The 144179-nt window shown below is 41.8% G+C and overlaps 1 protein-coding gene across 3 annotated transcripts; it reads left to right on the top strand.

Annotated features, from left to right (window-relative positions):
• Positions 1-41966: 41966 nt before the first annotated feature.
• Positions 41967-134567, top strand: ACVR1 (activin A receptor type 1). 3 transcript variants are annotated; one of them, XM_081938067.1, is made up of 12 exons: positions 41968-42423; positions 72424-72593; positions 91489-91562; positions 102881-103141; positions 105034-105251; positions 107289-107357; positions 117946-118045; positions 121454-121600; positions 124590-124865; positions 126368-126565; positions 130251-130381; positions 132104-134567. In XM_081938067.1, the coding sequence occupies exons 2-12, from the start codon at positions 72550-72552 to the stop codon at positions 132236-132238; spliced, it is 1653 nt and encodes a 550-aa protein (XP_081794193.1). In that variant the 5' UTR covers positions 41968-42423; positions 72424-72549; the 3' UTR covers positions 132239-134567. The 3 variants fall into 3 exon arrangements, with proteins under 3 accessions (XP_081794194.1, XP_081794193.1, XP_081794195.1); XM_081938068.1 differs by lacking the exon at positions 72424-72593 and having other exon boundaries at positions 41967-42423; XM_081938069.1 differs by lacking the exon at positions 107289-107357 and having other exon boundaries at positions 41973-42423.
• Positions 134568-144179: the final 9612 nt, after the last annotated feature.

The following is a 144179-nucleotide window of genomic DNA, read 5'->3' as shown; positions in this document are numbered from 1 at the left end:
TCTCTCAACAGAGGGGGGGGGGGATAAGACACCACTTATCTCCTTTCTACAAGGTAGTCCTTTCAGCAGTTCTATTCCATCTTCCTTTGCACTCTGATACAGGTGACCCCAGGGCACAGATAAACCCCAAAGTGGCCTCAAGAACTCTCAGGGAGAGAGGGTTGCTTGAAGATAAATTTAAGATGCTACATCATGCATTCCTGCCCACCAGAAACCATGGTGGCTTGTGTTTACCCTGGTGTGAATTGGAAGTCTGAATCTGCCCAGAGATGAAAAGCAGTGTACCTAAAATATAGTGAAACTGGCCCATATCAAAATTCGTAGTACAAGGGGAGAAAGGGTTGGTGTGTTTGTGCGTGTGTAATAAAATAAAGGCATCATTCTTGACTCTTACAATGGACATTCAAGAAGCACTGAATGGACAAGGTATTCAGCAGCAAGCAAGAATCAGAACGTGTACTGCAAGCTTGCTTTTACATCTGCAATTTAAGTGTCCCCAAGCAAGTGTGCTTAACTCATTTGAAAGTCTTGCTTCAGCTGCTAGCTCAACTTCAGCCATCTACTAGAGGTGTTTCTCCTCTAGGCTTGAGAGGACAGGAGTCAATATTTTCTCATCCCTAGTTGTTTGCACACCTGGAGAAAGTTGTGTCCAACAATTCCTTTACCGGTGGTGTGAGTCCACTGTTCTCAGTGGTTCATGGTCCTGAAGAAGCAGCCACTCCTCCTTATCTATGTATGTCTTGGAGTTAGTCTTGACATACTGTATCCATATTAAATATTGTTGATTTTCTCTCAAAACTGGTCTCCAGACATTCTGATGTCCACTAGCAGTCAAAAAGGAATACAGGTAATTGGTGTCAGATTTTTGTAGTCTGAAGACAATAACCCCGTTCGCCCACTTTTTAAATAATGTGATCAGATCTTTCCTTCACTGGACCCTTAATAGTTTTGTAAATAAAATATTGAGGTAATCTTGGTTAGAATCTTTAGGACTAGGACTCCAAAACAGTTTCGTTGTCTTTCACTTTTGCACTGAAGAAGGAAAGGAAAAAAAAAAAAAAGAGAGAGAGAGAGAGAGAGAGAGAGAGAAAGAGAGAGAGAAATGGGCCAACTATCAGGACATACTGGCCCAGTAAACAATACTTGGAATTATGTTGAAATAAGGTTCAGTTTTAAAATATGCTGTACTTGAATGAAAACATGTGCTGCTCTGGCACATAATGTTAAGCCATGACCAACTATGGTTACTTCTTCTTACTTGCTTCTATATCTAAACCCATTTTAAGAATGTTTTTACATTACAAACCATACTTATATAGCCTGTTTTTTTTAAATCTTCTAGAATATTTGCACTATAATTAATCATGATAGATCAGATTAAAGAAATTATTTGTCCTTCCTTCTAGATAAGGGGTCCGTTTTCAATTATTCCATTTCCCTTCCTTTAAAAGGTTTAGATTAGAATTTCCTATCAGTTTTTAGATATGTAAATTTATTTTATTTTTTCCCTCCTGTTTGACCATCAGTTATCTTAATCCTGTTAATGTTAATGTGTTACATGTTTAAGCAACTGAATTTGTAGGAAGAAAACCTTTCTATTGGGCAGTTCTGGAAGTACATTCAGAAACTGAAGGATACACTGTTCTAATCCTACAGGGAATATAATGTCCTGCTTATCAATTGTTTTCTGGATTCAATTCAGAATGTTGATTTTGTTTTTTTGGATGACATAAAAGCCAGGATAACCTGTGGCTCGGTCATACTAAGAAATGACTGTTCCCACATCTGCTTCATGAGCTCAGATGCCATCAAAGGTGTAGGCCTGCTTAGAGTTCCTTTATGTATAGATAGTTCTCGCCTTATGACCACAACTGAGTCCAACATTTCTGTTCCTGAGTCATTTGTTAAGCAAATTTTGCCCCATTTTATGACCTTTCTTGGCACAGTTGTTAAGTGAATCACTGCAGTTGTTAAAGCTAGTTTAACACGGTTGTTAAGTGAATCTGGCTTCCCCATGGACTTTGCTTGTCAGAAAGTCACAAAAGGGGATCACATGACCCCAGGACACTGCCTAAGTACATGCCAGTTGCCAAGCATCTGAATGGCTGATCTTGTGATTATGAGGATGCTGTAAGTGTGAAAAAACAGTCTTTTTTCAGTCCTGTTGTAACTTCAAATGAACCGCTGTAAGTCAAGGACTACCTGCACTACATTAATGTTGAGCTGTGGATGAAATAAGGCAAGCTTTCATTGTAACATAATTTTCTCTAATAAGCTGTCTTGTCGGTTTGGGAAAAACGGATCGCTTGTTGAGAAAGCTTTTGGAGTCTATTTTAATCTTGTCTGTTGCTGCCATTCTGCTACGTTGCCTTTATTTTACCTTCAGTTCTCTAGCTTTTGTGAGAGTCTGTCGTCTGAGCAAGTTGCTTAAGATACAAACAAAAAATAATAATAATCCAAAATGGGATTTGAAAGTTCATATAACAAGGAGACAAATCACAATGGAGTTCATGGGAACACAGTTACATTTGGCTACATGTATAATTTGGGGCTAGAGTTCCATAGATCTCTTGAATAACATCTCTCTTGAAAGAGATGGCTATCCTATAGATATAAAGAAAATACTATCCTATGAGCTGATGGTTGGGCAACTTTTTTTCCAGTCATGGATGGTGCCAAATTTTGACAATCCCCATTTCCAATTTTGTCAACAGACTGATGAAGGAGCTATATGCCCTGTATATGACATTCACTTAAATATGAGCCAGCAGTGTGCAGCGGCAGCCAAAAATGATAATACATTCCTTGGTCATATAAACAAAGGCATAGAATCAAAATAATGTGACGAATTAGTACTGCTTTATAAAATCTTAGTAAGACCGCACCTGGAATACTGCATCCAGTTTTGGTCAACACATTACAAAAAAGATGTTGAGACTTTGGAAAAAGTGTAGAGAAGAGCAATTAAGATGATTAAAGACTTGGAGACTAAAACATACGAAGAATGGTTGCAAGAATCGGACATGGCCACAAGTCCAGAGAAAAGAAGGACTAAGGGATGACACGATAGCAGCATTTCAGTATTTCGGGGGCTGCCACAAAAAAAGAGGGAGGCAACTTATTTTCCAAAGCACCGGAGGGCAGGACAAGAAACAATGGTTGGAAATTAATCAAAAAGAGAAGCAACCTGGAATTAAGGAGAAACTTCCTAATAGTGAGAACAATTAACCAGTAGTTGTGGGTGCCTCCAGAAGTTATGGGCGCTCCATCAATGGAGGTTTTTAAGAAGAGACTGGACAGACATTTGTCCGAAATGGTTTAGGGCAGGGGTGTCCAAACTTGGGAACTTTAAGACTTGTGGACTTCAACTCCCAGAATTCCCCAGCCAGCATGGCTAGCTGGGGAATTCTGGGAGTTGAAGTCCACAAGTCTTAAAGTTCCCAAGTTTGGACACCCCTGGTTTAGGGTCTCCTTCTTGAGCAGGGGGTTGGACCACCAAAAACCGCCAAAGTCCATTCCAGCTCTATTCTGACAATATGCTATATATCCAGAAAAGTGCAATCTGTGGATTAGCTACTTCTGTACTAGCTGAAAATAATACTACACCTCAGATAACGATCTTATGCCCAATGAATCAATAGTTTATTGTTGCTGCCTGAGAAGAAAACATCGAGCCGAAAACATAGGCTATGCTGTTTATTTGGTCCCTCCAGAACATTTACCCTAATTATCTGAACTAGTATTCATTTTTTTCCCATTAACTCGAGTACCCTCTGAACAGTCCAAAATGCTTTTGGGTGGGGGAAAAAAACACCTCCCCCTTGCTCGGAAGCAAGGGTGTATGTGCTTTAAGGATAACATAAATATTACAGGAGATGCATTTATATTCTCAAATTAATCCAGATGCTATAAAATTACTCCTCCTCAGGTCAGTGAGGGGTTTAAACAGCCTGTGGTATGTTCCAAACGGACTGTACTGAAGTGCACACGCCCTGGAATGTTTCAAAGAAAAAGAGGAAAGAGAGATAAACGTAGGCTTTCAGCCTTTAGTTCCGTTATAATAACTGCTGACTTTCTCAGTTCTTCTGAAGGCCACCCACCAGGTGACCTGAGGAGAGGATAAACAGCTTAATTTACAAAGAGGTGTCTCTTAAGCAAGCGGGCTTGTGATTGATCGGGTTCAAGCTCAAGAACTTTTGCAAGTGGCTTATCCTGCGAGTGTGCCAGTTATGAGTATTAATAACTTCTTAACTCCATAAATCAAAGCCATGCATCCCGACATATGCCTACGCCCATGCCGTTAACAAACTTGTTTACCTCAGGTGCTTTTATTAGGGATTTCTGAGGTTTACATCCAAAGTAGGAAAGTTGTGTGATGTCAGGAGGACACCCTCAGGGCACTGCCTTTTACTGCAAAGCTTCCCAATCGCAGCAAGAAGCAAAACAAACTTGCAGCTGTCCAGATTCTACAGCAAAAAAAAAAAAGATATTCTCAAGGTTGCAAAACCAGATTAGGCCAATTCTGTTGATCTGGGTATTATTCTGTTACTGATTAAACATATGGGCATCAAGAATGATAGAAAAAAACAGAATGCTTTTTGACTGCTTAAGGAATGTATCAGATTATTATCAAGTAACTAAGTATATTTCACTGTGGAATAGGGGTCACTATTTTGACACTAGTGAAAATCTCTTTCGGTCCAATTTCCAGGCATTGATTCTAAACCTGTCTCTGGAATTAGAATAGAATAACAGAGTTGGAAGGGACCTTGGAGGTCTTCTAGTCCAACCCCCTGCTTAGGCAGGAAACCCTACACCACCTCGGACAAATGGTTATCCAAACGTCTTAAAAATTTCCAGTGTTGGAGCATTCACAACTTCTGGAGGCAAGTTGTTCCACTGATTAATTGTTCTAACTGTCAGGAAATTTCTCCTTAGTTCTAGGTTGCTTCTCTCCTTGATTACATAGTTTCCACCCATTGCTTCTTGTTCCACCCTCAGGGGCTTTGGAGAATTGCTTGACTCCCTCTTCTTTGTGGCAGCCCCTGATCTCTAGAGAGACCAGCTCTGCTCTGTTTTTTTTGCCCAATAGTCTTTTTAAGACCAGCTCTAATGTTAGGTAAATTAAAAGCCTCAGGTAGTAAACTAGTGTTTTTCAACCTTGGCAACTTTAAGAGTCATGGACTTCCATTCCCAGAATTCCCCAGCCAGCATATCTCTTAAAGTTGGCTGTTGAGAAACCCTGCAGTAGACCCTTGTGGGCAAATCTGGAGCCTCTGAGAGATTTTCCTAGAGAGGCAAATACCACAGAATCCTTCGTGACGGCTGCACTCACTCTTGCTACCTTTAGATGTAGTAAGACCATTATCCTATTACCAGCCCAACTGACTTCAGTACAAGATTGATCAAAATGGGATTTTCTCCCCTTTCTTCAGGAAAGAAATATGGTCAGTTGGCTTAGTCCCTATTTAATTTATCCATGCTAAGTTCTCTTGGACCTTCCAGTTTCTTACTCGCCCGTGGTCTGCCTTGTATGCCCTGCAAATGATCTTTGTCTATATTAAGTGACATTCCAAAGTGAACTCTGTATCTCAACCACAAGCTAGGCCAGGGGTCAGCAACCTTAAACACTCAAAGAGCCACAAAGGTCCTAACCAGAAGCCCCCCGTTCAATTCTGGAGCAGACTGGAAGTCCGGTTCCCCTACCATAGAGTCTCCTCCTAGCACTGCGTTCTTTTTCCTCCACTGATGGGAAGTCTGGTTGCCCCACCATAGTCTCCTCCTAGCGCAGGGGTGTCCAAACTTGGGAACTTTAAGAGTTGTGGACTTCAACTCCCAGAATTCCCTAGCCAGCATGGCTGGCTGGGGAATTCTGGGAGTTGAAGTCCACAAGTCTTAAAGTTCCCAAGTTTGGACACCCCTGTCCTAGCGCAATGTCCCTTTTTCCTCTACCTGTCCTAACCAAAAGTCCTATCAATTGTGGAGCCAACCAATGACAGGGAGCTGCAGCAGAAGGTTCAAAGAGCCACATGCATCTCCAGAGCGGTGGGTTGCTGGCCCCTGCGCTAGGCCAACTCATTTTGACTGACCATCTTGGTATGATTTGAAAAGATGAGCTAAAACAGTAAAAACAATCATTTAATTTATTTGTGATTTACTAAGCTATTACAGAAACTCTCCAGGCAGACAGGGCTAGTCAGCTTCTCAGCCTAATCAACCTCCCAGGGCTGTTGTGAGGAAAAAAAACCCTAGGAAACAGAATATTGTGTGCACTGTTTTGACCCCCTGGTGGGAAATAGTATATAAATTTAAGAAAGAAAGAAAAAATAATAACCATCAGTTTGCTAAGTATATAATAAGGAAAGATCTTGCAGGATGCTTGGCTGAAATTGAAATATAAGATGCCAAAGGTGAGCCTAGCATCCCCCATTATTTTGAGCTGGGAAATCAAAACAAAACACGTAGTACAAGGCCTCAAGTATGCAAGTCTAAGTTAAAAAACAAACTACCTTAGTTCCCCTTGATACAAAACCCACCCACATGTGTGATGGGGTCCTGGTGCGTTGTGTTGTGGATTCCACCAATACTAAACATGCTTCTTGGCCACAAAAAATCTCACCACTGCTTTCCCTATGCCTTTCACGTTCCCAGGGGCTTAAATATAGAGGTGGCCGTGGTGGCGGCCTCTATGTCTTCATAGTCCTAAGTGGCATCACATCTCAAATGAGCAATTAAAGTGACCTTTCTCCTCCGATTTGGTCCAGAGCTATCTTAATTTTAATTGAATATAGTGATAAATGTTAGAGACTGTTCCAGAATCCGGAGATGAAAGTGTGGTATTTCATCATAAGACAGTATTCAGATTTTTTTAAAAAATTAAAGCTTAAGAATTGCTAATGAGGCAAATGTTTCGGTTTTTTTCTGGAATATGATGATGAGGATAAGATTGATGCCACATAGATGAAGTGATATGGTATCAAGCTACCAACTCTATTCCTTTCATATTTCTAATTGGGATTTGTGACTTGTTTGGCATCTCACCTGGGATCAATCGATAGGACAATCATTCTTCATCATTTCCTCCTGGCTATGGCTATATACTAATTATCCTGGAGAACCACATAATGAATTCACAGTTGACTTTAGCTGTGTTCAACCTGAATGTGAGGTTGAATCAGGGGTGAAATGCTACCGGTTCGGACCAGTTCACCCGAACCGTAGTAAAAAATGCTACTGGTTCAGGCAAACTGGTATTTCCAACGATCAGCTGTGACATGCGATTTATATTAGCTAGAATCGTCGAAATTCCTGCTTTCTAGGTAATCTAAATCACGTGGCACAGCGGATTTCTCCCCCTCCTGTTCTACTTACCTGTGCAGGCACACTCGGTAACAGGCTCCGCCTACCCGCCTGGACATCATCACATCCCGTTTTTGATGTCTCCGCATGCGCGGAAGATCCTGCGCACGCGCACGCATTTGCAAACCAGTAGCGAAGGTAAGTTGATTTCACCCCTAGGTTGGATGAGGTTTTTTTTCCATTTCTTTCAGGAGCTGTATTGCAATTGTTGCCATGTGAATTGCAATTAGAATCTCAGCAGCAGTGTTTTTTCAGACAGTTGCTGTTGAGATTCTGTACTAGATGAGATTTCAGTTTTAATTTAATTTAAATCCCTCTTCTTTTAGTTATCTGAGTTCCTTCTTTTACATTTTTTGTTCCACATACTGGATCCTGATTTTTAAAGACAAATCAAACAAACAGATCACTCAAGAGTGCTGAGCGATAAATTAATCCCTCAGGGTAAAATGTGTTCTCCAGCAACACTTTCTCACTGAGACAATTCTTGTAAAAATGGAAAGAAAGAAAAAACAAAAGCCCAAGGAATACATTTAATGCTATAAAACAAAACAGTTTACTTACATTTAATATCTCTGATATTGCAGAGTTGAATAAAAGTTGAACAGAAAGTTTAAACTTCTTTTTCTATTTTTCAGTTCACGTTCTATCTCTACTGAACTGTTTAGGCTTAAAGCAATTTTCACAGCCAAGTACAAATTTAATTTAACACCATTCTCTTCTGATAAGCAAAACGGCTTTTCTAAACCATGCTAAAGTGCGCCATCTTGTGGTCAAATAAAAATTGCTATAATATGTTCATTCTGCAGAGTGAAGGCCTTTCTTGCATTATGAGAAATTCAACTGAATAATTTTAATTTTGTTTAGTTTACTGTCCTTGCACATCGTACAACGAAATTAAATGACATCTTCAGTGTACATTATAACTATAAAAATACAAACACACATAATGTCAATAAATGTAGGTAATGAATTGTATTTTATGGTAGGCAATATTAAAGAATTCTAAATCCTTGTAATTCCTTTGAGTAAGGAAGTGCAAAACAACGTTGCACAGGTGCCTTCTTTAAATAAAGTGCAGCTTAACATGGGGGGAAAACCTGCAATTTTTCAAAACCTAGTCTGGGGAGAATAGAATGAGCCTCCAAATAAAACATAGGTTGGATCACCTCCAAATTCTGTATATCATGATCTATTAGGACAACAACTTGGCATGTGTCACTAAATGACTCAATGGCCATAAACGTCAAGGAAGTTCTTGAGTCAAGGAATTTGTGTTAGAGCAGTACACGCCTGCATGTATATGCTCAGACAGAGCCCCATTTAATTCAGTCTTGCTGTAAGCATATATCATCTTTCAGCTTAATGCTTTTGGGGTGAATTCCAAGTCAGATCTGAAAAGGAAAACTGCTGTCACAATTATTTCTTACCTCTGTTAATGAGAGCTTTAACTATTTTCAAAGTCTATTCCAAACACAGCTGCAAACATTGATTTTTTCCCCCTCTTATCTATCCATACCACCCAGGACTGGATTCTTTCAGTATATAATTTAAATCCTATTCCATCAGTTCCAAGCTTTGTCTTTCATCTCTTTAATTCATCAAATGTCTTCTGTTATGTTTCCCTTCTCTGTGGTCTTCCTTTAACTTTCTTTTTTTTAAAAAAAAGTGTGCCTATTATTTAGGAATTTCTTCCCCTCCTTTTAACCCATACCAGGCTTCAAAGCATCTAATAAAGAAGGAAGCATTAAAATCAGCAAAGAGCATTTATAAAAACAGCAGACATGAAAAGGGTTAGGAGCGATTTTATTCTTCTTGTCTGTTAGCAATTTCTTGCTTCTTTCAAGCTCCTGATAAATTTACCTCATTAAATACACATAGATCGATGGCAGCTATTTTTACAGACATCCTTACCGGTGGTGGGATTTACTTACCTTCCCTACTGGTTCGCAAATGTGAACGCACACGGCGTATCTGTACATGTGCACCACTTTCTGCGCATGAGCAATGCTTGCGCATTACATCGGGGCAGGTAGGTGGAGCCTCCCGCAGCCGCCGCTACCAGTTCGCCCGAACTGGAGAGAACCAGCTGAATACCAACTCTGATCCTCACCCATGGTTAAGTTAAGGATGGTTTCTCAGTAAAGCTAATTTTCTGGGCTTCTATGTCACACTGAACTAACCTAACTACATAAGACATTAAACCAAAATATGGAGGGCCAGCTTATGATTCAATATATTGTAAGAGCACAAAGTGTTGGGTTATACTTTGACTGAGGAGCCTGGCGCAGGGATGGCGATCTCTCGGCTTCATCATCGCATGAGCTACCCGGAACTTCCAGTCAACCATTGGTTTTCGGGGAAGAGGAACGCCCTGAAAGAGATTCAGATCTCTTGGAAGACGAGGGTCTTCCTTCTGACCCACCTGTCTTTGTCGGTTTATTTAAACCTTCTGTCTTTCTATCTCTCCTTTTTAAGGCCAAAAAGATCGCGGGCATTCCTTCTCCCAAGACGGCTGAGGGTACGGAGGCAGACAAGAATGACACCACTGATCCTCTCTTCATCTAGCCTACGGTGGAAAAGGAGGTTATTCCGTGGCCAAGACTCTTCATAGACGTTGTCCAGAATCAATGGGCATCACCAGGTACAGGTCCCCTCCTCAATACCTCGGACAAGCGTCTGTATAATGTTGCTCCTGATCTCACCAAGGCTTTGGAGGTACCTTCTATTGACTTACCTATAATTGGCCTTTCCTCTCCTAACGCAGCCTCAGCAGCTCCTGAGGAGGCTCTTCGCCCTGAAGACAAGAGGATAGAACAAACTGGTCAAGGGTCACTAGGCCTCAGCTTGGGCCATTAGAGCGGGTACCTCTGCTTTTTTCTTTAGTCACTCTGCTCTTTTATGGCTGAGACAACTTCAAGCTCGCCTTCCAGCCCGAGATTCTAGGGCTCACAGGAACATTAACAAAATTAAAGCGACCCTAGAATACGCAGCAGATGCCTCCTTGGACGCGGCCCATTTTGCATCCAAAGCTATTGCATCCTCCATCTCCACCTGCTGGCTTCTTTGGCTGAAGCAGTGGCAGGCAGAAGCATGGCCCAAGTGGAGGCTTGCCTCCTCTCCCTATTCTTGCTCCCTTCTTTTTGTTCCTCCATTAGAGCCCCTAGTAGTAGAGTCCAAGGATAAGCGGAAGGTTCTACAACCAGCCACAAAAAAGCAGGAGGGTTGGAACCAGTCTTTTTATCGCAGGCAGCCCTTTTGTGGCAAGGACAGGGGTGCCTCCAACTCCCCTCTGCAATGGCAGGCCCCACCCAGACAGCCCCCCTCCTTCTCTAACAGATCAGGCAGAAACAACCGGAGATTCCAGCCCAGAAAGCCTTTCAGGGACAATTCCAATCGTTCCTTTAAGAGGCAGAAGTAACTGCCTGGAGGATCTCCCAATAAGGGGACATCTGGCAGCCTTCGTGGATCGTTGGGACGACATCACCAATGACGAGTGGGTCAGGTCCACAATCAGATTCAGTCTTCTCTTGGACTTGCACTGCAGCCCTCCAAACCACTTTGTCATGTACCCGATCTCCAGGGATCCTCAAAGAAGGCTTCTAGTAGAGCAGGCCGTTCATCATCTGCTTTAGATTCGGGCCATTCAACCTGTGCCTCCAGGCCAGGTGGGACGGGGTTTTTATTCTCGTCTTTTTATCATACCAAAGTCTACGGGGAGCTGGAGAGCAATCCTCGATCTCAAATTTTTAAATCGATTTATCAGATTCAGGAGATTCAAAATGCACTCTCTCCTATCAATACTGGAGAGTGTGCACAGACACGATCTCCTAACATCAGTGGACCTCACGGAGGCTTACCTCCATGTACCCATTGACAGGCAACATAGACGGTTCCTCTGCTTTGTCCATGTGGGCTGCCATTCCAATATCGGGCCCTTCCCTTTGGGCTGTCGTCAGCCCCAAGGGTTTTCACGAAACTTCTGTCGGTTGTAGCAGCCCACCTGCGTGCCAGATCCATCCGAATCTTTTGTTACCTGGACGACATTCTTTTGTTGTCCAGGTCACGCAACCAGGCCCTCCAGGATCTCCAGGACACCCTACAAGTGCTGCAGGAGGTGGGGTTTTCCATCAATCAGGAGAAGAGTCACTTCATTCCCACCTCTTGCCTGGTGCACTTGGGAGTCCTCATCGATTCATCTCAGGGGAAGGTCTTCCTGTCTCAGGAACAGCAGTCTCAGGGATTTAGCCAAGGAGGTGCAAAGGAGACAACGGGTCCCTCTTCCCCAGCTGTCTTAACTGCTGGGGAAGATGGTCTCCTGCTTCTCCATTGTCCCTTGGGCACGGCTTCACAGCCACTGTCTTCAGTGTTTTCTTCTGCCATTCCAGAAGACCAATAGCAGCTGTTCCCTAGTGAAACTCAGCTTGACTCCAGAGGTTCTCCAAACTCTGGACTGATGGATCTCCCCGGCCATAGCTCAGGGCTCTCTCTTCAGGGAAACTCCGCATCTCGTAGTTATAACGGACGCGAGTTTGACAGGTTGGGGAGCTCACCTGGAGGTAGCTCAGGGTCTCTGTTCCAACCTATCCCACTGTATGCATTTGCTAGAGTTGAGGGCCATCCATCTGGCCCTCCTTCATTTCCAAACTTCTCTTCAAAACACACATGTGCTAATTCGGACAGACAACACTACAGCCAAGGAGCATGTCAACCACCAAGGGGGGACGAGAGCGGTATCTCTCATGGAGTCTGCCTTTCGCCTAGGAACCTGGGTGGAAGCCAACCTTTTCTCTCTCCACGCCAAACACATCTCGGGCTCCGACAACACCAGGGCAGACTGGTTGAGCCGCACAACGATCGATCTGGCAGAGTGGAGCCTGAATTGTCGCATTTTTCACCAGCTGTCATCCAGGTACGGGACTTCAACTCTAGATCTCTTCGCAACGGCATCCAGCAAACAGCTGCCCAGGTACCTGTCTCGCTACACAACACCAGGCGCGGAAGGGACAGACGCTCTACGGTGCAGGTGGCCTTGCGGTCTCCTGTACGCTTTCCCTCCCTTCCCCCTGATACAGAGGGTGATTCGGAAAATGATAGAGGAGGAAGCCGAGCTCATTCTAATCAATCCCCATTGGCCGCGTTGACCATGGTACGCAGATCTGGTCAATCTTTCCGTGGAATGTCAGTGGCTTCTCCCAATGATATCGTCTCTCCTTCATCAGGGCTCCTTTCACCATCCCAACCTGCGCTGGCTCTGCCTAACCGTTTGGAGGCTAAGCAGGCAGGCTTGAGGGCAGCTAACCTTTCTGAGACGGTAATCCAAACTATTCAGAATCTACGAACCTACGTAGCAGACCTTCGTTGCTTGGTGCCTGTCTCGAGGGGAGGACCCTCTGAAAGCTTCGGTTCCCCAACTATTGGAGTTCTTGCAACAGGCGCTTGATAAGGGACTCTCCCCAAACACCTTATGGCGGCAGGTGTGGGCTCTTTCCTCGGTTCTCTCACTTCACTGAGACAAACCCCTCTCCTTGCACCCTCACGTCCGCAGGTTCCTAAATGGGGCTTCTAATCTCTGTCCTCCTGCATACACCAATTTCCCTCCTGGGATCTGACCAAAGTCCTTGACTTTCTCACTGACCCGCCCTTTGAACCTCTCAGGTCGGCTTCCTTGCATCACCTCATGCTTAAAACTTCCTTTCTGGTGGTCATAACATCTGCGCAGAGGGTTTCAGAACTGGCGGCTCTTTCCATCCGTGCTGACCTGTGTGTGTGCCACCCAGACCGTGTGGTCCTTCACATCGACCCCACCTTTGTCCTGAAAGTGAATTCGGCATTTCATCACTCTCTGGATCTCACTCCTCCAAATTTCTGTCCTGCTCCATCTCACAGTCTGGAGTGCAAATGGCACAAACTAGACGTCAGGTGTGCCCTTAAGATCTACATCGCCAAGACAGCAGTCTTCAGACGCAGCGAAGCCCTCTTCATATCTTTCCACCCTACCAACAAAGGGTTGAAAGCTTCTCCATCTATGATTGGCCGATGGATCAGGTCTGCCATTGCACAGACTTACATCATGCATCACCTCACACCTCCATCCAACATTACGGCTCATTCTACGCACAGCGCGGCTACATCAGTGGTGTGAGCGCGGCAGGCCTCGGTGGAAGAAATCTGCAAGGCAGCTACCTGGTCTACTCCTAATTAATTTATACGACATTATAAGGTGGATTGGTATGTGTCAGCAGATGCGGCCTTCGGACGGCAGGTCCTTCAGCAAGTTCTTCCTTCTTCCAGCTCCTAGGGCAGTTTCATTCACTCCCAGAGACATGCCAGCTTTGGTACGTCCCATGCATGACCGCTGTCTCCACCAACTTTGGAGAATGGGGCGTTGGTTCTTACCTGATATGCCCCTTCTCTGGGCAGGTGGAGACAGAGGTCATCCCCACCCATTTGGGTCCCAGCCTACTTCGTAAGGGAGATCTGGGAGCATGTTGTGAAGTCACAGGACGGAAAGCGATTGTTCAGCGCACAGCAGTCTACTTATCTCCTTCGTCAAGAAAAGCGGGAGCATGCTCCTCAGAGGCGATGACATCACTTTGGTAGACTCAGTTGTATTGGTTACTGACTGAGTTATAACCCATGCATGACCGCTGTCTCCACCTGTCCAGAGAAGGGGCGTATCAGGTAAGAACCAACACCCCAATTACAACAGTGCTTTAAAAAATGACTTACGACCATATTTCACACTCACAATTGTTGTAGCAACGCTATGGTCACATGATCAAAATTCAGATGCTTGGCAACTGGCATGTACTTATGCAGTGCCCTGGGGTCATGTGATTACCTTTCGTGACTTTCTGACAAGCAAAGTCAATGGGGGAGCCAGATTCACTTGATAACCAGGCTACTAACTTAATAACTGCAGTGATCCACTTAACAACTATGGCAAGGGAGGTCATAAAATGGGACAAAATGTCTTAAATGTTTCACTTAGCAACATAAGGGCTCAACTGCGGTCGTAAGTCGAGGACTGCCTATATGGTATTTGACCATCAGAGTTTATATTAAGTAAGCTCTTCTGCAAGCATTTTACTTCTTTGTTTCTTAGAATAGTAATACCTACTGAGAAGATGTTAGGTGCACTGAAGAGTAATTAAACAGAGGGTGGTGTTGGCTAGGAGGAAAACCTTGTTGAACAAGCTTGCATTTATCAGATCTAGCTGTGCCTCTGTAAATAGGGACTATTAAATTACTGATAATTGCCAACTCTTTTTCCTTGAACTTCACACAGCTCGACAGCTACTACTACTTTTTAAAAGCAGCCTTTTTTAAAAAATAAATAAAAAATCCACCTAACTTTTGATAGCCTCTCTCTTCCAGAAAGCCAATGCTGCCGATGAGTCATGGATCAATGGTCTGTTAGGAACGCAACAGTGGTGGGTTGCAGATGGTACACCCGGGTACGGGCGTACCAGTGCCTGCTGGGAGCAACAGGTACCGTTCCGGTACGGTGCTCCAGAGGGCCCGCCCGCCCGTCCGCCCTCCTTACCTGTATTTGCGCTCTTCGGTGCTTCTGCGCATGGAGCGTATGGTGCCTGCACGATGCTCCGCCGAGCAGCTGGAGCATCGCGGAGGTATCACAGGAGGTACAGGTGAATGTGCGTGCTGCGCATGCATATGCGCATTCATGTGGTGGACTCCAGGCCCCATTGCACTGTACCGGCTGCAATGGGATCCAGAACGCACCACTGGAATGTAACAATGCTGTACACCCTGTTGAAGCAGGGCTAGGAAGGATCAGAGCAAAGGGATAAACTGGTCAGCCACCCCCAACAGGGGAGTTCCTATTCACAGATGAAAGTTCACTCCAGCTGAGGGGTCTTTGGTGTTCTCTGAATTTGGTTGCAGACCCTTCATTACTCAAACTAGGCAACACCATCAGTGCTAGTTCAACCAAGCTCAGAGAATACCAAAGACATCTCATTTCAACTTTGAATTACAAAGATTCTCCTTCATTGGTTAAATCCAGCTTGCAGCTGTATCTTTTTTTAAGCAGTTACTAAATATTCCATGCAGATATGAAAAGAAAAATTAATTTAAAAACCAATATGCACCAGCTAAGAGTAGATCATCCTGTCAGTTCACACTGTATTAATTAAGCAAGTGTCACTGTGGTTCCCATGGGATAAAATGAGAAAGAAATATAGAACATTGATATGTTGGTAAAAAAAATAAAAAAATAAAAAAAACTTGGGGAGAAAAAGGAATATAGAAGACAAATTCTCACTGCCTCTGTATTATAAAGCTGGCATTTGCAGAAGAGTGCCCAAAGGAAGCACAAATTACAAAATCCAACTTGGAGTAGTTGGATTCTTGCCTTGTCTCAAACCAAATCAATAGCAATAGCACTTAAGACTTATATACCACTTCACGGTGCTTTGCTGTCCTCTCTAAGCGGACAGCATATTGCCCCCAATAAACTGGGTCCTCATTTTACCCACCTCAGCAGGATGGAGGGCTGAGTCAACCTTGAGCCTGGTGAGATTCGATCTGCCAAATTGCAGTCAGCCGGCAGGCAGCAGAAGTAGCTTGAAGTACTGCATTCTAATCACTGTGCCACCACAGCTCTTAAAATCAAGGCCTTTTCCTGAAAGACAATGTTCAAACTGCCCAAGGAGCTGCTGATACAGTTCTACAGAGGAATTACTGAGTCTGTCATCGGCACCTCCATAACTGTCTGGCTTGGTTCTGCAACCCAACAAGACCGACACAGACTTCAGAGGATAATCAGAACTGCAGAAAAAACCTGCCTTCCATTGAGGACCTGTACAATGCACGAGTCAAAAAGAGGGACGTGAAAATACTTACTGACCCATCACATCCTGGACATAATTTTTTTCAATTCCTACCTTCAAAACAGCGCTATAGAGCACTGGACACCAAGACAACTAGACACAAGAATAGTTTTTTCCAGAACACCATCACTCTGCTAAACAAATAATTCCCTCACCACTGTCAAACCATTCACTAAGGCTGCATTACTATTACTATTAGTCTTCTCATCGTTCCTATCACCCATCTCTTCCCATTTATGACTGCAGGAACTTTGTCGCTTGTATCCTTACAATTTATATTGATATTGCTTGATTCTTGATTGCTTATTTATACCCTATAGACTATCATTAAGTGTTGTGCCTTATGATTCTTGACGAATGTATCTTGTCTTTTTATGTACACTGAGAGCATATGCACCAAAGACACATTTCTTGTTGGTCCAATCACACTTGGCCAATAAAGAATTCTATTCTATTCCATTCTATTCTATTCCTAGGAAAAAAGGAACAATTGTTTTGATAAGAACTTCCTTAAAGATAATAGTTATGCAACCATCCCAAAAGACAATTATCTTGGATTACAGGCCATATTTCAACAAAGAGTTCCTGACTTTTTGAATGAGGCACATTACTTAGATCCATTCATAAATGTTGGATTTTGTTTTAATCATAATGTACTGCTTTCCTCCTGCACTTGATGACTGATACTTCCTGCCTCTGCTCTTTTTCAATCAGCCATTACCAAGTATGATTCAAAACTGTGATGCTTTCTGCTAGACTGGGTAAAGGAAAGGCACACTCAGGCTTAGGCAACAACAGCTCTTTATTAACTCAGTAGCAACTATGTACAATCCAGCGAAGGTTCAGTCTGACAGCAGCCCTTTTATAGGGAGCTGTCAGTCCCTTTGACCAATGAGATTGAATCTCTGTTCCCGCTGGAAGAGAGGACCTTGGTGGAAACCACTATAACACCACTATAACTAATATCTAGCACGTTATACATCAATGATACAATAGCAGAGTTGGAAGGGACCTTGGAGGTCTTCTAGTCCAACCCCCTGCTTAGGCAGAAAACCCTACACCACCTCAGACAAATGGTTATCCAAACATCTTCTTAAAGACTTCCAGTGTTGGGGCTTTCACAACTTCTGGAGGCAAGCTGTTCCACTGATTAATTGTTCTAACTGTCAGGAAATTTCTCCTCAGTTCTAAGTTGCTTCTCTCCTTGATTAGTTTCCACCCATTTCTTCTTGTTCTACCCTCAGGTGCCTTGGAAAATAGTTTGACTCCCTCTTCTTTCATCTAAACAGCTTGAGCATTCCTCCTGCATGTGTCTGAAATGTCTCCAAAATCGAAGCTCTTTGGCAGGACTCCTAGTAACGATGAAGAGATTCTTCTAGAAACATCCAACCACCACCATGCTGGCAAAACAGCAATAAAAACAATGTCTACATTGCTTCCACAATGTGTGAATCACTAGCCAGGATATGGACCAGGTTTTTGTGCTTCTCACTATTGGCAAGCTGGTGTCATTTTCTATTTCAGTGCCTCAACCGTCTTTTAGACAAATGATATTTGTTATATTGGGTAATGGATAGGCACACAGGCTTAACGGTAACAACAGCTCTTTATTAAGTACAAGTAAGAACAATCCAGCGAAGGTTGAGTCTGACAGCAGCCCTTTTATAGGGAGCTGTCAGACCCTTCGACCAATAGGATTAAATCTCTGTTCCCGCCGGAACAGAGGACCTTGGTGGAAACCACTGTAGTTAGAACAAGTATCTAACACCCCTTCTCTCTTGGATGGAACAATCTGACTTGTTACGTAGGTAGGTGGGCTTTTGGGTAGCTCTGCCTGACCTGCGCAGTTCAGTACGAGGGGTTTCCTTGGACAGGTCAGACGGACCTGTTTGCTCCGCAGCTCTGCTTGGTGGAAGCTCCTGGAACCTTTCATAGGCCGCGGCTGGAGGGTCTAGAGCCGGTTCGCTCGGAGCTCGCTGCGGGCCTGCCACATAATCAGATAAGTTTCCCGGTACCCTCGGGCTTGAGCTGGCCGTGGAAGGAGTGAGTGTTTGCTCCGTTTGGGTAGGGCTTTGGCTAACTTGTGCAGGAGTTACCTCTGGTTGTCTAAGAATGGAGTTGGAAAGGTGGCCATGGAGTTGGTCAATATGCCTTCTCCAATTCCTACCGTCCTCGAGCTCTAGGAGGTAAGAGCGAGGGCCGGTGATGCCTATCACTGTGGCAGGAATCCACAGAATTCCCCTGGCATAGTTGTGGGCATATACCGAATCCCCTATGCTAAATGTCTGAATCTTGCTTGTGGAGTCTGGGGGCGATGAGGCAGAATAATTGGGGCGTAGCTGGTCTAAGTGGGACCTTAGCCGGTGACCCATGAGAAGCTCAGAGGGGCTTCTCCCCATAGTAGCGCTTGGCCTGATGTGTTGAATTAGAAGATAATGGTCAACCTGTGTTGGCAATCTCCGGCACCCATTCTGGATAGGGCCTCTTTTGCAGATCTCACCATTCTCTCCGCCTGACCATTAGCGGCCGGATGGAATGGTGCGACAAGGGCATGTCTGATTCCCTGTGCTGCTAGGAAGGTCTCAAATTGCATGGCCGTGAATTGGGGCCCATTGTCAGAGACCAAGACGTCGGGCAGGCTGTGCGTGGAGAAAAGTCTCTGTAGTACCTTGATAACTGCTTCTGCCGTAGTGGATGTCATGAGGACTACCTCTAGCTATTTCGAGTAGGTGTCCACAACTACTAAGAACGTCTGGCCATGAACTGGGCCAGCAAAATCTATGTGCACCCTAGACCATGGTGCTTGAGGTCGCTCCCACTTCTTAGTGGCCTCTGGGGGAGCAGGTCTGGACTCCTGGCACAGTGTGCAGGTAGCCACCCATTCTTCAATCTCCCTGTCCATGTTAGGCTACTACACATAACTCCTAGCCAAAGACTTCATCCTGACAATTCCAGGATGCCCTACGCGTAAAGCCTCTAATACTGCAACTCGCAGTTTGGGTGGAACAATGACCCAGTCCCCCCACAGCAAACAGCTATAATAACAGACAATTCAACTCTTTTACAACAATACATTTTGAAATCAGACCCAACAGGCCTCTTGGGCCACCCCCTCCCCTCCAGTTCAAAACTTGTTTGACGGTAGAGTCTCTTGCAGAGTGGCAGGCAACGTCACTAGATGAGACAGGACCAGTCTCTAAGCAGTCAATAAGAAGGACTGGCATCTCGAGGGTAGGGTCTGCAAGTAGTTCTGGCAGTGGGCAGCAACTCAAAGCATCGGCATGCCCCAAGGTTGAGCTTGGACGATGGACGAGGCGATAGGTGTAGACCGCTAGGAAAATAATCCATCTGGTCATTCGTGGCGATAATGACACAGGAGTACATCAGTCCCCAGCCAGCAAGCCCAGTAGCGGTTTGCGGTCCGTGATGAGGTTGAAATCATGGCCATGGAGGTACTCATGGAACTTTTTATCCCGGCCCCTGCAGCAAAGCCTCACGGTCCAGCTAGCTGTAGTTCCGCACAGCAGCAGACAAGGTCCTTGAATAATAGGCTATGGGTGCCTCGGTTCCATTGGGCATGCGGTGGCTGAGGATGGCTCCGACGCCAAATGGGGAAGCGTCACAAGTCAAAACCAGTAGCAGCGTCTGGCTGTACTGAACCAGGAACATGTCTGTTGACAGTAGTCTCTTTACCGTGGCAAATGCGGCAGCTTCAGCTCTGCCCCAGAACCACTTTGCCGGGAGATGATGTAAAGGCTCAGCAAAGGTGGCTTTCTGTTTAAGAAAGATGCTGTAGAAATTAAGGAGCCTGAGGAACGCCTGCAGCTCGGTTTGATTGCGAGGTGTGGTGGCGTTCCGGATTGCTTTAATTTTTTTAGTGGTTGGGTGAATCCCAGAGCCGTCAATTAGGTACCCTAAGAATTCAACCCTTGGCACGTTAATTTGGCATTTCTCTTTTTTGAGACGGAGGCCTTTGTCTCTAATTTGAGCCAAAACTGTTCGTACACATTTCAAACGTTGCGCCTCATTTGCAGCCAATACGAAGATGTCATCGAAATAGGGGATGACTTCTGGAATCCTCTGCAAAAGCCGTTCCATGACGCTTTGGAACAGTCCAGGGGCAATACTTACGACGAATTGCAGGCAGTGACATTTGAATGCACCCCTGTGTGTCACAATGGTTTGGGCCTCCACCTTAGCACCATCTACAGGCAATTGTTGGTATGCCTGTGCCATGTCCAATTTTGCGAAAAAATTCCGGGGCCTAATGAATGAAGGAGGTGCTGTACAATGGGTAGGCGCTTTGTTGCAGCGCTTTATTTATTGTGTACTTGTAGTCTGCGCAGATGCGGACAGACCTGTCAGATTTGACAGGTGTCACAATAGGGGTCTCCCAGCATGCGTGATCGACCGGCTCTAGGATTCCCTGGCCTATGAGCTTGTCAATTTCCCTGTCAATTTTTGGGCGGAGAGGAAAAGGTACTTTCCTGGGTTTTAGCCTTATTGAGGCTATGTTGGGGTCCAAACTAAAGGAAATTGGAGTTCCCACATACTTACCCAGACCGGTGACGAAGACGTCCTCGAAGTCCTTAAAGATGACTTCAGCGCCGTCATCTTTCAAGGCGATGATACCGGTCACTTCTAGGCCCAGGGCTTGGAACCAATCTAGCCCTAGGAGGTTCTGCAGGTTGCCGCTTACCACTGTCTCTGGGAGTTTCCTGCTGAACTGCTTGAACTTCACCTGGAAGGTGCCTTGGCCCACGATGGGGACCTGGTTTCCCTGGTAATCTCGTAGGCGGATGTCAGGGGTGCGAAGATGCTGCTTCTTTAGGCTAGGGATAGCCTCCTTTAGGGTAGACCACAGTATGATGATCAGTGATGACCCGGTGTCGATCTCCATCTCACATGGAGAGTCCTTGATGAGGACTGTGATGTTCAGCTTCTTTGGCCGCCTGGTGCGGATTTGGCCGATTGACATGTGGTAGGTGACTCTATTGTCGCCTTCTGAGTGCCATGGTGGCTTCTGCCAGGCCCCTTGGTTGGGCCTCTGTTGGCGGTTTGGTGCGCTTCTAGGCTGCCAGGCAGTGGCAGGGAATTTGCTCCAGCACACCTTGGCAATGTGCACCTTTCGCTCTCAGCACTGGCAGGTTGCATCATGGAAATGGCAAGCTGATCTGGCATGGTCTCCTCTGCAGCTAGCGCAAGGCGGGAGACGCGGTTTGTATTTGCGCACCAGTTGGGCGCGGCTACTGCGCATGCGGCAGCTGTCATCTTCCTCGCCTTCTGATCTCTTGAGCTCTATGGCATTGCGATATATGCGTGTACTCTTTTGTGCATCTTGTGGAGCGCTTTGGCGCTGTAGAGTCTCAGTAGATTTGACGGCTGATTCAAACGCCCTGGCTTCGACATATCATCTCCACCTACCAACTTGTTTTTTTCCATGATGTAGTATAGAAGAAGGATCACCTAGTGTCCTACTTTCTGCCTTTATTCTTTGTCTGCTATGTATTTAAAACCGTTAAAGTTGGCATAACTAAAGTATTATTTCCAATGGTTCTGGAAAGTTCCGTGCCTTTTGATAGATATAGATTGATGATCATATTAACTCCTCAACTTTTTAATATTTTTGCTTTGCTGTTCACCTCTCTTTCCTTGGTTTTGTCCTGTTGTGCCAAGTAACTGATTTTGAGGTTTATAAATAATAAATAAACAAACTATATTTTCTTCTAGCTGAGTTGAATAGCATCTATGCTTGCTCTGATTGAAAGTAGAGATTCACTGGGAGCATGCTGGATGCAAATTAAACTGGAAACTGCCCACAGAGTTTTTCCATCACTTAGATCTCTGCAATGGCAGAGAAATGTTTTTTTTTTCATTTGTTCAGGCCTTTTAGACCTGTTCAAGCTTTAGACTTTTTCCTTATCATTCTGCTGAGTTCCTTTGTTAACAGATTATTCTTCAAAAGAATGTGTGGATTCTTAATTTTTTAAAGTCCTTGAAGTTAAGATATTTCTGTTCACAAATGGTAACAGAATTCAAGTACCATTCAAAAATGGTACTTAGACATTTAATAAATTTTATTATTCATATTTCATATTTTAACCACCCATTTGGAGAGGGGCTCCAGGTGGTGACAGGGCCTGTACTGTATAATAAATACATTTTTAAATTAAAGATACTTTTTTATATAATGTTCACTATCTATGCTTTGATATAGTTTATGGCCTCTAATATATTGGGCTGTATTATGGCTACTTAACATACGTCATGCCCAGAGGTGGGCTGCTCCCAGTTTGGCCTGGTTCAGCTGAACTGGTAGTAGAATTCAGGCCTGGGTCACAGAACCCGCAGTGACCAAGACCTGCCATGCCCCCGAATTGCTTCCCTCGCCGCTGCTGGGCCACCGCCATTTGGGTATTTAACGACTGCGCATGCGCAGTTCATTGTAAATTGTTCTGTGCATGTGCAAAAAACAATTTACATTGAACAGCGCGCACACGTGCAGTGTGTGTCTGGTGCATGAGCAAGTTGCGAGCCAGTAGTAAAAGCAACCCACCCCTGGTCATGCCATAGTTTATTACTAAAGCTACAAATGGCCGAGTTTGGACTATTTACAAAGCCTTAAGCTGTGTTTACAAACCACAGTGGTTGGGTTATGCAATGTGCTAAGGCAAAACCCAGCAAGCCACAGTATGTCTTTGCCCAATATGGATGAACTCAGAAGTACACATCAGTCTGTAAACCCAACCACCTTTTCTTTTCTACTGAGATGTAGAAAAATATTGTCACCTGGTGCTTAGGTGCCTGAATATAATCATGTAGCATTATCGGTCTTTGTGAGGCTGTTTGGATGAGTTATCAAAGTTCAAGAGAGTCTTCCTGCTCTCCAGAAGCCACTTTAATCAGCTGCCAATATTGGTCATTTTTGTGATATGGGGGAGTAGCAGAAGAGAGGGGTGGAAATGAATGCTTTGGAACCAATGCTCTAGGCAGGAGGGAATTCGTTTATTTAAAACTGAAGTCATAGGAAACACTCCCACCCACTGATGAGTCTAATCAGAAAAAAAAAGAGAAAAACACCAGAAAGAAGGTTGTATGGCTTGAACGCCTCCATTCGTACTGTATGTATTATTCCACTGCTACAACCAGCCAGCCACCTACAAACAGCCTAACTTATCTGAGTGGCTGGTGGCAACCATAGCAACTATTAGTTTAGGTATCAGTTTTTGTTCTCTGATGTCATCACTGTCAAATGGCTTAAAGGCAGTACCCATTCCTCATTTAGGATGTGTGTGCCTCACCTTGCTAAAAGCAGGTGGGGGGAAATGGCATCCAGCAGTCAGTCGCAGGTCTGAGCAAAAGCATCAGACCTCCGTTTCTGAGGTCTGGAGCCATAATAAAATGGCAACAGGTAGACAAAAAGTGAAACATAATTTGAATGACTAAAAATGTTTCATATTGTCTGTCTATCTCTCTCCCTCTCCCTCCCTCCCTCTCCCTCTTCTTCTCCCCCCTCTCTCTATGCTTGTGTGTGTGTGTGTTTGTGTGTGTGTATCTTTCTCTTCCTCTCTCTCTCTCACACACAGAGGGAAATACCTGCTTCAGATTTTCAGACAAACAATTTTTCTGACTCCCACACCAGTTCTTGTCCCTGGGTTGACACTGCTTTCTTGATACAAATGACTATCGTATTTTTCGGAGTATAGGATGCACCGGAGTATAAGACCCACCAAGATTTTGAAGTGGTAAATTTTTTTAAAAAAGTTTTTGCACTCTGCAAACCTCCCCAAAATGCCCGTTTTTCGTGAAAATGGGCCTGTTTCTTTTTAAAGGGCATGTATAGCCCTTAGGAGGCTTGTAGAGAGCTGCTGGGGAGTGCCCCCCCCCAAACGAGCAAATAACTGTCCATTTTTCACAAAAATGGGCTCGTTTTTTGTCCAGAAAGAGGGCATGGATAGCCCTTAGGAAGCTTATAGAGTGCTCCTGGGGGCTGTGTGTGTGTGTGGAAATTGAACAAAAAACAGCCTGTTGTTTGCTCATTTCTGCCTCTCCAGCCCCCAGGAGCTCTCTGAAAGCCTCCTAAAAGCTATGCACGGCCATTTTGGTGAAGGGGCGGGGTTTGGGAGACAAAAAATGCTGCATTCAGTGTATAAGGAAGCACCCAGGGTCACCTAAGACTATTGGAAAACACGTATTTTCGATGGACTTAGGAATCGAGACACCAATTTTATGGTTGGGGGTCACCACAACATGAGGAACTGTATTAAAGGGTCGCAGCATTGGGAAGGTTGAGAACCACTGGTCTAGAGCAAGACACTTGTATGAAATAGTCCTGTATTGTTGAATGTTTATTGGTTTTGAAAAATATTTGTATAGATGGCTACATGAGCATTCTGGATCTATTTCCCTCCTCTCTGTTAGTAAAAACCACAAATGGTGGAAGGCCAAGATTGTTAAATGAATTGTTCCTGATTTATTCAGTAGTTGTACTAGGAGGAGGAGGAGGGGGGCCAGCAAATATTTGACAAATGAATTTTCCCCGGTTCATCCAGCCACTTCTTCTTTGCCTCCCTGTTATCATTCTGTGGAAATCTAATCACTCATGAGACCATGCTGGACAAGGCTTCCTGTGCTTAAACAAATCGTGACCTTTTTTTTTTTTTTTTTTGTACTTTTGAGTCACTGTTGACTCCTGGCAACTGCTTGGGCAAGTCTCTGAAGTTTCTTTGTCAGGGTTTTTCAGAAGTGCTTTGCCATTGCCTCCTTCCTAGGGCTGAGAGATAGTGACTGGCCCAAGGTCACCCAGCTGGATCACGCAGGACAAGAACTCACCATCTTCCAGTTTCTAGCCTGCTGCCTTTACCATTATATTAAACTTGCTCTTAAATTATTGTTTTAAATTATTGAAGGTATTTTTTTTAAAAAAACCTTCAAATCTCTTTAGAATGTGTACTTTATATGGAGACTGGATTTGCTACATTGCTGGAACTGCTTGGGATGCTCTCTCAACCATGAAGAGAAGATGCTAATAGAGAAAGATAAACCCGTTTTTGTGTTAAAGAGATTTACATTCCTGGAAAAGCCACCAGGGAACAAGATAGGGAGACCTTTTCATTCACACAGAATAAAAGCCAAGGATTTCTTAAAGATAAGAGAATGTGCCCTCAGGTATCCTGCAAACTCAAGATGAAAGGCTGCCCTACAGTGCCCCACTGCTTATCAGTTCCAGATTATCCCCATATCATGCCAGTCGGAAGACAATCTTAGCAACTTTAAGACCCATGGATGTCTTCAACACCCAGAATGAGGGAGTTGAAGTCCACAAGTCTTAAAGTTGCCAAGTTTGGGAACTCCTCTTTTAGAACATGGAGCTCAGGACCAGGAGATGGTCCTGTCCCAAGAAAGAATTAATGTCTGTTTGGTCACTTTTTGTATCTTTGTGAAAACTTTCCCTCCCCAATAAATGCTTCTTGACGATTTAGCAGCAAATAGTTGCCCATTCTTGGATCGTGCATTGCGAAGTTCTGCAGAAGCTTCTCTCAGAAGAGCATCAGTTTAGGAATGTATCCTAAAATGAACTTCAAATGTATTTTTATAAGATGGTGAAAGCTAAGCAGTGCTGGAATTCTCTGCAAGGGACTCATGTAAGAAATAATGAACTGTGAAGTGGTACTTTGTCTTCTGACTCAGCATTGCTGTGGAGTTTGGAAGCATCATTTTTGGATGAAAAATAGGATTCAGTTCCTGACCATCTGTGGCTATTTAATATTCCATGTTGTTTTTGAATAGTGAGAGATAGCTTAGCAAAATGCCAGTATGTTTAATTATTAGCTTTCTGCCTACTTAAAACTTGCAGACCCTTTAACGCAAGCTGAATTACGCTTGAGTAGTAATGTACCGTGCAGGGTAAACAATTTAGGAATGTTTCTTTCACAGCAAGAAATGATATATGATTAAAATAATTATTAAAGTAGCCATTGCTGTTGTTTAATGGGAAATTACTTTAAGGAAAGGATACTTCTGGGTGGGTAGCCCTAATGCTTCCAGCTAAAAAAGATATTAGCTGGTATTTGGGGATTTTTTTTTCTAAAGTAAATGGCTCATCTATTTATTTATTTTAAGGGACGCGGTGGCTCAGTGGCTAAGATGCTGAGATTGCTGATCAGGAAGGTTGGCAGTTTGGTGGTTCGAATCCCTAACGCCGCGTAGTGGAGTGAGCTCCCATTACTCGTCCCAGCTTCTGCCAACCTAGCAGTTCGAAAGCATGTAATAATGCAAGTAGAAAAAGAGGAACCACTTTTGGTGGGAAGGTAACAGCATTCTGTGCCCCTTCGGCATTGAGTCATGCTGGCCACATGACCACTGAGATGTCTTCAGACAGCGCTGGCTCTTCGGCTTTGAAACGGAGATGAGCACCGCCCCTAGAGTTGGGAACAACTAGTAAATATGTGCGAGGGGAATCTTTACCTTTATTTATTTATTATTAGATTACATTACATGTGCTTTGAATTTAATACTAAGTGACAATTGCCTGCATTAATATAAGACATAATCCAAGGTTTAGGACTTGTTCTGCAGCATAATTCCCAACTGGTTTGGGGATTTGCAGCCCAGTTCTACATGTGTGCAGGAGGAACTTTTTTGCCTTCAAATCCAACACAGCACATAGTCCCAAAAGCAGTACAAAATGAAATGTCTATGTAGCCCATTTTGCAAATATGGTTGCTGTACATTACACACACACACACACACACACACACACACACACCGCCTCCGAGAATGATGATTGGTGTAAGCTGTACTGAAGCATTATTATCTCGTATTAATTTATTAGCCTTTGTAAACTTAGAGGACATGCTGGCTGGCGAATTCTGAGAGTTGAAATCCGCCCATCTTCAAGGTGCCAAGGTTGAGAAACATGGAGCTAGGACCAAAATTCATTCCCTGCCCTCCAAGTAACATGCAGTTTAAACAAAAAAAAAAAAGTATCCAGTTTTCAGCCCATTTATCTCATGATATAAACCAGCTTCTTCCCTTGCTTTGTGAGATTTGGGGCACTATTTTATTTTAAAATTCTTTTTAGCCATATTCCTGCATGCCATTTATGTAAATCCTTTCTTAAAAAACACCTTGTGAAAAGTCAAGATAATTACTGAAATGTTAACTCTAATGTGAGATTTAAAAAAAAATTGGCAAAATACTTTGATACCTCACCTTCTATCAGTACATGGCATTTTTCAGTTTGTTATATTAATTTACTAACTTAATAAAACCCTATAATGTGAGAAAATAAAGCATCCCAATGTTGTTAGGTTTGCTGTTCTTGAACAGTGTGAAACGTCTGGATGTCCAGAGTTTGCATAGCCACAGGTATGGGGCATATATACTTGCATATTTGTGTAGGACATACCTGTATACACCAGAAACAGACTTGGCATCACGATCTCTTGATTTTGTTAAAATCTTGGCTAGTTGCTAACTCCCTTGGGGAGAGGCCAGATGGGAGCCAGCAGGCAGCCTTATCACACTGTGTTGACAGAGTTAATGTCCTGACATTAATTGATCCCCTCTTCCTCAATTCTAGTGGATAACTCTTGGTTATACGCTTATTAGGCAGCTGACTTATGTTATGACAGTAATGAATGCTCCACAGAGGCATCTTAAAGGTCAAATTGAAGACAGAACACTCTAGGGAGACTCATACCATGTGGTTGCTCAGACCTGATGCCACATAATCAAATCAGGTGTTTTACTCAATTGAAACCATTCAGCCTAATCATATATACAATATGTATAATCAGAAGAATTGGAATTTGGCTTATTTTGAAGTATTCACAATATTTGCTTTTATGAACTTGTGTCTGGGGAAGGCCTGTATGCATGTATCTATGTAGGTGTGTGTATTTGAAAGATAAAATCTGTGTTTGCTACCTGAAAAGCTCCAAAATAATCTATTCTATATAATCACATAATACTAAAAGTAATGGTAGCTGAGTAAGAGAATGTGTAAGTAAAAGAAAAGTCAAAGAAAAAGAAAAATACTAAAAATAATGGTAGCTGAGTAAGAGAATGTGACCTTGAAAACAGAATATTGGGTTTTGTTTTGGGTTTTGTTTACATTATTTGATCTACAAATGTTCTTTCAGTCCTTGGTTGTAAACTTAATAAATAAAGGAGCCACAAGACAAAAATATAATTGCCATAACACTGATTATTCCCATTTACGGTGGGAGTTTTAATTGTTGATTTACTATTGTAAATCTGCTGGAAATCCTAGGCAGATTTAGGGTTAAACAAATGGAATAATTAAATAATCAGTGAACAAATTTTAGTCAGACACAGGCCCTTTCCTTTTACCCACAATCAAAGGAGCCTTTGTAGTTCCTAGTCAGCTGGAATTTACCTTTTTTTTTAAATTACGGTACTAACAAAAAACTGTGCTGTCCAAACTTTTGTCTGCATACTTTCAGAGTGAAAAGCAAACAGGAGGAGTGGAGATATAAGCTACTCCTTAACCCGCACCTTGCTTTCCTGGAGAACAATATATAGCTTAACTGTAAAACTAACCAACATGACATCTAGACTACAGTTAAGGCCTGTTACTGTAAAGCAAATCATACAAGCAAACTGTGGTTAACGGTAATTTCACCTGTGGGCTTGTCTCAGGTAATGCAATAAGCACAGTCCTGAAATTTTGTTTGACATGTACAAGGCTGCCTGACTTTACTGTGACTCTGGATGGCAGACATAATTAAAACAATTTAAAAAGAACAAATAAAAGAAAACAACACACACACACAAGATGTGAAAAGACTCACCCAGAAGGCCTGGGGGAAGAACCAGGATTTACAAGTTCTTTGGAGTAAGATCAGGATGGGAGCCAAAAACATTGCGGGGATGATGTTTGATCCAGAGATCATGCAGTCAACAAAAAAGTTCTATTTCCTGGGTCCCATTAGATGATCATCATTTTAGCCAACAGCATCATCACTATTGACAAAGTACCAAATGGCTCTATATTATCTGCTGTTGTCCCTTGTCTTGGCAAGGGAGCTCAACACAACAAGCACCAGCGATGGGCTGCTACGGCTTCGCCCGGGTTCGGGAGAACCTGTAGTTAACGTTATGGCCGGTTTGGCAAACCTCCAAATCCCACCCCAGCCTACCACGCCCCACCTCTGCCACCCCACCACACTCCTCCCAGGAGTCTCCACGCAGCCAGTTTTGGATGTGAAGTAAGTTCAGGGCCCGCACGGAGGCTCGGGGAGGGGGGAAAACGGTCCTCCCAGAAGACCTCTGGAGCCTGGGGGAGGCAGTTTTCGCCCTCCCAGAGGCTCGAGGAAAGCCTCTAGAGCCTGGGGAAGGTGAAAACAGCCCCCACCACCACCATGGTGCAGGAGGCCAACTAGGCCACGCTCACCATGGCCACACCCACCCAGCAACCGAGCAAAGAACCAGTTGCTGAAATTTTTGAAGCCCACCCCTGACAAGCACCCTTTATTTTAAGTTTCTCAAGCTTACAGGGCTGTTTTGGAGTCCAAAGATATTCTGGGAAATAAGGCTGGTACTTGATTTGGTTTGTCAGGTACTCAAAAAAAATGTAAAAAGGGAGGAAGAGCAGGGAATCTGCTGAGTACCAAGAGCAATAAGCATCAGGTCTTGGAACTCCTACACAGCACATCAGGATGCTAAGATTATTGAATTAATATTAGATACTACATTGTGCTTGTCTATGTGTGGTGTCACCGGTATGGTGTCCTTTTGCCTTTGTTAAATATGCTGATGCAGCCAGGCTACATAACTGAGAGATATTTATTGCAATTAAAATAACAATTCATCAAGTTAGCCACACAGTTACTCAGAGGTTGGCTCTTTCAGCAGAGTTCTTGGCTTATGATAGCAAGATTATTCTGCTGTGCTGACTTTTGGCATTCTGTAGTTCTTCTCTTAGTACCTTATTATGAGCTCACCTTCCCTGCAATTTAGCAATGCTATTTTCAATGGTCTCAACAGACTATTCAGGAAGGGTTGCTTTGCACAATGGTCCTTATGAAAAATGTGGCTCAGTGGCTAAAGACACTGAGGTTGTAGATCAGAAAGGTCAGTAGTTCAGCGGTTAGAATCCCTAGTGCCGCGTAACAGAGTGAGCTCCCATTACTTGCCTCTGCTCCTGCCAACCCAGCAGTTTGAAAGCATGTAAAAATGCAAGTAGAAAAATAGAGACAACCTTTGGTGGGAAGGTAACAGCGCTCCATGCGCCTTTGGTGTTTAGTCATGCCAGCCACATGACCACAGAGACGTCTTCGGACAGCTGCTGGCTCTTCGGCTTTGAAATGGAGATGAGCACCACCCCTAGAGCCAGAAATGATTAGCACATATGTGCGAAGGAACCTTACCCTTTACCTTATGAAACAAATGACTACTTTCCCCCCACTAGAACTCTAAAACATTCACACTAAAATATAACTATAAAAAGTTCTGGCAGTCCTGAATATTGTCCTGTACTATGTAAAAACTGGAGTCACTGTAAAAGAGCCTAATACTGTGAACGATTGAGGGCAAAAGAAGAAGGGGACGACATAGAATGAGGTGGCTGGATGGAGTCACCGTAGCAATAGGCGTGAGCTTAAATGGACTCCAGGGGATGGTAGAGGACAGGAGGGCCTGGAGAAACATTGTCCGTGGAGTCGCGATGGGTCAGACATGACTTTGCAACTAACAACAATAAAATGTAAGAACGGTTTTATTCACTCGTAGTTTAAACAGGACATACAAATGGGACCCTGAATACTTTCTCATACCTGAAGATGCTTCTCTTCTGATGTCTTGTCATCTGTAAACAGAGATGCAGGAAAGAATCTTGGCTGAGAGTCAGAGGTGAAGAACATTCCTTTTTCTGTAAAATATGGGAGAGAATAGACTTAAAAACTGCAAGTATAGTCCAGAATTGGTCATCCTTTAGATCAGGCCTGTCCAACCTTGGCAACTTTACGACTTGTGGACTTCAACTCCCAGGAATTGCACAAGTCGTAAAGTTGCCAAGGTTGGGGAGCCCTGCTCTAGATGATGATGGATTGTAGTTTAATCATGTTTAGTTTAATCTCTCAAACCCTCACCTAAACTAAATTGTTGTATAGGAGTCTCAGTTGTTAATGCTTGTTAATACTTGTACCTTCTTAGTACAATTGGTTAAAGTACTAGAATAATTCCAAAGAGGTAGATAAAAGGTTTCCATTTTAAAAAGTTCTAAAAAATCCTACAAGTAAAATAATTAGCACAAGGAGAGAGCTGAACTAGAGCAGTTCTTCCAGAAAGAAACTTATTTGGATCTTCCAGCTTTGAGTAACTATTCTCTTTACCAATTTATGCAATAATTTGGGCAGCATCTAGCAGTCAGCATGGATGGCCTGGCTTAATTTTGTGGTCCAAGCTTGTCTATCTGAGCAATTTCAAATTTTCTTCTTAGAATAGAGTCAATTTGAAATGTTCCAAAGCCTGTTTTATCTTGAACTTGAAGCAAAATATATTTCCTGTTTTGTGAGCATGCCTAAAAACGATTGCTGCTCAAATACAAGTCCTTTTGTCCAGGCAATTTGGAGGATTCATAAATCAACAATAACATATTCTTATGTTAAGGATTTTTACTTCTTTTATCTGTTGAGGTTTAGACTCCCAGAAACAATAGTGCTGCATTTGGGTGGGGTGGAGGGAGAGACACACTGAACATAGTTGTTCTTAAACTTGCGTTCATCATTAACTATCCAGAAGCCCAACAGAGCTTCCAATGAAACGAACAGATGCTGCCTGACAGTCACACTCGGTGAATCTTGAGCAATATTAGGACAGGAGTAAATTAATTCACTTTTCACGATATGACTAAATTGGATGTTCTTTGCTGGCATGGATCAGAAGCAAATATGGCAATTAATTTGCATTCAGCTGTGCTCCCTGCCAGCAGGGCATTAATAATGTGTTTTAAAATGAACTTTGGAACCTAAATGATTTTTGCTGTTTGAGGAGAAGATCAAGTGCAATGTTCAAATGCTAGATGGCAGAAGCGGTAGCCAAGGAAAGTATTTCCCCTAGCCAAATTGGAGGAGATATGAGTGGAAGTAAGCCAAAAGAATCAGTGGTGTACAAACATCCCATGGTTAGCCGGCTAGGTGGGGGAAATGCAGAATATATACAGGAACAAATAAGGTGAAGACAACTGCATTCTGGTCAATGCCTTTTCCCTCCCTTGTTTCTTTTTGGGATTTGATTGTATATATCGTAACTGAAGGGACATGGTGGCTCAGTGGCTAAGATGCTGAGCTTGTCGATCAGAAAGTCAGCAGTTCAGTAGTTCGAATCCCTAGGGCTGCGTAACGGAGTGAGCTCCCGTTACTTGCCCCAGCTTCTGCCAACCTAGCAGTTCGAAAGCATGTAAAAAATGCAAGTAGAAAAATAGGAACCACCTTTGGTGGGAAGATAACAGCACTCCGTGCACCTTTGACATTTAATCATGCCAGCCACATGATCATGAAGAAGTCTTCTGACAGTGCTGGCTCTTTGGCTTAGAAATGGAGATGAGCACCGCCCCTAGAGCTGGAAATGACTAGCATGCATGTGCCTTTACCTTACCTTAACTGATGTGGGGTGTTAATGTTCCTTGTACAATCTGCTCCTGGCAAGGTGAAGTGGGAGCATGCAACTTCCTTCCTGCCCAGAGAAGTCAAACTCTGCCATGCTATCTTTCAAAATGCCCTGAAAAATGCTTCTTTCCTATTACAGCTCTCCACCTCCATTTGTAGTAGCAAGCATTTGGGTGGGAGTGTTGTCATACTGAGCTGCACAAATCGTGACTCAGATGGTTCTAGGCAAAAAGTACTGTGCCCAAAAGTGACTCTCCCCAAATTTAACACAATATGAATCTGAACTACTCATGAATATTCACATGACATGAACAAGTTTTTAATTAAAAACAATTACCAAGAACACAATAAGTTTACTGTGTAAATTGAATGTTTCTTTCTTTCCCAACCTTACTTTCCAAGTACAGGTAGTCCTCAACTTACAACAGTTTACTTAGTGACCATTCAAAGTAACAACAGCACTGAAAAATGTGACCTTTGACCATTTTTCACAGTTGCAGCATCCCTGTGATCATGTGATCAAAATTCAGATGCTTGGCAATTGGATTGTACTTATGACCACGGCTGTGTCCCAAGGTCATGTGATCACCTTTTGCAACCTGTTGACAAGCAAAGTCAATGGAGAAGCCAGATTAACTTAACAACCAGTTTACTAACTTATCAACTGTAGCAATTCACTTAACAACTGTGGCAAGAAAAGTCGTAAAATGGGGTAAAGCTCACTTAACAAATGAATTTGCTACTGAGATTGGAGGAAACACAATAAGCTTCAATGCAGTGGAAACAAGTTGCCTGTCTTTTAGTTTTCTTGCCTTAATCTCCACTATCTAGAAGAGGGTATAGAGTAGGACTAGCAAATATATTTATATTTACTTCAACACTGAGGAGATAACATTCACAGAAATGATTGTTGGGGAAGGGGAGAGAGAAATAGGCAGGTATTTTGTGGTACAGTGGTAGAAAAAAGAATGTCACAATTTAGCCAGTGTGTTAGTGAACTTTTGAAATACAGTTTCAGTTTCAGACACATTTTAATTTTGGATATCATATTTTAGCAAACCTTTGACCCTTTCCCACAAAATGGTCTTGAAAATCCACACTCCACATTTCTCATTTAAGTCCCACTTGTTTTGGTTTAACACTGATTTTGTCTCCAATGACTGATATGGATAATTTCCAAATGTGTGATTACTCACTGTTGCACACATTTGGGAATTTTGTCAGTCATATGATCATCTCCAGGGCTTATTTTCATCGTGCATCCAGTAAGTGGGATAAGTACTTCCTCTTAACTTCAACACCACCACCCCATTTGCAAAACAGAAAGGTGTCATAACTGATAAGATTATCTTGAAAACTAAGGAGATCAGTAAATAATTCGCATTGTTTCATAGTATCTGAATTAACAAAAGAACCTCCCAGTAGAAATGGGCCAAGTGCCAAATAGACACATTTTGTCCTGAGGTTTCAAGTAAGGATTGCAAAGGTAGATGAGTTTAGTCCCCACCCCCACCCTCTATATGTGCATAGCCATTATCTCAGCTTTTATAATGCAGACAACAACAGTAACACCTTCTTCCTGGAAGAATGGGGTTGATTAAGCATTTGTAAAATGGATTATCTTCAAAGGATATTGACAAGGCTGTGGGATCCCAGAGTTGTAATTTTGCATCACTTTTGTCATTGATTTTCCAAATGCTACAAAGGACTACTGCCAAGAAGCAGATGCCCTCTTATAATTCACATCAAAATCTAAATGAGTTACATTCCAGGGAAGTGCATATCACAAAAGTGCTCTGTGGCCAAGTTAAATCTCTCTCTGCAAAGTAACATAAAGAGCTCTTCGAAAAAGCCTTTCATCAATTATGTAATCCTTTCTTGATGAGTATCAACCCCCCCCTCCCCGCCTGCCAAAAGAAATCCCAAAACCACCAAGCTTCCCATTTTAATAATAAACTTTCTTTGTCAAAGAAAGGATTCCTGTCACTTTAAAAATAATCAGTGCCCTGATCCAGAAAACCAGAACAACCCCCCGCCCCCCAAAAAAGGGAATTTGCAGTTTGGGCTAGGCTACAAGGGAAGCAGAAATAAGCATTCATAAAGAAAATGTCTGCAGCTCAGAGAAGTCCTTTTTCCTCCTAAGCTTCTTTGAATTCGTTTGTTTGCTTTTCCTATTCTTCTCTTTCCTCAGAAATCTCCAAGGCTGACATGAGAAGAAATAGGTAAGAAATGGCAGCTATGGGTTACACATTACTGCTCTTAATTCTGCAATGCCTTTGTTCCAAAACTAACTAACTACCTTCCTCCCTCCCTCCCTGGCAAAGTGTTCTGATGGATTTCTGATTGTTTTTGTACAACATATTGAAATGCAATGTATCAACATGGCAGCAAATCACACTGTTCAGCCTTGGTCACAGGCTATTTTGGATGCTACAAAAGAGATATGAGAGAGAAAGAGAGAGGGGAAGGGAGGGAGTAAACTCTGTCAGATGTCAGCAAGTATGTTTGACAGTCCTACTGGGCATCTTGCACTTTTTGGCAGTTTATAAGATGACAACAAGCAGAAAGTGTGGTCATGATTGAACAAGAACATCACATTGTCTGTCTGTCTGTCTGTCTGTCTGTCTGTCTGTCTGTCTGTCTATCTTATCTATCTATCTATCATCTATCTATCTATCTATCTATCTATCTATCTATCTATCTTCTTTCTTACTTTCTTTCCATTTTTCCTATTATGTTTTCATTAATTCAGCTGTCACAGAATGAAAGTCTACAGTAGAAGGTACTGATGGTTAGAGTTGTATCAATCTCAATGAATCTGGCCCAATGTCTTTTTAAAAAAATAGATATTGGTCAATTTATCCCAAAGAATTGTATCTACCAGGAGATACACCATAATATTCCAGTACAAACTTGCATAACTGTTTAGATCCCTTAGAAAAAAATGAATGATACTATTTTAATTACAGTATTTCCAACTGTACAGATTCTCGTATGTCCAGTAGATCACCTTCCTTTTTATTCTTTCCAACCCAATGCAATGCTGGTAGTGGTGAGCTACAATGTAACTTTCTCAGGAATCCATCTGGTTGCCATAGGATAACTCTTCAAAAGAATTGGGCCATATTTTGTGTTGGAGGAGAAGCCAGGGGGGGAAAAGTTTGAGGTTCAAAACTGGTTGGGAATTGTCTTGATGCTTGGGAGAAAAAAGCATTCCAGAAAAAAATCCCCCAAGGCATCCCTATGGAAAAGGCTGCTGGGTGATGGCTGGAAATATTGCTGACTATTCCATCCTAAGACCCCCTCCCCCTTCTGGTCACATGAGCCAGAGAAGAATGCACACTCTGAATGCACACACATAAGGAGAAAGAGGAGCACGTACACAATTCTATACATTATACAGAAGAGGGAAAATAACCCAGATACCACCTATGGCCATTGCTAATACAGGCACTGGAAATATATATATATCTATTCCAGAAGCAATATACCGCATGCGTTTACTACCTTGTTTATGCTGTTAGGATCTATAGTCCTGGCCATGTCTTTTCATAGAAGTTGTATGGTTAATGATCAGAAGTTCATTAGAAGTTGTATGGTTAATGATCAGTTTCAACTGAAATCTAAAAAGATCGATACAATTTAATGTGAGAGGAGGACCAACTTGTTCCTGGAATGTTGGCATCAGATCCGATTAAAATAATAAAAGCAGAAGGTGAGAGTAGCATTGTAGATATTCTCCACCATGAAGATTATAGAAATAAGATCCTAAATCCTGTAATTTTCTTGGCAAGATTTCTTGGATGGCCATTTCTTGTTTCATAGGGTTGAAAGAGAGGGACTAGTCCAAAGTCCTCTAGCTGGCTTTGTGCCTTAGGTACAATGAATTCATGGTCTTTTGGTTCCTCGCCTAATGCCTTAAGCATCCCACTAAACTGGCTCTCTAAGTTATTTCTCAGTTAAAAGATAATACATCTATTAGGATAAGTCCAGAAAATTGAACAAAACAAAAATCAAAACAGAGGTTTTGGAAAAAAAATATCTTACAAGACATTGCATTAGCAGAACACAGTTGCCTTTCAAAATCCACTGTGAGATTTTTGCTTGCACCATTGTTTGCTTTTACCAAGGAATCATTAAAATGTTTACCCCTCACTCCCCCTTTCGAATCCTATTATCTCAGGAAACAGCTCTCTGCGGGAGCTTTTAGCTCTACACTTGAGGTTTTCCACCATTCCCTTTTTTTATAGAACTCAGTACATTTCATTCATAAAATCCAATCTTTCATTCTAATCATGATAGATGCTCCTTATATCCTAGTAGTCTAAGGAGGTGTGCTTCATAGCATGAATTACCGAGAGGAGATGGAGTCTGTATGTTTTGCCATCTTTAGCAGATATAGTATTCTTCGGGAATTATTTTTCTTTTGAGAAGAACTATTATTGGCAAATCAACTTGCACCATGGCCCATGAAGCGGCTCAGGAATAATTTACTATTAGTACAGTTTCTAAGAAACCAATTCAATTGCTCTTAAGAGGCAGAATTCTTGTTGAGTTTAGGAGTGCTAAAACAAGAAATATTAAGTGGAAGCTATCTGATCTCATTGGGGGATGCCAATTTTGAAAAAGCAAAGGGATGATCCTGTGAAGAACTTGCAACTTGGGTACAAAAAGGGAGACTTGGGTATAACACAATTGTTCAATGAATGCATTGCAGTTTGTGCTTTTGGAACTGTTCAAAAATATACCTTGGTGTGGTAAAGTTCTCTGTTTTGCACATAGAAGAACCAAGAATCCAAAGGAGTACTTGTTAGAAGTGATTCAGTTGCAAGTAATGTTCCATAATAAACTGAATTATCATAGGATCTTCTCACCCATGTGGTCATTGTACTTATTTTAATTGAAAGCTTGTTAAGTATACAACAAGCTCCCCCCACCCCCAATCTAGAGAATGGACAAAGGTATTATTTAAAATAGTATATTCCAGCCCTGGCAACTTTATTTTGTGTGGACTTCAGTTCCCAGAATTCCCTACTGCACATGGGCATTGCTAAGAATTTTAGGAATTGGAGCAAGCACATCTTAAAGTTCAATGATTGCGAAACATTGTCTGGAAGAGTTCATCACATGCAAGAGGATTAATGTTTTGCATATAATTTAATTGGGACCGAGGGTTTGTAAGAGGACAAATGGACAAAATGACTGCACCGGAAACCTCTTTCCACCTTAGAGACTCAACTTTCTGGGGAAATTGGTCCTAGATTTAGAATAGGAGCTATGTGTTGCAAAGACTATGTTGATGGTATTTAGCAGCAGTCCAATTTGGCAATCAGTCAGTTCTTCGAGAGTACAAAATGCTAGTGAGTAGCCTAGGTATCTAGATGCAAAATGGGAGCAGACCAAGGATGGGAATGGGGACTGGGAGATAAAATTAAGACTACTGGCTTCTTCTGCTGGTCAGGCCTGATGACCTGTTTTTTGAGTCTCTCCAGACAGCTCCCACTACTGAAGTGACAGCTGTCGGGAGAGACTCAAAAAACAGGTCATCAGACCTGACCAGCAAAAAAAGCCATTGGGTTATGAGAGACTGCTGGAGAGACTACTAAGAGCCACAGCAATGGAGGCAGAAGGAAGGAAGACCAGGTGACCCAGAGAATTGTATCAAGAAAAGGCAACCTATGAAAAAGAGCTTCTAATCTAGACCATCAGGAGTTAGCATGAATGAAAGTCCATGAAGGGCAACCTGGCTGAGTAGAGCACCAGGGGGGCTAACGGTATTAAAGTGCTCCAGGTGGAAGGCACCAAGGCAAGTAGCTTGGGCAGAGGGTTACCCAAATCCCAACCCTCACAGCCAAATGCTTTCAGTAGTCTGAAATGTGGGAAACTTTGGAAGGACTTAAAGTTCTGGGTACAGGAAAAGTGTCAAGCAACACCAGAGCAGTTCTGGCACAAACTGGCCAGTTGCAAAGAGCCAGCTGGCAGCAGAGAGCAGCTTCAATTCCAACAGCAGTAACTGCTGGTGGGGAAGACAGTTGGAGAGGTGAGGCCAGAGGCCAGGAGAAAAGAACATAGGATAGGATAAAAATGGGGGGGGGGGGGGGGAAACAGAGAACAAAGTTCTAAGATGGAATTGATATGTACTAATGACAGGAACTAAAGAGATTCTAGAAAGGAGGGGGAAAAAGCCTACAGAAATTTTAGAGTAGGTAAAGAGAAATCTTAGATTAACCAAGAATACTCTGTAAAATAAGGCATTCATCAAGAAAGTAGGATATACAGGTAATTCTCAATTTATAATCATTCATTTAGTGACCATTTGAAGTTACCACAGCACTAAAACGACACCTACAACTGGCCCTTGCATTTATGAGCATTGCAACATCCCCATGGTCACATGATCAAAATTTGGGCATTAGAAGCCAACATATATTTTCGATAGTTGCAGCACCCCGAGGTCATGTGATTGTCCTTTATCACCTTCTCAGACAGTATCCAATGAGCAAAGCCAATGGGGGAAGCTGGGTTTGCTTAACGACCCCATGATTCACTTAACAACTGTGACAAAAAAGGTGATAAAATTGGGCAAGACTCACTTATCAACTTCCATGCTTAGCAACAGAAATTCTGGTCCCAATTGTGGTCATAGGTTGAAAACTCCCTATAAAATAGAGATACCAAAAGAGAAAAAAATGAGGGTCCAGGTTTATTCTCCAATCTTGTGGGTTGGTGTTTGAAAGTTTTGTTAACCAGGCTACGTAACTTCTTCAGTGGTGTTTAGGGGATGTCAGGGTCAATGTTCTTCTGTTTATAAGGGCTTTGTGCCCCTTATAAACAGAAGCCCTTACAAACAAGAACACTGACACCCCCTAACTCTGCTGAACATGTTACTTAGCCTGGTAATGAAATGTTCTGACCAACCCACAAGCTTGGAGAACGAACCTTCACCCTCATCCTACACCTGAGCTACAGCTATTCGCCACTATTGCAGAAAAAAAAATATAGGTCTGAGGAAATAAACAGAAAAACAGTGAAGCTACTGTGTAAGATTATAGGCAGAGTAAGTAAAGAGAATTGATAAGCAGAGTGATACATAATAATTGATGGGAATAATAGAATACTGTATATAGGAGAGGTAAGAGAGTAGCCCATGATATTAACAGGAAAAAAATAATTTTGTTTTTTCACTTTTATTTTCCTACATTCTTCTTATATGTTGAACGTGTATGTCCTGTCTGCCTTTACACAATAGCTAAACTAATGTCTAGCTTAAGAGAAAGAAGGACTAGGGGAGACATGATAGCAGTGTTCCAATATCTCAGGGGTTGCCACAAAGAAGAGGGAGTCAAGCTATTCTCCAAGGCACCTGAGGACAGAACAAGAAGCAATGGGTGGAAACTAATCAAGGAGAGAAGCAACTTAGAACTGAGGAGAAACTTCCTGACAGTTAGAACAATTAATCAGTGGAACAGCTTGCCTCCAGAAGTTGTGAATGCCCCAACACTGGAAGTCTTTAAGAAGATGTTGGATAGCCATTTGTCTGGAACGGTATAGGCTTTCCTGCCTAGGCAGGGGGTTGGACTAGAAGACCTCCAAGGTCCCTTTCAACTCTACTATTGTATTATTGTATTATTAATGACATATCCCAAGAATTTATACGGATGAGGCTACGATAGCGCTATAAATCAGGACATATAAGAAAGCCAGAGGAAATTCTGGTAGAGAAGTATTTAATGGGAGGGGGGGAAAAGGACACCCGATTTTCAGAGTTACAATAAATGAAGTGTTATAATAAAAGACATTTACAGTATTAAGAAAGGGAAGAAAATTGATAGCCGCTAAAATAGCTTAATCCCCTCAGGACTAAATGAAGACATTTAATATGGCAATTTGAATCCTAGATGTTTTTCCTCCCCCAACTTCTCCTAAGTATTTACCACAAGAAAATGGTTATCTGTACTTTTCCCCAGGCTTATTATTTTGTTCAGCCAGATATATTAAATTCATTCCCCCTTGAAAAATAGAACACTTTTTCATTGACTAAAAAAAAAAATCATTAACATTAAAACAGCTGTTCCTTTTCAAGGCAAGTTTGCTAAGTAAGATAAAAGCATTGCCTAAAATAAACCTTTTATCTCTTGCTTTATTCTTAATTAGAGAAAGAGCAAAACCATCCAACTGTTGTAGAAATTGTGGGTTTGGATTGTTTTGTATTAAAATGAAAATATAGTAACAAAAAATGAAGCAAAAATGTTCTGGAAACGTCAGTTTAATCAGCTTAGCTTTTTCATCCTTAAAGGTGAACGGTTTTCCCTCCCTTTGTAGAAATACTGGCGTGAATCAGCTTTAGGCTCTTCTACAAGTTGAATAAAGCACTCATTCTAAAATGGGTCTCTTCTATATTTTCTGACAATGTATTATGTGAACAGGAATTTCAAGGGATGAAATTACATCTATCATTAATATTGCTTGCTTTTCAAAAAAAAAGTGCTTAACACGAGATTATTTCCTGCTAACATTTGAGTGAGTCTCTCCCCTCCTCACTCCCGCCATTTTCTGCTTGGGTTTTGAGTGCTTGTACTCTTTTTTTTTCTTTTGTCCAACACACGTGAATTAGTAGGTTGTACGTTCACACTTTGGCAGGCAAAGCCCAAGTCCTAGGAGACGCTTTTTTTGAGTGAGACAGTCTGTCGCTCCCAACTAGGAGCAATAGGTCATGACTGGAAACAGAAGAGAAAGCGTGGGTAGATAGCTATATTCCAGATCTCTTGAACGCAACGTGTGCGCAAGGCAGCCACAAGGGGCTTCGTGGAAAACACCAGACTGCCACACACAGACACCCGAGCCTCAAAAGCACGCTGCCGCAAAATAGAAACACCCCCCCCATCCCACGCGTGTGGGCGGGTCGCGTCGCGCGGGGGAGGGAGGGAGGGTGCTGTGCCCCTTAGTTCCTGCAGGGGGCGAGGCGGGGCGGCTTTGCCGGCGCTTGGATTTGCGCCGGGAGGAAATGATGTGCCTGCCGCCTGGCTCATTCCAGCTCCTGAAGCCCATTGGCAGAAGAGGGAGCAGCCACTTCCTCCTCTCTCTCTCTCTCTCTCTCTCCGTCTCCCTCTCTCTCACTGCAGCTGGATTCCCGGCTGAGTAGCCCCACCTCCTCCTCCTCCTCCTCCCCCCGCCGGAGTCTGCCTTGTCTCGGCTCGCCCGGTTGCTCTCTGGAACTTTGCGCTCGGCTCGCCTTCCCTTTTGCCAACTTTTCCCCCGCCGCCGCTCGAGAAGTTCTTCTCCCGCCTTGGCGAAGGGCACCGCCGCCGCGGGAGAGCGCAGATCCCGCCAGAGGTGGGGAGGCGGCCCGCTGGGGAGATGCGGTCGGGGAGTGATTAGAGCGCGGGGCTCCTGGTTTGGCCGCCGCCGCCAGCGCTGCAGCAACTTGGAGCGGAGCGGTGGTCGGCGCCGCTGCGGCAAAACCGGCGGAGGAGAAATTCTTGCTGCTGCTGCTGTTTCTGCTCCTCCTTTAACTGCGCCTGAAGCTCCCGCGCCGCCCGCTCGGCTGCTTTTGCCTTTGTCTGCTAGCAGTGCGAGAGGTGAGTGGATCTCCCTGTCTGGGAGAGGAATCGCCCTCTTGGCCGCCATCTGCCCCTCTCCCCTTCCAATGTTGGGCAGCTTTCTCTCTCCCCTGCGGGTCTTAAACGAGGAGGGGCTTTCTCCACCCCCCCTTCCTCTTCGGGACACAACCTGCCTTTCCAAACGTGGGGAGGGCGGTCGGTCGCTATTTTTGTGGTTTAACCTTGCTCTTTAATCCGTATCCTCTCCGCCCACCGTCCTTGTCTGGACGGAGACCCCCCCCCTTTTAAATATATATATAAATCTTTTTTTAAAATGCACACAGCGATCGGAAAGGGAATCCGTGTGGGTTGCTCCAAAATAAAATAAAAATAAAAAACCAGCTCTCAGACATGGGCGTTTCGGACGTGCCTTTACATTTCTCCCAGCCCAAACAAAAAAACAAAACAAAAAAACTGGTAAGCTAATGCTGCATCTGAATGTCCAGCGGTGTCTTTGGAAAACTTAGGAGATGAAGAGATGGAGGGGGGGGGGGGGAGAAAGAGACATCTTTTAATCGCTTCAGGGAGGCTGCCTTCCCTGAAAGTGGGAGGGGGGGGGAGGAGAGGCTGTGTAGAGAGGAAGGAGAATCTGTATAAACTTTCCTTGGCTCCCTCTGGCTGGCTGCAGTCTTCAGGAGCATCAAAGGAAGGCAATGCCCACAGGGCAGCTGTGGTTACAGATGTTACTCATTACCCTGCCAAGTCTAAGCCCGCCCCTCTGTGCTGCAACTCTTGTAGGGGAAGAGCGGTTTTGCTGGGGAAAGTCAGCTCTACAAATTGCAAAGAGGATGGATAGTTTAGATGGGGAGGAAGCCTTGTTACACAACACCTGTCTGGCTTGGTTTGTGGACTTTCCCTGCGCCTATAAAACACCGGGGAAAGGAAGAAAAGTTGGGGCTGTTGTTTGCTTGCTTGGATTCTCATTTCTCTCTGTCTGGATATGCAATTGTCATTAAAAACAGAAAGAAAATTGGAATGTGACTAGCAGACTTGGCTTGCCTTAACCTCTCATGAGGTTACCAATTTTTGCAAACAGCAGAGCCTACGAAGGACATTTAATCCGTTCTCTGAAGTTCGTTGTTTTGTTGAAATAGCCCTTTGTTGAAAGCTGTTTTGATTGCTGTCTTCGGGCTACAAACACATGTTTTTCAACTTGTTAAAGAAATAGCTATGCCAGCATGATGTTTGGCAGAATCCTTTTCCAGCATTCCTTCATTTAAACTGAGATCTGAAATACTTTTGATCTCAAGAGAAATAACTGCGCAAGTCTATTCCAGATACTGTCATGGGGTTCTGAAGGCTTCCTAGGAGTGGGATTCACACATCACGTAGTGCAAAATGCTTGGGTTTAGTGGATGATAGGTATTCCAGGGGGCGCAGTGGCTCAGTAGTTAAAGATGATATTGAGCTTCTCAATTGGAAAGCTGCCAGTCTGGGTTCAAGACCTGAGTGCAGCATATGATGGGGTGAGTTCCTGTTACTTGCCTCAGCTCCTGCCCATCTAGTAGCTCGAAAGCAGGCAAATGCGAGCAGATTAATAGGTACCACTTTGGTGGGAAGATAACAACATTCCGTGCACTTCAATGTATAGTCATGCTGGCCACTAGACCATGGAAAAGACTTCCTGTACAATGCTGGCTCCTTCAGCTAAGAAATGGTGATGGGCACCACTCTCTAGAGCAGTGATGGCGAACCTATGGCACGCGTGCCACAAATGGCACGCGGAGCCATTTGTCAGGGCACGCAAGGCGCTGCCCTGTCAGCTGGCCAGCGTGCATGTGCGCGCTGGCCAGCTGAGTTCACCTTTTTAAAAGCTATTTTTCGTCTTCCCCAGGCTCCAGAGGCTTTATAGGAGCCTGGGGAAGGCGAAAAGAGCCTTCCCCCCCCCGGAGGCTTCAGGGACCATCCCTGACGCCTTCGGAGCGCTTAAAACGACCCTCCGAGCAACCTGGAAGTCACTTCCGGTTTGCTCGGAGAATGGTTTTAAGCGTTCCGAAGGCTTCAGGGACCGTCCAAGGCTTCCCTGACGCCTTCGGAGCGCTTAAAACGACCCTCCGAGCAACCCAGAAGTCACTTCTGGTTTGCTCGGAGGGTGGTTTTAAGCGCTCCGAAGGCTTCAGGGACTGTCCGAGGCTTCCCTGATGCCTTCGGAGCGCTTAAAACCACCCTCCGAGCAACCCAGAAATCACTTCCGGTTTGCTCGGAGGGTGGTTTTAAGCGCTCCGAAGGCTTCAGAGAAGCCTCCGGACGGTCCCTGAAGCCTCTGGAGGCCCTCCGGGGGGTTGGGAGAGACTCCTTTCGCCCTCCCCAGGCTCCTATAAAGCCCCTGGAGCCTGGGGAGGGCAAAAAAAGCATGTAAAAATAGGGGGGTCGCGCATTGTGCGCGCATGCGCACGGGGGGGGGTCGCACGTTGCATTATGGGTGTGGCACGCCCGCACTCGACCCCCCTGCGCTCCCCCCACTTGTGGCACGCGAGCCAAAAAAGGTTCGCCATCACTGCCCTAGAGTCAGATACAATTGGAGAGGGGGAAACCTTTACCTTTATACATACATCCATTCTGGTTATAACTACTGCTTATAATGTATGATGTGAACAAGGACATTCAGTAAATGAGGGGTCCCCTCCCCTGACCGCTTTTTGGAATTGGCCCGTGCGAGTGGCTGGCTGGAGGACGTGCATGCAGTTCGACTTGTGCAAGCGGTGGGCTGGCAGGCCCGCTGTTCATTCAAGTTCAGCTGTGCGTGCATGCTGGCCTGCCATTCACACAAGAGCTGCATGCATGTGCACTGGTGCACCACTTGCACTCCCAGTTTCCTCCCCTCCCCAGGCTGCCATGCAGCAAAGGTTGGGGATCACTGAAGTAAACCATGGTTAAGTGCTACCTGTACTATCTCTGAGGTTAATGCACCATTGTTCATAGTAGCTAACAGTTTTGTGTAATGGTTAAGGCAGCAGACTTGAAACTGGTAGATCCATGAGTTCTAGACCTGCCTTCGGCCCAAAGCCAGCTCTCTCCAATAGGAAGGAGGCCATGGCAAGCCACTTCTGAAATCTTGCCAAGGAAGTTGTGTAGGCAGTCGCTAGGAGTCAACACTGAAGACACAACATAAATTATCCATTGGCCACTAGCAGTTGATCTGCCTTTTTAGAAGAACATAAAATGTGTATGTGTGTGCATATGTATATTTGTGGGAGTGTATTAATATTTACATGTTACTCCAAATGTTCCAGACACCTGGAATAAAAAAGCATTCCCCCCTCTAGTAGTCCATGTATTTGCATAGTAAACAGTGACTGATATGTTGTGGTATGTGTTCTTGGAAGCAACAGCTCCTTTTTGTCAAGCGCACTTCATGCTGACTTATAACAATTGTCTTCAAAACTACCAAGATATGTACTTCATTATACCATTATTTCTGCTCTACCTTTCTTGTTTTGATTTTTAGAAGGGCTGACTAATTTTCTTTTTGCAAGTCTATATTTTAAAGAGCAGTGATAATCTCTAATTGGAAAGGAGAACTTGACATAGTTTATTTGTACGCTTCTTAAGTAGTTAGTCTTGAGCAGAGTGGATAAAAATAAATGATTTTTTTAAAAAAAATTAAAAATCAGATTTTTAAATTTTAAATTGGATTTTTTTATTTTTATCAAATTTATTTTAATAAAATGCTTTTGGAGTAAAAATCTATCTAAAGATAGTTTTCTATTTAAGATACATTAATAATTTAGTTTATTCAGCATGAAATGGAGCTTAGTTACGTAGAATGAGGCTATATATTCTGCAATATTGGGACTGTTGGTGAGTCAACAGCAGGCCAGAGGAGGAGCTGCTGCGGGACAGAGGTGACAGTTGCTCTTTAAAAATTACGATTTAAATCAAATTGATTTAAATCAAGCCTTTTTACTAGTGATTTAAATCATGATTTAAATCAACTTGATTTAAATCAAATCCATAAATAACACTTAACCTGTTTCCCCACAAATGAACATGGAAATGAGCATGGATGTTAGCATAACAGAGAGAAGCAACTGGCAGCTCTTCCCTGTACATTATTTGGATTGTGATGCTCTAAATTTGAAACCAGTTTTATGTTCTGCAGTTTTAAGAAGTGCAGAATTGAGTATGCCCTAGTAAACGTTACCACCTCTGTGGATTCATGTTTGTGGTTCTGAATTGGGAGTTCTGTTTTCATATAGCTGTCTATTTCAAGTCTTTTGTTAAGCCTCATGTTACTGGTCTTATCCGGACCTGCTTTCTTGAAGTTGTGGAAATGTTGAAAGGCGAGATTGCACAGCCATCAGTCTTGGTTAGTGCAAGTTTCAGTTGAGCAAAAGATTCTCCCCTTCGAATTGTATGGTGGGGTGTAGGAATTTAGGCAAGAAATTTAGGCTTGCTATGAATTTGGACTAGTCTCATATTTGGTTTTGGGGGAAATTGCTTTTCCTTTACTTGGGAAGTGAATTGTCTTTGGAAAGATGTCTCTCCAATATTGCTGCAGTAGACTCTTAACACATTGGGAAGGCACCATTTGGGTGAAGCCATTTGAGAGGAACATCTTTAGACACATAGAATTCAAATTATGTATGTATGTATGTATGTATGTATGTATGTATGTATGTATGTATGTATGTGTGTTACAACCCCTGGTATGGCCAAATATGGGAAGAAGCTCACTACTCCCTCTTTCTGTCCTTCGGCTCATTACAGAAAACCATCCAGGCAGAAAACCATATTTTTATTTTTAATGTTGCCTTTTTATATTTGTGTTGTATTTGTGCTGATAAATAAATAAAGGGAGACTAGTATAGATCTATTTCAAGCTATTTAGCTCTCATCAGCTAGCCATACCCTTACTGGGATTTGATACACACACACACACACACACACACACACACACACACACACACAGAATGATCAGAATGAGGATATATAAAGTGCTCCTTACTCTTAGCATTGCTTTGTGTATGGTGGGAACATCATTAGCTTCTCCCGCAGTACACATAGAACAACCATTCAGGTAAGCCAACAGTCTTTCTGCACAAAAAAAATGATAGCATACTGGGACATTCTTGTCTTCTATCCTTAGTGCAAGGATGTCAAACTCAAGGCGCGCGGGGTGCTTAGATCTGGCAACGAGGTTGCCCTGGAAATATGAAGGACCAGCCCATGATGCCTGTCTGCCAAAATGGAGATCGGGAGGACTGCATGTGGCCCTTCCGAGCTCTGTTTTCGCTGGCAGAGCACTCGGGCCATCACAGGCACCCATGACGTGAATGACGTTGAGCTGGCAATGTCCCCCCCCTCCCTTCTGAGATCAAACACAACCGTGATGTGGCCCTCAATGAAATCAAGTTTGACACCCCTGCCTTGGTGGCTTTCAAAGTTTGCCTAAAGCTGCTGCCTTTGCTAAACCCTTTAATGTGGCAATCAGTTGTTACGGAATATAATTTGAGTCTTTTACTTTGTAGGTTAATGAGTTTTATTTATATATTTATTTTTGTATTTATGTGTTGGAATTAACTTGCTCAGAAAAGTTCTGAGTTTTTTGACTGATGGTTGAAGATCACATGACAAAAGACAATACACACACAGATGTATATTATTTATATGCTGCATGTTTTCATTTGGGTTATGCTTACATAAAAGGAAAGTCAGCTAGTGCTAATGAGATGAATAATGTGAATTAAGATTCAAATTCCAAAACAACTAGTTTGAGGGTTTCAAGCACGGAACAAAAGAACCATATTCTGGAATTGTTGGGTCCTGAGTTCAGCTCAAATTGGGATATATTGTTCTCTATTGCCTGGAGTGTTCCTATAGATCAGTGTTTCTCAAACTTGGCGACTTTAAGTCCTGTGGACTTCAACTCCCAGAATCCCCCAGCCAGCTGGCTGGGGAATTCTGGGAGTTGAAGTCCACAGGACTTAAAGTCGCCAAGTTTGAGAAACACTGCTATAGATTGTAGTTAGCTTCTGTTCTTAAAATTCCTCTAAGCTATGGAGACTTTTAAGACCACATTAGCCAGTAAAATAGCAGAGCTGAGTTCTCTCCCTCCTGCTGCTACCATTTAAATGTGGCTGAGTAAAGAAAGGTTAGTAATGTGAGGGTGAGTTAACCCCCTACAGTAGGAGGTAGGTAAATTTTGGAAACAGGGAATTTAAGAGGTCAAGGCTTATATATATAGTCTTTGTGTGTTCATTGTGCCTTTTTCAGATAGATTGTTATGAACTGTGCTTTACAGAAAGGGTATCTGTGCTGGTAAACTTTTAGGCATTTGGGATATACTGCTTTGTCTCAAGTTGTCTGTATTTGCTGAATGCAGAAATGTTATAGTGACTATGCATTAGGAAGAAAGTTACGGCCATGACAATTTTATCCCCCTACTGTTAAATTGTGTGTGTGTGGGGGGGGGGGGTTTGTGCTGGAGTGATTCTATTATGTTTTCTTTTTGCTGGGCTAATTTCTGTGATTATTTGTGCAGACAGGCTATAAAAGGGTATACCCAACTTGTTTACTCTAGGAATGTTTAAATATTTACCATCCTTAAAAATAATAATCCTTCAGTCAATGTAGTTATAGTTTGAGCAGTAGACAACAATTAGCATGGGCTACTATTTTGCTTACTTTTATGACCCAATGATGAAAAAATAAGGGGCTTATTTTGTGTTGCCATTGTTCCCTATAGCAGAGCACTTAAAATGTTTCAGGTTTTGTTCTGTGGGATCACAAAACAATTCAAAATGTTTCACTGAAACTTTCAAACTCCCTTGTTACAAGTTTCTACCAACACTCCCCCGCCCCATTTTATATATCTGTAGTGGGATTGCATATCATTGATCCCTTTGCTCTCTTCATTCTATCACCAGCAGTAGCTAATTGGAAGGATGTCTTTGCACTTATCATGCAGTAATTGTTTTTGCTGAATCTGCATTCTAGGAATGTATTCTAGAGCACTTAGCGCTTCCAGTATATTGGAAAGTTCAAAGGTTTGCTCCTATTTCATACTTAAGTTGACATATGCATTCCAATTTCAGCTATGAGAACTTGTATTTCTTTAAACATTTCATTGTAGTTTGAGCAATAGAGTAGTTGTAGTTATGGGTGTGTTGTGTTTATGTTCAGCCCTTTAAAAAAAATGTATGGAGTATCTCTGAGGTTTATCTCTAGTCTAATTTATGTGTACCAAAGTAGATTGGATTCAGGTTGCTTTATAATTTTGAAATTCATACTTTGTCAGAGGCTATTCTATTTTCCTATGGCACATGGTTTCTGATTTGAGTCTGTGTGATCAAAAGCAGTGTGATGAGAGAATGGTGGTTATATTTTATCCCTCCTTTTTTTATACACACACACATACACACGGGGGGGGGGTTAACTGTTCGGCAGAGCTGAAAGTTTGAAGAGCAAGGAGTTAGTGGGCACCACAAATTGCGATTGTAAATCAGCTTGTGAACATGTGATTCCCACTGTCTCTATACCTGACAATTATGTGGCCAGATCATCTAAATATTGGACGTGTGGGTTGACTTATTTCACTTGCCATCTATAAATTGCTGTATGTTAATTTTTAGAGTTATAGAGTTGATCAAATTATATACACCTCTCTAGAAGTTATTTTTCTTTGGAATAGAACATTAAACTTTCTTAAATGTGAATTTCGAAAATGACATTTTAAAAAAATGAAAAGGCCTCCACTTATTTCATTCTGAAAGTATTTTTCAGACAGTTATTGTGCATACATTGAAAACATATGGTGCGTATATGTGGATGGATTTGACATGCATGAAATTGAATTGTCAGAAAGTAGCTCCTTCAGGCTTTTAAATTATGACAACTCATTTAGGTAATCTTGTGAATACGTCCTTGATTATGGCATGGAAGTTCATTACGGCAAGCTCTTGTTTCATGCACGGAATGGAGAGGACCTACATCTGAAGCCCTTAAATGGAAACAAACCTTACAATTCTTACAGATTTTTAAGTACTTTACTAATGAAAAAGCAGTTCTATTTAAACTAAATTGTGTTGTTGAAATTTATGGGACAAAATTTGTCCAAATTTGAAAAATGACCTCACTCAAATGTTCTCACGTCCTATCTCCAAATTACCCTTTCTGTCATCTTTGTCTATGTTCAGAATTATCTTGATCTGCTGCTGCTTCTGTTATTATTATTGCCAGCCTTGTCACTGGCATTTCCAGCTTTTTCATTCTTCCACAGGAGGAGAGATATGAATATAGTTCTGCAAAGTTTGAAACAAGAACATTCTCTTAGGGTATGGCAGTCTATGCGAAAGCTTTATGTCATCCCTGATAATTACTTAAGTAGCCTCAAGGAGACACACCTAGATTTGGTTCATGCTATGTTGCTACATAAGGTTGTTGGTTTGATTTAAAACTATTCTTTGGGATGCAAACCATAGCTTTGAATTACCTTGGAAGTTGAAGTATAGACTGATTCTTTAATCGATTAGGCATATTAAACAACATTTTTATACAAATTGGAGTAAAGTTAAACATAAAACAAAACCACTTGTCCATATTTGCTAGGGCTATTTAGCACAATAGAAATCTTATCAGAAAACTGAAATTAAAACAAGTTTCATTGTTTTAGTTAAATATTGCTATGCAGTGTTTGGCTTGAAAAGATGTATGTTTGCCACAGTCTTACATCATGCTAACTCATGAATTGTTAAAGCACTGAATCATTTCGGATTTGTTTTTCAGACTGAAGATAGTCATACTTTAGTTAGCCAGTTCCTAGTTTCTTCTTCACAGTTGCTCTTACCTTATATTTCTGGATTGGTTTGAACACAAAGTCAAATCACAAGTAAGTCAAAAAACTGCAATGTAAGCCATGAGGTATTACTTATATATATCATGTGAAGTCACACTTGCAATCAGTGTGTCATCAAAACTGTATGATTTCTAACTGGTTTCATGCCCTAAAACAAACCATGGCTTATTTATTACCCTCCCTTTAGCACATACTGAGTTTGTATCTATGTAAATTTGTATTGAAATCTATTTTGTGGTGTCATACCTTTCTGATCCAATGGATGATTGATATTTCTGGATATTATAGGTATATGAAAAAGGTGAAAGTGGTACTGGCTTACCAGTGGCTGATTTGATATTTGTCAAGAATATGACACATTTAACAGGAAGTGGTTGTGTGGCCCCATCTCTAAATCTTTTTTTCAATTCCCACTAAGAGTTACTACAGGCAGTTTCAGGAACTGCTTTGAGCAAGGCCTCAGCTTTCAATGCTGTTTTCATACTGAGAAGCTTATAAATGTCTGATTCATATACCTGAGCACAAACACTGAGGCCTCAGTTTTATTTGCTCTTTCACTCTTGAATTAAATGTTTTGAGTAGGAAAACCATATGTTGCCTGCGTTAGGATTGCAGATCCTGCTTTAGAAAGGAAATTCTGCTGCATTTCTGGAATTGGTGGCTTTCTTTGGACTCTAGCTCTTGTCTCTTAGGATAGAAATCCGTAGAATCTAAAAAATCAACTTCCAGTACTTGATTTTCCCTTTTATTTTGATATGAAATTACCCAGTCTGTAGAGCATCTTCAGTACTTGCTTGAAATAAAAATGATATATTTTTATAAAAATATCCCTAAAAATATACAATATCAGTTAAAATACCTAAGCAGTATGAAGGAAACCTTTAAAACTTATACCAAAGTGAGGAAATATCCAAAGCCCAAGGACTGTTTTTTTCATTACTAAAACTTTTGTAGACGATATTGTTTTACCATTGTTTAAAAACGAAGGATGTGGTATCTATTTTCTCTGAGATGCCATTATCCCTAGGATTATTTTCAGTTATCACAAGCCTCCAGATTTGCCCAACTGGCAGAGTAGATTCATCACTATAGTATCCAAGCATACTCTTCAAAGGCTGATTGCAATTCACGGCTATTTTTACATTTTAAAAATTCCATTACCCATTAAGCAATTCTTTCGGCCAGGTGACTTTTTCGAAATTAATTTTTTAATGTGCATCTGACTGTGCTTTATTGATTTCTAATTTAGATTAACATCTCAGGAGGCACTCCTTGTACAAACATTATGTTCATCCAAATATTCGTACTCAAGAATAGTCTCTAATATTAATAATATGTTCTCATGGGGTATGTGTAGCCTAGGCTTAATGCGTAGGCGGATTTGTCTGCATTGAGAATGTAGGTTGGAAAAGTTTGATTTGGTTGACAGTATACTAATTCTAACTATGGCTAGTGAATAAAGTAAAAATATCTGTGTACACCCAATGTACTAAGCTGTAAGTAGTGGCTTATCAACTATAGTAGTTGACCTTAGATAAAATGCTAAGCCCAAATCCATCATGCCTGCAGTATTTGGCTGTGCTCTTTTGGGATGATGAGGTTTCTAGTATATCCAGTACATTTGAAAGGCACTGATTTGTGAAAAACTATAGTTGGACAAGAAGATGAGTGACATTTGGGTATATTTGATTGGCACATGACAACAAAAATAGTAAAACTACTTATCATTTGATGTGAGCAGTTTAAATTGAAGAGATAAGCATCAGTGAGAATGTTTTATTGTTCCCCTTACCTGTGTGTAGAGGTGCATTGTTCTCTCTTTTAAGCTGCTACCTCTAATTGGGGACTAATGCATCTGTTTATTACCCCAACTTGTCTTGTTTGCTTAGCTGGTTCTGGGGTACTGGATTTGAAAACCAGTCTGTCTGAATGCAGCTAATTAACAGGATTTAGCAAGGAAGAATCTTTTCTACAGGGCAAGGCAGGAATCTGGCTTATTTTAGGAAATGGAACTAGTTTAGTGTAATGGTGAAGGCACAAGGCTAGAAACTAGAAGATTGTGAGTTCTAATCCTGCCTTAGGCATGAGAGCCCTGCTGGGTAACTTTGGGCCAGTCACTCTTTCTCAGCCCAATTCACCTCACAAGATGGTTGTTGTGGGGAAAACAGGAGATGAAAAGAATATTAGGTATGCTCACTGCCTTGGGTTTTTTATACAAACAATAAAGGGATCGGAAAGAAAATTGTAAAAATATAGCTGGAGTTACTTGTGGAAAAAGCTATGTCTTTGCTTTTAAAAAAAATATCAAAAGAAAAATGAAAACACTCTGAATCCAGCTGAGTTGCTTTTCCATTCAAATGAGAAAAAAACTCAGCTTTTCTCCTATCAGCATAGTTAGAAAAGGAAAAAAATTTCATCTAAGAACAGTAAAATTATTCCCCCCCCCAAAAAAAAGCCAAGGTGAGTTTTAATCAACTACATGAATTGTCAACTCCCTTTTCTCTTAATTTAAAGAGTTATGTGCAGCCATGCTAACTGGGATTAATTTATAGAAAACTTAATAAAGTAATTGTATTCTTGCAAGTGCTTTGGGGGCTTTTATGATGAAAAATGTTTTGATATGGCAACCTGATAAAGTAAAATGAGGTGAGGCTGCTTCTTTGATTGTTGTTGGTGTTTCTTTTGTGACCTGATGGATACTGACTTAGATCACATAGTGTTAACATTGCACTGTTTTTAATCAATTGTTCAAAGATTTTATAGGTCATATCATATGCAGCCTTGAAATAGATCAAAGTTTCAACTTAAATGCAAACCACCTGTGATGTAGGATGTTAAAAATAGGTCACCTGGACAGTCTTTTTCTGTAATGTGTAATCAAGATTCTGTCACATTTAATTTTTGTTATCTACAGTTCTCCTACTTAGAAAAGAATGAGAATTTTTAAAAGTAGCCATGGATTTGTTTTAAATATTTGGTTTTTTTCTGGACAGTAGTGTCAAAAGACCTTTTAAAATTTCTGTGTAAAATGGAATCAATTTTAGAATTCTTAGGGCAGAGTAGATTTTTAAACTTTTTAATTTTGTTCATATTGTTTTCTTTTTCGTTCTTCACAGATTTGATACATATTTTAAAAAAGATATTTAAGTTACTCAGAAAGAACCTCCCAAGTGTTTTACAGGGAAATCTAAAGCAACCAGCATTGGGAACAGTATATTGAGAAGGTACAGCACAGTAATTAAATATATCCTCTGCAGCAGGGTGTCAAACTCGATTTCATTGAGGGCCTCATCAGGGTTGCTCAGGGGGCTGGAGTGGGCGTGCCCAGGATGGGCATGGCCAGCTCAACATCATTCGTGTCAGGGGCGCATGTGGCCCAAGTGCTCTGCCAGTGAAAACGGACTCCCGAGTTCTGTTTTCGGCTGACCCTCTGCCAGCAAAAGCGGAGCTCAAGAAGGCCACCCTTCACAGCCCTCCTGAGCTCCGTTTTTGCTGGCAGAGGCACCATAGGCCAGTTCTTCGCTGTTTCCAAAGCAGCCCTGCGGGCCAAATCTAATCACCCCGCGGGCCGAATCAGGTCCAGGGGCCTTGAATTTGACACCCCTGCTCTGCAGTACTGTATTTTGTGTTGCAAATGTGACTGCAGTACTGAATTTTGTGTTTTAAACTAAGACTAAACATTGGATCCCACTTTGAGAGGGTCCTTTTCTTTTAATCATAGCTTTGGCTCTAATAACTGCTATATTATATGGCAGAACTCTGCAGAGCAGTGTAGAAGCAGACTAAAAGTGTGCTGAGGCATCCTTTTTTTTGCGAATACAAACATGTTATTGTATCGACGTTTGTTAATTTTGCTTCTATAGAGCTGAATTGGTGGTGAGAACAGGCCTGAAGGCCTTGTCTGAATTATAGCTATAAAAATGAGTCATGAGATCAAGTTTCAACACAGCTTTCTAGCTCTCTGCGGAGGCTGCTGCTGAGCAACTAAAATGTGTAGAGCCATAGAGCCTCTAAAGAGATTTGCTAAACTTTTTTTGTGCTGTGCGTGCACTTTCTTCCCACTTCAGTCGGTTGTAGCTGTCAATTGTATTATGTCTGGAGCCCTTGGCTCTCTTTATAGTATGTTTATTCAGTGTAATCCTCTGAGCAGATTTAGAATCTAAGCGTATGCTATTAAAAGTGAATGGCAGGTACCTCAGAATTGATTGGAAAGTCTAAAATGAGGCCGGGCAAATGGGCTTGCTTTTAAGATGTACATAGGTCTTCTACCTCTTTTTTATTTTCCTTTTAAAGACTCCCCCTTTTACAGAAGAAACAATGATTCTTGTTGACTTTTTAAATTATTTCTGCAACCAAATAATTTGCAATGTGGAAAACATTCTGGTATTAATTTGAACATTTGACCTGAAGTCTGATCTACTTGACGTAATCTACTTGACTTTTAAAATAAAAAGCAAATGTAGGCATGAATTATTTGTGCTCTTTGTACAGAAACCTGTGAAGGTAATGTTGGGAAAGACCATGAAAAATTCATAATCCATGTTCGGACCTTAGTATTGTTTAGCTCTCCTCTGGAGTGTCAAACCTTGGCAGGCTATTTTGCAGGGCAGATCTTCCTGTAAGAAAACAAAAACAAACCGTAACATCCTTCATCTGAAGGTGCTCATTTGGATTAGACCTGATCCCTTTTTATAGTGGGCCAAGCAGCTATTCAAACTAAATCCACAAAGTTGGTTGGGTTGATAGTTCTGAATACTGGTCCTTTTTCCTTAGTGCTATTCTTGCTATTGTGTTTGCAAGTATTGAACCCAGTTATAAGCTCAGCAAACATGTGCCTGGAAAGGGTGCAACATTTTGGCTATTTTGACCGTGTGCCTTGTTAGTATGAAAAAAAGCCTTCTCACTGGATCAAACCTTTGCATGTGAAGGTGGTGATGTAAAAGAGAAGGTCTTTTGTATTGCAGTTGTTCTGGACAGATCGTTTCCTGGTTACTTTTAGATTTACAACTAGATTGGCAATTCTGAAAAAGGGAAGGGTTGGTTAAAATTATTCAAGGAAGAGTTGTTTTGTTTGGATATAATGGAGAGAGAACAAGACAGAGAAAAAAGCCAAGAATATAAGTGGATTAGGGGGCAGGAGGGAGTGGAAGTTGTAGGATACATGTAGGAGAGTAGTGGGGTATACCATACTGGGATATTGGCAGCAACTAAAGAGGAGTTTTTAATACCATCAATCAAGTCATCCTTCTGAATCATAAGGACACTGTTTTTCCTATCTGCTCATGTCAGCACCAGGAGACTGTTTTTGAGCACTTAGGTCATTGGCTTGCAATGTCTAATATTGTCATGCCTCACAAACCAAGAGTGACACATTAGTTACCGGTACTTCTGGGTAGCTTCTTTATTATTGTTTGCCTACAGACAGAAACTTGCCAGACTAAAAGAACTATCTGCACAATATAAACATTTTAGTTAACTCTAGAACTGTTTTTTGTGAACTACTAGAGGGAGTTGTCTTTGCTTCTTCTACCCTACCATACATTCCAAAGTCTGCTGCCTCTTTGCCCTCTGACAATCATCCTCCTAGGATTCTAGACTACATTCTACCACAAGTAGGATACTTCTGTGTTGTTCAAATCTCCATAAAACTGTGGGGAAGTCCTTTGGAGTTTTGGAGTAAAATGCCATCATTATGGTGATTACACCCAGTTCTACAACTCTAGGTCATTAAATTCCAAGCAAACAATAAGAATCCTTGAGTGGTGCTTAAATTCTGTAATCAGTTGGATGGAGAACATTCCATAATTAAATCCAAACAATATGGAGATGCTGGGGGTAAATAGGATATTAAACCTCAGGGAATTGTGGTTCAGCAATTGGTTGCAGTCTTGTGAAAGTGCAGGTCCACAGTGGGACCTTCATCTTCTGGATTTGCAAATGATGAGAGCAATGTGTTTGCCTAATTCAATGCCAGTTGAAGCCATTCATGAAGACAATTGAATTTTGGTGACGCTTAGTCAGTTACCTAGTTACATCCTGCAAAATACCCTATGTGTGTCTAAAAATTGTGATTGGTGCATGATGTGGGAAAGGGGCTTTCTTGTCAAGAAAAGGTGCAGAGATCACATTGTGCTTGTACCGACAGATTTCTACTACACACCAGTTGGTACTACATTACTACTCCTCGACTTACAACCATTCATTCAGTGACTGTTCAAAGTTACAGCGGCACTGAAAAGGAGATGTATGAACCTTTCTCACATGACAGTTGCAGTATCTTCATGGTCATGTCATCTCTCTTAGCAACAAAAATGTTGGGCTCAATTGTGGTTGAAGATACTGCAATTGTCATGTGAGAAAGGGTCATACATCCCCTTTTCAGTGCCGCTGTAACTTTGAACAGTCACTGAATGAATGGTTGTAAGTCGAGGAGTAGTACTGTAGTACCAACTGGTGTGTAGTAGAAATCTGTCGGTACAAGCACAATGTGATCTCTGCACCTTTTCTTGACAAGAAAGCCCCTTTCCCACATCACGCACCAATCACAATTTTTAGACACACATAGGGTATTTTGCAGGATGTGGTTGAATTGTTGAAGACTACCTCTAGGTGGTAATTGACACAAACGTAAGTTCTTGGAATTAAAGCTCTAAATGACTCAATCTAAACTGTCTGAGAGAATTCACGTCTTTTCTGTTTAGATCTGCAGAAGTGGCACTTTTGAAGATGCCATAATTTCTCATCGCTCATTTTTGTAGCATAGCAGTCTTCTATCTAGATACACTGTTCAGAAAATCTGCGAACATGCATCTGTTCCACCAGACTCTTAACTGTTAATTTATTTTAGTGTTCATTTTAATTGTTGTTTTTAATTTTCTATATACCGTTTGACTATCCTGCTGTTAGCTGCTGTTATTTGCCTTTAAAAAGTTTTATTTTATTTTAATTTTTGTTAATGAATTCAGAAAGCAGAAAGAAAAAAAAAATAAAGTTATAAAACAAGAAGGAGAAGAAAAATGGCATATGGTAGGGGTCCCCAACTCCTGGTCCGTGGACCAGCACTGGGCCGTTGCATGCCAGAAAACCAGGCTGTGCAAACAACAAAGCCTGCAGGATGAAGGCAGCATGCAAAACCACACCCCCTCGGGTCCACGGGAAAACCTCTCTCCAGGGAACCGGGCCCGGGAGCCCAAAAGGTTGGGGGCCATTGGCATACATTCATAAATGATAGGAGCCAGTTTTGTCAAGTGGTTAAGACTAGAAACTGTGAAACTCTGCATTCTAGTTCCACCTTATATTTGAAAGCACAGCTGGGAGACCTTGAGCCAGTCACTCTCTCAACCCAACCAACCTCATAGGATTGTCATGGTGGGGAATATAGGAGGAGGATGACAAAATAGTATGTTCTCCCCCTTATTTATAAAAATAAAGGCAGGATGAAAATAAAAATTAAAGTTTCAAAACACTGACTTCTACAAAGTTCCATACTCCGTTATAGTTAAAGAGTACGGTATTTTCCGGTGAATAAGACGCACTCCCTCCCTCCAAGGTGGGTGGAAATGTCCGTGCATTAATGCATCTAATGTTGCTGATGCCCCACCCATCTGCCGGCCCCCACTTCGACTTCTGTCTCCCAGCAATTTACCTCTTTGCAGCAAACATCATGGTCAGCTTTAGCACGTCCTAATTTAGCATGAGCAGCTGATTGGCGGTTGGATCTGCCTCCCAGAATACTGTATCAGCTGTTCCAGGCTGCGGGGATTGCCACCGCCCATTGCCGCTGCCACCTATCACTGCCTCCGCATGTCCCATTTTTGGCCTCCATGGATCCTGTTTTCAGCCTCCACACACGCCATTTTCAGGCCATTCCAGGTGGCGGGGATAGGTAAAAATGGGGCGCGCAGAGGCGGTGATGGGTGGTGGCGATCCCACATCCTGGAGCAGCATTAAGCGGTATTCCGAGCAGCAGATCCAACCGCCAATCAGCTGCTTGTGCTAAATCAGGCAGTGCTGAAGCTGATCAGGCTCTCTGTTGTTTGCTACAAGGAGGCAAATTTCTGGGAGGCAGAGGAAGAGGCAGATTTTTTTTTCTTGTTTTCCTCCCCAAAAGCTACTTGTGTCTTCTAGCCCAGAGCATCTTATAGCCCGAAAAATATGGTATTAAATTGGGGGCTAGTATTCTGAATAACATTTGTGAATGCATGGTTGGATTTTAGAGGATTTCTATTTTGAAAGAAACCTGTCAGCCGAGAAATAGCTCTAAATTATTTTAATTTGAACCAAATGTACTACATTTGTGAACATTATAGAATTGTTAAATAAGATTTTAACAGAGGACTATTATGTCATGCTAATCCCCATCCCAGGGAATATTTTGCAGAGCCCTGTAAAGAAAGGATTTTGTGAGTTAGATTTCCCCATCAGGTGAGCTGCTGAGTCCTGCTTGTTGGTATGTACTTTCTGTTCACTTTGAGTTTTAATAAATACATATAAAGTATGTCACGATACAGTTGATTTTCAGATCATTTGTTCATTTTATAGCCTTACAACCATTTGTTTAATGGTTGTTTGAAGTTACAATGGAACTTAAAAAAAAACTAACAGGATCATTTTTCACCCTTATGACTATTGTAGGATCCCCATGGTCATGTGATAAAAATTCAGACATTTGGCAACTGGCATGTATTTAGGACAGTTTCAGTGTCCTGAGGTCATGTGATCCCCTTTTGCAACCGTCTGACAAAGTCAATGGGGAAGCCAGATTCATTTAACAACCATGTTACAAACTAAACAGCTTCAGTGATTCACTGAACAACTGTGGCAAAACAGGTTGTACAGTCGGGCAAAATTCACTTAACAATGTCTTAACAATGTTGAGCTCAATTTTTTGCTCATAAAGTGAGAATGACCTGTATAAGGGATTAAGTAAAATAAAACTGCAATTTTGTACTATATGCCCTGGGAATATATTCCATTGGACTTGGTGGGTCTATTTCTGAGTCAATATGTTTACAGATTACATTGAAAGCTTATTAGATCATTATATTAGCAAGGATAAGTGCTGGCTTTGAGTGACCTATTCAGCCAGAAAATTCACAGGACGACTGTGGCCCAGCTCTGTCCTTTAAGCTAATTTACTCATTGACTGATTTTACAGGCAGAGTTTTACTATATGAAAGCTGTGGTTTTGCTTAACCCTGATGCTGAATAAGTAACAGTGTCACAAAACATATTAAACTATCCACCATTGTTTAGACTTGAGAGGGATTGGGCTGAAACAATATTCCAAAACCAAAGAAACCACATACATACATAAACATACATACATACATACATACATGCATACATACATACATGCATACATATGTGCCTGCTCTGGCTGCTCTTTCTTGGAAAACTGCATTGGTCTTAAATACACCCACGATTTCTAGTTGACTCTGGTTAACTGCCTGCTTAGCTTCTCTATTCTATATTGATTTTACAGAGGCCCTGAGGTTTGATTTTGATAGAAATGACACCGGAGACAGCTGTCTGTTAAGGAGGGTCATGCATACTAGCTACATTGATGAGAAAGATGTCTGGCGCCAGGGTACACATTAATAATAATATTTCAGTAAAGGGCTCTTTAATTTCCTCTTATTAAACTCCCTGACATGCTAGTCAGCATTCAAAGGCTTTTAACTCCTCCCTCTCAAACACTTCTGTCTGTAATGTTGGTGTTGAAGACGGAAGTATTATATTTATCTCTCTGTTTTGAAAGGAGGACAAAAAAGACAGCGTATTTTGAGACTCTTATCAAGAGCTAAAAGGGAAATAAGAGTTTCATTAAAAATCTAGCCAGCCAGCAGGAAACATGTTTATCTAATCATTTGTTTATGTGGAAAAGAATAAAAGTTTTGTTCTCTCTAAGCAATTGCAATTTTTTCCCCTTTCCCTCTCGAGGATAGCTATAATTCCAGATGTTGTTTGGATTCATGATAGTGAATAGGGGGAAAAAAACCTTAATGATAATAACAGAGTCAGACTGGCTGGTTCTGTTTTGTCAGGGAAATAGAGAGATAAAAACTACATTAATGGTGTGTGCTTTGCCTAAGTAGCTAATAAAACAATGCCTTCTTCACTGGAAATATGTCCAGAGATTGGCAGAGATCAGTTCCAAGAGCATAAAGTGACAGCTGGACAGGCTGATGTTGTGTTTGTGAGGCAGAAGTGATGGGTGTGAAGAGAAGGTTGTTAATGATGTAAGAACCTTGCAAGTTCTTCTGTGCAACCTTTTTCTATCCCATTGGTTATTGGTGATATATCTAGTTATTATCTAGTTATCACTAGTTATTAGTGATATATCTATCATATGTGCAGCTAATCCTCGACTTACGATCAAAATTGAGTCCAGAATTTTTGTTGCCAAGCAAGGTAGTGACTCAGGCTCAATTGTATGACCTTTTTCCCATGGTTGTTAAGCGACTCACTGAAACTCAATGAAATCATGCAGGCATTAAGCAATGTTTGTCAGAAACTGATTGGAAAGATCACAGATGGTGAATATATGACCCAGGGACACCGCAACAGTCATAAATGCATGCCAGTTGCCCACCACCCAAATTTTGATCACATGACCAGGGGATGCAGCAATGGTCATAAGTGTGAGGAACAGATGCAAGGTCACCTTTTTTTTTCTGTGCTGTTGTAACTTTGAATGGTTGCTTTCACAGGACTAGACCCAAAAGTTGGAAACCCTGTTCTTCCAGCCTGTATTGGACTAGCATGTTAGATAATAGTCTGTAACCTCCTTCAAAGAATTGCCATCCTGTAATGGATTGATTTTAGGATAGCAGTAGCACTTAGACTTACATACCGCTTCTAAGCGGTTTACACAATCAGCATATTGCCCCCAACAATCTGGGTCCTTAGATTGGATGATGCTAAAGGAATACCGTGTTTCCCCGAAAATAAGACAGGGGCTTATTTTCTTTGGCCCCACGAAATATGGCCTTGGGCTTATTATAGGGGAAGGCTTATTATTTCTGGGGCAGGTGAGAAGCAAGGCGCGCCTTTTACCTTTCCAGCAGCGTCGCGTTCCTCGCCATTGTGCTCAGGGAAGTGGCTGGTAAAAAAAAAAAACTTCTCACGAGTTCAATCAAACATCTTGAAATCGCGACATTTTTTTTTACCAGGGGCTTCCCTGAATACAATGGCGAGGAACGCGACGGAGCTGGAAAGGTAAGAGGCACGCCTCGCGGCCCAACACTACCCACCTCGCCCCAATGGTAAAGGCAGCCTGCCTGGTTCCCTTCCCCGCCATCCCTTTAACGAGGGGTGGCAGGTGGGGGGGGGGGAGAAACGAAGCATGCATCTTAACTTTCCAGCTCCGTTTCGTTCCTCGCCCTTTCGCCGATTGAATCCCCTTGTAAAAAAAGCCTCATGAGTTCAACTCGCAAGATTATTTTTACAAGGGGATTCAATGAGCGAAAGGGCGAGGAACGGAACGGAGCTGTCAGTCTCTGGTAGCGCTAGGACACGTGTCTCGCTTCTCCCCCCCCCACCTCTCCCCCCTCACTAAAGGGACGGCAGGAGAGGGAACCAGCCAGGCTGCCTTTATCATTGGGGCGAGGTGGGCGGTGTTGGGCTGCGATGCGCACCTCTTTCCAGCTTCATCGCATTCCTCGCCCTTTCGCCCATTGAATCCCCTTGTAAAAAAAATCTCATTAGTTCAACTCGCGAGGTTTTCCTACAAGGGGATTCAATGGGCGAAAGGGCAAGGAACGTGACGAAGCTGGAAAGATAAGAGGTGTACCTCACAGCCCAACACCGCCCACCTCGCCCCAATGATAAAGGCAGCCTGGCTGGTTCCCTCTCCTGCCGTCCCTTTAGTGAGGGGGGAGAGGTGGGGGGGAGAAGCGAGACGCGTGTCCTAGCGCTACCAGAGACTGACAGCTCCGTTCCGTTCCTCGCCCTTTCGCCGATTGAATCCCCTTGTAAAAAAAGATCTCGCGAGTTGAACTAATGAGATTTTTTTACAAGGGGATTCAATCGGCGAAAGAACGAGGAACACGGCGGAGCTGGAAAGGTAGGAGGCGTGCCTCGCTTCTCCCCCCCCCCCACCTGCCGCCCCTCGTTAAAGGGACGGCGGGGAAAGGAACCAGGCAGGCTGCCTTTACCATTGGGGCAAAGTGGGCGGTGTTGGGCCGCGGGGCGTGCCTCCTACCTTTCTAGCTTTGTTGCATTCCTCGACATTATATTCAGGGAAGCCCCTGGTAAAAAAAAAAAAAACCTTCTCGCGATTTCAAGATGTTTGATTGAACTCGTGAGAAATTTTTTTTTCACCAGCCGCTTCCCTGAGCACAATGGCGAGGAACGCGAGGAAGGGAACCAGGCAGGCTGCCTTTGCCATTGGGGTTGGCGGTGTTTTTTTGCACGAGAAGGAACAGGCAGGAGGGGGTGATCACATTGCTGGCCTGCCGCTGTTTTTGCGGCGAGCCCTCTTTTTGCCCCGGAAGCTGTACCGGCAGGTGGTACAGTGTTAATGGCGGGGACTGGGGGCGGGCTTATTTTCAGGGGAGGGCGTATTGTGGCGCATGCTCTGAAAAGCCCGATTGGGCTTATTAGCAGGGCGTGGCTTATTTTCGGGGAAACACGGTAGTAGTGTTAATAGTAGCACCAACAGTAATAGGCACCTTGGCTGCAATCTCCAAACAACTGAAGCACTACTCAAATACCACCGGCATTGACAAATTCACCACCAGTCAATTGCAAAAGGCAACTTTATTCAGGATAGGTTATATTCTGTGACGATGCCTCTAGGGCCATAAAACTGTTGTAAGATGCCAACTACCTATAGTTAGAAGCTTATTCTATAACTGATTACCGTTTTAGAGTGCCTGCCTATTCCAATTCTTGGGAAAGACTTGATAAGTGGATAAAAATGCCAAATCCAGTCTGAAAATCTGGCTGACTGTGTGACGAACTATATACAAACAAAAGCTGTATAAAAGTAAGTACACACTAAAACAGTAATCAGTTATAGAATAAGCTTCTAACTATAGGTAGTTGGCATCTTACAACACTTTGTTTAGTGACTTTGAAGTTACAGTGGCATTTAATATAGTGACTTACGACCAGTGGTGGGTTTCAATTTATTTTACTACCGATTAGCTCGTGCACTCGCGCTCGCACGACGCTTCTGTGTATGGCCAGAAGCGTTCTGGTGAGTGGGCGGAGTTTCCTGCCACCGCCACTACCAGTTCGCCCAATCCAAGGCGAACCGCAGAAATCCACTTCTGCTTATAACCATTTTTCACACTTATGACTGTTACAGCATCCCTATGATCACTAGATTAAAATTCAGATGCTTGGCAACTGACTCATATTTATGATGGTGGCAGTGCCTTGGGGTCATGTGATCACTTCTGCGACCTTCTGACAATCAAAGTTAATGGGGAAAACCCAATTCACTTAACAACTGTGCTATTAACTTAACAACTGCAATGACTCACTTAACCACTGTGGCAAGAAAGGTCACAAAATGAGACACAACTGACTTAACAACTGTCTTGCTTGGCAACAGAAATTTTTGGTCAATTGTGGTTGTAAGTCAACCTGTAGTCATAGAATAAGCTTCTAACTACAGATAGTCTTCTACTTATAATAGTTGGTTTAGTGACCAAAGTTACAATGGCACTGAAAAAAGTGATTCATAACCAGTTTTTGCACTTACAGCCGTTGTAGCATCCTCATGGTCATGTGATCAAAATTAAGACGCTTCTCAACTGACTCATATTTATGACGGTTACAATGTCCCGGGGCTGCATGATTCCCTTTTGCGACCTTCTAACAAGGAAAGTCAATGGGGAAGCCAGATTCAGTTATTCACTTAACACCTGTGGCAAGAAAGATTGTAAAATGGAGCAAATGCATTTAACTATCATCCCGATTTGTGCATCTTGTTCCATCTTTGATGAAAGGGGGAAAAATTTTAGCCCCCTCAGAGAGGGCCCGCAATCTGGGAGTCCTCCTGAATACGCGGTTTAGTTTAGAAGAACACCTGACGGCCGTGACCAGGGGGGCCTTTTACCAGGTTCGCCTGGTACGTCAGTTGCGCCCCTTCCTGGATCGGGATGCTCTGTGCACAGTCACTCATGCCCTCGTCCTTTCTTGCCTGGACTACTGCAACGCTCTCTACATGGGGCTGCCCTTGAAGAGCCCCCGGAGGCTTCAGCTGGTCCAGAATGCGGCCGCGCGGGTTATCATGGGGATACCTAGGTACTCCCATGTTACACCCCTTTTAGGCGGCCTGCACTGGTTGCTGATTGTTTTCCGGGTGCAATTCAAGGTATTAATTATGACCTTTAAAGCGCTCCATGGCTTAGGCCACCTACTGCCACCAGTAGCCTCCCACCGTCCAGTACGATCCCACAGAGTTGGCCTCCTCAGGGTGCCGTCGGCCAGACAGTGTCGGCTGGTGACCCCCAGGGGGAGAGCCTTCTCTGTGGGAGCGCCTTCCCTCTGGAATGAGCTGCCCCCGGAGCTCCGCATAATCCCTGACCTCCGGTCCTTCCGACGTGCCCTAAAAAGTTGGCTTTTCCAGCAAGCCGGCCTGGCCTGTTAATTTTATCTATTTTTTAAATGTTATTGCCATATTAATTGGGTTTGTTTTTTGGGATATTTATCTAATTTCCTTTTAACTTTTGTGATATGTGTTTTTTAATGTTGTACGCCGCCTTGAGTCCTTTGGGAGAAGGGCGGCATATAAATCCAATAAAACAAACAAACAAAACAAACAAACAAACATGTTTCGCAACAGAAATTTTGGCCTCGATTGTGGTCGAGGGCTACCCATAGTTTTTGAATATAATTCTATTTATAAAAAAAAGCAGACCTAAAAAATAAAGCCTCTTTCATGCTGAATTCGACTTCTGATCATTTTATGGATACATCTGTGTATTTTTCTTGATATCAATAAAAATTAAGTGGCTATACACTATAAATGGCTTTGCCATGGCCTGTTTCTGGAATATTTCTGGACTTTCCACTTTGCACAATGCCTGCAGCATTGATACTACCAGTCTATTATTCCAATACTAACTAAATCCAATTCTGCTGGTGTTTTGTGTGTCAGCCATCAAAATAATCTTAGATATGTCAGTACGGACCTGTATTTAGATTTATGAACTTCCATTAAATTACCTTGGAAGAGTTGCTAAGCCACAATGGGTTAGGCTTGGAACATCATCTGAACCCAGGCCATTAAGGGACTCTGCCAAGATTAATCACAGTTTATCCCTATGCTTGTGGTGCATTTAACTGAAGCATCACATGGCAGATGGCCCAAACAAGGAAAGGGGAGGTAGCTTTATTGCTCAGTTTCCCTTCTCTCCAGACGTAGAGATGGGAGTTGAAAATGGTGTAAAATGTGTGTGTGTGTGTGTTTCTGTTTCTAGTATTGCTTCTAACTCATAGTTTTCCTCTACCACATGCACAATTAGTGTCAACTCCAATTAGACTACCCTTAGTTTGGGGGATGGGGGAGGAGTACACAAAGCGATATTAACTATTGGTGGGCACCCAAAGTAATCTAGTTTAGCATTCATACCTCCCACTTGCTTTGTAAAGTACCCTGTTTCCCTGAAAATAAGACCTCCCTGGATAATAAGCCCAATCGGGCTTTTGAGCGCATGTACTAAAATAAACCCTCCCCCGAAAATAAGCCCTCCCTGAAAATATTGCAACATAGCAGCAGCCATGAGGTGACCATGCTTGCTGCCTCTTGCACCTCAAAAATAATAACACCTCCACGAAAATAAGGCCAAACGCTTATTTAGGTGGGCAAAAGAAAATAAGACCCTGTCTTATTTTCGGAGAAACACAATAATTGTGAGAAAACATTGTGGAGAAAGAGCCGTACTATATACTAACGTGAGCTTCCTTTTTGCAAATGTTTAATATGCAGGTACTCCTCAGGTTACATAATAAATTGCAATTGGGATTGCTGTCACTAAGTGACGCAGTCTAAAGCAAAGTGCGATAGGGAGCGCTGCTGGAGATGGGAGAGACTGGGGCAGGGTCAGTGAAGCCATGTTTGAGTGGGAGAAAGAGTAGGAATGACATATTGGAGTGACTTGTGACCTTCCCTGCTGGCTTCCACATTGACTTTGCTTGGCGGGGAATGACGATCACATCTCCATAGCTCTTTGCAACATCATAATCATGAGCTGAGCGTCTGGATTGCAATCACGTGCTGGTGGGGGAGAGATGCTGTGATGCTAGAGTAGCGGTCCCCAATCTTTGTGGCTTGGTGGGCCACCTGGGGGAAAGGAGGGAGCTGCATACGCGCATATGTTCACCAGCCTTCTGTTTGTGCACCCCGGCCCACCACTTGGACAGCCCAGTTGAGACTAGGCCGATATTGGATCCTGGCCCAGGGGGTTGGGGACCCTCTGGGTTAAGAGGACTGTCATAGGTCCATTTTTTCCCAGCACTGCCAGAACTTTGGGTGCTGAGTGAATGGGCATAACTGAGGACATGTAATAAAATGTGATGAACTGTATTTTCTTTTGGGAGGACTTGTTTATTAACATTCAATGAAAAATTCAGAGTGAGGCATGCTGGTAGGTTTTCTCATTACTGTATAGGTAGGTCAAGGATTACAACCACAGTCGCATAGCTGTAAGTTAAGTTGGACCCAAAATTACAACAATGTTTATGATAGTCACTAAGAGAATCATCACAGTCATTAATCAAATCATGCAGTTGTTAAGTGAATTCAGTTTCCCCAATGGGTGTTTTTTGCTGGAAATCACATTGTGATCAGGTCACAACAGGATGCTGAAACCGGTTGTAAATACAGGCTGGTTGCCAAGCCCTCAAGTTCTGATCATGTCACCATGAAGGTGATGTGATGGTTTTAAGTTTGAGCACAAGTGATAAATCACTTTTTCCAAGGCCACCATAACTTTGAACTATAACAAATATACTAAGTTGTTGACTGCTTGTAGTCAGAACTTGTGAATAAGCATTCTGTAGGGAAGTGTTTTTTTTAAAAAAAACTTGAGTAGCTTGTTTATTGTCTTTTTGGGGACAGTATACTGCCTGCTTCCTCCCCCCCCCTCTCCCTTGAAAAGTGGCAAGTTGGGCATTTTTTTGAACCAGAAGAAACTGCAAGTTGTCTTTGTTTTCTTCCTTTTGTCTGAGGAATAAGATTTCCCAAATAATTTTGAAATGTGGGAAGAAGTTATGAGAACTGGTCATGAACTTTCTGTATTTTGAACGCTGGTTCAAGGTTGTTTCCTTGCAAAACTACAAGACAATTTCCTTTGTAATGGAGGAAAAAACATATTTTTATTGGTTTTTCCAAAAGCTTCTACAGTTCTAAGATAAAAGGGAAATGAAAAAGCACACATTGATTTCTGGGATGAAGTCCTATTTTACTCAAGTGATAAGTTTTTCATCCCTTTGTAACGAAGAATTTCGGCTGCTGCCAATTTTAAGTTGTATCTGTTGAAGTCCTCAGCTAAGATAGCACCAGGATTTTCTGTTTAGAAATGGAATTTGTTTATTTTATTTTCATAATTACATGCTTTGTTCCATAGTCAAAATCCAAGGAATTCAATAAAATCTCAATAAAAATAATTGTAATAAAAACATAGAGAAGAGGAGCTGCTTTTTATAATGGGTTCTAGATCTAATTAAGACTAAAATGACAACTAAAACATTTATTTACTTAAACATAAGTAATTAGGAATTGCTGTTGTTCAAAAGTTTTTAAAAGTCTACCTTGAATAGAGCTAATAACTTCATGGATAAAATCCATGTAGAAACACTTCTTGATTTATATCTCCTTGCAATCTGACAACTCATAATGGCACATGCAATATAAAGAAAAATTAAAACATCTATATGGTATCTTTGTGGTTGCTAAGAGTTGTTGGCACACAATCACATAATCAATGATACATTTAAAATTACACTGTAATCAAAATCAATCGACACCAAGAGATTAAGATCGAAACATATTTTGATCTTTTAAGTATGATAGTTATTTTTATATTAAACATCAATATGGATATAAAATATGGGCAATATACAGCATCAATGGAAGCCTCTCCAAAATATCTCAGTTGCCATATTAAATTGAATGTGAATTTTTAAAATTTAATTAATATCTACTGAGATATTTTCGAGAGACTTCTAGAGATGCTATGGATTGCCCATTTTTATATCTGTATTGATACTTTGTCATTTGTCTGTCATACTTAGTTGAGTGAGTTCAATTTCCTAGAGCCGTGATGGCGAACCTATGGCATGAGTGCCACAGGTGGCACGTGGAGCCATTTGTCAGGGCTTTGCCCTGTCAGCTCCAGCGTGCATGTGTGCGCTGGCCAGCAGACTTCAGCTTTCGTTTTTGGCCATTTTTTTACCCTTAACTGCTGCTTCTAGCTCGTGGAGAGCAGATCGGCTGAGCCTGGCTCTCTCTCTCCTTCCTTAGATGGATCTGGCGGGATGATCAAGCTTTCTTGCTGGGCTTGAGGAGGGGGGGCGGAACTGTTGCCCCAGCCACCTCTGGGTGTGGAGAGACGATGCAGCAGGGCAGGAAAGAATCCGGTCTTGCCAGAGACCAGAGAGCCCATACGGGGACAGAGGCAGGGTGATTTGAGCACAGGCGGGCGGTTTGCTGGCACTTCCTTTGCTTATTGGGGGTATTCCCATTTGTCCTTAATGACGGGGAATGCTTTGTCATGCGGGCAAAGGCTGGACCCCTCTCTGCAACACGCAGGGGGCTCTCCGCAACCTCGGCTCATACATGAGTCAGCTGCCCTGAGCTGGCGGAGGTGGTGGGTGCGGATGGGCACGCGCTAACTTTCTCCCCATTACCATTGCACCTGCCCGGCTCGCCCCCCCCCCCCCCCGCTGGCTCCCGAGCTAGGAGGCAGAATCTCCTCCTCCATGGGAGAAAGGCACAGAAAGTGTGTGCGGTAGGGAAGCAGGTTCCCGGAGGTGTGTGTGAGAGAGAAATTTCTGACTAGTGTGTGTGTGGGAAGTTTCCCGTGTTTGCCGCAGGAGCAGCGCTGGGCTGAAGCACCCCGCTGGGCATTTGGAGCTTCCCTGAAATCTCCCTCCGTGGACTTGAGGGGAAAGCCCCCTTTTTTCCCCCTTCTCAAATTGTGGGAGAGCGGCACCTCTCAACAAGTTGCCAAGTGTGCAACAATAATAACGTTCATTAGTAGTGATCATATAATAACAGTATTTTCTCATCATAATATTAATATGTAATTGTTAATACTAAATCATATTAATAATAAATATATAATAAGCCCTTATAGTGAAATTAATCCTTCTCTTGCAAGATATGGAATATTTTGAAACATGGGGTTCATTTTATCAATGGTTAAATAACAGAAACAGAAGTTAGAACATTTTGAATGGGTTTCTCCTTGAGCCGTCTCCTAAGATGGGTTGATTCAGGTTAGAAGTCTCTTGGAAGCAACATTGAAATGGCTTGCAATTGATTTCACCCCCCACCCCTCCCCAAACCCCATATCATATTACTTCAACTGACATTGCTTATAATTCAGGTATTAAAATTTGGTCTCCAGTTTACGTTCCGGCCATTTATTTTATTTTATTTAGAAATTTTATATTGCCACCTCCTCGCACATGACGACTCAAAGATATAAAAATGCCACATTAAAAAAATAAAAATAAAATGCTAAAATTTTTGACACCAACCAAAGATGAAAAAGACTTGTTAAGGATCCCCCCCCCTCTTCCTTAATCAAGCTGCACTTTCAGAATGCTTTGAACCGCATTAACAGCAAGATATTTATCAGTGATGTGGAGAAATCAGTTGGGCTGAAGCAGTTTGTGGGGGTTTGTTTGTTTGTAATTCTGGTTATCTTTTTTAAATCTCTAGGTCGGTTGCTTAAGCCCAGCAGAGGCTTACAAAAGTTCCGTGATTAATCTTTCAGTGGCAGTGAAAGAAACAAGGCAATAATCAGCCTGTTGAAAAAAATGGAGGTTCTCCTCTACATTTTGGCAATACAAACTTGGGAGGCGGGGGGCTTCCTTGATCGCAAAAAATGAAATTGGGCTATATGGGGCCTGTGGATTGCCAATCCTTTCTCCAAAATATGAGTTTTAAAAAAGGGAAGCTTGGGAACCACATGTCACCTATCCACATCTGCGACTTTTAGAATGAACAAAACCAGACATTTGTGCTGCGTTTTGTGGAGGAAAGGTTGTTGCTATGGGGTTCCCCCCCCCCTTTGCATTTTGTGAAGCAAAATGGTGGGCGGGGAGTCCTTTGCAGATTCACTTTGGGTTCTGGTCCCACCCATTTTAGATGTCCAGCGTATGACAAGCATTCAAATATGATGGGGGCAGATCTGAAGGTGGCTGACAGAGGTAACCTTTAGCTTAACCTCTCTTTGGAGAAGAGAAAATTCTGCAGTCTGAGCTTAATTGCAGAACAAATTCTGTCTCATCTCGTTTTCCGCTGAATCTCTGCTTCAAAGTTCACCGGTGGAAGAGCCTGTGATGATAGCCATAAGCTGTAAACAGGCTTGCATGTGCACAAGTATCCCTTCATATAAAAGAGGATAGTGGAAGGAATTCTGGTGACCACTGCGGCTTTTCACAACTTAAAAAAAAAATAGCAGAAGTCAAATAAAGTAGTTCAAGAGACATATATAGCTTATGGTACCCTTTATTTAAGGGGACGGGATGGCTCAGTGGCTAAGATGCTGAGCTTGTCGATCAGAAAGGTTGGCAGTTCGGTGGTTCGAATCCTCAACACCGCGTAACGGAATGAGCTTCGGTTATTTGTCCCAGCTTCTACCAACCCAGTAGTTCGAAAGAACATAAAAATGCAAATAGAAAAATAGGGACCACCTTTGGCGGGAAGGTGACAGCGTTCCATGCGTCTTCGGCATTTAGTCATGCCGGCATTGAGTCATGACTCCGGAAACGTCTTCGGACAGCGTTGGCTCTTCGACTTTGAAACGGAGATGAGCACCGCCCCCTAGAGTCGCAAACAACTAGCATGTGTGCGCAAGGGGAACCTTTGCCCATTATCCTTTATTGAAAACACTGCTCTTCTTTGATTAGTCACTCCTTTATTTATAAAAGGAAACTATTTGTTCTCAGGGACAATATTGATCAGGTTATATATGTTTTTGCCTTTGCTGCAGAAAAAAAGAAGCTTTACTTCATGGCAAGGAGTAATATCCTGCAACAGAAATTGCCCCCCAAACTGGGCAGAAGGAATCTTCATAAATTGTGACGTGCAGACAGACCTTCAATCAGATTTTTCTGAAATGGGTTATATAGCTCGCAGTTCAGTCCTGGGATTTATTCTTAAGTAAGTATATATAGAATTAAAACTTCATTAAGTAAACAATACAGTGTGTCAGTCGTGTGTGTGTGTCTGTCTGTCTGTCTGTCTGTCTGTCTGTCTGTCAGTCTGTGTACACACACACACACACACACACACACAGCATATATAGATAAATATATGTATGTATTTGTGTTACAAATACATGATAAGGAGGAGAGCCTGTGGCTTAGTGGCTAATGTGTTTGCCTAATATGTAATAGAGCCCAGGTTCAAATCCCAGTAAGGGTATGGCTAGCTGATGAGAGCTAAATAGCTTGAAATAGATCTATACTAGTCTCCCTTTATTTATTTATCAGCACAAATACAACACAAATATATGTATATATACACAGTATGTATATGTATGTATACACACACACACACACACACATATATGAGTGTGTGTATATATATATATGTACACACACAGCATATATAGATAAATATATGTATATACAGTGGGGCAAAAAAGTATTTAGTCAGCCACCAATTGTGCAGGTTCTCCCACTTTAAAAGATGAGAGAGGCCTGTAATTGGCATCATAGGTAGACCTCAACTATGAGAGACAAAATGTTAAAAAAAAACCAATCAATCACATTGGCTGATTTGGAAAGAATTTATTTGCAAATTATGGTGGAAAATAAGTATTTGGTCACCTACAAAAAAGCAAGATTTCTGGCTCTCACAGACCTGTACCTTCTTCTTTAAGAGGCTCCTCTGTCCTGCACTCATTACCTGTATCAATGGCACCTGTTTGAACTTGTTATCAGTATAAAAGACACCTGTCCACAACCTCAAACAGTCACACTCCAAACTCCACTATGTGAAGACTAAAGAGCTGTCGAAGGACACCAGAAACAAAATTGTAGACCTGCACCAGGCTGGGAAGACTGAATCTGCAATAGGCAAGCAGCTTGGTGTGAACAAATCAACTGTGGGAGCAATAATTAGAAAATGAAAGACATACAAGACCACTGATAACCTCCCTCGATCTGGGGCTCCACACAAGATCTCACCCCATGGGGTCAAAATGATCACAAGAACGGTGAGCAAAAATCCCAGGACCACATGGGGGGACCTAGTGAATGACCTGCAGAGAGCTGGGACGAACGTAACAAAGGCTAGCATCAGTAACACACTATGCCGCCAGGGACTCAGATCCTGCAGTGCCAGACGTGTCCCCTTGCTTAAGCCAATACATGTCCAGGCCTGTCTGAAGTTTGCTAGAGAGCATTTGGATGATCCAGAAGAGGACTGGGAGAATGTCATATGGTCAGATGAAACCAAAATAGAACTGTTTGGTAGAAACACAACTCGTCGTGTTTGGAGGAGAGAGAATGCTGAGTTGCATCCAAAGAACATCATGCCTATTGTGAAGCATGGGGGTGGCAACATCATACTTTGGGGCTGTTTCTCTGCAAAGGGACCAGGACGACTGATCCGTGTACAGGACAGAATGAATGGGGCCATGTATCGTGAGATTTTGAGTGCAAACCTCCTTCCATCAGCAAGAGCATTGAAGATGAAACGTGGCTGGGTCTTTCAACATGACAATGATCCCAAACATACTGCCCGGGCAACGAAGGAGTGACTTCGTAAGAAGCATTTCAAGGTCCTGGAGTGGCCTAGCCAGTCTTCAGATCTCAACCCCATAGAAAACCTTTGGAAGGAGTTGAAAGTCTGTGTTGCCCAGCGACAGCCCCAAAACATCACTGCTCTAGAGGAGATCTGCATGGAGGAATGGGCCAACATACCAGCAACAGTGTGTGCCAACCTTGTGAAGACTTAAAGGAAATGTTTGACCTCTGTCATTGCCAACAAAGGATATATAACAAAGTATTGAGATGAACTTTTGATATTGACCAAATACTTATTTTCCACCATAATTTGCAAATAAATTCTTTCCAAATCAGCCAATGTGATTGTTTGGGTTTTTTTCTTACATTTTGTCTCTCATAGTTGAGGTCTACCTATGATGCCAATTACAGGCCTCTCTCATCTTTTTAAGTGGAGAACTTGCACAATTGGTGGTTGACTAAATACTTTTTTGCCCCACTGTATATATATACAGTATATATATATGTACAGTATACACAAATACATATATACAGTATGTATACATACATACATACATACATACATACATATACATACATACATACACACATACATATATATGAGTGTGTGTGTGTATGTATATACACATACATACACACACACACACACACACACACACACACAAAAACACACATGCTGGTCTTGTTGTATTCGGGGCTTTTCCCATGTAAGATTGAGATTGTCTTGGCAACGTTTCAGCGAGGTCTCACTCGCCATCTTCAGGCTGGGTTTTGGGCTTAAAGGTTTTTTTGGATCTCATTTGCCATTGCCTGTTTCCTAGGACAGAGAGAGAATGACTGGCCCAAGGACAACCAATTGGCTTTGTGCCTTACACTAGAACTCAGTCTGAAGTTCTAATCTGAAGCCTTAATTTAATTTAATTAGCACTTCTAGACCGCCCCCTCTCCCAAAAGGGACTCGGGGCGGTGTACAGTCCATATCAAAAACATCATACATAATAACAATTAAAAATTATTAAATGGATAAATACATAAATAAGAGCACTTAAGCACTTAGGGTAAAAGTAAAATATATTAAAATTCATGTATCAGCTCTCGAGATATGTTATACTCCAGGTTTCATGGGGGCTAAGGCAGAAGCAAAAGTATTTTAGCACGATATATCTGAAAGATAATAAGATCAAAAATGGTTTCTTCAAAATGAGATGGAATATGTTTGACTTTCTATGATAGTCAATTAACTAGTGAAATAAAATCAATTATCCTTTGATCATCATGAGAAATTCAGGATACCATTACATTCAATCGAAATCAATGTTGAGTTGAATGGTCTTCTGAATCTATAAATATTTTTTTATTTATCTTTTAATGTATATTATGGCATAGCAAAATAACAGTGAGGCTTTGTAGTATAATTGTACCCAACTGTACTTTGCTTCTTATATTACTGTGTTATTGTTCGATCATTTGATGTGTGGGAATACACCTGGGTGTAACTCCTGAATGATTACTTATGTTTCTAATGCCATACTACTGTTATAAATAATAATTGACCACAGTTTAGGATCTAATATGTGCTGCTTCTCTGGGCAAACCTGGTCTTTATTTCAACTTCAGCCATGGAATCCTAATGTTTCTTCTTTCAGGTTTTATTTTTTCCTTCTTTCCTGTTTTATTTTTTTCCTGAACACGCAGCTCAAGTTGTCCTTTATGTCACCCCATCAACATTGTGATGGCTCATTGGCTAAGACACTGAGCTTGTTGATCAGAAAGGTTGGCAGTTCGGTGGTTCGAATCCCTAGCGCCGCATAACGGAGTGAGCTCCCGTTACTTGTCCCAGCTTCTGCCAACCTAGCAGTTCAAAAGCCCGTAAAAAATGCAAGTAGAAAAATAGGAAACACCTTTGGTGGGAAGGTAACAGCGTTCTGTGCGCCTTTGGCGTTTAGTCATGCCGGCCACATGACCATGGAGACATATTTGGACAGCGCTGGCTCTTCAGCTTTGAAACAGAGATGAGCACTGCCCCCTAGAGTTGGGGACGACTAGCACATATGTGCGAGGGGAACCTTTACATTACCTTTACTATCAACATTGCGAGGCTGATTAGAGTCTTGTGATAATTTCAGGGGCAGAGCTCCAAAAGCTCTCTGTAAAGGGTCTTTAGTTGCAGTTAAACCTGCAAGTGTCTATGGTTTCTCACCTATTACAGGGGTGGGGTATACATTTTATGCCTTAATGGATAAATAGGAACCTGACCAAGCATGTTGAAGTCTCTCTTGGCAGCAAGAAAAGGCGCAGCCCGCTGTTGGTATGCAAACCTCCCAGCGCATTTGCACAGATACCCCTCTCCTGTTTGCATATACTCATATTCCTACATAACAATTACCTGTGGTTCTCCTTAACAGTGAAAGGAGAGAGGAATCCCTGAGGGCTGCTGATCTAAAGTGTTCTACAATCTTGAAATAGCTGCACTTTTTGAATTTTCCAGTTGAATAAAATGTGGATGAAGTCTTCGAGGAGTACCTTTTCATGATGATCCAAGCACCTTGAAACCACTGAACGTTAGTTTAAAATTAACTTTAAGGAAAAAACCATATGCTGGGAAATGATGGTTTTGAGTGACTGGAGTGGCAGTGTCTCCAGGGAAGTGCTTTTTGGTGGAGATGCAAGAATGAAGTGAATCCCTGGGTCACCTCCTGGGAGAATAGAAGAAATTCGTGTTTTTTTTTTTGGAACCTAGATTGGATCCTTGATTGATTGTGGGCCACCAAATTGTCAGTTCCTAGCAACAGCATAACCTAACCTGATTTTTCAAATCCTCCAAGGGTGCATTTAGTGTTACTGTAACTGAGTCTAACTACCTTGCTATTGGTCATCCTCTTCCTCTTTTTCCTTTCACCTTTCCCAGCATAGGTATTTGTATAATGTGTCAAAATACGATAATTTTAGCCTCGACATTTGTACCTGATATGAGACCCCCGGGTTGATTTTTTTTTTTTAGTGATCTATTTATTTTCTGGAGTGGACACTGTATTCTCAGGAGTCTTTTACAGCACCAAGGTTCAATAACCTTCCTAGCTTATTTCTTCAAAGTCCAACTTTCACTTCCATAGAGTGTCACAGGGGATACACGCCTTACATGATTCTGATTTTTATAAAGACATATTTATAGACATATGAATATCTTCCCCAAGGCCTATTGCTAATCTGCAGCATATTTCTTGAGTGCTTGTTTCTTTATTATTGATGGTTCAGCCTAAAAGGCAGATACTATCGACCATTTTGACATCTTTATACCTGTTGTCATTACTGTGATATTCTTTATATTGAATTTTAGTCCCATTTTTTTTCAGCGTAATCCTTGATTTTTATTATTGCAGTTTGCAAAAAGCCAATGTTTTCCTCTAAAAGTGCTGTGTTGGATTTATGGCCAAGCTGTTAGAGAATCTTGTAACTATTGGTTCAGTAGGCAGTAGTGCCTAACAGTCATTTGGGTTGCTTTACCGAATTTCATGATAAAAGAAAGGCATGGAGATAGCCAGTTAAGATTTGTTTTCCCATTGACTTAATGTGGGTAACTGGACTACAAACTGGTGTAAAATATATCCGTTTGGAATTTATTATGTTCCCATTATCCTAAGAAAATATCTTGTGTTGAGCAGTGTTCCTGATACAGTGAGAACTGTAAGCAGGACAGATCCTTGCAATAATGAATGCAATTAATGAATTGGTGGATGGATACCTACAGAGTTCCTACATGTTTGAGAAGTGAACAGCAGAAATTAACAGACATTTCCTTATGTATTGCATGTATTGCTCCTTCTAGGAACATTTAGTACATTTCAGGACTTAGACCATTATCTAAGGACTTTGCAAAAGTACTGAAACCTAGTAACAATAAGCCTAATAACAATATTAGGGTAATTTAGCACAGGTGATGATAGTCACAAGTATTACTAATACAGTATTCCTTTTATTTGTCATGTATATATATATATATTTGTCTCTAAGTCTACTGACAAACTAACAGAGCCAAATTATTGTATAGAGTAGCTTTAAAACAAGCTTACATATTTCTCCACCCTTTCTATTTTCCCCAGGAAAAAAAATGACCTCCAGAGACTTGGGGATATTGTGCAGAAATTGACTGATCAAAGGGCTCAATATTTTTGTATTTTAAGCACAAGTGTAAGAGATATAATTGAGAGCATTCTTACACTCATATGTGGTAGGCACTTTTATCCCTTGATGTTTGCTCGCTTTCACTAAGTCCAGGCTGATAGGTTTTGTTGAAAGTAAAATAGCTGGGTGTTTTGAAAGCTTTTGATGGAGTGTCAAAGGATTCCTTGTATTACAGGAAAGCTCAATACTTTCACATTCTATCACTGTAGATTGATTCTAGGTTTTTTGTCTTTTTATTAAAAGTAATCCTAATGTAGGGATTTGTTTAATGCAGAAGGATATAAAAGATGGGCTGAGTGTTACTTTTATGATAGAGTTACCTCACTTTGAAAAGTCTTCCCCATTCTTTATACAGTAGGAGGAAAGTTAGAAACATTGATATTATTAGTGGCTTCTTTGCTTGGATTCAGCCTGTGCAAAAATATGCTTTATTTCATCCAGATCGGGAATGAGAAATTGATATTTTTTTGCAAATTTTGTATACCATTTTAGAATACTTCTATATAAAATTGATTGGACTTTTGGAGGACTTTGATCCATACTTCACCAATGACTACCATTTTGAAATAAATGGTACTACGAGAAAGTAGTACCCCTCCTGCTTGGTAACTGGTCCGGTGGTGGTTTTCAATTTACTTTACTACCGGTTTGCTCGTGTGCGTGCTTGCGCAACACTTCTGCGCATGCTTAGAAGCCTCCGGGTAGGTAGGCGGAGCCACCCACCGCAACTACTACTGGTTCGCTCGATCTGTGGCGAACCCGCAGAAATCCACCTCTGTTCTGGTATTAGGACTTTTTCCTTTTACTTGGCCCACTTACTTCCATGTACTTAAAATGATGGTCCTTCATATACAGCATTCTCAGCCACATTGTCATTTGTCATGATTCGAACCAAAAAAGTTAATTGTACATAAGGAAGACTGCTGTAACCACAATCTTGTATCCATTATGTAGCATAGCTGCGGTCCAGCTCAGTGCAGCCATGTGGACAAATTGCAAGCTTACAATTGAGTAGTCTCTTATTCTTCTGGGAAAATGAGATAGCTAAAGAGTAAACACAGCATTAAGAATTTCTCCTCCTACAGTGTCTCTGCTCATCCCCCAAGGTTCTTTTTCAAAATAAGGGATTTAACCTTCTGGCCAGGGCATTGTCCTATACCTGACAAGTTTACTGAAGAATTTTTTTCTCCATTGTAGTTAACAAACATCAAAAAGAACTGGTAGTTGACTAGTATCACAAAGATTGCTGGGCTACGGTGAGAAGAGACAGCTATCAAAATGCTTGTGCCTAGATTGTATTTACTGTGCATCATTCACTAAGTAAATCTCTTGCCCATCGTCGGTGTTAACCTTATCCTTAATATGCCGCAAAATGTATATCTAATATAATTCTAAGACAATAAGTTGGTCAGACAAGGGTTGATATTTGAGCATGGTTATTAATCTTTAATTACAGGCTTAAATGCCATTATTTACCAGCTTAGTTGATGCTATCTCTTTTTTCAGATTAGTTTGAGTCTTCTTGCATTAAAAACCTTTTATAATATGCCTCTCTTTGGATTTCATTCAGGTTAGGAGATTTATTAAAGAAAGGCTTTTAGTCATTGAAGCCCAGGATGAAAGAGGATTCATTCCAAATTCTGTCCAAACTTAGTTTAACCATGTAAGGTGGCAGCCAGACAACTACATCAACTCATTCATCATTCCAACCCAATAAAGTTTCTTCTTCTGACCCAGATATAATAGTATACACCTTCTGTGCTTTTACACGGTACATTCAGCACATCATAATGAAACCTCTCCTTATGTTTGTGGTTCATGTTGAGGCACTGCTCCTTTTACAATGATATTTGAGGAAGACTCATCTTCCATTTCTTACTATATACAACTGAATTGTCCTGAGGAATTTCTTGTCATTTTTCTCTTTTCAAACAAGAAAACTGCTATCACCCTTAAGGCAGAAAACTTCTATATTGCTGCTATGAATGTGCACAAACAATTGACTATACTCAGTGGTGAGATTCAATTTTTTTTACTACCAGTTCTGTGGGCATGGCTTGGTGGACGTGGCGTGTCTTGGTGGGCATGGCAGGGGAAGGATACTGTAAAATCTCCATTCCCTCCCCCACTCCAGGGGAAGGTTACTGCAAAATCCCCATTCTCTCCTGATCAGCTGGGACTCGGGAGGCAGAGAATAGATGGGGCGGGGCCAGTCAGAGGTAGTTTTTACCAGTTCTCCAAACTACTCAAAATTTCTGCTACCGGTTCTTCAGAACTGGTCAGAATCTGCTGAATACCACTTCTGACTATACTGCACATATGTAACTGATATCCTTATACCAGGTTCATTTGTCTTTTGGTTCTGTGGATGCTTTGCTGGTTTCCCCCTCTCTTTCTGCTGTAATTAGATTATGTATGTTCTATTTTATTCAGTCCCTGATCAAATAAATATCTCACACTTAGTACGTCAAAGCAGGCTCATCTGCCTTGTAATCCCAAAGCAGCCTTTTCTCTATTCTAGAAAGTAAGCATTCAGGGCTGCTCTTTTCTAGCATTATATATACTGTGCCTCAAAAAGCTTGTTGTGACAGGAAAGTTACAGGAGGAGAATGATTAAACTTGCTGTTTAATCTTGTGATGTGGCAGAAGTTACAACATTGGGGCTCCCTAGAGATTTCATATAAAGTGTCATGAATTTTAAGGGCAAGTAGAGAAAGCTGTTTATGTGAAAGAACTTTCAAGAGTAAATAACCAAATGCCCCCTTAGTGTGAGAATGTAGCTTTTAAATGGAATGTTCCCCTTCTACGTCCCAGGGCCTTTTGTTTTGTTTTTCCTGGTTGAGATAAAAAAATAAATAAATAAAAGAGTTCTCGTAGCAAATAAACCAAAAAAAGGACACCCTATTTTCAGGTGCCGGGGAAGAGCGAAGTAGCACGCACAGAGGCTGCATTGCAGCATTTGGATTTCTAAATGTGTTCTTGGCTTAGTCTATCATATTTGCAGATGGCCTACTCTATGGGGATGTGCAACCTTTTTAAACTGGCTTCCCTCCTCCCTTTACTATTCTTCTACAATTAGCTCGCTTGTTGTCTCCCAAGACATTATACTGCCTTTCCCTGCACAGATTTGTATTTTGTGGTGAACATATTTAATGAACAGCTGTGCATCTGAGTCACGCTGCAAATTATCCATCCCCCCCCTCCCTTTCCCTCTCCGCCTTTAGCAATAAGGTGAAACGTCTCAGCTGAAGTGTAAGTAAATTCTATCAGCTTCCCCAGTGGGATAGCGTTGGGGAAACTGGAAAGAAAGGGTGGAATTGCGGCAATGGCATGCATCGAAAGGCTTCTTCAAGTTGAGCTCAACTTCTAGTGACTACATAATATATCCAGGTAAGCCTTTTGGCCACATACAGCATAGACGTGCCACTCCTTCAACTTCCCAGTGTCAACTGCACCTAGGAACTTCTTAGTAGGGTCCCATCTAAGTTATAACTGACTTTGACCCTGGTTTTCTTTTTCCAACATCGGCCAGCGTCCCTAGGTGCTGCCACTTGTGCTGTGTTGCATTCTCCGTAACCTTTTTTTTTTTTTTTTTTTTTTGATGGCGAGAAGATAGGACGTATGAGATTACCGTCTTCCCCCAAACACTCAGGATGCAGAAGTTGTAACTAGTAATTTCTTGGGATGGGTGTTTGTATGTGTGTAGAAATTCTAATGGCTAGAATTGTTCAGGTTTCTATTTATGGCAGCAGTCCTTCTGTAAGTGTGAATGCAACACATTGTTAACACATTTTAAGTATCCTGCTGGCTAAAATAGCATGTCCTTCATTTATGGAGCAGCTATTCCACCAGAACTCAAGGGTGTCTCAGGTTAAAGGATGTCATGGCACCTGATAAAGGCTGACTCGTGTCAGTAGAAAAGCTGCCTTGCCCTTGTTACAGCTTGCAAGAATCTGTGTGCTTTTAAGTTTGTTGCGTTACAACCTGATAGCATTGGGAATTTGAGGGGCTGAGCCCTGAAATGCTCTCTTCGCCAAGAAGAAAATATCTGGGGCACATCTTCAACAGACTGTTTCTTGGCTTAAATATTCCCCAGCCATCAGGACCCAAGGCATGAATGTCTGCATTCCACCATGTGCAAATGCTTGGCTTAACAAATTATTGATGCGTCTAAATTGTTCACACAGAGGGAGGAAGACCAAGAAGCATTAGCTCGTCTTGCAAGAAAAGCAGCCTGTTAAATTCTTCACGTTAATACGGTACTGATAATGCTGATGTTTTTTTACAGAAGAACTCATTTGCTCTTTTTCCAGGCTGGCTGCTTCTATTGCTATGCACGTCTTCTCGTATTGGAGGATGTAAAGAATGGCACCATAGATTTTAAGAAGCAGGAGTTGTGCATGAAACAAGTGTAAAAACACTAGAGAATTATAATTAACATAATGGTGCAGACCTCTGTAGAGTCAAATATGTCCCTTTTTAAAATAATTTTTGTTTTAAATTTTAATACAAGCAATCCATCTTCCATTAAACAGTGTGTTGTCTGGGTACAAATATCTTGTGCAATAACAATTAGAATTTACAACCATATTCATTATTTATCTGCTCATGACTTAATATTGATATACATAACATATCTGATACTATAACAATCCTCTTCTTAACTTATTTAATTCCATTAATATATTTTCTATATTTCACTTACCTACTTTCATTTCTAACTTTCATATTTGTTCCCTAATCATTGGTAGAATAGTTCCCATATGATATAATATTCAGTTTGTTCCTTCTCTTTAATTGTAAGTGTTAACCTATTCATTTCTGCACATTCTAATATGTCCTTCAGCAGTTTGGGAAAGAATCTGAAGTTAAAGGTATTCCATCCCGATCCCATAAATCCAGGGAAAAGGGGAGAAACATCTACATTTTTGTTTCATCTTCAGTTGATTTTCCTGAGTATCCAGTTGTACTATTACAACCTTGCAAGCATTGAATTGAAGCCTATCTGGAAATAGAATTGATTAGAAGCTATCAAATTTTCCTACGCCTTTGTTCAAGGAGGCATCTATCCTTTCTCTCCTAAGACAGGAATGCATTGTTGTGGCATTTCCTTTGTTGCACTAAAAGAGCTTTCCCTGACCCGGTGCTGTCTTGACATGTTGGGTCACAGCTGTGACCGTCCCCAGGTAGTAATACAATACATCTGAAAGGCGCCAGGTTGAGGAATGCTCTACTAGTTAATGTACACACAATACTGGCTTAAATATTGCAAGTTACCTATGCTTGTGTACATTCTTGGGGTAAATGTGGAGTGTCAATTAGCTTTTTTGACTATCTATAGTTACCCATAAACTGATAAGCATGCAGGGGTCTTGAACCATGGCAGACAAATGATTTGTAACATGATGACATTTCAGAAGCCTGTAAGATTTTTCTGGGAAGAGGTTCTCTTCCACAGATTTAGTTAACAAACCAGCAACCCCTAGAATCAAAGATACAAGCAACATTTAATGTCCTTATGCTTATGAAGTATTATTTTTGAAATAATAATATATTAAGTGTACTTATTAAGGGGATAATCCATTCATTGCCTTGTAACAGCAATATATTTAGAGTAAAGGATTCTGTCAGTATATATCATATTTATATTTTGCGAAAAGACAATATAATTAAACAAAAGTCTTGGTTCACATTTTAGTAATCACAATTTTTTTTAAATAAAAAATCTTCACTTGTACGACATTGTGATTCATGTCATACATGGAATGAAAAACAAAATATGCAGTGGTTTATTTTAGAACAAGCATTATTAACTCCTCAGTCTTTAAAGACAGTGTTAAATGAATGTTAATGGCTTCATCTTAAATATGCACAATTTTTTAAAATAATAATAATGAACTCTATATTTTGATTATTCTTGGTGATAAAAGATAAAGCAGATGAATTTTATGTGGATATTTTCTCTCTGGTAAGTCCATCTATGGAAAGTTGTTCTGTAGCATTTTGCAAAGGGCCTTTAAGAGCAGCAATTTCATACTATTCTTGCTCATCATTGCAAAAGTTCCGATTAGCAATGCTGTAAAAGGGAGCAGAAAGTCTAGTGGCACCTTAAAGACTGATAGCATAACCTTTTGTAGTCTAGAGTTCGCATCATCTAATGGTCTGACTCTGACTTATCTTGTACAGATGTCGTTAGCAATGCAAAATAAATGGACAGGCTTTACAGGAAATTCAGAAAGTTCAGGTCAAGGACACTTCAGTCCATAACAGTTTATATTAAAATTCATTTTACTAGTCTCTAAAATGTTAAAAGAATATTTGTGTAACTCTAGAACCATTTGCTTGGGGTGATTATATGATCCAATAAAATGAACAAACAATGCCTTTTTTTAAAGGTGTTTGCTTGTCAAAGATAGTATGGCTTGCTTGCTGACCTGTCTGAATTGCCTTTCTAATGTAGATAAAAGAGCAATTAATAGATAATACAGCAATTAATAGCAATTACCGTATTTTTCGCCCTATAAGACGCTCCGGAATATAAGACGCACCCAATTTTAAAGGAGGAAAATCTAGAAAAAAAAGATTCTGAACCAAATACTATAGTAAAATATTTTATATCAACTGTATAAAGTTAACAGCAGTTTAAGAACAATTTTATGTCAACCATGTAACACAGGGGTGTCCAAACTTTTTTCAAAGAGGGCCAGATTGGATGAAGTGAACATGCTGGAGGGCCGAACATTTTTCCGAACATTCTTTGAACAATAACAATTAAATGCAAATGAATTATTTTATGCCAAGTTAATTGCAAATGGCATACTTTTCATTTCATAACATTAAGATCAACTGACAGCTGAGTTTTCACAATGTATCCATCTTTTCCCTGAAGACTCGTGTTTAGTACATTCAGATGCTTTCTTTCCTCTTTCCCTCTTACTTGTCTATCCTTCCTTCCACCCTCCCTTCCTCCTTCCCTTCCTTCCTGCCTCCCTTCCAGTTCCCTCCTTCCTCTTTCCTCCTGCCTGCCTGCCTTCTTTCCCTCCTGCTTATCTATGCTTCCTTCCTTCCTTGCACCTCCCTCCCTTCTGCCTGCCTGCCTTCTTTCCTCTTTCCCTATCCTCCTATCCTTCCTTTCTCCCTCCCTCCTTCCCTGCCTCCCTTCCAGTTCCATCCTTCCCTCCTTCCTTCTGCCTCCTTCCTGCCTGCTTGCCTTCTTTCCTCTTTCCCTCCAGCGTGTCTGCTTTTCTTTCCTTCCTTCCACCTCCCTTCTGCCCTCCTGCTTTCTTTCCTCTTTCCCTCTTACTTGTCTATCCTTCCTTCCACCCTCCCTTCCTCCTTCCCTTCCTTCCTGCCTCCCTTCCAGTTCCCTCCTTCCTCTTTCCTCCTGCCTGCCTGCCTTCTTTCCCTCCTGCTTATCTATGCTTCCTTCCTTGCATCTCCCTCCCTTCTGCCTGCCTGCCTTCTTTCCTCTTTCCCTATCCTCCTATCCTTCCTTTCTCCCTCCCTCCTTCCCTGCCTCCCTTCCAGTTCCATCCTTCCCTCCTTCCTTCTGCCTCCTTCCTGCCTGCTTGCCTTCTTTCCTCTTTCCCTCCAGCGTGTCTGCTTTTCTTTCCTTCCTTCCATCTCCCTTCTGCCCTCCTGCTTTCTTTCCTCTTTCCCTCTTACTTGTCTATCCTTCCTTCCACCCTCCCTTCCTCCTTCCCTTCCTTCCTGCCTCCCTTCCAGTTCCCTCCTTCCTCTTTCCTCCTGCCTGCCTGCCTTCTTTCCCTCCTGCTTATCTATGCTTCCTTCCTTCCTTGCACCTCTCTCCCTTCTGCCTGCCTGCCTTCTTTCCTCTTTCCCTATCCTCCTATCCTTCCTTTCTCCCTCCCTCCTTCGATCTCAGGAGCGAAAGCCTTTGAATCAAGTTTGATTGTGTCCCATCTAGCGTTTTCCACCCTCGGATCCGGAGAGATTTGGGGGTGGGCGTGGAGAACGCTAGATGGGACACAATCAAACTTGATTCAAAGGCTTCGATCTCAGGAGCGAAAGCTCCCTCCCTTCCCTCCCTCCACCTCCCTCCCTTCTGCCTGCCTGCCTTCTTTCCTCTTTCCCTATCCTCCTATCCTTCCTTTCTCCCTCCCTCCCTCCTTCGATATCAGGAGCGAAAGCCTTTGAATCAAGTTTGATTGTGTCCCATCTAGCGTTCTCCACCCTCGGATCTGGAGAGATTTGGGGGTAGGGGTGGAGAACGCTACATGGGACACAATCAAACTTGATTCAAAGTCTTCGATCTCAGGAGCGAAAGCCTTTGAATCAAGTTTGATTGTGTCCCATCTAGCGTTCTCCACCCCCACCCCCAAATCTCTCCGGATCCGGAGAGATTTGGGGGTGGGGGTAGAGAACGCTACATGGGACACAATCAAACTTGATTCAAAGGCTTTGGCTCCTGAGATCGGTGCGCTGCCATCCAAAATGCTATTACTACGATCTCTGCCGCCTGGAACTTCCCGAGAAGCGGCAGGTAAAGCGGGCGCTGCAGCGATCGTGGTACCAGCATTTTGGATGGCAGCGCACCGGTCTCAGGAGCCAAAGCCTTGAGGCACCTTTCGTTTGCAGGAGGAGGGCAGCTTAAAGCAGCGCCCCAGCAATGTGAGGAGCTGCTGCCACCGCCACCACCGCCTAAGCCCTCTCGGGAGCCCAGCCGAGAGGGAGCTCTGAAAGCGAAACCTCTCTCCTTTCCAGCCATCACGATCTCTGCAGCCCCCTCTTTGCCTGCCCCATTTTCAGATGACCCAGTGGCTACATTCGGCTTACAAGACGCACTCAAGATTTTTACCCTCTTTTTTGGAGTAAAAAAGTGCGTCTTATAAGGCGAAAAATACGGTAAATTTAATCTTGGAAATAGCCTTTGTAAAAAGAAAAATCCAACCCTCCATACTTAAATAAACACAAGTATAGAAGGTATAGTGGATTAGTAATTCTACATAAATTTAATCAAAATTGTATCTAGTAGTGATATACCGTGGAGAATGGGTGTTTGGATAACACTGCTGTCTAACACAGCATTAGGTATGTTTAGCTCATAAGTGCTTTCTAGTCATGACCAAAATACTAGGCCCAAGCCAGCATCTCTTCCTGAGACAATTATTATTGTTGTTATTATTCAATTATGTTAAGACTTGTGCTAGAATTTACAACCTTAAAGGTAATATATACAGACAAAACTCGATATTAGCATTTCAAGTGATGTTAATGATTATGTGTAAGTTTTGCTGAGGCAAGATGATGGTCATGGCAATGGTAGATCTATGTAGATGCTACTGTTTTCTTTCAAAAGGACATATTATGTATATAAAAGTTTAATAAATTCTTGCCAGCTTATTTATTTGATCAAATGTATATGGTCATCCATCTCACACAAGGTGATTCTGGGTGGCATACAACCAGGCGTGGGTTCCTGCCAGTTCTAACCTCTTCTATAGAAGAGGTTCCACAAATCTACCATGCCGTTTAGAACCGGTTCCAGCTCCCACCCCCTGCCCGTCTGCACCACGCTTGCCCCGCCCACCGCTCACTGATTGGTTGGCTCACCAATTGCCCCGCCCGCCTCTAAGAATCCTATCTAAACCTTAAAGTCTTAAAGCTATCAAGTTTGAACATCCCTGGGTTTTTGTTCTAAAGGGTTAGGGGTGCAGGGGTCTTGTAACTTGACAGCTTTAAGACTTGCACACTCAATGCCAGAGTTTCTGAGCCAACATGACTGGAGGAGGAATTCTGGGAGTTGAAGTCCACAAGTATTAAAGCTGTCAAGTTTGAACACCCCTGGTTTTTTTTCTCTAAAGGGTTAGGGGTGCAAGGGTCTTGTAACTTGACAGCTTTAAGACGTGCGTGCTTCAAATGCCAGAGTTTCTGAGCCAACATTTTGGTTCCTAAGCAAGAGCGTTGTTAAGTGAGTTTCACCACATTTTACAAGTTGGCCACTCCCACTCAGTCACATGGCTGGCAAGCCACTCCCACAAAGCAGGCCACACCTAAAGAAGAGGTTCTAAAAATTTTTGAAACCCACCACTGCATACAATAAAACCAACCCTTGAAACCAAATATAAAAACCAGTGAAAACAATTAATCCATATAATAAAACCAAGATTGTTTTAGGATAATGAAGATGCCACACATGGTGCTATTTGATGTCATACATGTTGCAGTTTCGGGTCTAGTCTGGGTTATCTTAACTGTGTAGTAGCGTTCTTTTAACTTTGGGGGTTAAATAAGGTAATTATGTTGACAGTGGTTTAGATAATGCTGTTAACATACAGTTTAGAGGAAAATATAACACAAAGTTGAAAACAAAATAGGATAGAACTGCCCTGTAAGGAATAGCTTGGGAGTCATCCGCAGTATGACAGCAGTCTTTCTGTGGCCATAGAAGCCTCCAAGGTGCGCTAAAAACGTCGTAGAAATTGGGGGGAGATTTTTTGTGGATTTAAGGGGGAAAAACACTAGATACTTAACGCACTGAAACCCCAATTATCCTTCCAGAATGTGTGTTATCCTTTCAGAGTGTGTCTCAGTACATCTTTCTAACAAATGAGGCTTGCCAACCCAACTTCTAAAACATGTCTTGGATTCAAGCCATTTCTTCATTTCAGTGCACCCTAAGTCGTCCTCTTCCCCTCAGAAGAAGGCTCAGTTTTCATTGACCCAGAAGGTTGTGTTTTCTAGGCTTTGATGATGATCTTCTTCTTTTTTTTTTTTGGCTTAATAATCACCCTCCTGGTTGTTTCATGTTTATCTAGGTGAAAGGCAGCAGTGAAATTTGACTTCTTGGCTAACATTCTTGGCATCTGTGGAATTGATGTGTGTTTTCAAAATTAACAGGCTTTCTTTTAAGGTCTGTTCCTGCGTTGCTTGAATATACAGGCTAGCAGCATATCCCACATTCTCTGAGCAAAACGGCAGCCGGCAAGAAATCTTGACATCCCTTCCAGAAGTTTCTTGGCAGGACTTCAACTGCCTAAACAGTTTGTTGGCTTCTGCTAGACACTTTAGTGTAGTAAGAGAGCTGGGCTCTATTTCGTCTTAAGCATTATATATCAAGAAGTGCTTGACATTTGCCTCCCTAAGGGTATCATTTAAACAGCTTGTCTTGATCAATAGAAAAGCTTCCTGATAAAATGAATACAAAATCTGTATTTTTGGCAGGCTAAGGCTGCAAATTGTTTGCTTTTGCTCCTGCAAGGTCTGTGCAGTAACCTAGCACTGCAGACCTGGTTCGTATTTTGCTGGGTGCATAAAGGTTACCATTAGTTAGCGTACATTTGGCTCACAGTGAAAATCATATATGTAGCATTTCAGCAAAATATTCCAATGGCGTATAATTAGCTAGAACACATGCAGCCCAAAGTATCTATGAATTAAATCTCCCATTGCACAATTGGAATTTGGCAATATGATTTTCCCTTCCTGTTGCCCCTTCCACACCTCTCCTTTTTGGAGCATACGGATAGTCCTCGACCTACGACCACAGTGAGCCCAAAATTTCTGTTGCCAAGGGGGGCGTTCGTTTAGTGAGTTTTGCCCCATTCTACGACCTTTCTTGTAATACTTGTTGAGTGAATCACTGCACTTGTTAAGCTGTAACACACTTGTTAAATGAGTCAGGCTTCCCCCATTGACTTTGTGGTCAGAAGGTAGCAAAAGATGGTCTCATGAGCCTGGGACACTGCAACAGAGTGTGACAGACCATGGGGAGACTGCAGTGGTGTGAAAAATTGTCACTTTTTTCAGTGCTGTTGTAACTTCGAATGGTCACTAAACAAACCATTGTAAGTCGAAGACCACCTATATTTAAGGATTCATACTAAAAAAGTTACAGCATTCTTTTTCCTTAAAAAAAACAATGTAAGTTCAAAACGTGATCTAAGATTACACTTTAAAAAGAGGCCTAGAAAATTGCAACATAAAACAATTTATGTGTCCAGGTTGATAAAAAGTTTTCTTCTTTTCCCTTTTGTCTAAAATATTCCGGATATTTTGATGGATTCCAAAACTTCGGAATGTACTGTAATCAACAGGCCTGCTTGATTCCCAGTGATGGTTAATGTAATTATGGACCAAGCTTGCCAGTTTGAACCCCAAATGTGGTAATTATAAAACGAGCCCAGTTCATTGACAGGAGATACCGCAGCGGGCCAACTTCCAGTCAGCATGAAATTGCAAACTCTTAAATTATGGCCTGATAGGAATGTTACTATTGACTCCAGTGGGGTGAGTAGATTAGACCCCCTGGTGTTAAAAAGGGGGCAGAAAACAAACCAAAACGGATCATTTTGTCTTTTTAAAAAGTGATTAGTTTTGCTGTTACTCAGAGTTTTCTGCTATGCGATTTTCTAAAGGTACAGTTGATCTGGTAAGAAATGTGGAATTCATACCTGTAAGACTAGTGTTGGGAAAAGCCTTTGAACGACAACATCCCTGGTGGGTAAGATCCTTTGATATTGGATGCAATGCTTTAGGTCTGGCTTTGGACTGTTTTTTTAAATTGGTCAAAATATCAGCCTTTGCTTTTGGAATCCAAATATTAAACACTAAGCCAGTTTGGTGAAATGGTTAAATTACCAGGCTAGAAATTGGAAGATCATCAGTTCTGAGTGACTTTGAGCCAGTCATTCTTACTCAGCCCTAGGATAAAGGCAACGGCAACTGGCTCCCAAATTTTGCCAAGAAAACTGTGGGGACCTGTCAGACAGTTTTCAGGAGTCAACACTAACTAAAGGCACACACACACACACACACACACACACACACACACTAACCATACCTCTGTTTACATTAACTGCTGGTAGGAATGGCTTGGAAAGCCCACCGTCTCAAATTTGCAAGAAGGTTTCATATTTGTAAATGCATTATTTTGTAGACATTTGGCTGCTCTTACAAGGTTGTATTTTTTTGCCATTCGGGAATCTAGCCTTTTACAAACTCTTCATGTTAAGTCAAGCGGTTGTTAAATGTAGTTGGGAAAGTGCTCATGCTTGTTGATTGCACAGTGCAGAACTATCAAATGCAATTGGTATTCCGCTAGAGTATGCTTAGTTCTGATTTCATTTTTTAAAGCAAGAATCTTTTTCCTCTTTTTTTAGATCTACAATGCTAAATGGACTTATGATTCTTCCTGTTCTTGTGATGATAGCTTTTCTTTCGCCGAGCAAGGCTGGTAAGTATTTGGGTTTCAGATCATATTTTTCTACAGGTTATTGATTCAGTGAGAAGAGCTAACTACACAGTGGGACATTCATGTTGTATATTCTTTTTGCCGGGGGTGGGGATGGGGTATTTGCTCCAATTAGCAATTCAAGGTTGCAGGTCCCATGTTGTCCCAAGTCCCTTCTGACTCTTGTTCTTCACGGGTTCATTATCATTTGAATTCCTGTGCTAAGCAGAAGGTGGGCTGGCCGGCCTAAATGACTGCCTCCAGTTCCGCATCCTGGAAAAACAGAGAATTCCATTTCTTAAAAACAAAATGTTCTTGGGACCATGCCTTAGATTTTGTGTGTGATCCTCTCCCAACTACTGTGAGATTTAGTTCTGTCAGCAAAGTTGGCCATGCTTCTGATGTCATTTTGGAACATAGTTAAGATTTAGCTCTTAGCAGGGCCTTCAAAAATTAAGAGTAATATTGAACAGCCGGAATATTGAACAGCAAATGCAGTGTTGAGTTTGTCTATAGTATAAATGTAGGTCTTTTGGGATATTTCAAACCTATTTATTGTACACGGTTGTTATCTGAGGGTTCCTGGTGCTCTCTGAGCTTAGTTATTTTTAGATGTTTCATTATCCCAGTGCTACTCAAATAGTGGGGCGCGCCCCCCAGGGGGGGCGCGAGGCTCCGTAAAGGGGGGTGCGAAGGCTCCCTTTCCATCTGGGTGCAAACGAGGAGCCAGGAGCAACAGGCGGGGTCCCGCCACCACGTTCAACAGTTTGCTTTCAAGTGGGCTCAGCCCGTGTGTAAATCTCCTCTTGCAACCCTCGCTTGCTCTGGGGATGAAGAGTAGCGGGCGGCTGCGAGGGCGTGCTCAACCCTCGCACGCCCTGAGCCGTCGGAGCTGCTTTCGGGCTTACCTGCCACGATCAGAGGAACGCTGCCAGCAGGACTAAGAAGGCGGCGCTGGCCAAGAACGAGGGACAAGGGGGCCGCGGCCGCCGGTGCACAAAGAGGTCTTTGTGGCCTCGCTCGCGTCTCCTCTGGGCTAACTGGCGGCGAAGGCGGGAACGGTGGCGGCGAAGGCGGCGGACTGGAGTTTCCCGACGAGGTTGCCTGTCCGACCAGCCCCCGCTGGCTCCTGGCTGAGGAAGGAGCTGCTGCTCCGCCTTCTCCGAGTGGGATCCGCGCCTTGCAACTGGCCGCGGCGGGCGAGGTGAAGCGGGAGCTGAGGCCGCCTGGTGGGCGCAGACATCCCTTCACGCTGACCAGCCTCTTGCTCGGGTTACCCTGCAGCCCGCCGTCCGGCGAAGGAAAGGACGGCAGAAAGGCCAGCCTGGCCCCGGGCGCTGTGCGGGACTTCGGAAACCAAACATGAAAGAAAGATTGGGTGCCACCGGGGCAGCCTGCGTTGCTTTGCAGCTTCATTGGAAGGCCCAAATTGGAAGCAAAGCCAATCAATTTTAGTGGGTCTTAACTCTCTGGTAGATAAGACACAACAGTGTCACCCAGCATCTGACTTCTCGTCGGAAGCGTTGCATTATTCAACACAGTGTTATGCAGAGGTGTACTTATAACAATTTTATAGACAAATGATACTATTTACAGTCGCGCGGGGGAAATGTTTTCTTCTTCCTAGGGGGGGCATGACAGAAAATAATTGAGAAGCACTGCATTATCCAAACAGGTAACATCATCAGTGCAGGGGTGGGTTCCTGTATCAATTAGTACTGGTTCGCTCGTGCATGCACAGTTGACTGTAATTTGTTCTGCGCATGCGCAGGAACATGCCAGCAATGGCAGAAGAGACTGGGGAACCAGTTCGGGGGTGTGGCCAGCCTGGGTCACTGCCAGTTCTGCGACCCAGGCTGAATCACCACTACCAGTTCGGCTTAACTGGGAGCAACTCACCTCTGAATCAGTGCTACTTCACTCCCTGCTAGGCCTGATTACGTTACCTAGTTTGGCTAATGAAATGTCTGCAAGAAAACAACCAAGCACTTCAGAGGCGTTACAGCCCTCTCTAACCAAAGTCAGCCGATTGCCCCCAACAATATGGATCCTCATTTTATCTACCTCGGAAGAATGTTAGGCTGAATCAACCTTGAGCCGGTGAGTCTTGAACTGCTGACACTCAGCAGAATTAGCCTGCAATACTGCATTCTAACCACTGTGTGCCATCACGGCTCAGAGGGCCCCACAGTTCAACCCTGAACTACAAGTATTCTCCTTTATTGGTACTGTTGTTATCTGCTTAAAAGCTAGGGATTGAAGGCACATGAAAACCCAATGAATAAATACATTTGAGCTGGAATCCCGTCCTGCTGTGCTGCTTTTCCTAAAAGAAATGGTTTGGGACAAAAAAGTGATGGCATTCTGCCCAGAAGAACTTGTCAGGTTATATAAATAGATTATTGGCACAAACACTATTGTGCCATCAGTTAAATATGTCACCAAGACACAAAGCACGAACAGTTTAGCTGAAGTTAATGTAGGCATAAAATTTGGTTTTTTCCTTTCTCAAGAGTCCTTCATGTTTGGAGGGAGTTGTATTTTGAGTATTACCATTTTTGTAGTATGAAATGAGTATGTTGTGTTTTCATATTGCCCTCCTCCCTCTTTAAATTAGTGATAAGCTTTATTCTTTGAGTGCAGACTTGCTTTATTCTGAGCCGAACATAACTGAAAGTCTTCGATAGGAGAGGAATGTCTAGTGGTACCCATTGTACAAACTTCCCTTTATCTTGCTAGATTCCTGATGTTTATAAGGTCAGGTATTACTTAACCCCAATAAGTGGGCCCTTTTTGCTTGTTAAGAGTACTCAGCCTTTAAAGTTGCAGTAGCGTAAGATTGCAAAAAAGTAACTTCTGGGATGATTGAACAATGAAGGCTTTTATTATCTACACTGAAGCTCTCCATTAGAAGTACTGGTAACTTATAAAATAGAAATCAGTGTCTTCAGAAATGAGGCAAGTATCAGTCATACATTGCATTGGAATTCTGATAGTTGTAAATGATAATTACCGTATTTTTCGGAGTATAAGACGCACCTTTTGTCCTCAAAAAAGAGGCTGAAAATCTGGGTGCGTCTTATAAATCGAATACAGCATTTTTTTGCCTCCCAAAGTCTTGTCCCCTTCACCAAAATGGCCGTGCCTAGCCTTATGGAGGCTTTCAGAGAACTGGGGGCTGGGGAGGGCAAAAAATGGACTGTTTTTTGTCTCCCCCCAGCCCCCAGCAGCACTCTATAAGCCCCCATAAGGCTATACATGCAAAAAAAATTGACGAAAAACGGGCCTTTTTTTACTCTTTTTTGGCCTTCCCACCCCCCAAGGAGCACTCTGCAAGCCCCTCCAAGGCTATTCATGCCTTTTATTTGAAAAAAGGGCCCTTTTTCGCAAAAAACAGGCTCTTTTGGGGAGGTTTGCAGAGTGCAAAAACTCCCCCCCTTTCAGAAAGCTCTTTAGTTAGAGTGATTGATCAGAATTACATTGATCAAGTGCTGTGCCAGCAGAAACAAAGACAGGTGCTGCAGGTTGTCAGTGATTTCCTTCTCCAACACATGGATAAATACACCTGGAAACATCTACCTACCTACCTACTCTCTCTCTCTCTCTCCCTACCTACTTACTGTATTTCTCTCTCTCTATCCCTCTATCTACCTACCTACCTACCTTCTCTCTCTCTCCCTACCTACCTACTGTATTTCTCTCTCCCTCTCTCTCCCTTTACCTACCTACCTACCTTCTCTCTCTCTCCCTACCTACCTACTGTATTTCTATCTCTCTCTCTACCTACCTACCTACCTACGTACCTACTCTCTCTCTCCCTACCTACCTACTGTATTTCTCTCTCCCTCTACCTACCTACCTACTCTCTCTCTCCCTATCTACCTACTGTATTTCTCTCCCTCTCTCTTCCTCTATCTACCTACCTACTTTTTTTAAAATTTGCCTCTTCAAAACCTTGGTGCGTCTTATACTCCGGTGCGTCTTATACTCTGAAAAATTTGGTGTGTGTATATGTATGTATGTATGTATGTATGTACAGTATATGCATGCACACTTGTACATTGAGATTATTTTAGATTCTAGATCAGGGGTCCTGAACCCCTTGGTCTGTGAAACTGTGCTGCGCAAACAAGTGAAGCCCCGTCCATGATACGCAGGCAGCACACGAAACCATGCCCCTCCGTGGTCTGCAGAAAGACCCCTCTCCACAGAACCGGGCCCTGGTGCCGGAATGTTTGGGCGGCACTGTCCTAGATGTCTTCCCTTACTCCAGGTTCCATAAACTATTTCTCTCCTACTGTTCAGAGAGATACTTGAACAGCAGAGGTGGGTTGCTGCTACTTCGGCCAAACCAATAGTGGAAGTCAAGCCTAGGTCGCAGAACTGGCAGCGACCCAGGCCTGCCACACCCCCGAATCAGTTCCCTCGCCACCGCTGGGCCTCCACCATTTTGGATTTTAGTGACTGCGCATGCGCAGTTCACTGTAAATTTTTCTGCGTATTGAACAGCATGTGTGCCTGACGCGCAAGGGTTGTGAACCAGTAGTAAAACCGGCAGCAACTCACCCCTCTGGAACAATATCTGCTTTTCTTTAGGACAATTAAAAAACACGGTGCAGATAGTCCTCAACTTACAATCATTTGTTAGCAACCCATCAGAGTTACAATGGTAGAAACAGAAGGATTATGTAGCATGTTTATATAACATATGCTGAGAGGCTATTCCCCAGTTTGTCAGGCTGACCCACACAGTTTTCACCATTATATTTTAATGCCCTTTTCACAGATTAATATAGACAGGCTTATCACACTGCTTTTAGACAGAATTTTTCTGCTGTGTTTTGCTCTTTCCTTTCAACATATCACTTTCAATAAATGCAGATCAAAAACGAGTCTTTGCCAGGATAGAAAACTTAAAGCAAGAAAGCTACACTATTCAAATACACCGCAGAGCACTGCAAACTGTGTCACAGCATGAAGGGTAGAGTAATACATTTTCTAATGCCTGCTGTGTTATTTTGTACAGCATTTGTTAGTTCAGATGGTATGTTAGAACAAGTCATGTTGCTATTTAAGCCTAATTCCACAGAGAAGAAGTACTAAAATAAAAGTAGAATGCCTATTAAAGCCAGGGGTTTTATACTTCCCTTCTCCCAAGACAAGGGCTTAAAGATATGCCCAGGTGTTCTTTTGCAAAATGAAAAAAAAGAAGAAAAATGATTACAGTTCGTCAGCAGCAAAGCAGGCTCAAATACTCAAAGGACCTCTTTTTAAAAAGGAAAAATTATTAAAATGTAAGGAATGTGAATCAATACACAATCTATTCAATGATCATTTATTCTGTTATGAGAAACACTGTCAAAGGACTTGAGTGGCCGCAGTGGAAAGAACAAATTTTTCAAATTTTCATTTGAGGTCCTTTCCGAATTGTATATTATTGGTCAGAGAGTTACAGATTCAAAAAGTTGTGGATTAAGTCAAATATGCCTATGGACGTCCAGAAATGAGGCACAAAGCTGACAAGGCAACTTTGCATATAAGTTGCCTTCATATCTTTCCAAAGTTCGGGCAGCCAGGAGTGGGATTTGAGATTCTCCAAAATGCACAAAATCTTAGCTAGAGGGTCTCCCGAACTCCTGCAAACCCCCAGCAACCCACCCTGAATGTTAATGATTACTTCCATTTACAGTATTAACATTTGTCTGTGTCTGTCTCTCTTAATAAGGAGATGTAAAGATGTTCTACGGTCTGTCAGATTCAGCAGTATATTGCTCCATTTAAAAAAAAATCTTTTCAAGCTACGTTCTAATCAATAACTCCACAATTATTGGCTGAGAACAAACTATGCTCATAAATATAATATACCAAACATTTCTTTATTAATAAGCCAACTTGTAAATAACAAATTATGCAAAGTAATGCAGTTTTATATCTGTGAAATGTGCTAAACGTATCACAGGTTTATTTCTATTTGTTCCTCCACAAAACCTTCCAGATATCTCCCCACCCCCCCACCCTGCTTCAGCATTTTTGAAATTTTACATCTCTGCTGAAGGGGCGGTGTTGGCATCCCGTAAACTGAGCCTTTTTTAGTAGGGGAGGGAAAGATTTCAATATTCATATCAAAGCCCCCTCATCAGATGGTACAGCCAGGATTTTCTGGTCCTCAAGCTACTCTGGCTCTATTTTAAGGGTTATCTGGTTGCATTTGAAAGTTACAGGTTGAACTTGCATTTGTGTTCCTGATGGGATGTTGGTAAACTTGTTGTGGAAGAAATAATGCCACATTTACCCTTATTAGAACCTTGAAGCTGTGAAAGAACAATGGAGGGGTTATTACTATAAGCCTTTGAAGCAGTGGTCCCCAATCTTTTGGGATTTGCGGACTGGGGGCGGTGGGAGAGGGGATAGTTCTGCGCAAGCAACGGGCACTTATGGGCCCAGCTCCATTTGTGCAAGCGGTGGCCCATGTGCCCACATGAACAAATGGAGTTTCACACGTAGACACTAGCACCTGCCACTTGTGCGGTCCAGGGGTTGGGAACCCCTGCTTTAAAGGAAATGAATAAGTTTAGATTTTTTTAAAAAAAAAGTTACCCTTGCAAGTTGTGTCCGACTCTAGGGGATCGTGGTCATTTCTGATTCACAGCTGAAAAGCCAGTGTTGTCCGAAGATACTTCTGTGGTCATGTGGCTGGCACATGAAGGTGCACAGAACGCTGTTAACCCACCCATTGAAGTGGTACCGACTTACTTGCAATGATATGCTTTTGAACTGCTAGGTGGGAAGGAGTTGGGGCAAGTAAGGGGAGTTCACTCCATCATGTGCTTTGTGGGTCTTGAACTGTTGACCTTCCGGTCGACAAGCCCAGTGTCTTAACAGCTTGGCCACCATTGCCCCCAGGTTTAGATTAGTGGAGGGCAATTTCTGCAGGCTCAGAAATCACGCCAGTCTTTGGTTGGCTTGCAAACTTTGCCAGACTCCAAAACTGAACCTTAATGGAAGAGGTAAGGGATTTTGACCCTTAAACTCCCAAACTTCTGAAAAACAAAGATTTGCTACATAATATATGCACCATAGATCTCAGTGAACTTCAAAGCAGGGAGTTTCCACGTTCATATTTAGAGTAGAGTAGAGTAGAGTAGAGTAGAGTAGAGTAGAGTAGAGTAGAGTAGAGTAGAATAGAAGGATAGGATAGGATAGGATAGGATAGGATAGAATTCTTTATTGGTCAAGTGTGATTGGACACTCAAGGAATTTGTCTTTGGTGCATTTGCTCTCAGTGTACATAAAAAGATACATTCGTCAAGAATCATAAGATACAGCACTTAATGATAGTCATAGGGTACAAATAAGCAATCAGGAAACTATCAAGATAAATCGTAAGGATACAAGCAACAAAATTACAGTCACGTAGTCTTAAGTGGGAGGAGATGGGTGATAGGATTTATTTATTTATTTATTTATTTATTTATTTATTTATTTATTTATTTATTTATTTATTTATTTATTTATTTATTTAATTGAATTTATAGACCGCCCCCTCTCCCCGAAGGATGAGAAGACTAATAGTCATAATAATGCAGCTTTAGTGAATAGTTTGACAGTGGTGAAGGAATTATTTGTTTTACGCGATTCACTCCAACGAATCCTCGGGTTATGAATATAATTGTCAGGCTCCATTACATTCGTAACTCGAGGACTACCTGTATCCCAGTAGCGGATATTTGGAGCTCAGGGCTGAAGTGCAGAGTCCTTGGTGCTCTCTGAGCTTGGCTGTTTGCTTGCAGCCGTTCCATTACCCAACTAGCTAATTTTCCTATTTGGATAACAAAATGTTTACAAGCAAGCCAAGCTCAGAGAGCACCAAGGACCCCACTTTGATTGTTTATTGACAAATCGGATTTGTTTTGGAGTTGTAGTTTTAAAATACAAAGTATGGAATCGCAGTCAGGAAATAAAACATGTGCCAGAACTGAAAATCAGGGTCCATGCCATGAATTATTTTTAGATGTTGTTTTATGTCATTAGCTCTGTTTTTCCTTCAGAACCATATGCTCTTTTTCCTCAAGTTTAAAACTGTATAGCTTTGATTATATATAAATACACAGACATGTATAGATATTGATGCCGATAATGTAAGTTTCTACTGCTTTGCCAACAAGGCACCTTGCAGAATAAATTTCACTGTTTTCCAAACATAGCTTAGCACTCATTGGGTAAAAATATAATTTGGCTAATTTCCAATTAGTTTCAGTCTGTACATACACAATTCTTGCATATCTGCAGAACCCCAGATGTATTGGACCATTAAGTGATCAACAGAACACTTCTAAGGTGCAGGAGCCATCCTCACCATTCCTGTTTCCTTGGTCCCTCTTCCCCAAAGATCTAAAAACCACTATTTCATGGGACAATCTCTCTCCTCTCCCTTCTCTTCTCTCCCCTCCCTTCCCACTCCTCTCTCACACAAAAGCAGGTGATTTTTTCCCCAGCAGATGCCCAGAAGGCTGGGATTCTCAAGAGTCAGCATATTTTGGTTGTCACAAAAGACTATTATTTGGCTGCATTGCTTTATTTTTAGACCTACTTGGGAGGTATTTGTTTCATGTTCTGCTTCATATGCCAAGTACAGTTGTCTTTCCTTGACAATGGTGTACGTAAATGAGTAGATAAGGAGTGGCGTTTAGTGCTGCATCTTGCATGTTCTGGGTCCTAATCCAAGTGTGCCAGGTGGATGCATTCTGTCTTTCTCCATGCTGTTTGCTTGATTATATTTAGATAAATTTATTCCCTTCCTCCTGATTTTTTTAAAAGTGTAATTTAATATATCCTTTGAAAAAATATTTGTTGCATGCATGTCGTGATCTCTCTTGCGTGGAGCTTGATAGTTACATTATTGATGGTAGCAGGGGTAGGTTCCGGTAGTCACTACTGCCAGTTTGCTCGTGACCGTGCATGCTTGCGCTTGATGAGTGCTGTCCGCGCATGTGCAGTTCAATAAAAATTGCTCTGTGCGTGTGCAGAAGCAAAAAAACAAGATGGCACCGCCGGCGCCATCTTGTTTTTTGCTTCTGCGCATGCACAGAGCAATTTTGGAGAACCGCTTCGGGGACGTGGCAGGCCTGGGTCGCTGGCACTGGGCTGCAATGACTCAGGCCGCCAAACCACTACCGCTTCTGCCAAACCGGTCTGAACCAGTAGGAACCCACCACTGGATAGAAGCCAGAAAAGCCACACAAAGCTGTGGAGACAAAGGGAGAAGATGCAAGGTTTTCTGAGAATGCCAGTGTCCTTGGGCAATGGCCTCCTTTAAACAATACAATACAATACAATACAATAGTAGAGTTGGAAGGGACCTTGGAGGTCTTCTAGTCCAACCCCCTGCCTAGGCAGGAAACCCTATACCGTTTCAGACAAATAGCTATCCAACATCTTCTTAAAGACTTCCAGTGTTGGGGCATTCACAACTTCTGGAGGCAAGCTGTTCCACTGATTAATTGTTCTCACTGTCAGGAAATTCCTCCTCAGTTCTAAATTGCTTCTCTCCTTGATTAGTTTCCACCCATTGCTTCTTGTTCTACCCTCAGGTGCTTTGGAGAATAGTTTGACTCCCTCTTCTTTGTGGCAACCTCTGAGATATTGGAATAATGCTATCATGTCTCCCCTAGTCCTTCTTTCTCTTAAGCTAAACATACCCAGTTCCTGCAACCGTTCTTCATATGTTTTAGTCTCCAGTCCCCTAATCATCTTTGTTGCTCTTCTCTGCACTCTTTCTAGAGTCTCCACATCTTTTTTACATCGTGGCGACCAGAACTGAATGCAGTATTCCAAGTGTGGCCTTACCAAGGCATTATAAAGTGGTATTAACACTTCACGTGATCTTGATTCTATCCCTCTGTTGATGCAGCCTAGAACTGTGTTGGCTTTTTTGGCAGCTGCTGCACACTGCTGGCTCATATTTAAATGGTTGTCCACTAGGACTCCAAGATCCCTTTCACAGTTACTACTACTGAGTATGGTATCACCTGTACTGTACCTGTGCATTCCGTTTTTGTTGCCTAAATGTAGAACCTTACTCTTTTCACCATTGAATTTCATTTTATTAGATAGTGCCCAATGTTCAAGTTTGTCAAGATCCTTCTGTATCTTAAGCCTATCTTCTGGAGTGTTGGCTATTCCTGCCAGCTTGGTATCATCTGCAAATTTGATGAGTTCCCCATTTATTCCCTCATCCAAATCATTGATGAAGATGTTGAAGAGTACTGGGCCTAAAACAGAGCCTTGGGGTACTCCACTGCATACTTCCCTCCATGTAGATGCAGTTCCATTGAGAACTACACGTTGAGTGCGGTTGGTCAGCCAGTTACCAATCCATCTGGTGGTGATGCTGTCTAACCCACATTCTTCTACTTTATCTAGTAGTAGGTTATGGTCTACCTTATCAAAAGCCTTACTGAAGTCCAAGTAAACTATATCAACGGCATTCCTCTGGAATGTTCTGAACCATCTTTATGGAAGCTTAACTATGGTGAGATGTGATATCAGCATCGTCTACGGTGTGCTTTACAAATGGATGACAAGCTGGAGTTAGAATCTATGGATGGACTCACATATATTGAACCGTTGTCTATCCAATATTGGTTTATTGAATAGGTTTTTAATGAAAATAAGCCTTTGTGCCTAAACCAAGAAAGCTATACATTATGGCTTAGTATGATGTTTGATTAAGGATAGCTTGTTGAGTAAACCTCAGTTGACCATGAGTTCAAGTCCTACATTAGCCATGAAAGCCAGCTGGGTGACTTTGGGCAAGTGACTCTCTCAGCCAATTAGCCTCCCAGAGTTATTGTTTTGGGGAAAATAGGAAGAGAAAGATGAGTTGCATATTCCTTGAGTTATTTGTAAAAATAATAAAGGCAGGATACAAATAAAAATAAATGCATTGGGTTTGTACATATATTAAATTCTGAACAGTGGTTTGCAAACCTCTAGTTGACTTCCTACCCTCATGCTAAGCCAAAGGCAAACGGGGTTGGACTAGAAGACCTCCAAGGGGTCTAGGCAGGGGGTTGGACTAGAAGACTAGAACTAGAAGTTGTCTGCTTAATTTAACCTTAAAACATAAACTCAACGGAGTTATACACAAATGCTTTGCAGTTTGCATTTTCATGGAATTCTAATGCACTATACCTGAACCAAGAGTGGGAAATGGATTCTGCAAAAATGTCCACAAAACTGATTATGTTGTTTGATGAAATGACTCTGAATGTATGCATGCACGTGGCTTAATAAAATGGTCTGTTTCCCCTTCTCCACAGATGACAAGCTAAAATTAATGACCGACTATGAATGTGTGTGTGAAGGCATGTCATGCGTGAACGGAGTCCGCTGCAGAGGACATAGGTGCTTCTCCTCCTTGAGCATCAACAATGGAGAAAGAGTTTATCAGAAGGGCTGCTTCCAAGTTTATGAGCAGGGGAAGATGACATGTAGAACTCCTCCATCCTCAGATCAAGCAGTGGAATGCTGTCAGGGGGACCTGTGCAACTTCAACGTAACAGCAGAGCTACCAACGAAAGGTGAGACTTTTTTGTTTCATTGTTAAAGAGACCTCATCAGAGGTGGGCTTCAAAAATTTCAGCAACGGGTTCTCTGCCTAGTTGCTGGGTGGGCGTGGCCATGGTGGGCATGGCCTAGTCAGCCTCCTGCACCACGGTAGGAGGGTGGTGCATTTTCGCCTTCCCCAGGCTCTGGAGGCTTTCCTCGAGCCTCTGAGAGGACAAAAACTGCCGTACCCGCTCTCCGGAGGCCCTCTGGAGGCTGCATTATTGGCCTTCTGGAATTTCCAGGAGGCCCATTTTTCCCCTTCCCCGAGCCTCCACACGGACACTGCACTTATCTCACATTCAAAACGGGTTGCGTGGAGACTCCTGGGAGGGGTGGGAAGGGGTGGAGTGGGCGGGGCCAGCCAGGTGTGGAATTTGGAGGTTCTGCAAACCAGCCATAACATTAGCTACCGATTCTCCGGAACCCGTAGCATGCCATCTCTGGACCTCAGAGAGGGAGGCCCTTGTACTGTTTAGTCCAGTGGTTCTCAACCTTCCCAATGCCGCGACGCTTTAATACAGTTCCTCATGTTGTGGTGACCCCCAACCATAAAATTGGTGTCTCGGTTCCTAAGACCATCAAAAATATGTGTTTTCCGATGGTCTTAGGCGACCCCTGTGAAAGGGTCGTTTGACTCCCAAAGGGGGCGCGACCAACAGGTTGAGAACCGCTGGTTTAGTCTTTCATTGTTCGTTGGCAACCTTCATAGGAGATCCAAGATCTGTATGCTTGCTCAGAGCACAAGTGAGTTTGGGCAGCGTTCCTGCTTTCTGCCCACACAAGGCTGATGAGGAAAAAAAAAACATTGCTATAAATGGCTTGTGAATTCATGAGTGAGTGAGTGGTCACTACCCTTAATTTACACATTGGTGAATAATGCTGAATTGCAAATTTAGAACACAATGACTAGTGTCTGAGAGGAATAAACAACTGGAACATAAAAAATGGTAGCTTCATTTACCATATTTTTAAATTATTGTTAGTTTATTGATTAAAACAAGTGTACAAGCCACTGTTTTCTGTCAACAGAAGAAAAGCTGCCCACCTCATGATTAGAGCAAAGGGTACAAGTGTCCAAGCAGGAGACTGATAATCAGCATAAGTGACAAGGAAGACTTGATCTTACTAATGGATGTTGTTACAAACTCCAAGATTAGTGGAATATCTAGAGAGAATGACTTTTTCTGTTTGTTTGTTTGCTTGTTTGCTTTATTTTCTCACTTATAGTACCGTAACTCCTCATTGCACCAGGTTTGCCCTACTGTACGTGAATTTGAGTATCCATGGGGAATTTTTGTACACCACTTTGCCCCCCTACTGTGAAAACCCCGAATATCCTTTTCCAGAGAGCGGCAGGAGAACAACACATAGTTTTTGATCTCCTTTCTCAGCGCTCTTCCATTGCAAGGGGAGACACCTGTGCTTGGGCTCCCCTTCTTCTATTTAGTCTTGCTCTTAGACCAGGGGTGTCAAATTTCATTGAGGGCCACATCAAGGTTGTGTTTGACCTGGGGAGAAGGTGCGAGGGGGCATGGCTAGCTTGATGTCAATCGTGTTGGGGTGCCTGTGGTGTCCCAAGCACTCCGCCAGCGAAAACGGCCCCCTGCAACCCTCTGTCAGTGAAAACGGAGCTCCGGAGGGCTACCTGCAGGCCTCCCAAGCTCTATTTTCCCTGGCAGAGACACCATTGGCCGGTCCTTTGTTGTTTCTAGGGCGGCCCTGCAGGCCAGATCTAAGCACCCGTGGGCCGGATCCGGCCCCCGGGCCTTGAGATTGACACCCCTGTCTTAGACCACGTTTCTCAAAGCCATGTCCATCAAGCTTTTGCCTAATCATATTTTTGGTGTTGTCTCTCTTTGTGAAGGGCATCCATCTCAAGGGAAAGCCGTGGGTTACACCATGGAAACGCTTGTCATTTTCATACTGGCTCCCGTTATGGTGCTGATCGTATTTTCGGCGGTAGCAGTGCTGATCATCAGAAAGATTCGGCAGCGCCATATGGAAAGGCTGAATTCAAGGGACGCAGAATACGGCACAATTGAAGGGCTCATAGCCTCAAATGTTGGCGATAACACATTGGCAGTAAGTAAGCCTTGTCTTGTGATCTTTTGCTAAGCATCTAATCTCTTTTCCTTTCTAATCGGATTGCCCCGAAATGTGATGTGTACAATACGAGCACTGCATAGCCCCCCTTTCATATTGCCTATACAGAACAGTGCCAGAACCAACCATAGGAGAGCTGTCAAAGATGTGGCACATAGGAAGATTTGGGAGACACCAAGTCACACTTAGATGGATGCATCATTAAGTAGTTCTTGCTCAAGCCTAACATCAAGGGCTCTTCCAAGGGCTGTATTGCCACTGCCCTGAATGACTTAGAGGAAAAACAGGTTCCTACTTATTAACCCAGTTTTCCAAGAGTTTTACAACTCTTCCTTTAGTGAGAACCTCAGTTAGCAACCATTTGTAAAGACCATGGTAATAAAAGATTCATTTCCCGACCAATGCGCACATTTACAGCCAAAATTTGTGTGCCTTGACAGCAACACACATTGCGGTGAGATTAATGCTAGTGTAGCTGTATGAGAAAACCCTTTCTGAACGAGACAGTAGCAAACTTTGATTTACACACAGACACGCACACCATATATGTGTCATGTTTACTTAGTGACCATTTAGCTGAATGACCTGGTCAATAAATGAGTGAACAAGCAGTTAAAAGCTGCATATGAGAAGTAATAAGCTTTCATTGATTGGGATCATACAGTTCCCTAAATCTGGGTTAATGGCATACAGCCAGAAGTGGTATTCCAAACCAGTAGCGGAAATCACGGGTGGTCCCACCCACCGGCCCCAGCTCTACGACATCCCATTTAGGCCCTTTTTAAAGCAAAGTGCATGCACGGAAGGTGGAGTGCATGCACGGATGTGGTGTGTGTGAGCAGTGAGTGCTCGCACACACTCACATTTGCAAACCGGTAGGGAAGGTAAGTCAATACCACCCTTACACACAGCCCTGTTTTAAAATAAATCATAGCACGGTTTAATGGGATAGCACAGTTCATATAGGATGCACACCAAGCCACAAACTTGTCAAATCCAATGGAGCCTAGTTGGTTGACCCAAACCAGTGGTGGGTTTCAAAAAAAATTGGAACCTACTCTGTGGGTGTGGCCTGCTTTGTGGGAGTGGCTTGCCAGCCATGTGACCAGGTAGGAGTGGCTTGGCAGTCATGTGACTGGGTGGGAGTGGCCAAGACGATGTCATTGAATTCCAAAAGTATGAAAGAAAACACCAATTATGTAAGGAAAAGTCACTAAAATGTATAAGGAAATATTATTAGTTCTTGATCATTATTAATGTGTAGATAACTGCGGGACATTACACACCCACACCCACACAAACTATGATAGTGCCAGGAAAACACCAAAAAATAAGAACCACCCCCCCTCAAAGACTGCAAATGAAACCAGTTTTTTTCCCTAACCCTAAAGACCATCAAAGCATTGTGGGAAATTATAAAGGACAGTGCCAGGAAGCTCACAGAACCAGCAACCACCTCAGAATTACCTAAACAACTAGGGTGAAACACACTAAATCTGGCAAAGCTGCCTTGCATCAACCTGGCCTGCCCATAGAAAAGCAGTCACTTTGAGGCACATAAACCTGGTCTGAACACTTAAAAGCAACATATTGCATCACAAAGAAAACATTTGCAAAAAGGAATAACATTTCTTGTAGTAAATATATTTTATAAACAATTAAAAATAAAAATTCCCTAAAATAATTTAAAAAAAGATATTCTATAAATAAAAAAATCCTTAAAAACCATTGTTAAGTATTTCGCACACAATAATTTATCCTGTAAACATTTCAAGGTATTCTACCAGCAATAATTTATACTGTAACCATTTCAAAGTATTCTACCAGCAATAATTTATACTGTAACCATTTCAAGGTATTCTACACACAATAAATTGAAGTAAACCATTTAAAAATATTTTATACTCAATACTTTTAAGTAAAACGATTTAAAAAAATTCTATGCACAATAAATAAAATATTCTTTTAAAAAACATTAAAAGAATAAAAGAAAAAAACCCGGGTTACTTACCACAGGCGGAATCAACAGCTCTCCGATGTGATGGATGCAGCAGGCAGCAGGCAGGCAACGAGGCAGCAGGACAGGTAAACTTACCGGACTGGAGGGACAAGGGCTGTCGGTTAGCTAGGCACGCCGCCTGGCAGGCTTAGCCAGCCAGGCGAGGCTGGAGAGGAGGGGCGGGGGGCTTTCAGCCGCGTGGTGTACGCCAGCTCGCGGCTTTCACAAGGGAAGCCTGAAGGCCTTAGACAGCCAGGCGAGGCTGGAGGCGGGGGCTTTCAGCCGCGTAGCGTACGCCAGCTTGCGGCTTTTGCGAGGGAAGGCCTGAAGTTTAGAAGGCTAGTTTAGTGTGGACGGGCGGGGAAGCAAGTGAGCTGCGACAGGACAGCCACGGAGAGCGAGCGACAGGGCCGGGGCAGGCGTTCTGGAAGTTACTTCCAGGTCCACCGGTCGAACCTCCTCTCACCGGATCGATAAATTTCACCAACCGGTTCTCCCGAGCCGGTGCGGACCGGCAGAAACCCACCACTGACCCAAACCTAGCCTGCTTTTAGGATTTCAGAAAGGACTATTATGAAGTAGTGACGATGGTGGTAGTGGAAGTGTCATTAGGACTGATAGAAAGGCTATGAAAACAATTTAATCCATTTCTTTTTATCCTTCTGTGGTTGCCCTTGGAGCTCCATCTAGGAATTAGGAAGAATCATCTAGAAAAGCAAGGAAGTGAAGCTGTTGGTATGGTTTGGTTCAACCTAGAGTGCAATTGAAAAGCACTTAGGTTTTTGCATGCTCATATTAGACATACGGCCTCTGTCTTTTTGAACAATGAACCTGTGCACTGCCTGTGGGAACAACACCCGTGATATGCCAGGTAGAGTTTGGCCTACAGGAGGATTTTTGCTCTTTTTTTATTGGGGGTGGGCAGAAGTAAAAATGCCTGGAGCTATTTAAATAACTCCCTAGGAAGCCTCCATGTTACTTAAAAACACACTTAAAACCGAGGCACTTGGACATAAGAGTGGGTGAAACCAACATTGCATGTTTGGTTATAAACTGAAAAAGAAAGCTTTCTAGATCTCTAGAGGCTTTTCTGGATTTGGTCTTAGTATTTCTTACATTGCAAGGGAGGGGTGAGGAGTCTTACAAATCTCCAGATTATGTCAGTCCCAACTATAATCAGAGATGTAGGCATTGGTATTTGGCTATAGCTGAAAACCTTCAGAGAGCTCACCCTGGTATAAGATAATGAAGGATAGATCCATTGCAACTGTTACTTTGTTATAATCTTGAGAACTGTGCTGGTTTTTTGATTACTGAAAGGAATTGCGGATGAAGGAAAATTAGACTGTCTGTGATGGAGCCCGGTGTATCTTACTTCCAGATGAATGAGCTATAGTTGTCATGAACGGCCTAGTGTAGAGAAAGGTCATCGCTGAAATTCACCAATGACTGGAAACCTCTTATGGACTTTTTGCACGAGAAAGAAAATGACTGTGATTTATATTTCTGATGTTGAGAAAGAATGGGTTATAGAAAGGAGAGAATTATAATGAGAGCCTGGTTGAATTAGAAATGTATGTAATATTGTAATACTGGGATATTGGAACACATATTCTCCCCCCCCCCCCCCCCTTGATACATAGATAGGAAGATACGGTAGGTAGGTAGGTAGGTAGGTAGCAATGGTGGGTTGCAGGCAGTACGCCCCGGTACAGGTGTACCAGATCCTGCCTGGAGTACTGGATACCGTTCCGTTCCGGTGCTCTGGAGGGCCCACCTGCCCGCCTGCGCTCCTTACCAGTGCTTTATACTATTGGTGCTTCTGCGGAGCAGCTGGAGTGTCGTAGAGGCTTGCGGAAGCATCATTTGATGCTAGACCGCATGTGCGCGCTGCACGTGTGTATGTGGATAACTCCGGGGCTGTTCCAACCGTATCAGTTGGAACGGAATCTGGAACTCACCACTGGTAGGTAGGTAGGTAGATGATAGATGATAGATAGGTAGGTAGGTAGGTAGGTAGGTAGGTAGGTAGGTAGGTAGGTAGGTAGATAGATAGATAGATGATAGATAGATAGATAGATAGATAGATAGATAGATAGATAGATAGATAGATGATAGATAGATAGATAGATGATAGATAGATGATAGATAGATAGATAGATAGATAGATAGATAGATAGATAGATAGATAGATAGATAGATGATAGATATGGATGGAGAGATATGGATGGATGGATGGATGGATGGATGGATGGATAGATAGATAGATAATAGATAGATAGATAGATAGATAGATAGATAGATAGATGATAGACAGACAGACAGACAGACGAATGTTTCTGTGTTTTAATTTATTCTTTTTCCATCTTTTTTCTTTTTCAACTAACCTTGCTATATTTTTTCTTCCTTTCTTATTATCTACTTCAACTCTATTAATAGAATTATTTTTTAAAAATGAAAGGCCTACAATGATGGCATGTAGGAAAGAAAAATGCTTCACATAATAATCAGCTTCCTACATTGGATTAAGCCAGTGATGGCTAACCTTTTTCTAAAGGTGTGCCAAAATTGTGTGTGCGCGCACTATCACACCTGCACGCATGCCCCACCCACCTGCGCATGTGCGTGGGGAGTTTTTACCCTCTCCGGAGGCTTTCCTGAAGCCTGGGGAGGGCAAAGAACTGCCCAACCAAGAAGTTCAAGAACGAATTCCCGGTTGGCCCCGTTGGGCCTCTTTTTTGTCCTCTCCAGGCTCCGGAGGCTTTCCTGAAGCCTGGGGAGAGTGAAAATGGCCTCCCCTGGCCCTCCACAAGGCCGAAAATCAGCTGGCCGGCGTGTGCATGTGTGCCATAGCTGAGGGCTGCCATGCCAACAAATACATCTCTGCATGCCATCTGTAGCACGCATGCCATAGATTCACCATCACTGGACTAAGACATAATGGGAAAGGTTTAATTACATACAATGCATTGGGCAAATGTCAGTTATTTTGCTATGCAAACAACAAGGTTTATTTAATAAATCATTCTTGATGACTTCAGGTGAACCCAGTTGATCAATATGCAGGTATATATTATATGTTTGCATCCTATTGTCAATCCGTCATGTGTGTTACAAAATGCAAGGAGGCAATTCCTTAATCTAAGATCTGGCAGTATAAAATATGTCACAGCAAAGTTAAACAAATAGGAGGTTAAAGGATTAAATAGGAAAACAATATAGCTCTGTGTTAATAACTGTGAGTGGCTCCCATTAACAGGTTTATAGTGTTGTGAGTATGCAAATAATTGCAGTAAATTCAAATGAGTTTTCTCCTGACTTTTGTGAATTCCCCAGTGGAACTATGCCCTTATAACTGTACTTACAAGGTGTTGCAAGTGGCTCAGAATAGCTCTGGGTAGTGAGATGGATGGCATACAGATTTAACAAACAAATAAAATAATGGTAGCGTCACAAATCCTTACAATATTTAAAGGGTGGGAACTAACTTGACGTGTAGCAGTGGTCCCAGACCCTCAAGAGTTTGTGAACTTCATGGAAGGAATACACAGCCCTCTAACAATAATGGTTTTTACCCCAGATGTTTTTTTTTAATCCTGTAGAGGCATCTTTCCTCTTGTAGCAACTTTATGTGATCATAGTTGGCTGTTATAAGCAGCAAACAGGTAGTGTTTCCATAGTTACTGCAAGGTATCTCAGAAGTGTCCTTAAGGCAGTGCTTCTCAATTATTTTCTGTCATGCCCCCCCTAGGAAGAAGAAAACATTTCGTGCCCCCCGCGCGACTGTAAATAGTATCATTTGTCTATAAAATTGTTATAAGTATACCTCTGCATAACACTGTATTGAATAATGCAACGCTTCCGACGAGAAGTCAGATGCTGGGTGACACTGTTGTGTCTTATCTACCAGAGAGTTAAGACCCACTAAAATTGAAGTCCACAAGTCTTAAAGTTCCCAAGTTTGGACACCCCTGGCTTATAGCATCGTTTTGAGGCTAGGAGTTGAACAATTTAGGATGTGTTCCCTAAAATCAATTATATTCCATTTGCAAAAATGATTATTGCTACCTTCAGAAACAATTATTGTTCCAAATCCAATTACAACTGCAATGATATGATATAATCCTTTCCTTGTAGGGTCCTATCAACAGGATCAAACAAAAATACAGTCCAAATGTTCCCTATAAATAGGACATGTTATGAACTTTAATAGTGAAAAAAAATCTTTCAAAGTTCGAACCCTTTTAGATAAAGGATAACACCCACCAGATACAAGGAACTTTGAGATTTTCAAAAGACTTTTTAAAATGCTATTTCTGTTCCTTGGGATATCATTATGAAATTGAAGTTCATTCTCGTACTTCCCATAAAAAATATGGTTTCTGGATTTGATAGCAAAAGCTTTTGCTCCCGCTTCCCCTCGCCCGCCGCGGCCAGTTGCAGGGCACGGATCCCGCTCGGAGAAGGCGGAGCGGCAGCTCCTCCCTCAGCCAGGAGCCAGCGGGGGCTGGTCGGACAGGCAACCTCGTCGGGAAACTCCAGTCTGCCGCCTTCGCCGCCGCCGTTGCCGCCTTCGCCGCCAGTTAGCCCAGAGGAGACGCGAGCGAGGCCACAAAGACCTCTTTGTGCACCGGCGGCCGCGGCCCCCCTCGTTTGCACCCAGATGGAAATGGAGCCTTCGTGCCCCCCTTTACGGAGCCTTGCGCCCCCCCTGGGGGGCACGCCCCACTATTTGAGAAGCACTGCCTTAAGGGAATAGATTAAGCAGTGTACACAGTCACATTTCTGTAGGGCAGGGTATATTCTGTTTAATGAGGACCAGGCAGCCCCAATGACTCTCTAGGGAAAAAGGCTCGCTCTGGGAATTGAACATTTGATTCCTCCCTATTCCCAGCAGATTCCTGATCCAGCATATTTCTCTTTTCCACACCATATTCCTTTCTAAGAAGGCAGCAATGTATGTGTATGGAAGAATGGAGTGAAAGAAAGCATACAAGTGCACCTAGTAGGTGAAGGAGAAGCATGGCTGCAGGAAAATCTCTGCAAAATCTCTTGTTACGGGAATGGAACAATCTAGAAAGTTCTGGAATGTTCCATGTGTCCTTGACGAATCTGGCCAACACTCCATTTTGAGGGTGGTCTGGCAATTTCCAGAGGTTTTGTCCCTTGAATTAGAAACTTTTACACAGTTTTTCATTTTCAGAGAAAGTGTAAACACTATAAATGCTTTTGATTATTCTGAAGCTTCCAGAAAATGGCCAAGTGATTCCACAACAAATTGGTATGTCCAAAACAGGCTTTGCACATAATCAGTATTTCCCCCACATACAACTTGTGAAGAGGAATTTTGAAGAGAATGGAGAAATTTTGGAGACAGTAATGTGACCCATGTAGTATGGACAAGGAAATTGCATTTCTAGGAATCAGCAGCGGACTACAAGTCCTTGACTTACGGCCACAATTGGGGCCAGAATTTCCATTGTTAAGCATGATAGTTGTTAAGTGAGTCATAGCCAGTATTATGACCTGTTTTGCCTGGTTGGTAAGCAAATCATTGCAGTTGTTAATATTGGCTCATGTTGTTAAATGAAATCAGCTACTCCCGTTGACTTTACTTGGTAGAAGCTGGTTGGGATCACTGAAATTCACCAATGACTGGAAACCTCTTATGGACTTTTTGCACGAGAAAGAAAATGACTTTGTGATTTATATTTCTGATGATGAGAAAGAATGGGTTATAGAAAGAAGAGAGTCATAATGAGAGCCTGGTTGAATTAGAAATGTATATAATATTGCAATACTGGCATATTGTAACTCATATTCTCCCCCCCCCCCCAATGTGATCGGACAAAATGCGATCACATGCCCCCTCCCCATCATAAATACATGCCAGTTGCCAAGCGCCAAAATTTCCATCCACGCCATTGTAACTTCAAGCAGTCGCTAAACCCAAAGGTTTACCGTGATTAAACCAAATGAGCCTGGGCAAAAATTCTCTCTGGGTTTCCTTGCTGGGTTCATTTGGCAATCAGTTGTGCAATATAAGTTCTAATATTGTGCGATAGTTGTTGCTGTTAGCTACCCTCTGCTTTTAGTTCAGACTGCAGCAAAAGAAGGAGAGTGAATAATTTTGAATAAAAGGAGCCGGTTTTCTATAAAATCAAGAGAACGGACTTCAGTTTTTGAGTTCGAGCCCAAGGCAGCTAAAGCAAATTCTGAGAATCTCTGATTTCTATTAAAGTACTTAGGCGTTTTTAGCAAGGTTTGGTCTCACTTCATGAAACATCGCCGAATATGTAGGATGGCTAAAGGAACATTATTACTTTTATTATTCCTCCAAGATCTGAAGGTTGCATACTAATTATATCCTCAAAACTCTCCTGAATAGAGTATGGGCAGAAAGATATAAACTAATCCAGAGGTGGTATTCAGCCACTTCTTTCCAGTTTGGGCGAACCGGTAGTGGCGTCCGCGGGAGGCTCCGCCCACCCGCCCCAACGGAATGCACGAGTACTGCGCATGCGCAGAAGGCGATGTACAGGCACAGATGTGGCACAAACGAAGCATGCACACTCTCATATTTGCAAACCGGTAGGGAAAGTAAGTGAATCCCACCGCTCTGACTAGTCAAATCACCCAGATCGTGAACTACTTCTTCAGGCCACTAATTTCTCATCTGGCTTTCGACCATCTTAATATAATATAGATTAACTTGGTCAGATATTCAAAGTTTGTTGTGTTCCAGTTAAGAGAGTTTTGATTCAGGTTTCGGTTAATATTGGCCCATTTCTCCCAAAAATGGTGAGCTGGTTTTGAGAGTTTATAGTGCATATTTAATTCCAATTTGAGAATGTTTTTGTATACTCCTTGATCCTGTGCCAATTTTTTAATAGTGGAAGGCTTTCTTCCCCGTCCTCCTGTCCTTTCAAATAAATCATTTTGCTGCCACCTTGTGGCTATGTTGATATGACTTAAAATAAAACATGGTTTATGACATGAGGTTGAGTCAATACTTTCTCCAGTTCTCACCTGTCAATTCTTTTTAAAAAATGAACACTTTTTATCAAAATGCTAAACTCAAAATGTTTTCCGAGTTATCGCATCTAGTCTTCTGAGATTATTTATTGGCTTTTTATGCACAGCACATCAATAGTTAGGCTTTGACAGCTTTTAAACAAATCTAATGAAAAGAATGAAATCCAGGAAAATAACAGTCCTTTCAGGGCTCCCCTCTGTATGGATATTTCTTCAGGAAAAAGCAAGACACAATAGTCATTGAAATTCATTGCGTCTCTTCTATCTGGCAGACCTCCTAAATCGAAATCTTGACAACTAGGTGGTTATTAAAGCAAGCCTCCTTTTATACATCTTGAATGAATGGGAATGTATTATCGTACATGCTTGAGGATTTAGCAGGATTGTTCATTGGACTTTGAGATGAGGGTCTTAATTTATTTCTTAGAAAAGGATAATTGTATAAAACACGTTTAGATTGGTATGAAGAGTTGTGCACAACCTCAGAATGCAAAAGACAAAATTGAAAAAAAGAATACTGTCCAAAGGCATGGCAAAATACCTAGCAGAATCGGGGGTGGGGGGAAAAGCACAAAATGTTGAACGTGAAGTAGCCCAGTAATTGGAAGTGGGTGGGTATTGAGTTAAATGAGAATATTTGGCAGGTCGGTTTTACCCGGTGACTAAAACGGCAATCTCAACAAAACATTTTGAAAGCCTTGCATAACTTGTTTTTGAGACATTTTAAAGGGAATTGCATGAAAAAAATTAGTAACATATTTATGCTGAAAATGCGTGGGTTCAAGGGCAGACAATTTTCATCTGTGGTGGGTGTGAAAAAAATGGAAGCATATTGAAAGGAGGCGGTAGATATCATGAAAAGACTCACTACGTGTGCTGTCTCCATAGTGCCTAAAATTGCTTACTGGATGTATCAATGATGCAGCAACAAATGTGTGTGTGTGTGTGTGTGTGTGTGTGTGTGTATGCCAGAAATAATGTCTAAATGCCTCCCTATGGTAAGAATACAAATGTCTTCTTTACCAATCAAGTTACATTTGCCATTAATGATTTAGATGAATAGAAGGTGGACTTTACTAACTTTGGTACAGTAATTCATAGCAATACATTGATGTCATTTCGTTTTACTTTATATTTAGTATGAAAAAAATTAATTTTAAAGCTGTTCCAGTTTTGTAAGTTTAGGTAGGTTAGGTAGGTAAGTAGGTAGGGAGGGAGGGAGAGAGAGAGAGAGAGAGAGAGAGATGGATGGATGGATGGATGGATGGATGGAGAGATATGGATGGATGATAGATAGATAGATAGATAGATAGATAGATAGATAGATGATAGATAGATAGATAGATAGATAGATAGATAGATAGATAGATAGATAGATAGATAGATAGATAGATCTGGCTTATTGAAAAGCTGCAGCCTCTTAACGTCGTCTGGAAATGTGGGGAGCTCCACTGAAGTTTCATAAGAATTTTTAGACCATAAAAGGGATTGTTAGTTGCTTCCAGCAAATTTTGAAGCATGTTTATGCAGGAGATGAGCAGGCTGCAATGCTTTGCTTTTATAGTATGGTTTTTCTAATGATTTTTAGCATATATATTATATTCAAAATCATATTAAATGGTAATATGACACAGTATCATTGCCATATTTACTTTCTGACATAAATATACATAGTGTACCTTGATGCATATCTCTATAGATGTACATTTTTAAATTTTGTTAATGAACCTCTATATGCATCTCCAAACTAATGAGACTGTTCCGTGTTTTTCATGATCTTTAAATTGTATTAAATAGGAAGGGTTTTCAGAATTGAGTAATACTTTGCATTTGAAATCTGAATAAATAATTGGAAAGAGTTACATTTCGTTATCATCTATATCTAGCATCCACGAAAGGCAACTGTGTCCTATTTGGCAGATTTCTAATAAAATACAATAAGCCTGTACTTTTCTACAATTGCACAGTAATAAATTTTGCAGTTTTGGAAAATCTAGAAATATCAAACTTCACTTTCATTTAAGAAAGATCACCATTTTCTGGAAAAAAGAAAAAAAAAATGGCAGTTGGTTCAAAATTAGTAAACCGGAAATGAAAACTGTATACGGTACTTAAATCAGAGAAATAATATGATACTGAAAAGTTTAGCTACAACTGTGATGAATTAAAAAGCGAGTAAGAATCTGCATTAGATCAGTAACTCAGTAGCTACTGAAAAATAATTACACAAACTTGTCACCTGGGAACTAAGGCTTCTATAGAATTTACTCCCCAATAAACATGTGGTAAGATTGCAGTGTTTATCTATATACTACTAAAACTTTCATCATGACCTTTAATTGGACAAAACGGTGCACCACAGGGCAGCAATTTTTGAATCGGGGTTACCTCCAATGGACTAATTTACAGAATGTGTTCAAAATCTAGGACCCAAGGGAATTAAATTTGGTGAAATTGTGGCTGCTTCAGTGTTACAGTGTTGGGACCACATGATCTTCATTTTCAATGTTCTATAACAATTTCCCAGCCAATCTTGCAATCCCTTGCTCCCACCCCCACCTCACAGCAGCCACCCGTCTACTGGGAATGGAAGGGGTAAGAGAGGAACAGGGAAGAAGGAACCTCCCCACATCCTTCCTGGCCCATGCCACTAACGATCTGTGCCCAACACCTTGCATCTTCCCTGATTTGTGCTGCCATCCCCATTCCCTCGTGCCTTCCTTGATTTATGTAGAACCTTCCCTGAGCCACACAACTCTTGCTCACCCTCATGCATCCTTCCAGGCCCATGCCACCTCCATGGAGCTTCCCTTACCTGTTGGCACATCCCCATACTCCATCCCCAACCCATGCCATCCCCATACCCAATATTCCTGGTCTGCATGGTACTTTTCACATAAACCCAAATACCTCCACCTTTCCCAACCTACGCCATCGCACCACCATATGCCATACCTGACCGGCAATTCTCACACCCATGACCCCCCCACACCCTTCTTGACCTGTTCCACCCCCCATGCGCACAGCATGTCTTGCACATCCCTACAAGACTCTTCCCAACCTATACCACCCACTTGCATCCCCTCCCCAACCCCTTGCTCCTTCCCCCACTCAGCAGCAGCTATTTACCTGGCTCCTGACCTTGGACTTTGTACTTCCTGCTGACTTGCCCAATGACTTTCTACCTGCAAACTTCCCACAAGCAAAGTAAATGGGGAAGCTGGCACTAATTCGAGGGAGGAAGGAAGGAAGGAAGGAAGGAAGGAAGGAAGGAAGGAAGGAAGGAAGGAAGGAAGGTTGGTTCTGATGTTTCCTGCTAGCTTTTCGTGAGGAAACTCATTGGGGAAGCCAGTTGGAAATTGTTCCTGCTCTCATTGCTTTTTTGCCAACCACCTGTGGTCATTCTGCTTCTATGGAGTAGAAATATCTCTAAAAAGATGACCCAATGGATTATAGGTTGCTAAGGGTACTCTATAAGCTAGACCTGTCTGTCTGTCCATCCTAGTGCTAAATGCTCTTAACTAGTAATATTATTTTCATGTCTCTCCAATAAAAAAGGTTGCCTAAAGAGATAGAATGACACGAGTGCTTGCTTCCATTGCCATGAATCCCCTAGTAATGTTTGTTATTTCTACACAGGACCTGTTGGACCATTCCTGTACTTCTGGGAGCGGCTCAGGGCTGCCTTTCCTGGTACAAAGAACAGTGGCTCGGCAGATTGCCCTGTTGGAGTGCGTAGGTTAGTCATCATTTGATTTGTTCATCAAGAATAGCTCTATGAGCAATGGGACTTGGGTAAATGTTAAAGCAGTCATCTCAGACTCCTGATTATTTGATTTTACCTCCCTTCTTTTAGCTTAAGGAAGATTGTGCTAGATGAATATAGGTGGATCACTTTTTTTTTTCAAACGGAGTGAGTCCCAATGGTGGACTTCCATCATTTTAAGTTGCTGTATAAGGCTACCCAGAAAAAAAACAGACCATTTTTCTTCTCTGCTTTTCCTGAAAGTGAAGAGTTTGGAATTAAGTCTTTAAAAAAAAACCTGGCAAGTTTCAGCCTTAAGGGGGAAAAGTGACAAAAATGAATCTACTACTGAGTATTGCTTTCTCTACTGCTACGTATTTTAATTTTTGTATTTAGGATGTAATTGTTTTTATTCGATTCGCTATTGCTTGCTGTCCAAAGCCAGTAGTTGAGATGGACATTTTTACAAATTGATTGATTAAATACAGACAATCCCCTGGTTAAGAATGAAATCCATTTACATAGAATTTATATGTAAGTCAGGTATATCATAAAAAACATAAAAAGCGATATAAAACAATATAAAATAAATATATATGGTCACTGAATAGACTTGTGGCCATGGGGATTAATATAGCCAAGAAATGGGAATAACGCACACCCGTATCCATACCCCTAATGGGACCCGTAACACACACCCGTATCCATGCCCCTAATGGGACCCGTAACACACACTCGTATCCATGCCTCTAATGGGACCTGTAACACACACCCGTATCCTTGCCCCTAATGGGACCCGTAACACATCCCTGTATCCTTGCCCCTAATGGGACCCGTAACACATCCCTGTATCCTTGCCCCTAATGGGACCCGTAACACATCCCTGTATCCTTGCCCCTAATGGGACCTGTAACACATCCCCGTATCCTTGCCCCTAATGGGACCCGTAACACACCCATATCCATACCCTTAATGGGACCCATAACACACACCGTATCCATGCCTCTAATGGGACCTGTAAGACACACCCGTATCCATACCCCTAATGGGACCCGTAACACATCCCTGTATCCTTGCCCCTAATGGGACCCGTAACACATCCCTGTATCCTTGCCCCTAATGGGACCTGTAACACATCCCCGTATCCTTGCCCCTAATGGGACCCGTAACACACCCATATCCATACCCTTAATGGGACCCATAACACACACCGTATCTATGCCTCTAATGGGACCTGTAAGACACACCTGTATCCATACCCCTAATGGGACCCGTAACACACATCCATATCCATGCCCCTAATGGGACCTGTAATGCACACCCGTATTCATGCCTCTAATGGGACCCATAAGACACCCTGTATCCATGCCCCTAATGGGTCCCTTAACACACACATCCGTTTATCCATGCCCCTAATTGGTCACGTAACACACACCCATATCCATGCCTGGGTACATAACTAAGTCATTAGGAGCTTACAAAGGGCCAGCACGGTTGGAGTCATCCTGAGCTTTGAAGGGAGGGTGTTCCTGAGGGCAGGATCTATCTATCTATTAAGGCTAATTGCTGTATGCAATTAACGCTATTTCTGTCACACACCCCACACACCCCAGAATGAAAGGAGTTTTAAATTGCAGGAGTAGCATGGATGCTATTCCAGTGGGTTTTCCAAATGGCAGCTCTCATAGGAGCCACTAAGAGGTCATCCTGTACTAGTAATGTTTTCACTTTTTCAGTTTTTGGCGGGTTATTATTGAACATAAAGGGATACGGTGGCTCATTGGCTAAGACTCTGAACTTGTCGATCAGAAAGGTTGGCAGTTCTGTGGTTCAAATCCAAAGCGCCGCGTAATGGAGTGAGCTCCCGTTACTTGTCCCAGCTTTTGCCAACCTAACAGTTTGAAAGCACGTAAAAATGCAAGTAGAAAAGTAGGAACCACCTTTGGTGGGAAGGTAACAGCGTTCCACATGCCTTTGGCGCTTAGTCATGCCAGCTACATGACCATGGAGATGTCTTCGGACAGCGTTGGCTCTTCAGCTTTGAAACGGAGATGAGCACTGCCCCCTAGAGTCAGGAACGACTAGCACGTATGTGCAAGGGGAACCTTTACCTTTATAGAATATAACAAACAATACTAAACCTTGCAATTAACTAGGGACACTTACCGTTTTAAAAGGACAAGTCATAAAGAAGACTTTTTAATATTCTTTATGATTTAACAGGTTGAATATGTATAGTATCAGGAATTGATGGTTCTTAAGTGATCTTAGCTAGCTTTTTAAATATACGCACTGCACTCACTTATATCTAAAAACATTAGGAAACTACTGCAGCTCCATATAGGCTTGGAACTTGGCCTTTTCCTAAGATAGACAGCATCTGTTTTTAGAGACTAAATGGTTAGCCTGTATTACGTTGCTATTTTTGGATAGGAAGTCTTGTCTGGGTATTAGGAATTCCTCGTAGGGTGTCACGTGTCTTTTTTCCTTGAAACACATCTGTTGTTGAGGAACATGTGCCAAATATGAAGAAATGGGAGAAGTATTTTTCTGAGAAACAGAGCAGGTGGCATTGCACTGAATTAAACTTGTTTGGGTTGACCAGGGATACTCTATGTCGGGTCTCCAACCGTGGCCACTTTTAGACTTGTGGACTTCAACTCCCAGAATTTCCCCGCCAGCATGCGAAATGAAAGTGGCTGTCTCAAAAGTACAATCCATATTCCAGGCCTTTCCCATTAGACCAGTGGTTCTCAACCTTCCCAATGCCGCGACCCTTTAATACAGTTCCTCTTGTTGTGGTGACCCCCAACCATAAAATTGGTGGTTGCTAAGACTATCGAAAATATGTGTTTTCCGATGGTCTTAGGCAACCCCTGTGAAAGGGTCGTTCGACCCCCCCAAAGGGGTCCCGACCAACAGGTTGAGAACCACTGCATTAGACAATCATTTATTTCTAGTCAAAAGACTTTCTGTTTTAGACAGAACAGATTAGAGACGGCTGTAATTGTACAGTGAAGTGGTATATAAGTCTTAAATGCTATTGCTACGATTTATTGGATCTCTGGGTTAAAAGGTAACTACTAAAAGTGACTTAATTTGTTTCTGACCCAGTTCCAACCCAGATGATACCATCGGGTTTATTCATGGGATAGGTGCATACAAGCTTGCCCTTCTTTTTTAAGGAGGTGTTAATTAAGTCCCTGTAAAGTTGACAATCCCTGCCATAAGTAGATGGTAGAGATTCAGAGGTCCACACAGTCCAGAAGCGTAACCTTTGAAAGTTCATAAATATGGATGTTGAATGCAATTCCTGGTTTGGGCGATAAGCCCAAAAAATCTTTCCCTTTGAATGAAGAGCTGTTGATTAAAAAAAAAATCTCCTTTGTTTATGCTTTCTAGGGAAAGGCCGATACGGAGAGGTCTGGCGAGGACAATGGCAAGGAGAAAGCATTGCTGTCAAGATCTTTTCTTCCCGAGATGAAAAGTCCTGGTTCAGAGAAACAGAATTATACAATACCGTGTTGCTGAGGCACGAAAATATTTTAGGTGGGGAAAAGAATGGCATTGCTTGGGGGGGTGGGAGCTAGATAGATGGGGAGAGAGCTCTGTGGACGGTCTGAGAGCCCAAATCTGCCGAGACCATCCAACTCAGTCTTTTCTTTAGTCCTCCTTGAAGAAATAGAGAAGTAAACTTAGTTGCTGGAATAAAAGAAAGGTTAGATGAGACCCAATGATAGAGAATAACTTTTAGTTTAGAAGCAATATATTCTTCAGCCTGATCGCTCCAGAAAGCAATTTGAACCTGCCACTTTATACACAGTTGTATGATTCTACAATTTTTTTAAAAAAGCAGACCTGCAATGGAATAAAGCATTGATGCTGCAAATGAACTGGAGTGTGTTGGTTGCCATAAAAATGCCACACAGGATTATCGACCATGCTTGCCAGGTGGCATTCAAATGAAGTGTGGCGTTTCAAAGGCAGACCTTTTAAATCCAGATGCAAGGTCTATGTTTTATCCTTTGCAGGCATTTTCTTCCCTTTGTGTAATAACTTACAGGTATTTGGGTGATAGAGCAGTAGAATGTCTCCTCCTTTCATTGGACAGATGAAAAATCAGAATTTAATCATAGGCAAGCTGGGCTGTTGAATTGGTGCCGTTTTTGGTCCCGTCTCAGTTCAGACCTGATCCTTCTAGGCTTTCTGCCTGTCTGCAGTTGTCCTTTGGCAGTGATGTGTCATGTGAAGCCATGGATCTTGACTAAACCCTCTGCAAGGTTTAGCCCAGGGGTCAGCAATTCACGGCTGTGGAGCCGCATGTGGCTCTTTCATCCCTCTGCTGCGGCTCCCTATCACTCAGAATATGTGTCACAACCGCCAATGTGCGACACGCATGTCAGCACGCAATTTATTTAGTTTTTTGACCCCCGGTAGGTTTTGTGGCTCCCGGTATTTTCTTTTCTGTGGGAAACTGATCCAAATGGCTCTTTGTGTTTAGGGTTGCCGACCCCTGGTTTAGCCCAATATATAGAGGCAAGAGGAGGATGAGTGCAACCCAACTTAGCCTTGGACCAATAGGAGGGGAGACTTGCAGTGGTACATTGCTGGGGGCAGCCGAGATAAGATGGACTTTACGTTGCTGGGTTAATGGTGCATGTGTTGGGAGCTATTTGCATAGTATACAGTATATATTTAAATGCTTTCTGTACATTTGTTTCCATATTTCAGTATGGTGGTGGCTAAAGCTAATCTATATTTACTTCAAGAGCCACTTGGAGTTGTGGGGAAGCATTCAAGTGCTTTTCTGTTATCTGAGTCCTTTGGTGCATCTGGTAGATTTTAATGTGCCTGTTATCCTCCCATCTTTGTTTTTAATGTAGTGTTCTTTCTACTGGAACTGGTGCTCTAGTTTCCATTGTCAATATAGGAAGACCCTTTATCAAGCTATTTCTCCCCCAAGTTTTAAATCCAGTTCAGTATCTTATTCCTCTAGTCTACACAAGCCTTTTCTCGTTTCTGGGAAATGCTTTGGCTGCGCTTCCAACTGAGCACTTAAGCAAATGTAAGAGTTGGCTGAATTGGGTAGTCTGTGTGTATGTTTTGGTGCAGAGAAGAGCGCCCCACACTAGTGGCAAGTTGTAGGTGCTGGAAAAAAATGCTCTTGGGGTTTCTGCCAGAGGAGATGAGCTCCAAGTTCTGGCATTTAAATGCTAGGTTAATACATCATTCTGTAGATTTCAGATTCAATTCAGAAAAAGTGCTTCACAGCCCACAGAGGACTTGGCTGTGAATTCATTGCTACGCAAGGCCATCTTGGAAAGGGAAGCAGCTGCTTCAATGAGTCATAAGCATTTGGTTTATTCATACTCCTCCAGTTTCCAAAGAATCTTTTCCAGACTGATCCCAAAGCATTGCACATCCCGATTGATCATTTAGCACAGGAATTGCTTACTTTGAAAAGGAGAGGAATTATACAGGTGGTCCTCGACTCACGACCCACAATTGAGCTCACAATTTACGTTGCTAAGTGAGACATTTGTTAAGTGAGTTCTGCCCCATTGTACGACTTTTCTTGCCGCAGTTGTTAAGTGAATCCTTGCAGTTGTTAAGTCAGTAACCTGGTTGTTAAGTGAATCTGGCTTCCCCATTGACTTTGCTTATCAGACGGTTACAAAAACATTGATCAAATGACCCTTGGACACCACAACCGCCATAAATATGAACCAATTGTCAAGCACCCAAATTTTGATCCCGATCGTGGAGATGCTGCAACGGTCATAAATGTGAAAAATGATCATAAGTCTCTTTTTCAGTGCTGTTGTAACTTTGAACGGTCACTAAATCAACTGCTGCAAGTCAAGGACTAGTTGTACTGATTAAAAGAGCGAGAAATTGCAATATTTTCAGTGTTTTCATGTCTTTAGCCCTAACTACCCTGTTTCCCTGAAAATAAGACCTCCCTAGATAATAAGCCCAATCGTGGTTTTGAGCGCATTCACTAAAATTAGCCCTCCCCCAAAAATAAGCTTTCCCCAAAAATATTGCAATGCAGCAGCAGCAGCCATGAGGTGACCACGCTCGCTGCCTCCTGCACCTCAAAAATAATAAGGCCTCCCCAAAAATAAGGCCAAGCGCTTATTTCGGGCGGGCAAAAGAAAATAAGACCCTGACTTATTTTCAGGGAAACAGTAGTAGAGAACACTTAATACCTTTTTTTTTATAATTCTGGGAGTATTAAAATTTGGCTTTTGTGCTTAGAATAGCCTGCATTCAGTTCTCACTGGTTTTAGGGATAATGGGGAATGATGCAGTTTGAGGAGAGTTTAACTCCGGGTTCATCAACCTGGTGCTTTGGAGATGTTTTGGAACTCTGTTCCCCACCTTTGACCATGTTAACGTCCTTTGATGGGAACTAAAGTCCAACTCATTGGGATCCAAGGTTACGTATCCCTGGTTTGTATGATGAGGGCCATTATATGAAGAAGGAAGTATCAGATGATTTGCCTTTCTTAGGAATGTTCCTGTCCCTTTTCAGGTTTTATTGCTTCAGACATGACGTCACGGAATTCCAGCACTCAGTTGTGGCTAATCACACATTACCATGAAATGGGCTCGCTCTACGACTACCTGCAACTGACAACGTTGGACACTGTGAGCTGCTTACGAATAGTTCTGTCCATAGCTAGTGGCCTTGCTCATTTGCACATTGAGATATTCGGGACCCAAGGAAAACCTGCCATTGCTCATCGGGACTTGAAGAGTAAAAACATCTTGGTTAAGAAAAACGGGCAGTGTTGCATCGCAGATCTAGGTAAGTGGCTTCCTGCTTTTTTTCCCCGTGTGGCCAGCATGAGTACTTTATCCCTGGGAGAATACCTAGGTTTGCCAAACCAACCAACCAGCCAAAACCCATGGAGGATTAAAAAGAAAGAAAGCAAGAGCAAATGCAACAATAACAGAGAGCTTTATATGTAAAACTAAGTTTTATAGGCTTTGAAGAGGATTAAAGATTATAAAGATGCTACATGATTTATGTAATGAATCAGGTATATATTGAAGAAATGTCATTCAGGCTTTCCTTGGTGTCACTCTATAAGCAAGGTAGGAAGATTCAGCAGCCACTAGAGGGCACTTAGCATCCAAAAGTTTTGCTGCTCCTGGGTGTATCTTGTACTATTTTCTGAACATGGAAGTCTGCCACAAGAGACTTCTTCCTCAATCTGATATCCTCCAGGTGTGTTGGACCTCAGCTCCTTGAACTCCCTTCCAGCGTTTTATGTGGCAATAAATAATTACTGTTGGAAGAGCCCTCTGCTAGCTTCCTTAAAGCCTATAATAACACAGCATGCAATGTTGAGCCAGGTTTAGGACTATTGAAACAGAATTAAAACAGACTATTAAAAGAGACAAAGTTATGGACTCTCTCCCTTCCTGCTGATTACTATAAGGTCATATTTTTTGCGTCTTTTTATCATAGTAAAGTGTTGCATACAGATTAGTAATTGTAGTTAAAATTCATCATGCCTGTTGAAAACAAACCACCTTAAATCAATCCTGGTTTGAAATTTGCTTATTTCTACTACGTTATCCTGCCCACCTAACAGTTCCAAAAACATGCAAATGCGAATAGATTAATAGGTACCACTTCAGTGGGAAGCTAGTAGCATTCTGTGTACCTTTGACATATAGCCCATGCTGGCCATCTGACCATGGAAAATGTCTTTGTACATCGCTGGCTCCCTTGTCCTAGAAATAGAAATGAGCACCATGCCTTAGAGTCAGACATGACCAGAGGTGGTATTCAGCCGGTTTGGACCGGTTCCGTCAAACTAGTAGAGGAAATTTTAACCGGTTTGGAGAATTGACAAATACCACCTCTTGCTGGCCTCCTCCCCTTCCCCACCCCTTCCAGGAGTCCCCACCCATCCGTTTTGTCTCCCAGGAGGCTTCAGGGAGGCTTGTTAGGCCCAAAACAGGGTGTGGCGTGTGTGCGGCGGCGATGGTATATGAGCCCAAGGCTTGCTTAAATTTATTTCCACAGTAGTGACTGTCTGAGTGCCTGTGGGCTATTCAATTGCTGCTGCATTTGGTGTTCTCTTTCTGTTTTTCCAGAAACAGTCTGGAAAAACAGACTCTAGAATCTGCCTGTTTTCTGGATGATAAATACTTAACTATATTTCTGAAGCATATTTCACACAGTAAACTCGGCCAACATTTTCAAGATTTTTTGTGCCCTTTCTAAAACTATTACTGATCTAACTTAAAAGAAAAAAGAAGCACTTCACAATAACTCTTCTCCTTTTGTGATTATAGGTCTCTCCGTCATGCATTCTCAAAGTACCAATCAGCTGGATGTTGCGAACAATTCCCGTGTAGGCACCAAGCGCTACATGGCCCCAGAAGTCCTGGATGAAACCATTCAGGCGGACTGCTTTGACTCCTACAAAAGAGTCGATATTTGGGCATTTGGACTGGTCCTCTGGGAAGTAGCCAGGCGCATGGTTAGCAACGGTAGGTAAATGTGAGTTTAGATCAATCTGTAAAGTTTAAATCCTTCATCTTGTTTTTCCACTTAAAAGCACTTTAATGTCCGGATTGAGCAACTGCAATTACTTGTGTATGTCACGTTCCAGCTTTCAGCAAGGGATTCAGACAGAGCCAAAGATGGTTCACTGACAAACTTTATCCAAAATGCTGTAACAACCGGCACAGAGTGACAAACAGGAAACAGGCAAAGTCAGCATGGTGAATCCCTCCATCCTTTAAATAGTGTCCGCCCCACGGCTCCACCCCTAGGGTCAGCCCCTATAACTCCCCACCCCTCACGTGGCGTCCTTAGGTGATGCCATTGCAGGCCATGCACGCTGCTGTCACTCTGCGCAGCCTTGGCGGGCCTCACACTGTCCTTGAGTCCCCCACAGCAGGGGCCCCTCCAGGGCCGCCCCACAGCCCAGTAAGTCCACTGTGAAGCCCTTTGCCGTTCAGCTGTGCCACGTGCAGGGTGACATGCTGGCAAGCTTGGTTTCTGGTGCGGCATGTGGGCATGGACAAGTCACTCAGCTGTTGGCGCCCGGTGCAGCGTGTGTGCATGGATGCACCACTCAGATTCGGCTCTTGGTGCAGCGTGTGGTACAGTGTGCTCTCCGTGCGATTGGCAGTCCTGGCAACCCAAGGACTAACAGTGTAAACAGATAGTTTATTGCCTCTGTTATAAGAATGTCACCAGACTGTCTATCTCCTCTTGGAAAACGATAGATATATACCTAAAGATTTGACCTCAATCATTTCCTCCCCTGTATAGACTCTTAAGTTGGAATCTCTCTTTACTCCCTCTGGCAAGGGGGCCTTCAGCTGGTGGTTCCACCACATTTAGCTGGCTATCAAGATAAAATATGCTGGAAATGTATATGCTACCAGGTAGCCAGAAGAATGATTTTTTTAAAAAAAATCAGCTAAAGGAGGGAAAGCAAAAGGGGGAATGAAAGACACATATTTATCTTTACACCTGAAAACTGAAGGAGTTGGAATGAGTAATCCAGGCAAGAAATTCCGTGAAGCTCAAGGATTCCTCCTCCTTTCCACAAACATGGAAAAAGCTTCCCTTGGAACAAGTATTAGGGTTTCACCAAGATGGCCTCCAGCTCTTACAGGCCGGACAAATTCATGTGGGAGCAAGGAATCTTCATTCCTATGGCAAGGCTGTTCTGTGGAACCTTAGGGCTCTATGAGAATGTCTTCCATGAGAGGCTAGGGTGACAATTGTTGTTTAAATAAGGACAGCAACAATAATTGTTAGTTTATTGAGGTACTGTGGCTGATAAAAAGAGATCTAGAGTGATGCCATAAATGGGCCTTATCAAGTGCACCTGGCAAAAGAAAATAAATACATAAATTAATAAATGACTGTTAGGTCTCTCAGCTGTGGCAGGCTTCTTGGACCAGGAAGTACTGAAGGTAATGACTCTCATCCTTGTCATATCCGTGTTTGCAATTTGCCTTGCATGGGGTTGACCCTGGATATAACCTGGAAAAACTTGTAGCTGACAACCGATGGGTTGGATTGCTTAGATCAGTGTTGGCTAACCTTTTGGGCACCAAGTGCCGAAACAGGTGCTTGTGGCGGCCAGCTGTACTCCCTGGTTCCGGCTCACTCATGCGCGCCAGTCAGCTGGTTTTCACGCATGCGCATGGCAGAACCCGGAAGAGAGTGGCTGGCCGCATGTGCATGTCCAGCTGACTGGTGTACATGTGTGCGATGGAACCTGGACGTGCAGCTGGCGACGGCGCACATGCCCAGAGAGAGGCCTCTGGGTGCCACCTCTGCATGCGTGCCATAGGTTTGCCATCATGGGTTTAGATTGTGGGAACTGTATTAGTTGCTGAGAGGCTTTTGGGCTCAATTCAAGGTGCTGATTACCTGTATAGTCCTATGTGGCTTTCCCTTCTTGCTTTATCTGGGACAATGACATCTTCCTGCCCAATGAGAACCAGCTGGGAGAAAATGCTATTGGTGCCCATACCCTGAAGAGAGCAAGATGGGGGATGACTTTCATTCTTTGAAATAGCTTTCCTTCTGAGGTCAAGATGACCTCCTCCTTTTTGACGTTTTGAAAGACTGCAAAAAATGTTCTTCTGTAGGGCCTTGAGAGAAGGAGAACCTAATTAGGCAACCAAAGTGCTTTTTCAAGAGGCCACCGGACTTTCTGATTTTTCTTTGAAGACATTTCACTTCTCATCCAAGAAGCTGCTTCAGCTCTGACTGAATGGAAGGATCCAGTCAGCTCTGTGTGTGTGAGAGGGGGGGGGGGGTGGAGGGAGGGAAGGAGAGAGAGAAAGAGAGAGACTGTGTCAAGCTATACTTGGAAAGCTGTCTGCAAGACGAAGAGAAGCTGGGTAAGCTATTTTTTGGGCCATTTTCTGGCCAAAATTGGTCTGAAAACAGCTCCCCCCAAAAGCCCAAAACCCAGCCAGCTTTCAGTCTAGCTTGATGCAGTCTCTCTGTCATACACACACATACACAAACAGGTCCCCCAACTGGAGGCCCCTGGATTCCCTCCCCAATCCTGCCTGTCCCATACAGGTACCACCCACACAACTGACGTAGAGTTGGGCACGCCCACTCAGTCACATGACCACCACCCCAGCCAGCCCCTCCCCCAGCCAGTCATTAGGGCAGACAACTGGTTGTCAAAAAATTGGGAGCCCACCACTGCTTGGAAGACTCTCAACAGTTAACTTTAGCCATAAAGGGAACAGTGCAATAACATTTAAAACAGATAAATCATAAAAATAAAATAGCAGCAGTACAAGAACTCCATCAGCAATATTGATGAGATCCTCTTAGACTCTTCATAACAGTTTTTTTTTTTAAAACATAGAAAAGCCAGTGTGGGAGCTAGTCAGATTTCCAGAGGGTGACTATTTCATAATGCAAGTATACTTAAGAAGCCATGCCTGTGAGACCCAGGGCAACCCCTCCTCTTTCTTGAGAAATAGAGAACCAGTAGTTTCTCCCAGGTGGGATAATTCATACAGATTGAATTTGGCTTGAAAAGATGGTCTTGCAAAGTATCTTGGTGCCAAGCCATAAAAGGTTTTATAAGTTAAAACTGTTGTTTTGAATTGTACCCAGAATTACCCAAGGGCCTTGATGATGTATCACACAGTAGTAGCCAGTAAAATACCTGCTTTGTTTATAGGCAGTTGTGATCAACCTATTCTGGACTTCAGACTTGTTCTTTTGGGGAAGAGCACAATTAATCTTACACTGACTTCATCCTTTTCTTATAAAATTACTGCCCCACCCATTCAGTATCTTCTGAATCCCATGCTGGCTAATTTGGGTCTAGATAGTTAATGCCAAATATGTGAAAGTATAAAGAACTGTTAAGTTTTTGCCTCTTTCCAAATCTGTAATAGTTTTGCTGTTTTGCCATATGTATGATTTGTTTTCTGAACATGCACATGTTTACAGAGTCAAACTTTTCTCTAGTCCACGGGGAGACCGAGTTGATTTAATGCTTTGGCTGTATTGTGCTCTTAGGGTTTCATTTCACAATATCAGTGAGATGTCACAAAAGCTTCCAATTGGCAAAGTTTAATCCCTTGGTAACAATATGTGAACTTTGTATTGCTAATGGACATCTTAAATCTCTATTGGTGCAATATAACATATCCCTTGTGTTTTCGGTCACAGGTATAGTTGAAGACTACAAACCTCCATTTTACGATGTCGTTCCTAACGATCCTAGTTTTGAAGATATGAGAAAAGTAGTTTGTGTGGATCAGCAGAGGCCAAATATTCCCAACAGATGGTTTTCAGACCCTGTAAGTGCACTTGCTGAAATGGGTTGATATATTTTCTACTCGATCATCTGTTAAGAATTGTTAAAACCATCTGCTGTTTAGGCTATAGGCCAAACTAGATGTGGCAGCAGTAATTACATTTGTTTAATCATCCATCTTCTCCATTCATAATGCAGCAGGAGGTGACCATGTTTTTACAATAAAATAGGCATATGGGCAAAAGGAGCTGAACCTCTCACCCCTGAAATCTATTCACCTGTAGTACTTTTACTTGACCTAGAGGCTATCTGGAATACGAGGGATTTGGGTGAAAGTGCAAAGGACGTGGGGAAGTATTGGCTGCAGCTCTCACTTCTGCTACTTGCCAGTCTGTTTATATTGAAATTGGCAAAAAAGGATCCATATGAAAAATCATTGTAGAAACAACTGTTCTAGTCACGGTTAAGTGCTAGAAGAGAAAAATTTGCAAGCTAAATCATCTTTAAGAAAAATTGAAAAAAGCTTTTAGGGGTTCAAAAAAAGTCTGTTTTTTTTAAAAAAAATACATACATTGTTGCTTCTCCCAATATGAAATATCGTTACCAAGCTCTTGATACAATTGGCAGAGACCTATAGCCTATCACAGCCTAGGTTTGCATAATAGTTTTACCCTAAATATTTATAAATTCTAGAGTGGAAATAGAATATACCTATCTAAGGTCTGGGAGGGGGCCTCTCCATTGAGTGGCCCTGCAGAGGCAGATGAAGGCATAATCCATTGGGCAAGGAGATGGGAAGAAGATCTTGATCAGGTGAAAACCATCCTGGACTCAATTTCTCAACCAAAGATGAAGCTGTTATAAAAACCTTGAACTTTTTGCTCCAACCACCAGTTGTCCCGGAGCCACAGAACTAAAGGAAGTATGCTTTACAGCAATTAAGGACTGTTCAGTTATATGACCTTCTGGCTTCTGTGTATCTGTGTGCAACTCTTCCCTTGTTTTGCATCTTCTCTTCCTACCAGTGACCTCTTTTCTCCTTCCCCATAGCATTAAGACAAATGCTTTTAGAAGCTCTTTGGAGAGGCCTTGGATACTCAGCGGTAGCTGAAGGCTCCCTTATTGCTTCTTTGCTTTAAGTATTGAAGCAACTTTTTAAATTAAAAAAGTTATTCATGAGTACTGTAGATAGAAAATATGGAAGACCCCAAAAAAAGAGAAAGAAACAAGCTTTTAGGGTGAACCAAAAGGTCACTTGTAAAGTTCTCAACGGATTTGAATTATTTTTCCATAAGGCAAACAGGCCACTTCATTTTCTTGAGCACTCTTGATCTTCCAGAATGTACTTTCCAGCTTAATATGAACTGGGGGGGGGACTGTTTTTTTAATATTTTTCCATTTTATATTTTCATCATGTATTATATTGGGATGGGGGTGTACTAAATGAAGCGAATTGAATTGACACAAGGAATTAGAAACAGCTATGAGCCACCATTGATCATTTGTGTGTATGAATTAGCTTCAGTGTCGAAACTGATTACATGTCCCAGTGTGGATCAGACCTTTGTTTATAGAAATGATTACTAAACATACAGACAATCGTTTAAGCCTCAAACTGTGGTTTGAGGCCACTGCTTTTCTGTATATTGTTTGGTCAGCAATTATTTTCCATGCTGCGAACAGAGCAGTGATAACCAATGTGGGATGGAATAGTGCCATTAAAATATTCTACTTTGAATATATATTTCTGTGCTTACCTTTTCAGACATTATCTTCACTTGCTAAGCTCATGAAAGAATGCTGGTACCACAATCCATCGGCAAGATTAACAGCTTTGCGTATCAAAAAGACGTTGACCAAAATTGATAATTCCTTGGACAAGCTCAAATCTGACTGTTGATTTTTTTAAAAGCCACAATGCTGGCAGACACAAAGAAGGACATACAACTTGCTGGGATTTGGTTCCAAGTGGCTTCAGGCATCGGCACAGTTGTATACCCAAACCAGCCATTTGAGAGGAAACAGAGCCATGCGAATCTTAATTAGCACCTGCCATGGCATTTTTGCAAATGGCCAATCATTAAAGACTTCAAGCTGAATCTCTGGTGGCCTATGGAAGAAGAAGACGACAAAGGAGCCCTAAGACAAAATCGGGGCATTACAACTATGGCTTTTAATATATATATTTTTTAATTCACAAAAAGAAACAGAGTTAATTTGTCTGTTTGATGCTCCCAACTTTGACCCATGGAACTGGACAATTTCAATCCACAATTTTGCCTGTGTGTCTCTTCTTTGTTGCACTAAGGGATTCCTTGCATTCCTTCCTTGCACTGTTACAGTTTAATTTTAAGGAACTGACTTGCCAAGAATAGGATTGGCTTTGTACACTTTGATCTATGTTTTTGGATATTAGGAAATCAGTTTGGGCAACTGAACCCATAACTGAGTCTTCTCCTCTTTCTCTTTTTATTTTGTTAAGCTGCATTTTACATACGTGTACTGTTTACAGTAAGGCTGGACACTAGGAATTGTTGATGAGGAAACATGCAGATTTTATTTATTACTGGTGCATTTAACAGTTTTTTAAAAACAGAGAAAAATGCATACAGTTAAAGTTTATTTTTATGTAGCTTCTATCACTTATTACCGTCCCTTTTTCGCAATATCATATAATCGGAATTGGTTCTGTTTCTTTCCCCTGTTGAATCATTTACACATTTTAATCACATTTTTAAGTGCTTCACATTTTATATGTGTATGGTCTGTAACATATATTTTCAGTTCAAAATATGCAAAACATTTATATATAAATATATATAAATATAAATATATATCTAAATATAAAGCCATTACTCAAAGTATGTCACATCTTAGTACCTTATTGATTTTGGTGAACAGATTAGCAAAGCAAAAGAGCAAACAATAGTTCATAAGAAAGTGCTGCTTCCTCCCTCCCCCAGTTTATACATAATGAGCGTTTAAATGTGGCAAGGAAGAAATTGTTTTAATTTGCTTTTTTTTCCATATTAAGTAACTGCTTGTATAAATGAAAGAGAATGTTTCCCAGTGAAATGATAGGGAAGCATTCTGCTAGTGCCTCCTGGGCTTAAGATGAAGGTGGTGTACTTAAATAGAAGCATCACCAACATATTTATCTGTGGGTGATTCCCATCCTGGACTGAGCTGTGCTGGAAAATCTGCCATCATACATTTTGGCCTATGTGATGGAAGAGACATCTCTTGAGGTTGCCATGCTGGAACTGTCCCTCAGACAGGGGATGCCAACATTGAGTATTCATTCTGGAGCTGTGATTTCCTAATGGCATGGGTTATTGAGTGATGTATGGATAAAACATGATGTCTTCTGGCTGCTTTTTTTATATCAAGTTTCCCAAGTAAACAACTTTGATTCTAGTGCCTTGCTTTGTACTATAGTTACTCTCCTTTGAAGCTTTCCAAGTAAAAAAAAAAAAACTTGGAATGCTGACCTTTGAACATTAAACCAGGACAATGTCTGGAAAAAGGCTGAATGGACTTGGTTTAAATTGAGAGGTTTTTTTAAAAAATAATAATAGGATAGGACAATTGAGGCTTCCATTATCCCTGTCCTATCTTATATGCTTCAATAACAATTATTTGGGGGATGTATACAAGGTTTAGTTTGGACAACTGTATGCTGAGTGAAATACTTCTGTTTTTACTAAATGAAGACGTCACTATCATTCATATAGTATTGGATAGATATCCCATGATTTGTTAGGATTTATTCGCATCCCCTATGCAATTCAGATTTTCAAATGTTATTTTTGCAGTGTAGAATTTTGCCAGGTGATCTCAAAAGTAGCATTTGAATCGATTGTAGATAGGAACTAATTCCCCACCACAAAAATTCCCTGCTTGCAGAAAAGTTGTTCAATCATTCTTCCGTATATTTTATACCAAAAACTACATATAAGGGCAACTTATATGTAAGTAAAGAGTAATGCTGGAAAGGACGCATAAAATGTTTGATGTCCTGTATCCTAAGCTTTCTATAGTTTGATAAGCAGCTTGGCATTTTCTACGAGAATTGTTACTTGTCCAATTAACTTTCATTGTTAAAATGCTTGGTGACAACCCAAATGAAAAAGAAATGAGAAATTACCAATTTTTAACAAACTCCATTTAATAATGATGAACTTTTCCATGAGGACTGGTTATCCATCTAATAAATACTCTTCATTTGACTTCTTGTATGGCTATTTCACAATACTTAACAGACTGGTGGGGTTTGGTGCATCCATTATTTCTGACTTGCAACTTCACTTCAATAGTTTTTAATACACAAATTACTCTTGGATATATATTTTTCAAGTACTCCTAAGATGAAGAGGATTGCAATGCAGGTGACACACTTTCATAAATGTGGAAAATATCTTTCTGCAGAAAGAATGGGTTTCAATTCATATACAGTATCTGGAATGAAGATATACATTTCAAATTTGAAACATTTTAAGGTGGAAATACCCACACAGTATTTTCCCAGATTTCTTTGCAGACGGAAAACATGCTCAGGGAGAATTAAGTAGCCCAAAACTTTCCAAAGCAAATAGATTGGTGTGCCTCTCACAGGGGAAATTAATATGTCATTATTTTCAAGATGCCAAGTAAGCATGTCATTCTAGGCACCAAAGTTTATTCCCTAAGCAGGCTGGAGCAGATACGTGTGGCTCTAAATCTTAGAAGAGATTCATGGAAAACTTGCAAACAATACAAATTCAGCATTCTAAGAACCCCGTCTAACATACACAGAGGAGGAGGAGTGACTTCTGGGTCTTGGGTTGATTGCCCTAGCAGGGTGACGTACAGTAAGTGATACAATGCAAGTTAATTTGAGAATTCTGGTTTCCATTTCACAATTACAGTTTTTAAAAAATTAAAAGTTCTCTTTCTCCATTGCTGGAGATTTTCAGGAAAACATTAAACAACAATTTGCCTCAATTTGTATAAGTTCTGCTTAGGGCAGGAGGGTGGATTAGAAGACCTCCGAGGCCCCTTCAAGCTCTATGATTCTATTCAATTAATTTCAAGCAATGAAGAATGACTGGCATAACGGTGCTACACTTTTCAGGGAAATACACAAAGTTGCATTTCCCATGCAATATGGCTTGCTTTATAGCAACCTGGTGCTGTTCTGCTGCCTTGAACCACCTTTCATTTATTTATTAATTAATCAAATTTATACAGGCACCCATCTTATAGAAAGCCTATAGAGATTCTGGCTGGCATACAACAATAAATATAAAGCAATTATTACTTAAAACAATTCTTATTTAAAAACTATAAAAACAGAACTAAAGAATAAGTTAATAATAATAGCAATAGCACTTAGACATATACTGCTTCACAGTGCTTCACAGACCTTTTAAAGCGGTTTACAGAGTCAGCCTATTGACCCCCACAATCTGGGTCCTCATTTTACCCACCTCGGAAGGATGGAAGGCTGAGTCAACCCTGAGCCTGGTGAGAATTGAACTGCCAAATTGCAGGCAGCAGAAGTAGCCTGCAGTACTGCACTCTAACCATTGCGCCACCATGGCTCATCAATAATAGGAGTTCCTTCACAAATTCACTCATCCCCTGGAGTCTTCAAGTCTGCTAGCATAACCAGGTCTTGAGGGATCTTCAGAAGCTCGGGAGTGATGACACTGTCCTCATCTCTGAGCAGAGAAGATTCCACAACGTGGGCTCCATAGCAGAAAAGGCCTGCTACCTAAGGCCCGCCAGATCAGATGATCTAACTTCCTCATCTAAATTTCACACCCATTTTGTCACATTGTTGAAGAATGATGGGGTTGTAGCACAATATATATTTAGAAACCCACAGAAAGGTTCATTTGATCTATGGGAGGCATCCCTGATTTATCCTTTGCCAGAATTAGATGATAAGCAAAGCCATTTCCGTTTCATTGAATTTCTAGAGCAAAAGAAGTACAGTTATGCCAAGAAAAACATTTGATATTCCAAGGATCACTTTAAAATAACGATGATTAATAGAAAAACAAATCATGTATATCCAGTAAAGTAACAGAGCAGTGCGTTACACAGGACGTGGTGGCTCAGTGGCTAAGACACTGAGCTTGTTGATCAGAAAGGTCAGCAGTTCGATGGTTCAAATCCCTAGCACTGCGTAACAGAGTGAGCTCCCGTTACTTGTCCCAGCTTCTACCAACCTAGCAGTTCGAAAGCATGTGAAAATGCAAGTAGAAAAATAGGAACCATCTTTGGTGGGAAGGTAGCAGCGTTCCATGTGCCTTTAGCATTTAGTCATACTGGCCACATGACCATGGAGACGTCTTCAGACAGAGCTGGCTCTTCAGCTTTGAAACAGAGGTGAGCTGGAAACCATTAGCATACATGTGCAGGTGAACCTTTACCTTTAACACAGAGCTAGCAATTTTATTTATTAACTACTTATTTATTGGCTGTTCACAGCCTTGTCTCAGCCCTTTGCCCCTCTGGAGCCAGTCTGTATTGCCATGTTCTACCCTGTGGTTTCCTTACCTGTGTATAGATTTTGCATAAGGACAATGAGATGTTTTTGTATTTCCATTTTTCCAAGGACATTCCACAATTCGTCATAATTGTCGCAAACTCCTCCTATAATCAATGAAACACATACTGACTTTTGTTTGGTGTTATTTGACTTGCATAATTATTGAACACGCCTTAGTGATGATGTCTCAGGTTTCTTAGCATTTCGTAAACTCAGTTTCCATGTAGGGTTCTCCAACATGTATTTTGCTGGCATGTGGAATTAAGGGCATCATACAAATTCGCATATCTATTAAGTCTCTTTTTTTGCAGTTGGTGTGTAGGTTGACCTTCCAATCTGTTGGCCACTGTATCAGTCTTCAGATTTGCTGGCATAGTTTGATTAGAACTTCTACTACATCTTTGACTTACAACCACTTATTTAGTGACCATTCAAAGTTACAACAGCACTGGAAAAAAGTGACTTAAGACTTTTTCACACAACTCTTGGTCATGTGATCAAAATTCAGACGCTTGCCAACTGACTCATGTGTATCACAGTTGCAGAGTCCCAGGGTCATGGAACCCCCTTTTGTGATCTTCTGACAACAAAGTCAATGGGGAAGTCAGATTCATTTAACAACCGTGTTACTAACTTAACAACTGCAGTAATCCACTTAACAATTGATAAGTGAAGGAAGGTCGTAAAATGGGATAAAAGTCACTTAACAATTGTCTCACTTAGCAACAGAAATGTTGGCCTCAATTGTGGTCATACAGTAAGTCGAAGATTACCTATATTCTTTAAAGTTTAAAGTTCCTTTGGAAGACTTTCCTTGGGTTTCTTCTGTGTATTTCTGTCTTTGAAATATTTGCAGATGCCACTTCTTAATCCATTTTTTCTTTCTATTTTTTTAACCTTTTCCTTTTCTTCCACTTTTTACTTTCATTTTCTTTCTTTCTCTTTTTTTCTTCCTTACTTAATTTGTATTCATTTATATTTTCTTTAGAGGATGTGGGGCTCAGTGGCTAAGATGCTGAGCTGGTCGATCAGAAAGGTCAGCAGTTTGGTGGTTTGAATCCCTAGTGCCACTTAATGGAGTGAGCTCCCGTTACTTGTCCCAGCTTCTGCCAACCTAGCAGTTCAAAACCATATAAAAATGCAAGTAGAAAAATAGGGACCACTTTGGAGGGAAAGTAACAGCATTCCGTGTGCCTTCACCATTTAGTCATTATGGCCATGGAGACGTCTTTGGACAATGCTGGCTCTTTGGCTTTGAAATGGAGATGAGCACTGCCACCTAGAGTCCGGAACGACTAGCACATATGTGCAAGAGGAACCTTTACCTCTACTTTTACCTTTTATGTTTTCTTTTTTGAAGTTTAATTTTATACATACATTGTCACATACATACCAACATACATACATACTCTGGTCAACGTTCAAACTCTCAACCATCCAGGTTACTACTAGATTGCAATGCAGCCAAAGAGTTCATTCAGATATTAATTTTTTTTCCAGGACAGCGCTACTTTGGTCTGCTAACTTGCTTTGAGTAATTGACATTACAAGCCAACACAGGGACACTCAGACAGATTTAACACTTCATGAGAGCACCGACATCTTATTTCCAGTCACAAGATCAGAATTTTTAAAAGCAGGAGCATATTGCTCTTCTCAAATGGAAGCTGATGAACATCCAGAGATGGATAATGGAGTTGACGAACTGTGCCGTCAAAGCTAATTCTCCAGATAGCCATTCCCACTGTCCACTTCAGTGCATAAGCAGCCACAAGGGACAGTCTTACAACAGTATGCAAAGCAAAAACAAAAGGGGGTAACGGGTAAGAGAAATGAACAGCAACACATTTTAATTATGCTGTCCTTGCAATTCTTCATATTTTCATTGCGCACAGATAAAACACGAGGATTGTTCTAAAACTCAAGGTAAGGGTCTATTTCAATTTTGACATATACCCCCCTCCACCCAAAAATGCACTTCTATGGTGATTTGATAGAGTTAAGTTTTTATCTTGCTAAGGAAAGGTCATATTGCCAGTAAGTCTAGCAAAAGACCACTATTACAGCTGTCCATATATGTCAATAGCTTAGCATCTGGATTTACTGTGTCCTGATTCCTTGACAAGAGATGTGTAGTTTTATAGGAAAATTTCAAGCTAAATAATAAGTTGCAACTTTTAAGTCTCGTATAGCCTTCAGGCTTGCTTTCTTTGGCTCCAGAGATCCTGGAAATGATATTGTCAACTTCGGTGGGGAATTACTTAAATATAAACAGATGCAGTTTGAAAACGTAAACGTAGTCCTTGTTTAGTGATTGCCTCATTTAGCAACAGTTTGCGGACACAACAGTGATGAAAAAGCAAGTTTACAACCGATCTTCACATTTATAGCACAGGTAGATTACGACCTCAATTGAGCACAAAAGTTCTGTTGCTAACAAGACATTTGTTAAGTGAGTTAGCCCCATTTTACAACTTTTTTGGTCAAAGTTGCTAAGTGAACCAATGCAGTTGGTAAGTGAATCATGTATCTGGCTCCCCCCATTGACTTTGCTTGTTGGAACCCAGCTGGAAAGGTTAGAAATGGGGATCACATGACCCCCAGGATAGGGGAACTGTCATAAATGCATGCCAGTTGCCAAGCAGCCAAATGCCATGGGGATGCTGCGATGGTTGTAAGTGTGAAAATTGGTCATAAGCCACTTTTTTTTCAGTGTCATAACTTTGAACGGTCACTAAACAAATGGTTGTAAGCCGAGAACTACCTGAATTCACATATCTGTTAATTAAAGGAAAGCTAAAGTCAGGTTTTCACTTAGAGAGTGCTTCACTTAATGACTTCATTGCCTAGTCATAGTAGCTAAACAAGGACTAACTGTGAAGTCCCATATCTTCTTAATTTAATGATACTACATAGCCGTTATCTACGAAAGGAAAGTACAGCCTCTTGATATTGTTGCTAATGTTGCTAATTATTTAATTAACATATCTCCAACATCTAGGATGATATAATATTTCTGCCTAAAAGACCAATTGGTTATAGACAAAAGTAGACAAACTCATAATTAAGCATAATTTAAGACAGAATAATTTTGCTGCTATGAATTACAATAAACTTGTAATAAAATAATTACAATGAACTTCCTGCAATTCCAGTAACATTCCTTATTTTTAACCTGTATAGCTATATAATTTCTTATAGCAGAACTGATTAATTTTGAATTACACTAATACTTCCATACTTGTTAGCCTGAACATTGTTGTATTAAATGTTGGCAATATCTCCCAACCAAAATTATCAGATGTTATATTGAGGACTATATGAAGAGAACTGAGATCAGTAGGGAAAAATAAATCTGGTCTATCCTGATCCTTTGTCCTTTACATCTATTTCTGTCAAATGCAATTGAAAGGTAAATTCTGGATTTAAAAGTAAATTACATGCAACCAGCCTAGTTACCTGGGAGACAAATACACTCACTACTAACAGCTATAATATTAAGACGTTCTCTCTCTATGTATATGTGTTTGTAGGTGTGAGAGCGTATACATACATGGACTTAATATCTTGTTTTTGAAGCTTTTAAATGAAAGATTTTAAAATTAAGTTTACCCATATAAGCGGGATTCTTTTGATTAAAAAATGCTTACTTTTTGATAGCATGAAGGTGGCGTCTGAGTCAGGAATAGCTGGTTACTATTTAATCCCTCTTTTTAACACATGATGGTGTTTAGGTATGATTGTTACTTTAATACATGTCCATTTATTATTATTCCATTTTTCTACATTTCTACCTTGTGATATATTTTGTTGTCTGTTCCCCAGAAGATGGATTAAACACAGAAGCAGCTTCAGTGTAAGTATTGGGTAGAGGGATTAAACCAAAATTGGGCACATGTTCAGATTCATATCTAATGATTATGTGCATTATTCTAAAGAACAGATATTTAATAAAATACCCCCAATAAAGTCTTATGAAATGTGATAATAATGAAGTACATCACATTACAATGTTCCAGATCATTATAAAAAAAGTAAGCAAAGGGGAAACTCATATGCCCTTCACAGTCATAATATACCTCCCCACTCCACCCCTCCACCCCAAATGTACTTGCATTTCCAAAAACGTCTCTTGAGAATTGAGAGAGCTTTGCGAAATCTAAGAGGTGACTGAGGGTTATCCTGGACAAAGGGAACATTGCCTAAAATTCAATGGAAGTGTGCCTGATTTGAAATTGTTTCCTCCATCCTATGTAGCTCCGATGACTTATTTCAGATTGTTTCACGCTCACTTCATCTTATGTAGGATCTTTAATACAAAAACAGAAAGAAAGATAGCATAAGTTTACCATCAACTATTTAGCTTAGTAAAATTAGCCATGGCATATAATCGTGCATTTGTTGTCAGAACTACAATAAACTGCAACACCCACATCTTCACAGTGTGGTGGTATATTAAAGCCAAATAAACAACATTATGATATAATGCAATGTGCAATCTCAGTTACCATACTAGGACAATTTAATGGATTTGTCCATTGGAATTATTAATTAGATGCTATGAAATAATCTTAATTTATTTCAGTAGACAGTGTTTTTCATTGTTTTGAATAGCTAATACAAAATACACTGTCTACATTTATTGGTGACTTTAAAATTCTTGTGGACTTTTCAGGCTAAAATGGAAAAAAAAGAACTTGTGATTTATGGCTTTGATGATTAGGCAGAATAGATGATAGATTATAGAAATAATATTATGATGTAACTTTAGAAAGGGAAATTAAAATATAATTACTTGTAACTCCTGTGAAGAATATCAGAAACCACTTTTTAGTATTTTTTTCTTTCCTTTTTACTTTTCTTAATTTTTTTCTTTTTTGTTTTAGCTTGGATTAGTTTTAATCTTTTTTTAAAAAAAAAGTTTGAATAAAAATTATATGAAAAAGGAGGCATAAAAGGGTTTCCACATGTTTTATTGGAAAGTAATGTCCTGAAGAAATTATAGTATAAAATCAAAAGCTACTCGTCAGGGCAAGCCAAAGGCATTGGAACAAAAAAAAAAAAAGAGTCTTATATTCAATACATAATAATTTTAGTGAGCTGAGCATATCTTTCAAATCATTTGACTTCCTCAAAACCACTAGTGTAAAGGGCTACTGGATGTTCATCAATCTTTGAGACATTATATACAACTGGCTGGAGGAAATCTAAATACAGGCTAGTGATAATATTCCAGATACTTTGTAATTTCCTTAATTGACATCAAATACAGCGTTGCAGTGCTCTGACACAAATGTTTCGTGGTTTTAATCTTAATGTCCAAAATGTTTGTGATTTGATACAATGACAAAAATCAAGACTATTCTGGGATTGTTATGTAGTAATGTGTGCAGAAGTTGTGGGTGCTCTATCACTGAGTTTTTTAAAATAGAGTTTGGGACAGCCATTTGTCTGAAATGGTACAGGGTCTCCTGCTCAAGCACAGGGTTGGACTAGAAGACCTCCAGGATCCCTCCCAATGCTGATATTCTGTGTTCTGTATTAAATGTCAAAATCTCATTTGTGAAGTTATAGAGTGAATACAATTGTGGACACTTAGTTGTCAAACAAATGCAGAACAAATGGACAGGCATGGGGGACTAAGTAAATCAGAACTATTAGGAAATAGAGCAAGTTTGAGATATTCAGTAAGAACATAAAGCAAACTATAGTACTAGTAGTATTATAATAAGCATACAGTGAAATAAAATAGCTTTTGGCCGTTTCTTAACTATTTGAAAACTGAGTTGGCAACAACCGTTCACTGCAATCCTTTCAGACTCATGATATATAACTTATTCAACACTGCAAAATAATATAAGATAAACCATAAAATCAGACTTCTTTGGGATTCAAGCCTGACATTTACTGATTTGAGTTTTTTTTTTTTTAAGCATGTAGTTTAGTCTGTTTGAAGCTATAGAAGATACACTGAATTCAAATAGCATCTCTGAATTTATACCATATGCAGAATTGTTGAACAGAATTTGTTTACATTTCAAAAACTGTGAAATGTTGAGACTTGGACACAATGACTTCCAAGTCAAGGTTTAGTCCTGTTAATTCCATAGCCATATAGTTTTCTTGGCAACAGTATGGAAATAGTTTGTGTCAATCCCCACAATGAAAGAATGGTTGGAAAAAGTGATGAATTGTGATGAAAGATAATGACCATTTATTCTGTTTTGTTTTCACTTAGAAACCACTTCTGGATTTCATGCTCAAAACAGAAAAAAATAATAATTTGATCTTAGCTCTGATGACTAGATTAACTCTGCTGTTTCTTGTAGAAATGGCTTGTTTCTATCAGAAATGTAAAGCAAAACGTGGAGGCTGTGTTTTGCATTTTACCGCACCAAAAAGAGTTGGAAGTCACTATTTCTTATTTCCTTTCACTTTTTACCTTACACTTCTTTCCACTCTCCCCTTTGATCTTTATTTCCATTTGTATTTTATATTATAATAACCTTTTTCTTTAAAGGAAGTGGTTTGCCACAACTTTGTTGTGCCCTGAGATTTCCTGCAAATCTCCCATCCAGTTACTAACTAGAACTGGCTATGCTTAATACTTAAGATGCTGCCACCTGCTGGGAACTTGAATTAGATCAACAAGCAGCCATGCTATTTTAATTTTACCTTGAAGCCTTCCTAACCTTGAACTGGAATATGATTTTATAAAGTGCCCTCTTATACTCTCCTCTGTATGTTGTGCTTTAAAGGCATATTGTAAAGTTTTTAAGGTAAAGGTAAAGGTTTCCATGCACATGTGTGCTAGTTGCTCCCGACTCTAGGGGCAGTGCTCTTCTCCGTTTCAAAGCTGAAGAACCAGCGCTGTCTGAAAATGTCTCTGTGGACATGTGACCTGCATGACTAAATGGCAAAGGCGCACGGAACACTGTTACCTTCCCACCAAAGGTAGTTCCTATTTTTCTACTTGCATTTTTTACATGCTTTCAAACTGCTAGGTTGGCAGAAGCTGGGACAAGTAACGGGAGCTCACTCTGTTACACGGGGCTAGACATTCGAACTGCCGAACTACTGACCTTTCTGATCGACAAGCTCAGCATCTTAGCCACTGAGTCACTGCGTCCACAAGTTTTTTAGATGAATGTAATTTTTAAAGTATATCAGGTGTCTCTATATAATAGCTATTTGCAAAACTATTAATCCAATTCAGAACTCCTTGCAAAATGTATATTGATAGGAATAAATGGGCTTTTTGAGCACTGTATGAATGACTGATTTTTATGGAGGAGGAGGAGCT

The sequence above is a fragment of the Natrix helvetica genome (genome assembly GCF_964273705.1).
Source record: "Natrix helvetica genome assembly, chromosome: 1".
Taxonomy (NCBI): Eukaryota; Metazoa; Chordata; class Lepidosauria; order Squamata; family Natricidae; genus Natrix; species Natrix helvetica.
This window is presented reverse-complemented; position numbering and strand designations above follow the sequence as displayed.

What these genes read in the sequence shown, in the direction of transcription:
- ACVR1 (XM_081938067.1), top strand. Translation starts at nt 72,550, where the DNA reads ATGGGTTATATAGCTCGCAGTTCAGTCCTGGGATTTATTCTTAA. An exon ending in TTGGCGATAACACATTGGCA is followed by an intron (nt 105,252 to 107,288) that starts GTAAGTAAGCCT and finishes TACTTACCACAG; the next exon opens with GCGGAATCAACAGCTCTCCG. An exon ending in GCAACGAGGCAGCAGGACAG is followed by an intron (nt 107,358 to 117,945) that starts GTAAACTTACCG and finishes ATTTCTACACAG; the next exon opens with GACCTGTTGGACCATTCCTG.